A 118019-nucleotide genomic window follows, 5' to 3' on the forward strand; every position below is an offset into this window, starting at 1 on the left:
ACAGAGAAGAGGAGGAGGAGGTGTGGCAGTATAGATTATGGATAATATTGCAGTGCAGGAGAGAGAGGATGTCCCAGAGGAATCAAGGACAGAATCTATTTGGTTCAAGCTAAGAAATAATCAAGGTACCGTTACACTACTGGGTGTATGCTATAGGCCAGCAACCAGTGGGAAAAACATGGAGGAGCAAATTTACAAGGAAATTACAGAGGTGCAAAAACTATAGAATAATTATAATGGGGAAACTTTACTTATCCTAATATAGACTGGGATAGTAACTGTAAAGGGTAGAGGGATGAGTTTCTGAAGTGTGTTTAGGAGAATTTTCTCGATCAGTATGTTTCCAGTGCAATGAGGAAAGAGGCATTTCTGGTTCTGGGGGAGGAGCTGGGTCAGTTGGATCAAGTGTCTGTAGGAGAACATTTAGGGGACAATGATCATAGTAACTAGGTTTTGGTTAGCTATGGAAACGAATAAGGAGTAATCCAGAGTAAAAATAATTAGTTGGGAACAGGCCATTTTCAATGTGGTGAGAATGGATCTAGCCCAGGTAAACTGGAATCAAAAATGGACAGGCAAAACTGTAACAGAACAATGGGCTGCCCTTAAAGAGGAGATAGTTCGTGCACAGTCAAGGTACATTCCCATGAGGGGGAAAGGGTAAGACAAACAAAGCTGCAGATCCCTGGATAATGAACGCGATAGAGAATAAGATGAAACAGAAAAAGGGGGCGTAGGACAGATGTCAAGTCAATACTATAAGTGAGAACAAGACTAAATATAGAAAGTTCAGGGGGAAGTGAAAAATGAAATAAAAGCAGCAAAGAGAGAGAAAGAGAAGAGACCGGCAATTAATGTAAAAGGGAACCCAAAAGGCTTCTCTAGGCATATAAATAGTTAAAAAGTTATGGGATTAAATGTTAGGATTAGAATAAATGGGTGGTTGTTGGTCGGCACAGACTCAGTGGGCCGAAGGGCCTGTTTCAGTGCTGTATCTATGACTAAACAAACTCTAATTCGGTTAATGCCTACGGATACTCGATGCGCTCACGCTAGCATGCATAAGCAATACACGCATGCAGATAAGGCCAGAAAGAGAAGAAAAATAAAGTGGAAAAGTTTGAGGCGATATCTGAAGAGTTGTTCTGGTTCTTGGAGCTCACTGTAGAGTCCTTGATTGTAGGTAGCTCTCGCTTTTCAGTGGGGACAAGTATTCTTCTAAAATCTTGTACACTGTAGGAGATTTTCCAATCTTGGGGGTTCATGTGTCTTCAGTGGGTTTTGGAGTTCAGTGAGCCAAAGATGGGCGCAGACAGACAGGAGAGGAGGTCTGCTTCAGTCCAGGAACATTCTGCTTTCTCCAGACTCTCAGTTCAAACCATACAATTCAGAAAAAAAAAAACAGACTTCTAAGCAGGTTAGTCATGTGACTAACTGGTTTGACCACATCTGTTTATTGGAGCAGGGGCTAGCTCCTTTGTTCGGAACACTGTCTGTTAATATGCAGAAATGTTTTTCCAGCTAAGGGCCTGGCAACCCCTTGTCACAGGCCTCTTCTTACCAGCAACATTGGTAGGAGTTGTTTATAAGCCACCAAACATTAATGGTAGTGCAGAGCATGGTATTAATCAGGAGATTAGAGAAGCATGTAGCATGGGTAATACAGTAATCATGGGTGACTTCAATCTGCATATAGCCTGGGTAAACCTAATGAACACTAATGCTGTGGAGGACGAATTTCTGGAGTATGTTAGGGATGGTTTACTGGAGCAGTATGTTGAGGAACTGACTAGAGAACAGGCTATTTTAGATCTAGTATTATGTAAGGAGAAAGGGTTAATTAATAATCTTGTTGTAAAAGAACCTTTAGGGATGAGTGACCATAATATGATAGAATTTTACATTATGTTTGGAAGGGAGATAGTTCAATCTGAAGCCAGGGTGTTAAATTTGAACAAAGGAAATTATGAAGGTATGAGGAGCAAATTGGCTGAGGTGGATTGGGGAAATACATTAAAAGTACATCAGTAATGGATAGTCTTTAAAGAAATATTACATAGTTTACAGCAACTACACATTCCTTCAAGGCACAAAACCCCAAAAGTAAAGGCAGTCAACTGTGGATAACAAAGGAAGTTAAGGATTGTATAAGATTAAAAGAAAAGGCCTATAAAGTTGCCAGAAATAGCAGTAAACCTGAGGATTGGGAGGATTTTAGAATACAGCAAAGGAGGAACAAGAAATTGATAAAGGGAGAATAGAATATGAATATAACCTAGCAAAAAATATAAAAACAGACTGTAAACGCTTCTATAGGTATGTAAAAGGGAAACATTTGGCTAAGACGTGGTATACTTGGATTTTCAGAAGGCTTTTGATAAATTCCCCCACAGGAGGTTGGTTAGCAAAATTAAAGCACATGGGATAGGAGGTAATATACTGGCATGGATTAAGGATTGGTTAACAGGCAGAAAACAGAAAGGAGGAATAAATGGGTCATTCTTGCATAGGCAGGCTGTGACTAGTGAGGTACCACAGGGATCAGTGTATGGGTCCCAGCTGTTCACAATAAAAATCAATGCTACCAAATGTAGTATTTCCAAGTTCGCGGATGACACAAAACCAGGTGGGAATGTGTGTTGTGAGAAAGATGCAAAGCAGCTTCAAGGGGATTTGGACAGACTTAGTGAGTGGGCAGATGGAATATAATGTGGAAAAATAGGTTATCCACTTTGGTAGGAGGAATAGATTTGCAGAGTATTTCGTAAATGGTAAGAGATTAGAAAGTGAAGATGTACAAAGGGACCTGGGTGTCCTTATCAATAAGGCACTGAAAGCTAACATGCAGGTGCAGCAAGCAATTAAGGCTAATTGTATGTTAACCTTTATCACAAGAGGATTTGAGCACAGGAGTAGTGAAGTCTTGCTTCAATTGTACAGAACCTTGGTTAGACCGCACCTGGAGTACTGTGTGCAGTTCTGGTCCCCTTACCTTAGGAAGTATATTAGTGCCATAGAGGGGGTGCAACGAAGGGTCACCAGACTTGTTCCCAGGATGGCGGGACTGTCCTATGAAGAGAGATTGGGGAAACTGGGCCTGTATTCTCTAGAGTTTGGAATAATGAGGTGATCTCATTGAAACCTACAAAATACTTAAAGGGATAGACAGGGTAGATGCAGCTAAGATGTTTCCTCTGGTTGGGGAGTCTAGAACCAGGGGACACAATTTCAAAATAAGGGGGAAGCCACTTCGGACAGAGATGAAGAGAAATTTCTTTATTCAGAGGGTTGTGAATCGCTAATTCTTTACCCCAGTGGGTTGTGGAAACTCAGCCATTGAGTATGTTTAAAGCCGAGATTGACAGATTTTTAAATACAAATGACATGAGGGGATATGGGGATAGTGTGGGGAAAATGGCATTGAAGTGGATGATCAGCCATGATCGTATTGAATGGCAGGGCAGGCTCGATGGGCCGAATGGCCTACTCCTGCTCTTATGTTCCTAATTCTAGGCACCACACTTTAGGAAGGATGCAGGAAAGATTTACGAGAATGGTTCCAGGGATGAGGAACTTCAGTTATGAGGATAGTAGTTGTTAAAGAGAAGGTTGAGAGATTATATAGAGGTTTTAAAAATGAGAGATCTGGACAGAGTAGATAGGGAGAAACTGTTGTTCTTGGTGGAAGGGTTGAGAACCAGAGGACACCAATTGGCAAAAGAACCAGAGGCAACATGAGGAATTTTTTTTTTAAACACAGTGAGCAGTTAGGATCAGTAATGCACTACTAGTAATTATCTGAAAAGATTTGCAGGGCTACGGAAAACGGCAAGGGAGTGGGACTAGCTGAGCTGCCATTGACATGACGGGCCATATGACCTCCTTCTTGTAACTATTCTCTGATTCTATGCATGGGGAAATCACAGGTGTGAAATTGTATCTGAGCACTCCAGGATAGAGGTTACTGCAGTATCAGCACGGTCCAGATTCCCTAATAACTGACCTGCATCAGCCCATGAACCTTAGGCCAGTGTTGTCAAGACTTAAGCCCATAGCCACATGTGGGCAATTGCACAAACATGAGCAACAGACTCTCAATGGGCACATGATCTCAGTACTCATTCACACGGCATATGCACGTGAACTTTAACCTTCTTGGGTGCGTTTTGTGGGTAAAATGGTAAGATGAAAAGTAGAGTGTGCGCGATTTTGGATTGTTGTAAGTGCTTTCCTGAATGGTGGTATATACTGGTTAGGAAAATACATTCGTGTGAAGTACATTTCTCTCTATTGAGAGTGTATGTGCAAGGTGTTTTCTGCAGTGTCACCGTAGTCACACATACTGGATGGCAGTGGCTTTTTTGCTAGCACAACACAGCTGCAGCAGTCTTAACCCCGACATCAGTCATATTATGGATTGACTGTACTTTTAAATAACCTCACAGAAGAGAGGCCCATAACTGGGATTATAATCAAAGCAAAACACCAAACACCTCAAAACTGACAAAACTAAAGTTTATTTTAAAATACCATCAACTCTACATACATGCAAATGAGTATTTTTTTTTCCTTTTTTAAAAAATATTTTGCCAGTGTCTATCACATTAACTGAGTGGCAATTTTGCACCAAAATCAGAAATATGACCCGATTGAATTCTATTACTGTTCCCAAAATAAACTATTAGTTTGCCACAGCAACAAGATGCATCGGGCTAACCCACCACCACACATCCCTCTGCTTCTCCGGAAATAAGTTTACACGTAAAGACTTAATGGGGGGTTTAACCAGCTTGCACAGTTGAAAGGGGCGCCTTGTCAACTGGTAGTGCAAACTGGAAATTTGGAATGGTACACAGATAGTGTACCACAAGATGGTCCAAAAGCTCCCCACTCCCTAGCAGTACCCACATTCCTGACCTGTGCTGCTGGCAAACAAGACTCCACCCAAGGTTTGACGGATTAAGCTACCCAGAGATACATTAGTGCACGAACAAACTTCTCCCACATAAAAGAGCTGACATTTGATGAGAAGCTGCTGTGATTGTGTGTGGACCTGTCTGGACCAGTCTGTGTCACTTGCAGCGGTCAGCTCACCAGGGCTCTAGGATCACTAGCTGATTACTCCCACACTTCCGAGAGCCGTGGGGTAATAGCTGATGGAGGTGACGGGAAGAGAATCGAAAAACAAAAGGCACTCATTAGAAAAGGAACATTCGCCATTTCATGACATAGAAAATCTCATCAAAAGTACAGAGGGTGTGGGGCTGAAGCCTGAGAGACGAGATGCTCAATTTACTTAACACATGCACAAATCTCATGGCTAACATCACAGATGTCATTTTAGATCCACATATTTCATGTTTAGACTGGCAATAGGACCAATGCAGTAGTTTATTTATACCAGGTTCAGCTTTGGTTTAATTTGAGAAAGTTTGATTCTTATTTCTCCCCCTTCCCTCTGCTTCTAGTGGGCAGGTTACACCCGGGACAGGTGTTACTACAGCTGGCAATCCAGTGTAGGGGGAAAAGTTATGAGAACAGAGCAAGGAGCACAACTAAAAAACTAAAATAAACAGCAACGCAGGTGTGGAGGGAAGATCAAGTCGAGGAGCATTTTAAAAATGGAAATGAGACAGGAGAGAAAGACTTGCACAGAGAGAGGTGCACACACACGAGAAGAAAAGTAAAATGCTGAAAACACTCAGGTCAGGCAGCATCTGTGGAGAGAGTGAGTTAATGCTTCAGGTCACTGACCTATCATCAGAACTCTGCTTTTCTCTTCATAGATGCTGCCAAACCTGAGTATTTCCAGCATTTGCTGTTTTTATTTCATATAAACATGGGTTCAGGGAAGAGATATAGACACAGACTTGGGCACAAGATGCAGTTAATGTGCAGCCAGCATCAGTAACAATATGTCAATGAATCAATTGAAAATCACAGTATGCGCAATCTCCAGCTCACTCTGGGCGGTTGCATGAATGCTGCAACTGGACCTGTGTCTCTGGTCTGCAGGATGAGGTGGTTAAGCTTCTTACTCCCGGTGACCACTCGAGCACAGACATCAGCTGAGAACCAGATTGGATTTGCTGGTGATGCTTCTGGTGGTAGAGCTGCCAGTTTATTCTCTATTCAGGCTGACACCTGAGAAAGGGCAATTTGAGTGAGGCGTGCATTGGAAGGGAGGTGGATGGGACAGTCTGCACAAGTCACTCACCTCAGGACAAAATCGGGGGTGGGGGGGTATTAACAGTATCTGGACTGCAGTCCCAGACAGGAATGCTAACTTTGCATTTTAACCACCCCAAATTCTCATAACAGACAACTTTAGATTTTCAAATCAGGCCTTTAAGACTTTAAAATTTGCTCCCCGCTTTGCACATAACAGAATCTCAGGTTGTAGCAATTGCCAGATTATTGTTAGAGATGGATTTGCAACTGACAATGGGTGAAAGGCTACAGCCCAAACCAGTGCAGTCAGTGCTCTGAACACAGTTAAACATCCTGGTGAATTAAGCTTACTTTCCTTATTTTGTTCTATGAACTCTGCAAGGTTATTTAGCCTTGGAGAACCTGGATGGTGATGGACAATAAGTTTTGGCATTTCCCCACTGGGTAACTGTGGCATCAGGGAGGCTGAGAGACTGATCCCTGACGCCCTGAATCAGTGCTGGAGCGACTGTGGTCGGGCTCTGTGTCCCTTGACTTGGAAAGGAGGAAACACTGCCATCTGCTGGAAGGCATGCACATGGTGGTCAGAAGCAAGATTGGGCTCGACTGCTGCCTCGATAATTCAAATATCCCACGTGCCCTCACCGTCTAAACTCAGAGCTGTGGCACTCTCATGGAGAAAGCTCTTGGAACTTTCAAGACAGAGATCCACAGATTTTTGTTATGCAAGAGTATTCAGGGATAGGAGGTACAGATCAGCCATGATCTAATTGACAGGCCTCCTCCTGTTCCTATGGTCCACTTGTGGGTTTTGGGGATCCGATAGACCAGGACTGTACAATGAGTCACAGGCATCAGGAGGCGTAGGCAGAAAATCAGATGGGAGCAATGGTTGGGATCCCACCCATTGACACTTGCTCAGTAAACAGCATTTACTCTCCTTGTACACTCTGACAGCCATTGGGAGACAGTGAAGAACAATATCAGGGGCAGTATTATTCATGCTGCCTGCACTACCTCCTATTTAGATGCCTGTGGTTAGCCAACAGAGGGTTATAATCTTTCCCTCATTTCCAGGGTTGCAAGGTTCCTTTCTTATTGTTGGTATGGCAAGATGTTGCATAGAACAAGATTTGACTTCATTTTATAAAATTGCCAAATTAAATGTAAATCACCACAGTGATAACCTGTAACATTCAAAACCAAACAACTTCCAATTGTACTTGTGTGCAGGCTCCAGCCTTCTCTCGTTAAGACAAGGCTGAAGCTAAGTTTAAGAGTCTGTGCAGGGATCAGTCCTGGGCTGTCCTACACTGCCTCAAAATCACATCTGAATTTCTACACCTCACTTTGAGTCCGTACAGACCTTAGCAACAATCTGCTCAGTGATGTGTGGCCCGATAAAGGAGGAGGGAGGTCCCATGCTAACACCAATGGTGAGGTTAGGTGTTCTATTCGTGCCACATGTGAACCAAGCACGTTAGCTGACACTCTGCTTCGCCCTTTTCAGCATTATGCAGTCAAATCTGCACACGAGTATCAACACATTCTGAACTTGGTTCTGATCTCTGGCAGCCTTAGTGGTGCTGGATCCCCGGTTCATAGAAGAGATGGAGCACTCACTGTCAATGATGTTAAAGGCAGTTGTCAGAATTCTCTTCAGCCTGTGCGCACGACCGGACATTCACTAGGAAGGATGGTTTCTACAGTATCCTACAGAGATCAAACCAAAAAGGGACCAACTCCTCACTACATGCTGCTCCCCTCTCCTTGAAATCCTTCCCCTGCTTTGAAATTTGAAGAACATTTATCCTTTCATCGCCTCATTGGAGGGAGAAAGAAACAACGGAAAAAAAAAAAAACACGCGCGCGCACACCAAACCCACTCACAGAGTCATTATTAAGGCCACTGTCCAGGTTAGTGATCCAAAATCAGGGCCACGCTGCTCATTTCTGGTATTGACGCTGGGATCGGCGAGACACAGTCTTCGCAGAGTTTGAATATTTCTGTTTGTCTTTGCTGTGAAAGGAAGAACGCACAGAATGAAATATGGAATTAAGAACAGGCCAAATCAACTGATAAATTGAGCAAAATGTCTGCGTTTAATGGACCGTGTGCACAAAGTTGTCCTTTAAGAGGACACTAGCATCGTTCACCCATCGGCTGTGAATCAGAAACCAGAGGGAAAGGCCCTAAATAAACATGGTTTTTTTCCCCTTTCCTCAGTGGTGTATGCTAACATCTTTCTAACAGCAGTTTCTAAATGTTTTCTTTACCCTCTAGCCCATCACCTTGCGACAAATTTCTTTCCTCAACCAAGAGAAGATATTAATCAATGATGTCCCTTTCAGGAAGGAAACTGCTTCCTTACCCAGTGTGGCCTGTATGTGACTCCAGTCCCACACCAGTGTGGCTGGCTCCCCTCTGGAATGCCCAGCATGTTTTACAGGGCATCTCAGGGCAACTGGGGATCAGCTGTATTAAATGCCAGCCTTGCCAACAACGTCTACATGCCCAGAATCATTAATAAAAGGACAATTGCCGCCTCGTCTGCTCTGCGACATGTTTTGAGGACGTTTGTAAGAACAGGACTGGTTGGCTCACCCTCCGTTCTTCCTTCTCTAGAGGCAGTCACAACCTAAGACTGCGAGCTTGCAGTCCTGTGAACAACAGGGCACAGACTCCTCCTGTTACTCTGCAGTGCTCAGCAGCTCGTGTGCTGCAACATCTATCAGCTGCAAACGAGGTTAAATTTAAAGCACGGCTCAGGCGGGTCTTGCTGCCCTGTGGTTCAACAATCTGCTAAAAGTGCTTCTTGTTTACACAAAGCCAATTAAAGCCAAGCCCAACACTTCAAGTGCCTGTCTCCAAGTACACAGTCCACATACCCATAAATACCCTTTTAAGCATACTTAATATAGATCCAGCCATTGCAATGCTCCTTGTGTCTTGGGTTCCAGGGTAATGGCCCTTTAACACACTTAGTCACAGAATCACATCTCAACACAAGGACAGTTCCATGACTCAGCTGTTACACTGGGGAAGGCATTTCCGCACAGGGTTGAAGGGGGGTAAAGTACAGCAGGTGAATTACAGGGGATAATCTCAACGTGACGGAGAGGGGTGGTGGGGGGGGGGAAAGAGAAAGGAGACTTGGGTGGGAGAGAGAGACGGGGGTGGGTGGGGGTACTGGGGGGACAGATAAAGAGAAAAACTGAAGGGGAGAGAGAGAGACACAGGAGCAGAGGGAGAAACAGAAAGTGTGAGGGGCAGATTGAGAGGATGAGATTGACATGCAGAAGACAGAGAAAACGAGCAAGACTTGAGGGAGACAGCAAGACATAAGTGAAGGAAGGAGAGCAAGGTACAGGTGAGAGAGAGAAAAGTACAAGAGTGCAGAAGTTGGGTGCTAACCTTAGAACTGTGAAGCATTGGGATCCCCTAGAGATTCATTAAAGATGTGCAAGGAGCAGCTTGAATGCTTTTTTACTGATTTTTTTTAAAGACTTCAATAAAACACTAGGGAAGAAAAATGGAGGTAAGTGTGATAGAATTGTGCTCACAAAGTGAAGTAATCTTGGATTCTGCTGTGCGTTATGGGTCTTTGAGAATGTTTCTCTGCAGAAGCAGCGAATGACTGACATTCTGGATCTTGATCCCCGATGTTCTCACTGCGACTACAGAGCCAGGGACGCACTGAGTTCTGCTCACACTGACCGGTGGAAGGTGGCGCAGGAAACTTACTGACTCATCTTTATTTTGTTGCGACAGCCATGGCCTCCTTCCCAGTGGCTGGAGCGGGATCCTTTTGTCATCATAGCTCCGCAGGTAATACAGGGTTTCCCGTTGTTGTAAGGCTGGAAAGTGAGACTAAAATGAGTCTTGACGTAAGATGGGACTGCTACCTTTCACAGACTACACAAATACACAGAACCCAAAAGCACAATGTCACCTTTATCAATTAGACTCAGTGGTATATAACCTAGATTGTGATATTAGCACAAACCAAACTACTCAGTGATAAAGTGACATAGGTAATCAAAAAAAAGATTGCTTAGTTTATTTCTACTTGCCTTTCTGACTCAAGAGTATATTTATAACCCACCTTTCCTCACCTCAGGCTGTGCATTACAGCTAGTTTTGAAGTCCAGTCACTGTGGTAATGAGCTGAACCGCCTTCTGTCAAGTACTAGGGAAATGCAGCAGCCAATTTGCATACAGCAAGCTCCCAAAAAAACAGCAATGGGATGAATGACCATGTAATCGGTTTGGTGATGTTGGTTGAAGGATAATTATCAGCCAGAATACCAAGAAGATCTCCCCTGCCCTTCTTCAAGAGTGCCACTGGATTTTTTTATGTGGGCAGACAGGACCTCAGTTAAACATCTCAACCAAAAGACAGCATCTCCGGCAGTGCAGCACTCATTCAGTACTGCAATGGGATGTCAACCTAGATTTTGTGCTCAAGTCTCTGGAGCGGGACTTGAACCCACAACTTTCTGACTCAGAGACGAGATGCTCCCGCTGAGCCACGGCTGGCAGCTCATCTTCCTGTATCTCCCTTCACCACTCAGCGAGGAGGCAAATAACCTGTTTGCAGGAGGTACTGCCTGAGCACAGCCATCCCTCCCTATAGGAAAGTACACAGCCTCAGCTTAGTTCCTTCCTATGAATGGACATTGTTTGGGGTAGGCGAGTGAGGGAATTATGGGCTGGAATGACATAATTCCACTTCATAGCAAGCATCTCAATGTGTGAATGCACTGCAACACCATGACACCCAACTGCAGTCCCTGTACTGTATAGTTTGGTATTTCAAAGACCTGAACAGCAATGACAGAGCAAACTTTAACATGTAGTGCATTAGCTGACAGGCCAACTCTCGTGAATTGATCGTGGAAGATGCAATTTCTCAGTCAAAATCAGCCTCTCCCTTGATCTTTTGAGAGGGATCTTAAAACTCAGGATTTTTAATTGTCCTTCTCCAGAGGTGCACCAAGTAGCAGATTACACAATGCACCACACATCTGTCTAGACTCCAGACAGCTGACTGGGGAGGAAACTGGAAGTGCTGTTGACTCTTAGCTGCCCTCTGAATTGGCCTAGCAAGCTCCTCAGTTGAACTCAAGGTGGCGGCCAGCACTTTCTCAAGGGCAATTAGGGATGGGCAATAAATGCTGTTCCCCTGAAAGAACTGGAAAAGTTTGACCTTTGAATTCTGTCGGGTAGAATGGTTGCCCTGAGAGGCAGGCTCACCTGCTCCTTCGCGCAGTACCCACAGATCATTCGGCTAGCCAGCTCCATTATATGGTCTTGATCATCATCGTGACACACATCACATGGGTAGGCTTTGCCACAACATGGAAATCTGAAGCCATTCAGCACAAACGAACAGTGTTTTAGAACGATACACACAACAGAAATACAACAACATCCCTCATTCCATCTGAGTCGCCTTAATTCCCCATTTGGGTGACTGGACAAATTTACTAGAAAGTTGATGTAAAACGATGGATCTCCAATGCAGTAGATTTGCACCCACCAGGAAGTGGATTCAACTCCTCAAACTCATTGACCTGACAACAGAGGAGAGCAGATCTCAATCTGTCTGTGGAGCTGGGTTGAGGCGAAGTCCTGGAGGTGAAAGGAACTTGCGCCAACTTACTGCACTGCACACTCCACATTCTGCTAACCTACTGTGTGACCTTCAGGGAATGCTCTGATCAGTGGGTTAGCAGTATCTAAAATAGATTATATAAAGCAAGTGAGCTAACAGCTAACATGACATAAAGCATGCATCAATAAAGGAATCGATTTAGGATGACAATATTTTCTGGGTGCATCATTTACGATTTGGCTCGAGAGTGCACAGTAATTCTCTGACAACGCCCTCCTGTGAAACATTGCTCGGTCATAATGGAATATCCACAATAACGTTATACAACTTTCATAACAAATGCTCAATGTAGCAATGAAAACATCATGGTCTTCCAGAAAGTCTACTCAATACACCGCCAAGGGTGAGGAACAAATTGCACCGCCCAATTGGAACACAAATTCCTTAAAAAAAAACTGTTCATAAAGTAAAGGTCAAATCTCAGGTAATATAACAATCCAGAACAAGAGTTCAAAGTAACCTCCAGCTCCCTTCATCTGTTGCTGTGGTTAGGTTTATCGGATTGCTCGGGTGAGATTCAGTGAAAACAATCAAGCAAGGAAGAGCCTGCTCGATTCCCTGTTGTGCTTTGCACCCGTATGGTTGCGGGAAACGTGTGGAGGAGCAGGAACATCCGCCCTATTTATTACCGAGTTCAGGTGGGGTCCACAGCAAGATCAGGGAGTTTGCGATGTACAACAAACTGCCTTGAGCCACCAGGTATTTTCAACATTATTTGACTCCTGAAAGCACTTTAGTCAATTCGCAAGGGCCAAAAATAGAGAGGCTTGATGTCTGCATTACACATGGTGCCATTTTTGAAGAAAAAACATGGTAAAATGGTGATTATGGATCGATCTGATTGAAAACCAGGACTTCGAACAAAAATGAAAAACTCCCACTTCAATCACGTGAGAAAATTGGGAATGGGAACATAATACACGGGATGTGTAAAAAAGCGATATTTCCCCCAGAGCGAGAGCACATCCTGGGACTGCTAGAGCACAGCCCCAGTGAAACAGCAGTGGGTGGTAATGACCTGGAACTCACTGCCCACAAGAATGGCAGAAGCTGAGACAATCAATGGCTTCAAAAGGAAACTGGATGGCCACTTGGACGAGAGTTTCTAAAACAGGGAATTGGGGAGGGCACCGGTAAATGGGAAAATTGGGGGAGGGGGAGAACCAGGAAATTGGGGGGGGGGGGGGGGGGGGAAACCAGGAAATTGGGGGGGGGGGGAATGGATTCCCCAGGAACTCACTCCTCCCCAAAGACAGGCCCCAGTAATTGGGGAAATGGTAGCGTCTCAGAATAACTTCTACCTCAGCTCTACCCTCCTGCCTTACCCCCATATCTCTTAATTCCTTTAGTATCCAAAAATATGTTGATCTCGGTCTTGAATATACTCAATGACTGAGCATCCACAGCCCTCTGGGGTAGAGAATCCCAAAGGTTCACAACACGGAATAAATACATTTCTCATCTCTGTCCTAAATGGCCTATTCTGAGACCCTACCACCCTCCCCAGTGACTGGGACCCCCCTCTTCCGCTTCCCCCGATTACAGGGGGCCCCCCTCTTCCACTTCCCCCGATTACTGGGGCCCCCTCTTCCGCTTCCCCCGATTACTGGGGGTAATAACTTTGAAAAGGGAAATGGATAAATATTTGAAAAGCAAAACCTTTGCAAAGCTACGGGGTAAAAGCAGGGGAGTGGGACTAATTGGATAGCTCTTTTAAAGAGACAGCACAGGCCCGATGGGCCGAATAGCCCCCTTCTGTGCTGCATGGTTTTATGGACTCAAACAATTCCGATATAATGACCATGTCTGTGCTGGATGGGATCTTCCAAATGAAAAATACTCATTACATCACTCATCAGTGTGTCTGCCAACACTCCTGTATCTGCGAATGTCCTGATATTTTACCCATGCATATGGGGAGGAAATGGAGAAATCTGTCCAATCGAGGTGCCACTGTCCCCTGCCCAACCTCAGAATTACTGCCCTGTACTTAAGGAATCCAGAATCATGGCAGAAGCAGCCAGCGATGCACACCATGGCACAGCACCAATCAGCAGTGACGCTCTGCGTTTAGCTCAGTGAAGTCTGTGTGAAAGAACCATCAAACTGGGTCACAGGCGTTGTTACTCTATCCTGCACAAGTCCACAGAAAGTGACACATTAAAACCATGGGCAGTGGCCATTTCCTTGTGGTTGTAGATTACCACACAGAAATCTATCATAGGTACAGTAGATCATTCAGCCCCTTGGGTCTGTTCCACCATTCAATTAGAATATGGCTGATCTGTATCTTAACTTCTTCCAGCTGCCTTGGTTCTGTAACCATTAATACCATTGCCTAACTACAATCAACCTCAGGTTGAAATTTTCAATTTACCCCCCAGCCTGATCAGCTTTTTGGGAGAAAGAGTGCTAGATTTCCTTTGTGTGAAGAAGCGTTTTCTGGCATCACCCCGAACAGCTTAGCTCTAATTTTAAGGTTATTCTTGCTCTGAACTCCTCCCATCAGAATAATAGTCTCTATCTATTTGCCCTACTAATCCTTTAATCATCTTAAACAACTCTATTAGATCACCTCTTAATCTTCTATACTCAAGGGAACTCAGGTCGATTCCACCTGGCTGCATAATTTAACCCTTTTAAGCCAAGTGAATCTGCCCTGCACCCTCGCATATGTCTATATATCCTTCCTGGTGTGTGATGCCCAAGACTGAACATGGTACTCCAATCAGCTCAGATTGCATGGAGGGGAGGCAGAATGCAAAGATAAATGAACACTAACCAAGATTCTGCAACCCCTATCCCCCCCAAAAAATCTTGTGAGACAGAGAAATTATTTCTTTCTAACTCAAAGTCTTGCCAGTCTCACTTACGAGCTGGGAGATTGGCAGTGTACCCTTACCTGAGCCAACGGCAACTCTTCCTGTAGTGCATGCAGGTACCGAAATTGGGCAGGGGTTGCCCAAGCTGAACAGTAGGTCCGGGAGGCCGTCTCTTCTGATGTCGATTAACTGAATTCTTATCATCTTCAGTAATACATAACAGCAGTTACTGGATGTTCTTGAACTGAGAGGCAGCTATTTAGAGAGAGAGAGAGACAATCTACAGCAGCAAGGGAAAGGAGACCTATTGGGGCCAAGCCTATACTTGCCCAGTCCCTGGTAAACAGCAAATCCTGGCCATTTCTTATTTGGTTGTTTTAACCAAGTGTATATTCAGTATATTAGATAACAATCTATTCCTTAATTCAACTCCAAGTGTGCAGTAACTCATCTGAGTTAAATCCATCTTAAAATTTCTTTGGTTTATAATCAGAACTATGAGATTTTACCAATCAGGAAAGGATGAACAGGGTGGGCTACTTTTAAAAAGAGAAGGCTGAGGGGTGACCCAATACAGATCTTTAAAATTATGAAGGGTTTTGACAGAATAGATACAAAGAGAATGTTTCCACATGGGGAGGAGCATGACTAGAGGCCATCAATATAAAATAGTCAACAAGAAATTCAATAGGGAATTCAGAAGAAACTTCTTTACCCAGAGAGTGAGTGGAAACTTCTTTATCCAGAACAGAGGAGGCTGAGGGGAGATTTGATTGAGATGTACAAGGTTGTGAAGGGCCTGGATAGAGTGAATGGGAAGGGCCTTAGCAGAGGGGTCAGTGACTAGGGGACATAGATTTAAAGTGATTGGTAGAAGGATTAGAGGGGAGATGAGGGAAGTTTTTTCATCCAGAGGGTGGAGGAGGTCTGGAACTCACTGCCTGGAAGGGTAGTAGAGGCAGAAACCCTCAACTCATTTAAAAGGTGCCTGGATGTGCTCCTGAAGTGCTGTAATCTGCAGGGCTACAAACCAAACGCTGGAAAGTGGGATTAGGCTGGGTGGCTCTTTTTTTGGGCCGGCGCAGTCACGACGGGCCAAGTGGCCTTTTTCTGTGCCGTAAACTTTCTATGATTCTGTAGTGAGAATGTGGAACTTGCTACCATAGTGAGTAGTTCAGGCAAATAGTATAGATGCATTTAACGAGAAGTAAATGAGCTAGGAGAAAGGGGAGAGTCAAGAGTTATACTGACAGTTAGATGAGGAATGATCGGAGGAGACTCGAATGGAGCATAAAGGCCACTGGACTGATTGGGCCGAATGGCCTGTTTCTGTGCCACATAATCTATGTAAATGTCTAGACCTATGCACTGAATCTATGTTCCCTCAGATCATGTCTCCTTGCCCTAACCCTGTGGTATTGTCTCTAATGAAGACAGGTTTATTTACTTAGTTGGTCTCACCTGTTTCTTCCTGTGACTGGGCATGGATCTGGTAAAACTGGGCTGCCTCCACCAGAATGCCGAGTTTGCTGTGACAATGCAAGCAGTTTAATTCCTTGTATCGACCATAGGACAGGCTCTGGATAACCAGAGAGAAACAGTATGAATAGTGCAATCATGCAGATCCCCCTCCCTCTCGTTCTGCAGCTTAATCATTCTAAGCCCCCTTCTCTGAGGGATTCTCAATTCCTTTGTTGGGCAAATCAGTGGTTAAAAATTGCCCTGAATTTTACACTGCAAAATTTAAGGTCTTTAAAATAATTGAAACAGTTAAAAAAGAGGGAACTATGCCACTTGTAGGAACATTAATACTGTTCATCTCTCGATTGGCATTGCCAGACTTGTAAATCACAGAAGTCAAATTCAAATCAATTTTAAAAAATCAATTCAAGTTCAGTAGAGTTAGGAAGATGCTCGGCATGATGGTTTTTTCGTGCTCCTTGTTCCTTACAATGTGAGGGACAGAATAGTAAGAAAAAGATTACAAGCAGAGTCACACAGCCTCAGGTACGTGAGCAGGGCTTTAAATCAAACATAACTAAAAGTGGCTGCCCATATATATACAAGGTTGTTTATTGCTGATAGCACCGTAAGTGGCTGGCTTTGGGTTAAATGACTGAATGAGCAGGCTTTCTGCTCACAGTGTACCACTGATGTTCTGAACTTAAAGCCAGTCTATCAGGAGTAGACTGGGTCCGAAGGACAGTGCCTTAGATTTCTACTGATTAATTTGTAACAAATGATTGGCTAAGAAACAACTGCAGGAGTGTCAAACTCAGGGTTGATTTGAGTTTTAATTGCAGTCTCAGTTTGAGTCTACATTTACAACAATAATTTATATAGCGCTTTTAAAGTCCCATGGTTTTATCAGACAAAATCTGATACTGAGCCACATTAGGAGATAATAGGACAGGTGACCAAAAGCTTGGTCAAAGAGGTAGGTTTTAAGGAGAAACTTAAAGGAGGAAAGTGAGGCGGAGGGGTTTGGGGAGGGAGTTCCAGTGCTTAGGGCCTTGGCAGCTGCCAATGGTGGAGCAATGTTCAAGAGGCCAGAACTGGAGCAGTGCAGATATCACGGAGGGTTGTAGGGCTGGAGGAGATTACAGGGGTAGGGAGAGGTGAGGCCGTGGTGGGATTTGAAAACAAGGATGAGAATTTTAAAATCAAGGAGTTGCCGGATCGGGAACCAATGGAGTTCAGTGAGCACAGGGGTGCTAGGTGAACGGGACTTGGTGCAAATTAGGACACAATTTAGATTCTGTCTCTTCACTGCAACTCATTCTAAAGTTTTCCTCTGCAGGAAGTAGATTAGACATTATGTGAAACTTCACTGATAATTCTGTAATTAATTAACTTCCTCACAGATCAGCAAACAGATTTCCAAAATCCCCTGGTGATGGTGGGGAATGTTTGTGCATCAGTGGTTTTACTGCACTGGTATTCAGCTTTTCCTTGTGGTAAGCCAGTGACTCTTAAGTCTTGGATGCACAATAGCTGTCTCTCTCATTGCTGCCTAACATTAGACCTGTCATCCCATCCTAACACAATCTCAGGGACAAAAGGAAACTGGCAAACGCCAGAAATATGAAATAATACAGGGTCAGCTGCAACTGTGTAGGTGGTCAGTCAGTATCTGAACAAGACATTCAGCCTGAAATTGTAAATACAATCCTTTCATTCGAATCACAGTCCTGATTTAAGGCTACAATCTGAACTAGTAAACAATCTTTCTGCTAATGGACACTATTTCCAGAGTGTCCCAAATGTCTGAAACCTCTTGAGTTCGCTGGTCATTGACATATTCACAGTGTGCACTTCTATTGACTTTGCGTAACAGAAACAGATGGGTACGCGAATCCCTGTCAGACGCCATTTTGAGATGGTCTGCGTGTTACCTACTGACCTGCAGCGCTCCCTCCTTGGAGCAGTTTAGACAGCCCACAGCAAACTGACTGTCCTGTAACACTAATTCTACAGGGACACATCCACACAGATCCAAGTATCCCATTATATCCGAGTACTCGTGAAGCACGCTGGGCTGGAATGCTACACTGATGTCCATGTTACATTTCTTGCAGCTGACAGCTGAGGGGTGCTTTTGGGACACAGTCAAGTCTGCAGATACTTTGCACCTAGGGAATAAAGTGAACAATAGATGGTCAGTCCATGGAAACTGTTCATTAGTGCATTCTATACACTACACCCCTGCTGTTTGCATTTAGAAGCAATAGGCGCATGAAAATCAATGAGAAATGAATCCACGTGCAGGGAAATCTCACTGAAGGATTTAAAGGGTTAAATCTTTTGGACACCTTTGCAAAACTGCTGATACGCACAGACTGATCAGGTCAACCCAGGATCACAGAAGACGATGACTTGTGTACGGACTGAAGTCTGTACGGAGTTTAAAATAATGAGCAAATGGAGAAGATCATTAAGAACAAAGAACAGTACAGCACAGGAACAGGCCATTCGGCCGTCCAAGCCTGCGCCGCTCTTGATGCCTGCCTAAACTAAAACCTTCTGCATTTCCGGGGACCGTATCCCTCTATTCCCATCCTATTCATGTATTTATCAAGATGCCTCTTAAACGTCGCTATCATACCTGCTTCCACCACCTCCCCCGGCAGCAAGTTCCAGGCACTCACCACCCTGTGTAAAGAACTTGCCTCGCACATCCCCTCTGAACTTTGCCCCACTCACCTTAAACCTACGCCCCCTAGTAACTGACTCTTGCACCCTAGGAAAAAGCTTCTGACTATCCACTCTGTCCATGCCGCTCATAACTTTGTAAACCTCTATCCTGTCGCCCCTCCACCTCCGTCGTTCCAGTGAAAACAATCCGAGTTTATCCAACCTCTCCTCATAGCTAATGCCTTCCAGACCAGGCAACATCCTGGTAAACCTCTTCTGTACCCTCTCCAAAGCCTCCACGTCCTTCTGGTAGTGTGGCGACCAGAATTGCACGCAATATTCTAAGTGTGGCCTAACTAAGGTTCTGTACAGCTGCAACATGACTTGCCAATTTTTAAACTCTATGCCCCGACTAATGAAGGCAAACATGCCGTATGCCTTCTTGACTACCTTATCCACCTGCGTTGCCACTTTCAGTGATCTGTGGACCTGTACGCCCAGATCTCTCTGCCTGTCAATACTCCTAAGGGTTCTGTCATTTACTGTATACTTCCCATCTGCATTGATCTTCCAAAATGCATTACCTCACATTTGTCTGGATTAAACTCCATCTGCCATTTCTCTGCTCAAGTCTCCAACCAATCTATATCCTGCTGTATCCTCTGACAATCCTCATCACTATCTGCAACTCCACCAACCTTTGTGTCGTCCGCAAACTTACTAATCAGACCAGCTACATTTTCCTCCAAATCGTTTATATGTACTACAAACAGCAAAGGTCCCAGCACTGATCCCTGCGGAACACCACTAGTCACATCCCTCCATTCAGAAAAGCACCCTTCCACTGCTACCCTCTGTCTTCTATGACAGAGCTAGTTCTGTATCCATCTTGCCAGCTCACCTCTGACCCCGTGTGACTTCACCTTTTGCACCAGTCTGCCATGAGGTACCTTGTCAAAGGTTTTACTGGAGTCCATATAGATAACATCCACTGCCCTTCCTTCATAAATCATCTTTGTCACTTCCTCAAAAAACTCAATCAAATTAGTGAGACATGACCTCCCCTTCACAAAACCATGCTGCCTCTCGCTAATAAGTTTGTTTGTTTCCAAATGGGAGTAAATCCTGTCCCGAAGAATCCTCTCTAATAATTTCCCTACCACTGATGTAAGGCTCACCGGCCTATAATTTCCTGGATTATCCTTGCTACCCTTCTTAAACAAAGGAACAACATTGGCTATTCTCCAGTCTTCTGGGACCTCACCTGTAGCCAATGAGGATGCAAAGATTTCTGTCACGGCCCCAGCAATTTCTTCCGTTGCCTCCCTCAGTATTCTGGGGCAGATCCCATCAGGCCCTGGGGACTTATCTACCTTAATGCTTTGCAAGACACCCAACACCTCCTCCTTTTTGATAATGAGATGACTGAGACTATCTACACTCCCTTCCCTCGGCTCATCATCCACCAAGTCCTTCTCTTTGGTGAATACTGATGCAAAGTACTCATTTAGTACCTCGCCCATTTCCTCTGGCTCCACACATAGATTCCCTTCTCTGTCCTTGAGCGGGCCAACCCTTTCCCTAGTTACCCTCTTGCTCTTTATATATGTATAAAAAGCCTTGGGATTATCCTTAATCCTGTTTGCCAATGACTTTTCATGACCCCTTTTACCCCTCCTAACTCCTTGCTTAATTTCCTTCCTACTGTCTTTATATTCCTCAAGGGATTCGTCTGTTCCTAGCCTTCCAGCTCTTACGAATGCTTCCTTTTTCTTTTTGACTAGGCTCACAATATCCCGCGTTATCCAAGGTTCCCGAAACTTGCCAAACTTATCCTTCTTCCTCACAGGAACATGCTGGTCCTGGATTCTAATCAGCTGACGTTTGAAAGACTCCCACATATCAGATGTTGATTTACCCTCAAACAGCCGCCCCCAATCTAAATTCTTCAGTTCCTGCCTAATATTGTTATAATTAGCCTTCCCCCAAATTAGCACCTTCACCCAAGGACTACTCTTATCCTTATCCACAAGTACCTTAAAACTTATGGAATTATGAAAAACCTATGGAATTAACCTAATCACAGCACCTGTCTAGAGCTGTACCTGGTCTGACAGTTTGGTCTTGACTCGATTATAAGGCTGCTGATAACCAGCCAATTAAGAAGGCCTAACAACAGTGATTGGCTAAAGTGGGACATTCAGCAACTGATATTTATGCCCCCAACTCAACAAAATCAGAGGACACCAGAGGCCGAAGGGGTACCTTCAGTGGGAAGACAGAGACCCCCTCTGGGAAGATTTCAACGCATTAATTTCAAGTGAGGATAAAATAATCACCCAGTAGCCTCTACGACACTCCCCAGTTCAGCGAAGATGTATAAACTTAAGTGATTACTGTTGCAGAAGCAATAAAATGAGAAATAAAAGAGAATATGTTGCCTTGTGTTTTCCTCGATTACACCGCTTGGGTCTACGACACTCTGGTAACTCCTTTCACATGCTGCAGCAGATTTTAAAAAATATATCATAAACAAAACAAACAACAAATTAATCTTTGCAAAAAAAGAAATTCAGATGTTGTCAGGAAAGGTGTAAACCATCACATCTGATGGCTTATGAGTTCCTGCATCAGTCTGTAATTGAGAAGAAATGTCTTTATGGAGAGTTGTTAGAGCATTGAATGCTTTACCATAGCGGGGGTTGGAACAGAGACAACTGCATCTTTTAAAGGAAAAGTGGATAAATGTTTGAAACACAGGAAGACAGAGGGCTACTGGGAAGAACGTGCAGAGTGGGATTTGTTTCGATTGTTCCAGCGGACAGCTAGCAAAGACACACTGGTCTCTTTCTGTGGTTTCATTTCCCAAATCCCACCAATCCTCATCGAAGTTCCACATACCCCTCATCAAATATTTCATACAAAGTGTCTCAAGTGCTGGATAGTTATACACCAAGTATCTGTTTCATTCACTCTTGTCTAGACCTGTACTGTCCATCAGAAATCCCTGACTAGCCACAGTAGATACACTGACACTGTTTTAGCCAAATTTACTAATGTTAGTGGAAATATAGAGCATCGAGGAGACCGCATCTGGAGTATTGTGTGCAGTTTTGGTCTCCTTACCTAAGGAAAGATATACTTGACAGAGAGGGAGTGCAACGAAGATTCACCAAACTAATTCCTGGGATGGAGGGATTGTCCTATGAGGAAAGATTCAATAGACTGGGCCTTTATTCTCGAGTTTTGAAGAATGAGAGGTGATCTCACTCAAACATACAAAATTCTTACAGGGCTTGACGGGGTAGATGCAAGATCCAGGTTTCCCCTGGCTGAGGAGTGTAAAACCAGGGGACACAGTCTCAGAACAAGGGGAAGGCCATTTAGGACTGAGATGAGGAGGAATTTCTTCACTCAGAGAGCTGTGAATCTTTGGAATTCTCTGCCCCAGAGGATCGTAGAGGCTCAGTTGTTGAATGTGTTCGACTGAAATCGATAGATTTCTACATATTAAAATCAAGGGATACGGGCATAGTGCAGGAAAATGGTCTTAGATTAGATTAGAGATACAGCACTGAAACAGGCCCTTCGGCCCACCGAGTCTGTGCCGAACATCAACCACCCATTTTATACTAATCCTACACTAATCCCATATTCCCAACAAACATCCCCACCTATCCCTATATTTCCCTACCACCTACCTATACTAGTGACAATTTATAATGGCCAATTTACCTATCAACCTGCAAGTCTTTTGGCTTGTAGGAGGAAACCGGAGCACCCGGAGAAAACCCACGCAGACACAGGGAGAACTTGCAAACTCCACACAGGCAGTACCCGGAATCGAGCCCGGGTCCCTGGAGCTGTGAGGCTGCGGTGCTAACCACTGCGCCACTGTGTCTTGAAGTAGAAAATCAGCCATGATCTCAATGAGTGGCAGAGCAGGTTCGAAGGGCTAAATGGCCTACTACTGCTCCTATTTCTTATGTTCTTAAACACACACACAGACTCTGCAGGTAAATGTACTCAAATGGATATATTTACTTCATATCTACTACCATTCTCCAACCAAAGAAGTAAAACACTCATCAATCCAAAAGCACTTGCATACCGAGTTTCACCTTACCATTTTACCTACAAATACAATGAACAGTTTAAGTTCACATCCTTATGCCATGTGAGTTAGAACATATGAACTTAAGAAATACAAGCAGGATTAGGCCATTCGGCCCCTCAAGTCTGCCCCGCCATTCAATAAGATCATGGCTGATCTGCCCCAGACCTCAACTCCTCTTTCGTGCCAGCTCCTCATAGCCCTCAACTCTCCAATATTTCACAAATATATCTACCTCCTCTTTAAATACTTTCAGTGATCTAGCCTCCACAACTCTCTGGGGTACAGAATTCCAGACATTCACTACCTTCTGAGAGAAGAAATTCCTTTGCATCTCAGTTTTAAAGGAGTGTCCCCTTATTCTGTAACTATGTTCACTAGTTCGAGATTCCCTCAGTATTGGAAACATCTTCTCAACATCTACCCTGTCAAGCCCCCTCAGAATCTTGTACATTTCAATAAGATCACCCCTCATTCTTCTGAACTCTAATGAATAAAGGCCTAACCTGTTTAGCCGTTCTTGATAAGTCAACCCCTTCATCCCAGGAATCAGCCGAGTGAATCTCTTTTGAACTGCTTCCAATGCCAGTCTATCCTTTCTTAAATACGGGGACCAAAACTGGACACAGTACTTCAGGTGGGGCCTCACCAACACCCTGTACAGTTGTAACAAGACTTCCCTATTTTTAAACTCTTTGCTCAGCATGATAGCTCGGAATGCATTATGTCTATCCGACTGCTCACCGCCTCTGGTCCAGTACACCTACTCAGCATCTATGCTCCAACACTCTGCTCCCCACCTGAAGCTAAAGATCAGTTCTACGAGGAATCCCATAATATCATTAGTACCATTCCCAGTACCGAACATTTGTTCCTGCTGGGGGACTTTAACGCCAGAGTTGGGGCCAACCATGACTCATGGCCCTCCTGCCTTGGGCGCTATGGCATTGGAAGGATGAATGAGAATGGACAGAGACCGCTGGAGTTGTGTACCTATCACAACCTCTGCATCACCAACTCGTTCTTTCACACTAAACCCTGTCACCAAGATCACGTCGGTGGCACCAGCTGGACCTCATCGTCATAGGGCGAGCCTCTATAAACAGTGTCCAAATCACACGCACCTTCCACAGTGCGGACTGCGACACCGACCACTCCCTGGCGTGCAGCAAAGTTAGACTCAAACCAAAGAAGCTGCATCACTCCAAGCAGAAGGGATGCCCGCGCATCAACACTAACAGAATTTCTTATCCACAGCTGTTACATAAGTTTCTAAATTCACTTGAAAAAGCCCTTCAAAACACTCCTACAGGGGATGCAGAGACCAAGTGGGCCCAAAGCAGAGACGCCATCTATGACTCAGCAATGACCCCTATGGCAAACGTGAGAAGCAGAATGCAGACTGGTTTCAATCTCACTTTGAAGAGCTGGAACCTGTCATAGCCGCTAAGCGCATTGCACTGTTGAACTACAAGAAAGCTCCCAGTGAGTTATCAGTAGCACTTAAAGTAGCCAGAAGTGCTGCACAAAGCACAGCCAGGCGCTGTGCAAATGCAAATGACTACTGGCAACACCTATGCAGTCGTATTCAGCTGGCCTCCGACACCGGAAACATCAGAGAAATGTATGATGGCATTGAGAGCGCTTTTGGGCCAACCATCAAGAAGATCGCCCCCAAGTCTAAATCAGGGGACACGATCACTGACCAACGCAAGCAAATGGACCGCTGGGTGCAGCGCTACCTAGAACTGTACTCCAAGGAAAATGTTGTCACTGAGGCCGCCCTCAATGCAGCCCAGTCTGTGCCAGTCATGGATGAGCTGGACGAACAGCCAACAAAATCGGAACTCAGTGATGCCAGTGGAAAAGCCCCCGGGAAGGACGGCATTACCCCTGAAATAATCAAGAGTGCAAACCTGGTATACTCTAAGCACGCCATGAACTGCTTTGCCTGTGCTGGGATGAGGGAGCAGTACCACAGGACATGCGTGACGCCAATATCATCACCCTCTACAAGAACAAGTGTGACTGCGGTGACTGACTGCAACAACGACCCAAGAATCTCCCTGCTCAACAGAGGGAAAAATCTTTGCTTGAGTCGTTTTAAACAGACTACAGAAGCTGGCTGAGCGTGTCTACCCTGAGGCATAGTGCGGCTTTCGAACAGAAAGATCCACCATTGACATGCTGTTCTCACTTCGCCAGCTACAGGAGAAATGCCACGAACAACAAATGCCCCTCTACTTTGCTTTCACAGATCTCACCAAAGCTTTTGACCTAGTCAGCAGACGTGGTCTCTTCAGACTACTAGAAAAGATCGGATGTCCTCCAAAGCTACTGAGTATCATCACCTCATTCCAATGACAATATGAAAGACACAATTCAGCATAGCGGTGCCTCATCAGACCCCTTTCCTATCCTGAGTGGCATGAAACAGAGCTGTGTTCTCGCATTTACACTGTTTGGGATCTTCTCCTCCCTGCTGTTCTCACATGCGTTAAAGTCTTCAGAAGAAGGAATTTTCCTCCACACAAGATCAGATGGCAGGTTGTTCAACCTTGCCCGTCTTAGAGCGAAGACCAAAGTACGGAAGGTCCTCATCAGGGAACTCCTCTTTGCTGTATTAACATCCCACACAGAAGAGTGTCTGCAGAGACCCATCGACAGGATTCCTGCTGCCTGCAACGAATTTGGCCTAACCATCAGCCTCAAGAAAACGATCATGGGACAGGACGTCAGAAATGCTCCACCCATCAATATCACGCTCTGGAAGTGGTTCAAGAGTTCACCTACCCAGGCTCAACTATCACCAGTAACCTGTCTCTCGATGCAGAAATCAACAAGCGTATGGGAAAGGCGTCCGCTGCTATGTCTAGACTGGCCAAGAGAGCGTGGGAAAATGGCACACTGACACAGAACACAAAAGTCCGAGTGCATCAAGCCTGTGTCCTCAGTACCTTGCTCTACGGCAGCGAGGCCTGGACAACGTATGTCAGCCAAGAGGGATCTCTCAATTCATTCCATCTTCACTGCCTCCGGAGAATCCTTGGCATCAGGTGGCAGGACCAAATCTCTAACGCAGAAGTCCTCGAGGTGGCCAACATCCCCAGCATATACACCCTACTGAGCCAGCGGCGCTTGAGATGGCTTGGCCATGGCAGGATCCCCAAGGACACATTGTACAGCAAACTCGTCACTGGTATCAGACCCACCGGCCGCCCATGTCTCCACTTTAAAGACGTCTGCAAATGCGACACGACGTCCTGTGATATTGACCACAAGTCGTGGGAGTCAGTTGCCAGTGATCGCCAGAGCTGGCGGACAGTAATAAAGGCGGGGCTAAAGAGTGGCGAGTCGAAGAGACTTAGCTGCTGGCAGGAAAAAAGACAAACGCAAGGAGAGAGCGAACTGTGTAACAGACCGACAACCAATTTTATCTGCAGCGCCTGTGGAAGAGTCTGTCACTCTAGAATTGGCCTTTATAGACACTCCAGGTGCTGCTTCACAAACCACTGACCATCGCTAGGTGCTTACCCATTGTCTCTCAAGACAAGGAGGCCAAAGAAGATGATGATATCCTTTCTTAAATACGGGGACCAAAACTGCACACAGTACTCCAGGTGCGGCCTCACCAATACCCTGAACAGTTGTAACAAGACTTCCCTATTTTTAAACTCTAACCCCCTAGCAATAAAGGCCAAAATTCCATTTGCCTTCTTAATTACTTGCTGCACCTGCATGCTAACATTTTGTGTTTCATGCACAAGAACACCCAGATACCCCTCTGTTCTGCACTTTTTTTTGAAGTCTCTCTCCATTTAAATAATAGTCTGCCTTTTGATTCTTCCTACCAAAGTGCATGACCTCACACTTTCCTACATTAAGCTCTATCTGCCAAGTTTTTGCCCACTCACTCAACCTATCTATATCCCCCTGCAGATTCCATATGTCCTCATCACAACATGCCCTCCCACCTATTTTTGTATCGTCAGAAAATTTGGATATATTACACTCTGCCCCTCTTCCAAGTCATTAATATAGATAGTAAATAATTGAGGCCCTCGGACTGATCCTTGTGGCACTCCACTAGTTACCACTTTCCAACCTGAAAAAGACCCATTAATCCCAACTCTCTGTCTTCTGTGAGTTAACCAATCCTCAATCCATGCTAATACATTACCCCAATACCGTGAGCTCCTATCTTGTGCAATAATCTTTTATGTGGCACCTTATCAAATGCCTTCTGGAAATCCAAGTATACTACTTCGACCGGTTCCCCTTTATCAACTCTGCTTGTTATATCCTCAAAGAACTCTCGTAAATTTGTCAAACATGATTTTCCTTTCACAAAACCATGTTGACTGTTTGACTGTGTTAAGCTTTTCTAAATGTCCTGCTATTTCTTCCTAAATAATGGACTCTAGCATTTTCCCATCAACCGATGTTAGGCTGACTGGCCTATAGTTTCCTGCTTTTTGTCTCGCTCCCTTCTTGAACAGGGGGGTTACATTAGCGGTTTTCCAATCTGCTGGGACCCTCCTGGAATCCAGTGAGTTCTGGAATATTTTGACCAATGCCTCCACTGTCTCTGCAGCCACTTCCTTTAAAATCCTTGGATGCAGGCCATCCGGTCCTGGCGACTTGTCTGCCTTTAGTCCCATTAGTTTGTCGAATACTTTGTCCCTCATGATAAAGACTGTTACAAGATCTTTCCTCCCATTAGCTCCTTGCTTATCTGCTATCTGTGGGATGTTTATAACGTCCTCCACTGTGCAGACCGATGCACAATATTGGTTTAAATTATCTGCCATTTCCCTGTTCCCCGTTATCAATTCTCCAGTCGTATACTCCAAGGGTCCCATGCTCACTTTAGCTACTCTCTTTTTATATACCCATAGAAGCTCTTGCTGTTTGTTTTTCTATTTCTTGCCAATTTACTTCCATAATCAATTTTCTCCCTCTATTAGCTTTTTAGTTATCCGCTGCTGGTTCCTGAAAAATTCCCTATCCTCTGGCCTACCACTAGTTTTCGCTGCTTTGTATGCCTTAGTTTTTGATTGGATACTCTCCTTGACCATCTTTGTTAATCACGGATGGTTCATCCTTCTCATCGGGTCCTCCTTTTTGACCGGGATAAATTTTTGCTGAGTATTATGAAACATCTGCTTAAATGTCTGCCACTGCTCATGCACTGACCTTCCCCTTAGTCTATTTTCCCAGCCCGCTTTAGACAATTCTTTCTTCATACCTTTGCTTAAGTTGTGGACACTGGATTGAGACCAGAGTTGCTCGCCCTCAAACTGAATTTGAAATTCTACCATGTTGTGATCGCTACCCCCTAGAGGATCCTAAACTACGATCTCTCTTATTAATTCTACCTCATTACACATTACTAGATCTAAAATAGTTAACAGTATTCAAATCACATGCCCAACAACTGCATTTACTACTTTTTTTTATTGACCAGAAAGGAAATTTGCCAAATGGCTAGTGGCTAACGTGCTGGACAACTGGACTAGACACTCGATATTTAGCAAAAACTAGGCATAGTAGAACCGATGCCTACACTCTACACAGATTTCTCTACACCTGTATCCTGTAGAAATTGTATGAGACTTCCCAGGTAGCCTGGTGGTCATGGTCCTGGACCAGCAACCCAGAGGTTGAGTTCAAATCCTACTATGGTAAGTTGGGAATTTAAGTTCATTATATCTGATAATGGGCAGGGTCAATGACCATAAAAGCTGCTGGATTGGCTGAAAACCCCAAATGGTTCAGAGAAGGGAACTAGCTAACCCTATCTCATCTGTGATCCCAGAACCAGTTGCCTCAATACCCACAACCTGAGAACAAACTACAGAGGTGGATTTGCACCCAGAGATGGACATATAAGATGCCAACCATATCTGTAGATTCCTTTTATAAAACTGTTCCACGTACGTCATGGCTTTACACAAAAATACCTCATTTATGAAGGTCGTAGTACTGTGGCTTTATTAATACAGAATACAAAAGCAAGGGAGTTATGCTAAACCTTTAAAAATCACTGGTCATGCCTCAGCTGGAGTATTGCGTCCAGTTCTGGGCACCACACTTTAGGAAGGATGTCAAGACTTTGGACTGTGTGCAGAGGAGATTTTACCAAAATAATGCCAGGTTTGAGGGACTTGAGTTATATGGAGAGAATGAAGAAGCTGGGATTGTTTCCTTTACAGCAGAGAATGCTAACAGGAGATTTAATAGAGGTGTTCAAAATTGTGAAGGGTTTTGGTAGAGCAGATAGGGAGAAACTGTTTCCACTGGCAGAAAAATAGACAGATTTAAGATCTGGAATGCACTGGCTGACAAGACAGTGGAAGTAGATTAAATAAGGACTTTCTATAAGAAATTGGATAAATGCTTGAAAAGATGCATTTAGAGAGCAATGGAGAAACAGCAGGGGAGGTGGGACTAACTGGACAGCAATCACAAGCACAATGGGCCGATTGGCCTTTTTTTGTACAATTCTATGTCTTTATGACATGGTTTTCACAATGATATTCTAATTGTTTCACAGCACGCACACTGATCACTCATCATACCTGCTGCACTGCAGTGACACGGTAATCTGCTGAGCCGCCAGCGTTGCTGTCCCTTCTCCCAGCTGAAAGCCAACAAGCCTCACTGCAGTACCCTTACACGGGACCTGATGGTCAGAATCTATCGGCAGCCCCCTGCTCATGTTGTCAGCTGAGTGCAGTTCGTGCCTGCGAGCAGACGCCGGGTCAGTCCTCAAACAACTGTCATCCTCCTCGCTGGAGCTGATTTCACTCCCCGTGCCACTCATTTCGGCGCTTTCCGACTCTGTGACCTTGGCTTGCCGCAGCTGCTGTGACAGCCCCTTGAGGCCGTCCACGTGCCTAAGGCACGGCAACGTGTCTGTCATCTGCGAAGCTCCGGCACTTGGCAGACATGCTTGAAGCTGCTGGTAGGGCACAAAGTGGATCCCGGCTCTCTCTGCGTCCAATTCCCTCTTGATCTGAAAGTTATTTTGTTTAATAAGCACATTGACAGTCTAAGGATTTTTTTCAACAATATTGGATTTATGTAACAATTTTAACAGAGAAACATCCTAAGACATTTCATAGTAGTATAAAAGATTTGCATGTATTTAGCGCCTTTCACAAGGTCAGAACGTCCTAAAGTGCTTTACAGCCAATGAAGTAATTTAAGTGTAGTTACTGTTGTAATGTAGGAAATACAGCAGCCAATTTATGTACAAGCTCCCAGAAACAGCAATGAAATGGTAACTAGATAATCTATTTTAGTGAAGCTAGTTTAGAGATAAATATTGGCCGGGATACTGAGGAGAACTCCCCTGCTCTTCTTCAAAATGGTGCCGTGGGATCTTTTCTGTACACAGGAAAGGTTTAACATTTTATCCGAAAGACGGCACCTCCGACAGTGCGGCACTCCCTTAGTCCTGCACTGGAGTGTCAGCCTGGATTTGGTGCTCAAGTCTCAACAGCGGGACTTGAGCCCATGGCTTTCTGACTCCAGAGGGGGGAATACTACCGACGGCTGACAACTGAAGATATCAATCCCCTGAACTGATAAAATTAAAATGGTAATGAATGGGAAAAATAAGCACTTTTGAAGATTCTGTTTGATGCCCCCTGATGGTGGGGAATGAAGTCTATTCTGACAGTGAGGCACAGCATTACTGAACAGGTAGAACAGTGCGTACACGAAGGACTGTATTACCGAATGGATAGATGTTGTTTTACCTGTCTGGCTCCTTCTGTGAACAACTTCTCCATGTTGCGATCCAGCCACCGCAAGTATGGACGAAACAGCAGCTCTAACTTGCCCATCAGCCTGTTGGTGGCATGCTTTGCCTGCAACCATTCCTCTGAGGCCTTACACACATGCCTGAATTAAAGAGAAGGGTGAATATACACGTGAAGTTACAGGAGAGACCACAGAAACACGAATTAACACAATGATGTACAATCGCTGTCATTAGGTAAATGAAGAATATAAACTCCATTTAGGTAGCTCTTCTGCCAAGGCATGAAATGAGATGAGACTTACCTTGCCATTCATCCTTACAGTGCTTTTCTGTCTCCACGTTATCCTCTTGATTCGAGATCTTGCTGCTTCATCAAGCAACAGAAGATGTACATCACATCCTAGGAGAAGTTTCCCGACTGATCCTTACTGACCACCTACTCCCCAGGAGCTACAGGACTCTATCTAGTGATTAACAAAACCTAAGCACAGAAAGCAGGTACCTTCAAACACTTTCAGATCTGCAACTGGAAGCTGACAACTCTGGAGCAGAATGCCTTTTAATCCACCATCAGCAATAACTACTTGTACATATTGGAATGGAACAGAAAGTTACTAAGTTCACACCCTGCCAATGTATACCTGTCAGAGTCAAACCTTTACATCACCATTAGGTATAAAAGTGAATAGAAAGTGGCCTACGCAGTACATCTATACCACAAAACTACAGGGATCTGTAAAATAATATAGAATTTGAAAACTGAAACTTCCAATTGTTATTCTCAGTGAGTCTGGTTTCCTTAATGCTCGGCAACAAGAGGCAAGTGAAGGTCAGGGAAGTCCCGAGAGAGGGGCTAAAAGCAGGAGAGGTGTCCCTGGGCCACTGCTCACATGGCACAGCACTGGCTGAGAGCACGGGGCAGGCAGTCAACTGATGGTGCATGCAACAAGGACGAGGAAAGGGAGAAAAGTCTCTCAAAGGGAAAGTCATACCTTCTACACAACACCTTGTATGGAATGCACTTATGTTTGACCTTCCTGACACGCAATTAAAAATGATGCCCTCCACTCTCCACCTTACCCTTCTCTGTTACCAATTCCCAACACAAGTTCATGTCAGAGGGGAACAGCTTCAATAAGTCTTTAAAAACAGCAGTGTTTTTAAAAACATGTCATACTGCAGGTTGGAATGACTCCCAATAATAGAATGAAAACAGAAAGTATTAAAAGTTGGGGGGGACTTTTAAAAAGCTAACTTTGACATCAAGGCAGCATTTGACCGAGTATGGCATCAAGGAGCACTAGCAAAACTGAAGTCAATGGGAATCAGGGGGAAAACCCTCCGCTGGCTGGAGTCATACCTAGTGCAAAGGAAGATGGTTGTGGTTGTTGGAAGTCAATCATCTGAGCTCCAAGACATCAGTGCAGGAGTTCCTCAGGGTAGTGTCCTAGGCCCAACCATCTTCAGCTGCTGCATCAATGACCTTCCTTCAATCATAAGGTCAGAAGTGGGGATGTTCGCTGATGATTGCACAATGTTCAGCACCATTCGTGACTCCTCAGATACTGAAGCAGTCCATGTAGAAATGCAGCAAGACCTGGACAATATCCAGGCTTGGGCTGATATGTGGCAAGTAACATTTGCGCCACACAAGTGCCAGGCAATGACCATCTCCAACAAGAGAGAATCTAACCATCTCCCCTTGACATTCAACGGTATTACCATCGCTGAATCCCCCACTATCAACATTCTAGGGGCTACCATTGACCAGAAACTGAACTGGAGTAGCCATATAAATACCGTGGCTACAAGAGCAGGTCAGAGGCTAGGAATCCTGCGGCGAGTAACTCACCTCCTGACTCCCCAAAGCCTGTCCACCATCTACAAGGCACAAATCAGGAGTGTGATGGAATACTCTCCACTTGCCTGGATGGGTGCAGCTCCAACAACACTCAAGAAGCTCGACACCATCCAGGACAAAGCAGCCCACTTGATTGGCACCCCATCGACAAACATTCACTCCCTCCACCACCGACGCACAGTAGCAGCAGTGTGTACCATCTACAAGATGCACTGCAGCAATGCACCAAGGCTCCTTAGACAGCACATTCCAAACCCACGACCTCTACCAACTAGAAGGACAAGGGCAGCAAAGGGAACACCACCACCTGCAAGTTTCCCTCCAAGTCACACACCATCCTGACTTGGAACTATATCGCCGTTCCTTCACTGTCACTGGGTCAAAATCCTGGAACTCCCTTCCTAACAGCACTGTGGGTATACCTACCCCAAATGGACTGCAGCGGTTCAAGAAGGCAGCTCACCACCACCTTCTCAAGGGCAATTAGGGATGGGCAATAAATGCTGGCCTGACCAGTGACGCCTACATCCCATGAATGAATTAAAAAAAAGTCAAATCTGTGCTTTTATACTCAGGTTATACGGGAGGACTGTGCTCCTGTCCCTATTACTGTGGCTGCAAATGGTCATTGACTAAGCGTTCAGTGAATTGTGCATTCAATTTTTCTACGTGTAGTAGCTGATAGAAGAGTCCTGATCAGGGGACATGGATTCAATTAATAGTTTGCAGAACACCAGGACCAAAAGGTTAAAAAAAATATACCTTTGAATTTATGGTCACCATCACTTGGGGTCTTCACTAAAGTTCCAGGAGCGTAACCAGACAAAAGAAATTGGCAGAGATAAAAAAGGAGACATTTGGTGGTCAAGGGGTTAGGTTTTAAGCAGCATCTCAAAGGAGGCACAGCTGCAGAGGCGAAGAACTTTGGGGAAGGATTTCCAGTGCTTAGGGCCTAGACAACTGAAGGCAAGGCTAACAATTGTGGGGCAAAGAAAGTGGGGGATGCACAAGAGTCCAGAGTTGGAGGAAAAATAAAATCCCACTCTGGGACATGCCATTGAGAGGGGAAGAATAAGGATCAAATTAAATGAGGGTAGAGGTTACCTGAAAGTCACTTACAAGATGAGCTGATCAATGAGCACCACTGCCAGAGGCTGGGAACAGATCTCTACCCAGTATCAGAAGTGGTACAGAGAATGGAGATGACATTTTTTTTTTTAAAAAGAGAGAAAAATTTGAATAGAAACAACATGATGACCTGGTTGAATTTTCTCCTTTAATCGGCTTGGCTTAGCAGCTGCACTCTTCCCACCGAGTCAGAAGGTTGTGGGTTCAAGCCTTACTTTGTGATATGAACACATAATCCAGGCCGACACTTCAGTGCAGTACCGATGGAGTGCTGCATGATCAGCAGTGCCATCTCCTGAACTTAGGACGGCTGTCCACCTTCTCGGATGAATGTAAAAGACCCCACGGCACTCCTCAGAGAGCAATACCACTACTAAACCAGATTAACTGGTCATCTATCACATTAGTACTTCTGGGATCTTGCTGTGCTCATTTGCTTACAAAGCAGTGACTGTGCTTCAAATTCACTGACAATGAAGCATTCTGAGACGGCCCAAAGATGTGAAAGGTGTGATTATATAAACACAAGTTCTTTCTTCTTTGCAGTGCAATGTTGGACACTCAAATAAAGTCCTACATTCAGATAAAATAGGGCTCGTCACCCTTGGATAGCAGCTCAGGCTTGAACTGCACTTGACGCATTCACCAAGAATGCATTAGATTTTCAGTCCAGGCTTAAGGGCAAAGAGACTAACCATTGCCAATAAGTTAAGCTTTTCTTTGATTTCCTTCCTTACCTTCCCATTGATGCTGGAAGATCCTGATCCTCAGGGATATCCACAGTAAACACCTTAGAATTAGAGAAAAAGATAAAGGGATCAAGTATCAAACTACTGTGTGAGAGGTGGGGGGGGAATTCATGTAAATTTGGGCAATTACTTTTCATTCCCAACAAGGTGGGAGATGTCGGTGGTGGATGCTGAAACAAATCCTTAATATTTGGAATCTGTCAGAACTATCCACTGTACATGGACCACAGAAGTCAGAACTAAAACCCTGTTTACACCAAGCATCCCCTCATAATGTACCATAAAACCCTTAAAAAAGCAACCCTGAACTGCCATGGTTTTTCAACTCTATTGCCTGTACCAGACACTCGTGGGCTCTCCGATTGAGACTGGCGAGTTGGTGCCAGTTAATGACAAGTAAATTGATATCAACCTGGAAATACACCATCAAACTAACCCCATTCAAAGACAGTGCAATCTTGTACACCATTTATCCACCCCTGAACCACACTATTTGCTACAAAGGGGAGAAAAAAACACAGTAGTCAATCTAGGAACAAAACTCTCAGTCACAGGGAACAAAACTTCACCCCCTTTTTATTGGAAATGGGACCTGCTCAAAAGCTTTCAATACTCAAACTGAAGAACATTTCCTAGGGTATTGATTGTAGGGAAGGAAGGCAACGGGATCCTTTCCTCACTCACAGGTTTTGGCTCATGGCCGTGCACAAACGAGAGAAATAATCCATGATACATATGTGTCATCATGTCCTGTAGTCAGCACTTCACAATAACAAACTTGCATTTAAACAGTGCCTTTCACGTAGTAAAAACATTAGAAGGCATGTCACAGAAGCGTTATCGAACAAAATTTGACACTGAGCAACTTGAGATACTATTGCAGCTGACCAAAAACTTCACCGAGGTAGGTAGGTTTTCAGGCATGTCTCAAAGGAGGAGAGGGGGTAAAGAGGTGGAGAGGTTTAAGGAGAGAATTCCAGAGCTTCCAGCCAGGGTAGCTGAAAGCACATCTGCCAATGTTAAAACGATGGAAATCGGGGATGTGCAAGAGGGTGGAAGTAAAGGAGCTCTGAGATTTGTGGGTTGAGGGCTGGAGGAGGTCACAGAAATAGGGAGAGGGAAGACCATGGAGTGAATTGAAAAAAAAAAAAAAATCGAAGCACTGCCAAACCTGAAAGCTACATAGATTCGAGTGAAGGTTCCTTGGTTGCCAATTGTAAAATAGAACTGGATGAATTTTGATTTGTGCAGTTGCACAGCTAATGTACCCCAACAGGATGGAGCACACTGACAGCACAGGAAGGGAAATGAAACACAGGCGGTCATCAGAGGGCTATGGCTGGCTAATCACTGCCCAATTCTTGTTTTATGACTCCTTCAGTTAGACAGAAATAATCAGCTGACGGGCTCCACAAGACAAAAGCCAAAGTGCAAAATCAGTCCAGCATTGACATGAGACCCAGAAATGACTGCATCCATGTGCTGTTAGGACCTCTTACCTCCAAGGGATAATCATCTGGGAAGCAGATCTGAATATCCATTTCCTTCAAATCAAAGGGCTGCAACAGATGAAGAAAAACAGTATCAGTGTTTCAATGTCAGGGGCTGGCTGTGGCAAAAATCAACAGGTTCATTGTACAGATCACAGGACATTTGAGAGGCAAGGTGGGGGGGGCGCGGTGGGAAACAACTATAGGCATAGTGGAAGTGTCAGACGATTAGGTACTTCTTAAAGCCAAAGTGATTCTAGAAGAGCGTTGCAGAAGGCAGGGATTCAGCAGGTGAAATATTGACCACCAAAGGCAGTGAGGTCAAACTCTAGTGTGGAATCAGAGGAGTATTGAGTATACGCTGAGCTGTCTGGTTGGAGGAAATTCCACAGAGAGGATAGGCTGAGGCTGCATAGTGAAATGAGGATAAGGGTCGATCATTCTGGCAGTAGGTACAACAGGGAGGAAGTAGAGCTGGATGAGGACAGGCCGCCTTGTATCTGGGGCTTTCTTTGGGCTAGGGGGGTTGGGGAGTTGTGGCAGGAAGCCTCAGACTAAAGAGGTCTGGTTTACCTGAAGATTGTGAAGAATAGAGGCAGAAGGCCCCACCAAACAGAGCAGTGAAACTATGCTTTAAGTAGCAGACAGAACATGTTAGGGGCTGAGGCAACATTTGGGGTGGTGTTAGCGAAAAGGTAGATTTGGTTAGAAAGCTCAACGTGGGGGTCCAGATTTCACACAAGCAGCCTTAGCCCAGAGAAGGAGCCATGACTGTCATTAAAGTGCTGGCGAGGGTAGGACAGTTTGGTCGCATCTTTGTCAAGGTTCAGCTGTAGTAAGAGATAACACTGTCAGCGTTTTGTATTATTGACCTGGTAGCTAATCCATTGCATGATGTCATCAAGAAGTGGCAATTTGATTATAAAAGGGAAGCCACACAATAATGTGCTGGAGTACATTAGAAATGGCCGTGCTAATACAGGAGGAGATGCAGTGAGACATGGAACCACAGAGAGGGACCACTCAGCAAAGACTGTGCAAGGCAGTAAAGAGCTGCAGGGAGACAAGGACACAGTGTAAACCATGGCTGCAATCGCAAAGGATGCCACTGGTCTCTTTAACCAGAATGGTCTTGATATTGCAGACTAGAAGCCAGATTAGAGGGAGTGGTGAGCACACAGTTCAAGGAGTCTGAAGCAAACTGCCAGGTTACAGACAGAGCAATAAAAACAGTAGAGATAAAATGATAAAGGTGTCATAGAACTAAAGGCAGAGGGAGTGGTAACAGCTATTGAAAAGACAAAGCATTTGTACAGAGTGTGTTAATGGCTCTGCCCGAAAGCAAAAATATAACAAACAAGTTTGAGACTGGTACACGGTAAAAACACAATCAAGATGGTGTTACAAGACAAAGGTGAGAAAGGTGTCTAGGGCTCTTTTACTGTCTTCACCTGGTCTTATTGTAACAGGGTTTCAATTTTAAACACACTGTTTTGAGCTCCCCCCTTGGTGAATCCTTGTTCACCACTTTCCAATTATAAGGCAAAAAAATGAGCACACCAGGTTTTCTTAGGTTTAAAGAAGAAAAGCGAAATTTATTAAACTTACTTAAATTCTAATTCAGTTAACGCCTATGGATACATGCCGTGTCCACGCTAGCACGCACACGTGATACACACATGTAAATAGAGACAGAAAAGAGAAGATAAAATGGAGAGGTTTGAGGCAATGTCTGAAGAGGGTTTTTATTTAAACTGTGCTTTGAGCTCGCTGTAGGGTCCTTGATTATAGGTAGTCTTCCTTTTCGTTGGGGCCCAGTATTCTTAAACCTTGTTCACTGTAAGAGACTTTTCTCTCTCGGGGTTCATATGTCTTCAATGGTTTCCGAAGCTGGTGAGAGTGAGATGAGAGCAGACAGGAGAGAGGTCTTTTCCAGTCCAGGAGCAAACAGATTTCTGAGTTTTAACCTTGTGGCCAGTTCAAATTCAAAAAACTCCAACAGTCAGCCAGTCATGCGACTAAACTGGTCTGACCATGTCGGTTTGTGTATTCGGTCATCTTAGTAGTTAACCTGGAATGCTTCAATGTCTGGGAATCAAAAGTCCATTGTGGATTAAATTGGAACAGGGAAAAGCCCCTTTGTTCTTTGAAGCACTGTCTGTTGATATGCTAATGTCTCTCTCCAGGCAAAGTCTCCAATTGTTTTTTTTTAAAGCAAGTTCTTTCTTCAACATCAATGTTCATGTGGCGAAATCATTTTTCTCATTCTTGGCAGGTTGGGGACTTGCCTGACAATGGCAGTCATGGTCTGAAGTTGTTGAACGCAATGTTGAGTCCAGAGGGCTGTAGATGCCTAATCGCAAGAGAAGGTGCTGTTCCTCGAGCTTGTGTTGAGCTTCACTGCAACACTTCAGCAGACAGAGGACAGAAATGTGGGCGAGAGCATGGGGTCACCTCAAGCTTTACTTGCTTAAAACCTATTACATTTCTAACCTCTGATGAAAGGACACATACCTGAAACACTAACTCTGCTTCTCTCTCCACAAATGCTGCCAGACCTGTGTATTTCCAGCACTTTCTGCTTTTATTTCAGATTTTCAGCATCTGCAGTATTTTGCTTTTATTATCTTTCTTTTTCTTTTCTTTTGGGCCTCCTTATCTCGAGAGACAATGGATACGCGCCTGGAGGTGGTCAGTGGTTTGTGAAGCAGCGCCTGGAGTGGCTATAAAGGCCAATTCTGGAGTAACAGGCTCTTCCACAGGTGCTGCAGAGAAATTTGTTTGTTGGGGCTGTTGCACAGTTGGCTCTCCCCTTGCGCCTCTGTCTTTTTTCCTGCCAACTACTAAGTCTCTTCGACTCGCCACAATTTAGCCCTGTCTTTATGGCTGCCCGCCAGCTCTGGCGAATGCTGGCAACTGACTCCCACGACTTGTGATCAATGTCACACGATTTCATGTCGCGTTTGCAGACGTCTTTATAACGGAGACATGGACGGCTGGTGGGTCTGATACCAGTGGCGAGCTCGCTGTACAATGTGTCTTTGGGGATCCTGCCATCTTCCATGCGGCTCACATGGCCAAGCCATCTCAAGCGCCGCTGACTCAGTAGTGTGTATAAGCTGGGGATGTTGGCCGCTTCAAGGACTTCTGTGTTGGAGATATAGTCCTGCCACCCGATGCCAAGTATTCTCCGAAGGCAGCGAAGATGGAATGAATTGAGACGTCGCTCTTGGCTGGCATACGTTGTCCAGGCCTCGCTGCCGTAGAGCAAGGTGCTGAGGACACAGGCCTGATACACTCGGACTTTTGTGTTCCGTGTCAGTGCGCCATTTTCCCACACTCTCTTGGCCAGTCTGGACATAGCAGTGGTAGCCTTACCCATGCGCTTGTTGATTTCTGCATCTAGAGACAGGTTACTGGTGATAGTTGAGCCTAGGTAGGTGAACTCTTGAACCACTTCCAGAGCGTGGTCGCCAATATTGATGGATGGAGCATTTCTGACATCCTGCCCCATGATGTTCGTTTTCTTGAGGCTGATGGTTAGGCCAAATTCATTGCAGGCAGACGCAAACCTGTCGATGAGACTCTGCAGGCATTCTTCAGTGTGAGATGTTAAAGCAGCATCGTCAGCAAAGAGGAGTTCTCTGATGAGGACTTTCCGTACTTTGGACTTCGCTCTTAGACGGGCAAGGTTGAACAACCTGCCCCCTGATCTTGTGTGGAGGAAAATTCCTTCTTCAGAGGATTTGAACGCATGTGAAAGCAGCAGGGAGAAGAAAATCCCAAAAAGTGTGGGTGCGAGAACACAGCCCTGTTTCACACCACTCAGGATAGGAAAGGGCTCTGATGAGGAGCCACCATGTTGAATTGTGCCTTTCATATTGTCATGGAATGAGGTGATGATACTTAGTAGCTTTGGTGGACATCCGATCTTTTCTAGTAGTCTGAAGAGACCACGTCTGCTGACGAGGTCAAAGGCTTTGGTGAGATCAATGAAAGCAATGTAGAGGGGCATCTGTTGTTCACGGCATTTCTCCTGTATCTGACGAAGGGAGAACAGCATGTCAATAGTCGATCTCTCTGCACGAAAGCCACACTGTGCCTCAGGGTAGACGCGCTCGGCCAGCTTCAGGAGCCTGTTCAGAGCGACTCGAGCAAAGACTTTCCCCACTATGCTGAGCAGGGAGATTCCACGGTAGTTGTTGCAGTCACCGCGGTCACCTTTGTTTTTATAGAGGGTGATGATGTTGGCATCGCGCATGTCCTGGGGTACTGCTCCCTCGTCCCAGCACAGGCATAGCAGTTCATGTAGTGCTGAGAGTATAGCAGGCTTGGCACTCTTGATTATTTCAGGGGTAATGCTGTCCTCCCCAGGGGCTTTTCCGCTGGCTAGGGAATCAATGGCATCACTGAGTTCCGATTTGGTTGGCTGTATGTCCAGCTCATCCATGACTGGTAGAGGCTGGGCTGCATTGAGGGCAGTCTCAGTGACAGCATTCTCCCTGGAGTACAGTTCTAGGTAGTGCTCAACCCAGCGGTCCATCTGTTTGCGTTGGTCAGTGATTATGTCCCCCGATTTAGATTTGAGGGGGGTGATCTTCTTGATGGTTGGCCCAAGAGCTCTCTTCATGCCATCATACATTCCTCTGATGTTTCCGGTGTCTGAGGCCAGCTGAATATGACTGCATAGGTGTTGCCAGTAGTCGTTTGCGCAACGCCTAGCTGTTCTTTGTGCAGTACTTCTGGCTGCTTTAAGTGCTGCGGATGTTAAATCGCTGGGGGCTTTCTTGTAGTTCAAAAGTGCAATGCGCTTAGCGGCTATGACAGGTTCCAGCTCTTCATTATGAGATTGAAACCAGTCTGCATTTCTCTTCGCACTTTTGCCGTAGGTGGTCAAAGCTGACTCATAGATGGCGTCTCTGATGTGGGCCCACTTGGTCTCAGCATCCCCTGTGGGAGTGTTTTGAAGGGCTGTTACAAGTGAATTTAGAAATTTTTGTAACAGCTGTGGGTGAGAAATTCTGCTCGTGTTGATGCGCGGGTGGCCCTTCTGCTTGGAATGATGCAACTTCTTTGGTCTGAGTCTAACCTTGCTGCACACCAGGGAGTGGTCGGTGTCGCAGTCCGCACTGTGGAAGCTGCGTGTGATTTGAACACTGTTTAAGGCGGCTCGCCTTGTGACAATGAGGTCTAGCTGGTGCCAACGACGTGATCTTGGGTGCCTCCATGAAACCTGGTGACAGGGTTTAGTGTGAAAGAACGAGTTGGTGATGCAGAGGTTATGATAGGTACACAACTCAAGCAGTCTCTGCCCGTTCTCATTCATCCTTCCAACGCCATAGCGCCCAAGGCAGGAGGGCCATGAGTCATGGTCGGCCCCAACCCTGGCATTAAAGTCCCCCAGCAGGAATAGGTGTTCGGTGTTGGGGATGCTGCTAATGATGTTATGGAGTTGTTCATAGAACTGGTCTTTAGCTTCAGGTGCGGAACAGAGTGTTGGAGCATAGATGCTGAGTAGGTGTACTGGACCAGAGGTGGTGAGCAGTCGGATGGACAGTATGCGTTCCGAGCCATTTGAGGGAGGCTCTATCATGCTGAGCAAGGAGTTTCTGATGGCGAAGCCCACTCCATGCTGTCTTGGTTCTTCAGGATCCCTGCCCTGCCAGAAGAAGGTGTAGTCTTGCTCTGCTAGAGAGCCACTCGCGGGGAGGCGAGTCTCCTGAAGTGCTGCAATGTCCACATTGAGTCTACTGAGCTCGTTGTTAATGATGGCGGTCTTCCGAGAATCGTTGATTTGTGTAAGGTCTTCCGACAGGCCAGGACACATAGTTCTGACGTTCCAGCTTGCAAAGCGAAGGGCTGGTACTTTCTTTCCTTTTTTCATGTTGTTTGGTGCGGTGTATCAGTCCACCTTTCGGGCAATGACCCTGAGCTCCAAGCACCCATTGAAGCAGGCAGACTGTGGCGGGACAGAACCTTATTGACCGGGGGCTGCCCGGTTTGAGGCGGGCGGTAGCTGTCCAGTGAGGTGCAATGACCTCTCCCACCGACAAAGGCAACCCGTGGCGCCCAGTTTCTACGCCAATTTATCTGGACTTATAACCCGTAACTGCTGCCTTCCGTGTTGTTTCAGTCGCTGTGAGGCAACTATGGAGTGACCTCTCCATGGCGCATGCCTGGGCAAATTTATGGAGGTTGAGAGTTGCCCAGTCGTCAAAACCCCCCTCTCGGCCTTTCTGGTGGGGTCCAAAGGAGTGCAGGACACGACGTTTGGCACCAGTATGGCTGCAGGAACTGCCGGAAACATGCCAAAGGTGACACATGACCGCCTACGGGGTTCCGCTCCGGATTTTCTGTTAGGGTTTACTCCCTTAGCCTTGGTCTCTCCCGAGACGCCCACAAGGCAGTGGGGTTGTTGGGGCCCCTACACAGGTGTAGGATGGTGCCGGTGGGAGGAGGGGTTGCAAGGGGGAGGGGTAGAGGGAGGGGGTGGGGGGGGGGGTGCAGGGGAAGGGGGTGCGGGGTGAAGATGGTGTGAGGGGGGGGCGGGCTGGGACGGGGTTGTGAGGGGGTGAGCTGAGAGGGTGGAGCAGGGAAGGGGACGGGGGTGGGGGGGGGGTGGAAGGGGGGTAAAGGGGGGGGGAGGGGGGGTGGAATCTGGTGCAGGTAATAAGCCATTTCCTCAGTGCCCACCATCGACGTCCGGAAAGCTCATCCACGTCCTTCGGGAGGTGAAGCATCATTTGGCAGACTTAGAGGTGATTGCATTTGCTAAGGGTTTTTTTTTTTGCAGTGGTTTAAATAAAGGCATGCAGCATTGCCGACAGTGCGCTGCAGATGCTCTCCGAGCCATCTCCCGCGGGCGCTTTGAAGTTGCGGCCGGGGGGGGGCCGTTCGTGGATGTTTTGGGTGTTCGGGGCACCTTTTCACAGGACTTCTCTCGGGTCCCGCAGCTCCTTCTTCACCTCAATGGACTTACCGCATGCCGTGGCTGCAGACACTCTGGACTGTGAAGACAGCAGGATCGGAGATTAAAGTATCGGCAGCTGTTCTCGTCAGTTTCATCCGGATCAATTTCATTGAGAAAACAAAGAGCAGGTGTGGCTGGGGGAGGGCAGTGGGCCCAGGTAACATACACTAAACTAACTGTTAACTTTTAGATAGGGCTAAAATGAACTGATTTAAAGAGCCAGGGGAATTTAAACAGTTTAAGAGGGCAGATTGGGGGAGAAAACGTTAGGGATGGGAGCAGATGGCCATGGATAGAGTTGAACAGCAAGGGAGCTTCCTAGGGAGCTTCCAGCCCAGGAGCCATCTTGAAAGATATATTATTATCGGCAGAGTATTACTGGCCATCAGAAAGTGGAATTTTTGAAGATTGGAATAATGGTGGTCATAAAAAGGTGTGACCAATGCCTGAAGGAAGATGGACCCGTCAGCCTGGTCTATGCTGAATTATTTGATAACCAGAACAGAGGTAGAGGCACTTCAACCCACCTCAATACCATGCCCTCTGGAATGGAGAACCAATCAATTGAGACCAGCACTTACTGTTAATGTCAGGCAAGGATAGCATTGACCTTGGCGGTGATACTCTTCACAGTTCCGCAGACTGGCAATACTCTCTGCCAATGGTTATATGAAGAGTGGTTCCACTGGGCGACCAGCGTGAAAATGTGCCCAATGTCTCTCCAGCACAATGACGGAAAACTGGGATGGGCGGAGACTTGGTTTATTTCACTTTCTGTTGTGGCAGATAGATTGTAGCAATGTCAGAATAGTGGGAACAGGAGTAGACCATTCAGCCCCTTGGGGCTTCGCCATCCATTCTATTACATCAGGGCTGATCTGTACCTCAGCCCCATTTGCCTGCCTTGGCTCCATGTTCCTCAATACCCTTACTTAACAAAAACATGGCAACCTCTGGTCACTAACGGACCAATTAACTACCTCCCCTGCCACCACCCCTCCCCCCCCCACCCACCTACAGCCATTTGGCAGAAAGTTCCAGATTTCCACTACCTTTTGTGCAAAAAAGTATTCTTGATTTCCCTCCTGAATGGCTTGGCTCTAATTTTAAGCTTAAAGTCACCTTGTTCTTGATTCCCCAACTAGAGAAAATAGTTTCTCTCTACCTACCCTATTAATCATTTTAACATAATTTAACCCTCTAGGTGCTGGTACCATTCTGGTGAATTTGCACTGCTTCCCTTCTGAGGCCAACATACCCTCCCGGAGATGCGGTGACCAGAACTGAATGCAGTACGCCAGACGGGATCTGACCATGGCTCTGTACAACTGAAGCATCACTTTGTATTCCAGACCCTTGTTAGAAACCAGCTCCCAGTGACAAAGCTACACCACTAGTGGAAAAACGTGCAGAGCTATGGGGAAAGGGCAAGGGAGTGGGACTAAATTAGATAGCTCTTCAAAAGAGCCAGCACAGACAGGATGGGCACAATGGTCATTTTCTATGCTGTGATTCAAGTTAAAGTGAATAGCATTGATGAATTTAAGGTGAAGCTAGATAAGTACAAGACGGAAAAAGGAATAGATGCTGATGGCGTGAGATGATGCAAGGTGGGAGGAGGCTCGTGTGGAGCATAAACACCAACATGGTCCTTTTTCTGTGCTCTACACTCCTTATTCGAAGCTGGACAAAAACATTTAACTTGCTCTTTCTGACAGTATGGAAACCTTTCGCTCCCCAACCCCTCAACAAGGCACCACAACGTACCCAGTCCGGATCTGTAGGTTCCACTACAATGCGGTAGTAGGTCTGCTTCCCGTCCTCGCTTTCTTGAACGATCAGCTGCTCCTTGGGGAAGCGTTTCATCAGTTGGCTGATCTCTGTCTCTCGGAGTTGCCGAGCAACCTCTTGGGTCAGCTCGGTTAGCTTGACTTCGTCCTTGACCACGGCGGGGCGAGGGACGGGCGGTCGAATGAGCGGCCCTGCTGGCCTCAGGTTGACCCTGGCGGGCTCAGAGTCCATGAAGTCTCTCAGAGGAGGCTGCTTCTCAGGGTGCCAAAAGCGGCACCTGTCTTCCATCACACAGTAGCCGGACAGGTAATACCGGCATGGCCTCTTGGCTCTATCTCGAGGACCCAGTGCCTTGGGCACCCCAAACCGTACTGGCCCCTGGGCGCCGGGGTCCTCTGCCAGCCCGATGGCACCACTGTCCGCAGGACTTTCCCCGCTGCTCTGGCACTGGGAGATGTTCTCAGCGGTGCCTTCACTGTGATTTTCCGGCACGCTTGGACAAATCCGCGGTTCCAGGTGCCCGTGCAGGAACCGGCACCTCCGGCCAAACTGGCAGTACTTTCCCCGAGAATAAAAACGGCAGACCGGGGGGAGCAGATTCGTGCTTCTGGGCTTTGACTGAGATGTGCCGAAAGTCCTGGCTTTCTCCGTGACATCGCCACTCTTGGCTTCAGGCGCTGGGCTGGCACCCACCTCCATCGCTTCTGGATTCTGTGGATAGAAATAGCAGCTAGAGTTAGTGGGGGAATACCTGCAGCGAGGCATAAGCTAGTGGAGGGGCGCTAGAATTGTGCTCAGTAGGCAACTGGCTCGGATATCCTCAGATTTCCTTCACTGGGAATCTGTTTTCTGCTTTGTACACGTGAGCAATGGTGAGGTAACTTAAGACACCCTATACAATGCCTGCACAGCCTGCAATGGATTAACGACGAATACTCACTTTACAGGCTAAACTTTGAATTTTGCACCCTTGCACTTTCCTTGGAGAATTGTGTAAAGTACCAGGCCATGAATGCCCCGTCTGTGGCCACAACCAGTTTTACACCAGCCATCAGCCCTCCTGCATTTCGCCAACTGGCTATTCTGCAGACGGTGAATGTGGGCAGATTGCCCTGTAAGTCATCACTGCCACGTCTGACCCCGTCATCAGCTCAAATGCACTTTTTCCAGCAGGGTTTACTGCATTCGTAATCAGGAGACACCAAAGGGAGGGAGGAGGAGGACAGGGAGAAGGAGGAGAGGGAGGCAGGGGGGGAGAGAGGGGGAAGGAGTGGGGGGGGTGAGGGGGGGAGGGAGAGGTGGTGGGGCGGGGGGGGGGAGGGAGGGGTGGTGGGGCGGGGGGGGAGGGAGGGGTGGTGGGGCGGGGGGGGAGGGAGGGGTGGTGGGGCGGGGGGGGAGGGAGGGGTGGTTGGGGGGGGAGGGAGAGGTGGTGGGGCGGGGGGGAGGGAGGGGTGGTGTGGTGGTGGGGCCGGGGGGGAGGGAGAGGTGGTTGGGGGGGGGCAGGCAGAGGTGGTTGGGGGGGGGGGGGGAGGGAGAGGTGGTTGGGGGGGGGGGGAAAGGGAGAGATGGTTGGGGGGGGGAGGGAGAGATGGTTGGGGGGGGGAGGGAGAGATGGTTGGGGGGGGGAGGGAGAGATGGTTGGGGGGGGGAGGGAGAGATGGTTGGGGGGGGAGGGAGAGATGGTTGGGGGGGGGAGGGAGAGATGGTTGGGGGGGGGGGAGGGAGAGATGGTTGGGGGGGGGAGGGAGAGATGGTTGGGGGGGGAGGGAGAGATGGTTGGGGGGGGAGGGAGAGATGGTTGGGGGGGGGAGGGAGAGATGGTTGGGGGGGGAGGGAGAGATGGTTGGGGGGGGAGGGAGAGATGGTTGGGGGGGGGAAGGAGAGATGGTTGGGGGGGGGAGGGAGAGATGGTTGGGGGGGGGAGGGAGAGATGGTTGGGGGGGGGGAGGGAGAGATGGTTGGGGGGGGGGGAGGGAGAGATGGTTGGGGGGGGGAGGGAGAGATGGTTGGGGGGGGGGGAGGGAGAGATGGTTGGGGGGGGGGGAGGGAGAGATGGTTGGGGGGGGAGGGAGAGATGGTTGGGGGGGGAGGGAGAGATGGTTGGGGGGGGGAGGGAGAGATGGTTGGGGGGGGGAGGGAGAGATGGTTGGGGGGGGGGAGGGAGAGATGGTTGGGGGGGGGGAGGGAGAGATGGTTGGGGGGGGGGAGGGAGAGATGGTTGGGGGGGGGGAGGGAGAGATGGTTGGGGGGGGGGAGGGAGAGATGGTTGGGGGGGGGGGGAGGGAGAGATGGTTGGGGGGGGAGGGAGAGATGGTTGGGGGGGGGAGGGAGAGATGGTTGGGGGGGGAAGGGAGAGATGGTTGGGGGGGGGGAGGGAGAGATGGTTGGGGGGGGGAGGGAGAGATGGTTGGGGGGGGGAGGGAGAGATGGTTGGGGGGGGAGGGAGAGATGGTTGGGGGGGGGAGGGAGAGATGGTTGGGGGGGGGAGGGAGAGATGGTTGGGGGGGGGAGGGAGAGATGGTTGGGGGGGGGAGGGAGAGATGGTTGGGGGGGGGAGGGAGAGATGGTTGGGGGGGGGAGGGAGAGATGGTTGGGGGGGGGAGGGAGAGATGGTTGGGGGGGGGAGGGAGAGATGGTTGGGGGGGGGAGGGAGAGATGGTTGGGGGGGGAGGGAGAGATGGTTGGGGGGGAGGGAGAGATGGTTGGGGGGGAGGAGAGATGGTTGGGGGGGAGGGAGAGATGGTTGGGGGGGAGGGAGAGATGGTTGGGGGGGAGGGAGAGATGGTTGGGGGGGAGGGAGAGATGGTTGGGGGGGGAGGGAGAGATGGTTGGGGGGGGGGAGGGAGAGATGGTTGGGGGGGGGAGGGAGAGATGGTTGGGGGGGGAGGGAGAGATGGTTGGGGGGGAGGGAGAGATGGTTGGGGGGGAGGGAGAGATGGTTGGGGGGAGGGAGAGATGGTTGGGGGGGAGGGAGAGATGGTTGGGGGGGAGGGAGAGATGGTTGGGGGGGAGGGAGAGATGGTTGGGGGGGAGGGAGAGATGGTTGGGGGGGAGGGAGAGATGGTTGGGGGGGGAGGGAGAGATGGTTGGGGGGGGAGGGAGAGATGGTTGGGGGGGGAGGGAGAGATGGTTGGGGGGGGAGGGAGAGATGGTTGGGGGGGAGGGAGAGATGGTTGGGGGGGGAGGGAGAGATGGTTGGGGGGGGAGGGAGAGATGGTTGGGGGGGGAGGGAGAGATGGTTGGGGGGGGAGGGAGAGATGGTTGGGGGGGGAGGGAGAGATGGTTGGGGGGGAGGGAGAGATGGTTGGGGGGGGAGGGAGAGATGGTTGGGGGGGGAGGGAGAGATGGTTGGGGGGGGAGAGTGGTGGGGGGAGGGGGAGATGTGGTGGGGGGAGGGGGAGATGTGGTGGGGGGGGAGGGGGAGATGTGGTGGGGGGGGAGGGGGAGATGTGGTGGGGGGGGAGGGGGAGATGTGGTGGGGGGGGAGGGGAGATGTGGTGGGGGGGGAGGGGAGATGTGGTGGGGGGGGGAGGGGGAGATGTGGTGGGGGGGGGAGGGGGAGATGTGGTGGGGGGGGGAGGGGGAGATGTGGTGGGGGGGAGGGGAGATGTGGTGGGGGGGAGGGGGAGATGTGTGGGGGGGAGGGGGAGATGTGGTGGGGGGGAGGGGGAGATGTGGTGGGGGGGAGGGGGAGATGTGGTGGGGGGGAGGGGGAGATGTGGTGGGGGGGAGGGGGAGATGTGGTGGGGGGGAGGGGGAGATGTGGTGGGGGGGAGGGGAGATGTGGTGGGGGGGGAGGGGGAGATGTGGTGGGGGGGGAGGGGGAGATGTGGTGGGGGGGAGGGGGAGATGTGGTGGGGGGGAGGGGGAGATGTGGTGGGGGGGGGGGTGGGGGGGGGGGGAGATGTGGTGGGGGGGGGGGGAGATGTGGTGGGGGGGGGGGAGGGGGGGGGAGGGGAGTGGGGGGGGGAGGGGAGTTGTGGTGGGGGGGAGGGGGAGTTGTGGTGGGGGGAGGGGGAGTTGTGGTGGGGGGGAGGGGGAGTTGTGGTGGGGGGGAGGGGGAGTTGTGGTGGGGGGGAGGGGGAGTTGTGGTGGGGGGAGGGGAGTTGTGGTGGGGGGGGAGGGGGAGTTGTGGTGGGGGGGGAGGGGGAGTTGTGGTGGGGGGGGAGGGGGAGTTGTGGTGGGGGGGGAGGGGGAGTTGTGGTGGGGGGGGAGGGGGAGTTGTGGTGGGGGGGGAGGGGGAGTTGTGGTGGGGGGGGAAGGGGAGTTGTGGTGGGGGGGGAAGGGGAGTTGTGGTGGGGGGGGAGGGGAGTTGTGGTGGGGGGGGAGGGGGAGTTGTGGTGGGGGGGAGGGGGAGTTGTGGTGGGGGGGGAGGGGGAGTTGTGGTGGGGGGGGAGGGGGAGTTGTGGTGGGGGGGGGAGGGGGAGTTGTGGTGGGGGGGGAGGGGGAGTTGTGGTGGGGGGGGAGGGGGAGTTGTGGTGGGGGGGGGAGGGGGAGTTGTGGTGGGGGGGGAGGGGGAGTTGTGGTGGGGGGGGAGGGGGAGTTGTGGTGGGGGGGGAGGGGGAGTTGTGGTGGGGGGGAGGGGGAGTTGTGGTGGGGGGAGGGGGAGTTGTGGTGGGGGGGAGGGGAGTTGTGGTGGGGGGGAGGGGGAGTTGTGGTGGGGGGGGGAGGGGGAGTTGTGGTGGGGGGGGAGGGGGAGTTATGGTGGGGGGGGGAGGGGGAGTTGTGGTGGGGGGGGGAGGGGGAGTTGTGGTGGGGGGGAGGGGGAGTTGTGGTGGGGGGGAGGGGAGTTGTGGTGGGGGGAGGGGGAGTTGTGGTGGGGGGGTGGGAGGGGGAGTTGTGGTGGGGGGGTGGGGAGGGGGAGTTGTGGTGGGGGGGGTGGGGAGGGGGAGTTGGGGTGGGGAGGGGGAGTTGTGGTGGGGGGGTGGGGAGGGGGAGTTGTGGTGGGGGGGTGGGGAGGGGGAGTTGTGGTGGGGGGGGGTGGGGAGGGGGAGTTGTGGAGGACTGAGGAGGGTTTATCTGGGTTCACTACTCAAACATTTGCTTTTCTTTCTGTAAAGATCCTGCCTGAATGTTTCCAACGTTTCTCGGTGACCTCGTCAGACCCTGCTCCCCTGCACAGAGTCCGCTCCAGGAGTGGCGACTGGCCACACTAATCTCCGGGCCGGTTTGCCCGAGGCCCCGATGGACCCCCGAGGATGCGGGGATTGGGGGGCGGGGGGGGAAAGAGCAGCAGGAGGCGGGGTCGGTGTCAGATTCAGGCCTCCCGGGAAGGGGAATTAACGGAGGCCGAGGCTCTTGGGGGTGGGAACGGTGGTGTGGGGACTCTATCCCGACCTCTCCTTTTAACCCGTATCCACCGTCCGGACTCTCCCCGCTGCCAATCCGCGCGATTCAGCGCCGACTCGACATTTACAACCGCCATTTACCTGCCAGCCCCGGAACCACAAAAACAACGGACCCAGCTCCCGCCACAAAACCTTCCCCCGGCCGGCCGCTCCCCACTGCGCCTGCGCGCTTACCGTGATCCCAGTGCCCGTCACCGCGCGTTCACCGGCTGAAACTGCGCCTGTGCGCTCACCAATGTCTCCCCTGCAGCCACTGCGCCTGCGCGCTACTAACGTCCCACCAGCAACCATTACGCTTGCGCGGCGAACCATTGCGTGGGGAGCGGTCTTGAGGTGTCTAATATTATGGGGAACGTAGACTGAGTGGATATTAAGGACCTGCTACCGTTAGCAGGGAGGTTAACCCAGAAGCAGTTAACGATCTTTCACCATCAACTGGTGCATTCGTGATGGCAACACCTTTAGCATTAGAGTTCATTTGCCACCCAATCAGCACTCTCCTCATGCAGTGTAAGTTGCCTTTTTCCCTTACATTGGTCATTCTTGCGATTGTCCTGATGAGTGCAAGACGAAAAGCTTTGACAACACGCCTATATTTTCAGCAATACTCTGTTTCAGTGGACCTTCTGTCAAAGGTCATCCAAAACTGTGCCCTTGCCTTCCACAACATACTGATGACAGAAACTGGAGCTATTGCTATTTACTTATTTCAATTCACCCATGAAATCCAAGGCTCAGAAAAACCAATACAAAGTGTGCCATACTGTTGGCACTGTGTAAGATCTAGGTTTGACTGGTTAATAAGATACAGCACCTGAAATTGCTTCGAATACACAGCAGAAAAGGATGGGCAGGCTGGGTCTCATCTCTCTTCAAAAATAAAAAGGCTGACGGGTAACCTAATAGAGGTCTTTAAAATTATGAAAGATTTTGATAGAATGAATACAGAATGTTTCCACTTGTGGGGAGGAGCATAACTAGAGGCCATCAATATAAAATAGTCACCTAGAAATCCAATAGGGAATTCAGAAGAAACTTTTTACCCAGAGAGTGGTGAGAATGTGGAGCCCGCTACCATGCGGTGTGCTTGAAGTGAATAGTATAGATATATTAAAGAGGAAGGTAAATACGCATATAAAGGAGAAGGGAATAGAGGGTTATGATGATAGATTTAGATGAGGAAAGATGGAAGGCGCTCGTGTGCATTGATATGGACCGGTTGGGCCGAATGGCCTGTTTCTGTACCCTATATTCTATGCAATATAATCCGATGTAGACTTATTTTTCAGTAGCAGTTTGGATGGCAGCTGAAATAACCATTTGCAATGCTCCTTCCCATCTTGGGTTCCTGATTTTTGCATCATCCCCCCCGACAGGGCAGGAAGGACAATCGGTTAGTCACCTGTTTGAGAGAGGTTTTACTGAAGTTCGAGGAACATAGAAACAAGAGCAAGCCAATCAGCCCTCAACCCTATTCCACATGTTCATGGCTAATCAGTATCTTAATTCCAACTAGCCCTCTTGGTTTCATAGGAACATAGGAGTCAAGGCCATTCAGCCATCGAGCCTGCTCCACCATTCAATTAGACCACGGCTGATCATCTACCTCAATGCCACTTTCCCGTGCTATCCCTATATCCCTTGATGTCAAAGAACAAAGAACAGCACAGCACAGGAACAGACCATTCGGCCCTCCAAGCCTGCACCAATCTTGATGCCTGCCTAAACTAACACGTTCTGCACTTCCGGGGCCCAATATCCCTCGATTCCCATCCTATTCATGTATTTGTCAAGATGCCTCTTAAACGTCGCTATCGTATCTGCTTCCACCACCTCCCCCGGCAGCAAGTTCCAGGCACTCACCACCCTCTGTGTAAAGAACTTGCCTCGCACATCCCCTCTAAACTTTGCCCCTCGCACCTTAAACCTATGTCCCCTAGTAACTGACTCTTCCACCCTGGGAAAAAGCTTCTGACTATCCACTCTGTCCATGCCGCTCATAACTTTGTAAACCTCTATCATGTCGCCCCTCCACCTCCGTCGTTCCAGTGAAAACAATCCGAGTTTACCCAACCTCTCCTCATAGCTAATGCCCTCCAGACCAGGCAACATCCTGGTAAACCTCTTCTGTACCCTCTCCAAAGCCTCCACGTCCTTCTGGTAGTGTGACGACCAGAATTGCACGCAATATTCTAAGTGTGGCCTAACTAAGGTTCTGTACAGCTCCAACATGACTTGCCAATTTTTATACTCTATGCCCCGACTGATGAAGGCAAGCATGCCGTATGCCTTCTTGACTACCTTATCCACCTGCGTTGCCACTTTCAGTGACCTGTGGACCTGTACGCCCAGATCTCTCTGCCTGTCAATACTCCGAAGGGTTCTGCCATTTACTGTATACCTCCCACCTGCATTAGACCTTCCAAAATGCATTACCTCACATTTGTCCGGATTAAACTCCATCTGCCATTTCTCCGCCCAAGTCTCCAACCGATCTATATCCTGCTGTATCCTCTGACAATCCTCATCTCATCATTATCCGCAACTCCACCAACCTTTGTGTCGTCCGCAAACTTACTAATCAGACCAGCTACATTTTCCTCCAAATCATTTATATATACTACAAACAGCAAAGGTCCCAGCACTGATCCCTGCGGAACACCACTAGTCACATCCCTCCATTCAGAAAAACACCCATCCACTGTTACCCTCTGTCTGCTGTGACTGAGCCAGTTCTGTATCCATCTTGCCAGCTCACCTCTGATCCCGTGTGACTTCACCTTTTGCACCAGTCTGCCATGCGGGACCTTGTCAAAGGCTTTACTAAAGTCCATATAGACAACATCCACCGCCCTTCCCTCATCAATCATCTTCGTCACTTCCTCAAAAAACTCAATCAAATTAGTAAGACACGACCTCCCCTTCACAAAACCATGCTGTCTCTCGCTAATAAGTTTGTTTGTTTCCAAATGGGAGTAAATCCTGTCCCGAAGAATCCTCTCTAATGGTTTCCCTATCACTGACGTAAGGCTCACCGGCCTATAATTTCCTGGATTATCTTTACCGCCCTTCTTAAACAAAGGAACAACATTGGCTATTCTCCAGTCCTCTGGGACCTCACCTGTAGCCAATGAGGATGCAAAGATTTCTGTCAAGGTCCCAGCAATTTCTTCCCTTGCCTCCCTCAGTATTCTAGGGTAGATCCCATCAGGCCCTGGGGACTTATCTACCTTAATGCTTTGCAAGACACCCAACACCTCCTCCTTTTTGATTATGAGATGACTGAGACTATCTGCACTCCCTTCCTTAGGCTCATCATCCACCAAGTCCTTCTCCTTGGTGAATACGGATGCAAAGTACTCATTTAGCACCTCACCCATTTCCTCTGGCTCCACGCATAGATTCCCATCTCTGTCCTTGAGTGGGCCAACCCTTTCCCTGGTTACCCTCTTGCTCTTTATATATGTATAAAAAGCCTTGGAATTTTCCTTAATCCTGTTTGCCAATGTCTTTTCATGACCCCTTTTAGCCCTAACTCCTTGCTTAAGTTCCTTCGTACTGTCTTTATATTCCTCAAGTGCTTCATCTGTTTCTAGCCTTCCAGCCCTTACAAATGCTTCCTTTTTCTTTTTGACTAGGCTCACAATATCCTGTGTTATCCAAGCTTCCCGAAACTTGCCAAACTTGTCTTTCTTCCTCACAGGAACATGCTGGTCCTGGATTCTAATCAGCTGACGTTTGAAAGACTCCCACATGTCAGATGTTGATTTACCCTCAAACAGCCGCCCCCAATCTAAATTCTTCAGTTCCTGCCTAATATTGTTATAATTAGCCTTCCCCCAATTTAGCACCTTCACCCGAGGACTACTCTTATCCTTATCCACAAGTACCTTAAAACTTATGGAATTATGGTCACTGCTCCCGAAATGCTCCCCCACTGAAACTTCGACCACCTGGCCGGGCTCATTCCCCAATACCAGGTCCAGAATGGCCCCATCCCTAGTTGGACTATCTACATACTTTTTCAAGAAGCCCTCCTGGATGCTCCTCACAAATTCTGCCCCATCCAAGCCCCTAGCACTAAGTGAGTCTCAGTCAATATTGGGGAAGTTAAAATCACCCACCACTACAACCCTGTTACCTTTACATCTTTCCAAATGTCATTAGTATCCAGTTAACTATCGATTGCTGTCTTGAACTTGGTCAATGATTGTGCTTCCACAGCCCTCTGGGGTAGAGAATTCCAAAGATTCACCACCCTCCGAGAGAAGAAATTCCTCCTCATCTCAGTCCTACATGTCCTGCCCCTTATTCAGAGATTATGTCCTCTGGTTCTCTATGTGTAGGTACAGAATCACAGAATCAGAACTGTATGCACCAGCCAGGGGAACATCCTATTTACACCACCTTGTAAGAATTTTGTACATTTCAATAAGATCACCTCTCATTCTTCGAAACTCTCAAGAATATCGGCCCAGTTTCTGCAATCTCTCCTCATAAGACAATCCGCCTTCCCAGGGATTAGTCTGGTGAACCTCCATTTCACTCCCGCTATGGCAAGTATATCCTTCCTGAGATGATGAAATCACTACCACAGGGAGTGGTTGAGAAAATAGCATAGAAACATTTAAGGGAGAACCAGATAAACATATAAGGGAGAAAGGAATAGAAGGATATGTTGATAGAGTGAGATGGAGAAGGGGGAGAGGAGATTTGCATGGAGCATAAACACCAGCAGAAACCTGTTGGGTGAAATATCCTGGTTCCGTACTGTCCATTCTATGCAATTCTCTGTAAATTGATTATCATCACGTTCCCACAGTATTAACATTGTCCTATAGGTCAGCAGTTTTGCGGTTTTAATTCTTACACAGGGCGTCAACTGCATGTCAAGCAAATGGAGGTCCGAAGTTCAACTGTGTCATTGGACAGAGATACAGGCACTGTCGCTCAATGTGTAGGTACAGAATCAGAACTGTTACAGTGGAGGTGGAGACCATTCGGCCCATTGTGTCTGCATTGGCTCTCCAAATGAGCAATTGACTTAGTGCCATTCCCCTGCCTTCTCACCGTAACCCTGCACATTCTTCCTTTTTAAGGCAGAGGTAGCTAGATTCTTGATAAGCAAGGGGGTGAAAGATTATCAGGGGTAAGTGGGAATGTGGAGTTGAGGTTCTAATCAGATCAGCCATGATCTTGTTGAATGGCGGAGCTGGCTCAAAGGGCTGAGTGGCCTACTCCTGTTCCTAATTCGTGTTTTCAAAACAGTCTAATTCCCTTGAATGCTTCAATTAAACCCGCCTCCAGTACATTCGCAGGCAGCGCCTTCCAGAGCTTAACCACTCGCTGCATGAGAAAGTCTTTCCTCATGTCACTTTTGCTTCTTTTACCAAATACTTTAAATCTGAGCCCTCTCGTTCTCAGTCCTTTCACGAGTGGGAACAGTGTTTCTCTATCTACTCTGTCCAGACCCCTCATGATTTTAAATACCTCCATCAAATCTCCTCTCAGCCTTCTTTTTTCCAAGGAAAACAGTTCTAACTTCTCCAATCTATCTTCATGACTGAAGTTCCTCATCCCTGGAACCATTCTCGTGAATCTTTTCTGTATTCTCTCCAATGCCCTCACATCTTTCCTTAAGTGCGGCGCCCAGAATATTGGACACAATATTCCAGCTGAGGCCAAACTCGTATTACATAAGTTTAAAAATAACCTCCTAGCTCTTGTACTCTATGCCTCTATTAATAAAGCCCAGGCGCAGGCTTGGAGGGCTGAATGGCCTGTTCCTGTGCTGTACTGTTCTTTGTTGATACTGTATGCTTTATTAATCGATCTCTCAACCTGTCCTGCCACTTCAATGACATATGCATATATACACCTAGGACTCTCTGCTCCTTCACCCCCTTTAGAATTGTACCTTTTATTTTATATTGTACAGCCTATTGTGCCCAGGACTCTGGCAGAGCCTAGGCTCTGCTTGTTTACATGCTGAGAAAATGAACAAACCTGCTAAGTCCCACAAAACAGCACGTCAATCACCTACTGAATGCGGGAAAGTTTGCTCCTCATGGAGCAGCAGGTAGGTGAAATAGCATCTCACCGGATACTGCTAAAATATCACCAGCTGGTCCCCATTCTACAGGAGTTAAACCAATATCTGGATAAGAGTAGGACTGAAAGTCACACAAATAAAAATAGTCATAGATGAAGGAGCAGTCTCTGGTGTGAGGGCCATTCAAATGGTCACTTGTGGAATTCAACCAAAGCTTGGATAATGTTAAACATAAATTTAAATATTTCTAATTTTTTTGATTAATTATCTTTGTGGGTCAGGTTAAAGTTTCAGAATTTTCCCCTGCTACAGATGCTGAATGCTATGTGCTTTCAGCATTTTTGGCTTTTTTGGTCTATTTAATTTACTGTAATCACAATCCACAACCACATGATGGCAGCACAGACCAAACTTAAAATTTCCCAAACAAAAACAAAAAGTGCTGGAGAGAGAAGCAAAGTTGACATTTCAGGCCAGTGACCTTTCATCAGAACTGGCAAAAGGTTAGAAATGTAATAGGTTTCAAGCAAATAAAGTGGGGGTGGGGCAAAAGAAAACAAATGGGAAGGTGTTGATAGGACAGAGGGTCATAGAATAACTGACAAGGTGGTCATGGGGCAAAGGCAAAGTGTGTTAATGGTGTGGTGAAAGACAAAGCGTTAGTGCAGAGAGGGTGTTAAATGACAGAATAATGAAAGCTCTAGCCAAAAGCAAAACATGAAAAAAAGTGTAATGATGAAACAAACGAAAATGAAATGAAATAAAAATACAAAGTAAAACTAAAAAAGGTAATGGCGGGGGGAAGCCATGTCCAGCATAATGCCAGTACCAAACGCATCTTCCCTCCCATCCCGTTAGCATTCCGAAGGGATCATTCCCTCGCGATACCCTGGTCCACTCCTCCATTACCCCCGACACCTCATTGCTGCTCACAATGCCGTCTCCTCTACATTGGAGAGACCAAATGCAGATTGGGTGACCGCTTTGCGAAAGCATGACCCCGAGCTTTCTGTTGCTGGCCATTTCAACACACACCCCCTGCTCTCATGCCCACATCTCTGTCCTGGGATTGCAGCAGTGTTCCAGTGAACATCAACGCAAGTTCGAGGAACAGCATCTCATTTATGACTGAACATTGAGTTCAATAATTTCAGAGCATTTCAGACGGGCCCCTCTTTTGCTTAGTTTTACTTAGTATTTTTTAATTTTTATTTCATTTTATTTTAGTTTGTTTCATCATTACACTTTTTTTAAAAAAAACAAAGGGCCTGCCCACTTTTTTTTTTCCATGTTTGTGCTTTTGGCCAGGGCTGTTCATTATTCTGTCATTTAATAACTTCTCTGCACCAATGCTTTGTCTTTCACCACACTATTAACACACTCTTTGCCTTTTCCCCATAACCTCCTTGTCAGTTATTCTCTGTGACCCTCTGTCCTATCAACACCTTCCCATTTGTTCTCTTTTGCCCCACCCCCAATTTATTTGCTTAAAACCTATTACATTTCTAACCTTAGTTCTGATGAAAGGTCACTGACCTGAAAAATTAACTTTGCTCTCTCTCCACAGATACTGCAAGACCTGCTGAGTATTTCCAGCACTTTTTGGTTTTATTTCGGATTTCCAGCATCTGCAGTATTTTGCTTTTATATTAAAATTCCCCAAACTGCAGGTGCTGGAAACACTCAGTAGGTCAATCAACAACAACTTGCATTTATACAACATCTTTAAGAGAGTACAAATATCGTCCCAAAGCACTTCACAGGAGCGTTATCAGACACTGAGCTCCAGAAAGAGCTATTAGGACAGGTGACCAAAAGCCTAGTCAAAGAGGCACGCTTTAAGGAGTAAAAGCAAAATACTGCAGATGCTGGAAATCTGAAATAAAAACAAGAAATGCTGGAACCACTCAGCAGGTCTGGCAGCATCTGTGGAAAGAGAAGCAGAATTAACGTTTCGGGTCAGTGACCCTTCTTTGGAACTTTAAGGAGTGTCTTAAAAGGGGGAGGAGGGGTTTAGGGAGGGAATTCCAGAATTCAGGGCTCAGCAGCTGGAGGCCAATGATGCGGTGATGAAAATCAGGAATGCTCAAGAAGCTAGAATTGGAGGAGCGCAGAAATCTCGGAGGGCTATGGGGCTGGAGGCGATGACAGATAGGGAGGAGCGAGGCCATGGAGAGATTTGAAAACGAGGATGAGAATTTGAAAATCGAGGCACTGTTTAACTGGGAGCCGATGCAGGTCAGCAAGTACAGGGGTGATGGGTGAACGGGACTTGGTGCGGGTTAGTCCAGCATCTGCGGAGAGATCAGATCAGCTGTCTGTATAAAATAGTGCATCTGCTAACTTAAATGCAAGGAATATCAGGGGAGAGCCAGTGAGCTATAAATAAAAATTAAACCCAACCATATAAAATCTCACCTTTTTCTTGAGGACATTTTTATTTGAAAACAGAATTTTGAAGACTTTGGGTAAGATTCCTGGGGAAAAGAAATTCAATATTAAGTTCAGAATGTGGATGGTGCGTTTGGGGAATTTGCCATCACTCAGTCGAAATATTATACCCTTTGTCTGTAACCAGCCAGTCTAATGTCACTAATGTCAAAACTGTCAGGGAACACTGTCAACGTAAAATTAATTCTCACTCGGAGAAAAATAGATTAATTAAGGGGCTAATCAGCATGGATTTGTTAAAGGCAAATCATGTCTGACTAACTTGATTTGAGTTATTTGATGAACAGGGAGGGTCCATAAAGGTAGTGCAGTAAATGTTGTACATGCAGACTTTCAAACAGCATGTGACAGTGTACCACAACAGAATTATTCAGAAAATAGAAGCACATGGGATTAAAAGGATGGCGATAACTTATGTTACATAATTGGTTAAAAGATAGGAGGCAAAGTATAGCGGTGAACAGATGTTTCTCTGACTGAAGAGGAGTTATGCAGTGAGGTCCCCCAAGACATTAATTTTTTTACAACTAAGAACAATTTATTACCTGCAGGAATGAATTTCCAGTGTTAACAGGTCCCTTACTAAGATGGAAAAGTTGAGTGTTATCACAGGAACATCTCTTTTGGGCCTCCTTATCTCGAGAGACAATGGATACGCGCCTGGAGGTGGTCAGTGGTTTGTGAAGCAGCGCCTGGAGTGGCTATAAAGGCCAATTCTGGAGTGACAGGCTCTTCCACAGGAACATAAGTTGTCATTAAACAGATACTTACTGTTATGATCCTGTAGTTTTTTGTCTTTTCCGGGAAGTATGCAATGTTTAAGGCTGTAAATGAATCAGTGCTGCTTTAAGGCAACAGGCTTCAGGGACTGAGCAAGGAAAGTGCATCTTGGTTGCCCTGGGATACAGCCACTCAGAGTGGAAGTACCAGCCAGCTTCAAATGTGCATTCTGGTCAGCCACTCAGAGACTGAGGATGGAGTGGTATCACAGGAGCATAAATTCTGTCATTAAACAGGCACTTACACTGTTAAATACTGGCCCTAACTTTCTGCAGCAAGTTTAACAGGTAATTAATGTGCAAGTGCAGCAACTTCAGGGAATTTTTAAAAAATTTGTTAATGGGATATGGGTGTCGCTGGCTAGAACAGCATTTATTGCCCATCCCTAATTGCCCTCGAGAAAGTGGTGGTGAACTGTCTTCTTGAACTGCTACACAATATGTGGGGTAGGTACACCTACAGTGCTGTTAGGGAGTTCCAGGATTTTGACCCAGTGACAGTGAAGGAACGGCGATATAGTTCCAAATCAGGATGGCGTGTGACTTGGAGGGGAACTTTCAGGTGCTGGTGTTCCCATGCATCCTCTGCCCTTGTCCTTCTAGGTGGTAGAGGTCATAGGTTTGGAAGGTGCTGTCTAAGGATCCTTGATGCTTTGCTGCAGTGTATCTTGTATATGGTACACACTGCTACCACTGTGTGTCGGCGGTGGAGGGAGTGAATGTTTGAGGATGGGGTGCCAATCAAGCGGGCTGCTTTGTCCTGGATGGTGTCGAGCTTCTTGAGGGTTGTTGGAGCTGCACCCATCCTGGCAAGTGGTGAGTATTCCATCACACTCCTGACTTGTGCCTTGTAGATGGTGGATAGGCTTTGAGGAGTCAGTTGGTGAGTTACTCGCTGCAGGTTTCCTAGCCTCTGACCTGCTCTTCTAATCATGGTATTTATATGGCTACTCCAGTTCAGTTTCTGGTCAATAGTAACCTCTAGGATGTAACACTCAGATGTTGAGGGTGGAGCTCCCATTGTCATGGGACTAATGGCGAAGCAACACAAATTGTCTATTTGTGGTGAGTCACAACTCACAGGGAATCTCCTCCTTGGCACAAGCTGCTGGACGATTTACACACAAATAGCAGCGTGCGTCATTAAACTCACTGTTAATCTTGTTAGCAAATACTGGTCCAAAGCTGACTTATGCCAAACTGACAAACACAAAAGTGGCGGGAGGGGCGAAAAATTTTCCACATGATTTTACGCCCCCGGTTTTGGCTACCTTTGACACGTGACTGCCGCCCGGTTCTTGAAGCACCGAAGGCTACATGCTAAGTGTAAAGCTACCCCGGTTCGCCCTCACCAGCTCTGTGGGGGAACCTCCCTTTGGATGTTAAGCTGTTTTTCTTGAGTCTCAACAGGAGAGCTGTCTGAGCCGCCCACCATTTACAAATCTAGAGGCTGCTGCAGAGTACAGTATAAAGCAGCCTTTCCTCACGCTAACTTTCGCTGGGGTAATAAGAGTGAAGGATATAAGTTTCAACAGGTACTGGCTGCTCCCAGATCCTTCTCTGAAACAGCGTTACTGAAAGCGAGAGTGTAGATGGTATGAGGGAATAAAATCTCCCCGGAAATAGCAGCTCTCAGACGTAAGCCAATGTTTCCACGTTGGCTTAGTGCGGGTGGAACCTTCAGCTGCTCCCACAAGGTCACGGGTATAAGGGACGGAGGTGAACCAGTTGTGATCTGGAATGCACTACATGAAAGAGCGGTGGAAGCAGATTCAATAGTAACTTTCAAAAGGGAATTGGATAAATATTTGAAAAGGAAACAACTGCAGGGTTACCACGAGCAAGGGAGGGGGAAGCTAAAAGGATAGCTTTCAGAGAGCTGGCGCAAGTCTGTCGGGCTGAATGGCCTCCTTTTGCACTGCCAGATGCTACAAGTCACGTTCAGGAGGAATGCTCAACTCCCCAGCAGTAACTTGAATAAAAATTCATCAGGTTAAGAATCTGATTGTTATGATTTCAGGATGGAAAAGAGTGGTAAGAATCCCTCTTTAAAAGAGGAATAATAATTTATAAAATGGAAAAAGCACAGAAAAATCTTTATTAAGCTGTTTATTTCCCCCCGACAATGGAGGAGGTTTCAAGTACTGCTGCTTGAGATCTATACTGGAACTTTAGCACAATGACTTATGAAACCTCCGAACAATCACATAAAATTCCCGTTGTGTGTGGAAAATAATAATCCGGAAATAAATTGTGCAGTCTCTGAAAGGCTCGTATCGCACGCAATTCCTATGTCAGTACCCAGGGACCTGGGACACTGACGGAGATTAAATGAAGCGTCAGGCCATGTCGAACAGTCCCAGGGACAGAGTCAGGCTGTCTGGGATTTCTGTCACCTATAAAGATGAAGTACAGAACAGAAACAGTCTCTCCAGGGAGACATGCACAAAGAGCTGCTCCGAGATTCCAAGGACCTCAGTGTGAAAGCCAAAGCTTGCAGTTAAAAATGACATGCCAAATCGAAAGATCGATGCACTAACACCAGTGCATATTTAGCACCGTTATCAGTGTTGTGAAGTCCAGGGGCTGAAAACAGACCAACAGAAATATCCAGCAATTTCCCTCGAGACCCTTTGCACGAATGTTAGTTTTGCTCAAATGATAGAAAGGAACAAAAGCACAGCAACTTCAAGTTTACCCTAGAGTTACTTGTCACACGTTAAAACTTCCCCTCACTGAAACAAAATGGCAGCATGGGAAACAGGGGAAAAAAATAATTCAGTCTAAAAACCTATTAAGAAATCCAAGTCACATTCTGCAGTTTCTCTCTGCTCATTAATGTAGGCTTCGGTTAATGTATTGTACAAACATGTTTGCTATCTGTCCAATGTTTTCTGTAGGGTGCATCTTGGTGTAGCTGACAAACTGCCGCCTCAGCTTGCGTAGTTCAGCCATGTGGAGGCTTCGTGTCAGCTCGATGTGTCATCGAGGTCAAGGAAACAAAATTGTTTCATTAAAGAACCTGCTCTCCTGCCCAACGTTTGCACAGTATTGTTACAGAGCAGAAGGAGGCCATTCAGCCCATCTGCACCGGCTCTCTGAAAGAGCAACTCCCTCAGTTCCATTCCCCGCCTTCTCCCCATAACCCTGCACATTCTTCCTCTTCATACAACTGTCTAATTCCCTTTTAAATGCTTCAATTGAACCTGCCTCCACCACTTTCTCAGGCAGCGCATTCCAGATTTTAACCACTCGCTGCGTGAAAAGGTTTTTCCTCATGATGCTTTTACTTCTCTTACACATTACTTTAAATCTGTGCCCTCTCATTCTTGATCCTTTCACGAGTGGGAAGTTTCTCTCCATCTAGTCAGCTCAGACCTCTCATGATTTTGAATACCTCTAGCAAATCACCTCTCAGCCTTCTCTTCTCCAAGGAAAACAGTCCTAACTTCTCCAATCTATCTTCATAACTGAAATTCCTCATCCCTGCAACCAGTCCCATGAATTTCTTCTGTACTCTCTCCGATGCCCTCACGTCTTTCCTGAAGTGCGGCACCTAGAATTGGACGCAATACTCCAGCTGAGGACGAACTAGTGTCTTATCCAAGTTCAACATAACTTCCTTGCTCTTGTACTCTATGCCCCTATTAATATTAACTGCTCTCTCAACCTGTCCTGCCACCTTCAATGACTTATGCACATATACACCCAGGTCCCTATGCTGCTGCACCCCATTTAGTATTGTGCCCTTTATTCTATATTGTCTCTCCATGTTCTTCCTACCAAAATAAATCACCATATTTCTCTGCATTGAACTTCATCTGCCACCTGCCTGCCCATTCCACCAACTTGTCTATGTCCTTTTGAAGTTCTACATTATCCTCCTCACAGTTCACAATACTTCCAAGTTTCATATCATCTGCAAACTTTGAATTTGTGCCCTGTACAGCAAGATCTAGATCATTAATATGGAAAAGCAAAGGTCCCAACACTGATTCCTGGGGAACTGCACTACAAACCTTCCTCCAGCCTGAAAAACATCCATTAACCACTACTCGGTGTTTCCTGTCACTCAGCCAATTTCTTATCTATGCTGCTACTGTCCTTTGTATTCCAGGAGCTACAAGTTTGCTCACAAGTCTGTTGTGTGGCACTGTATCAAATGCCTTTTGAAAGTCCATGTACACCACATCAACAGCATTGCCCTCATCAACCCTCTGTTACCTCCTCAAAAAACTCCACCAAGTTAGTTAAACATGATTTTCCCTTAAGAAATCTATGCTGGCTTTCCTTAAATAACTCGCATTTGTTCATGTGACTATTGATTTTGTCCTGAATTATCTTTTCTAGGAGTTTTCCCAACACCGAGGTTAAACTGACTGGTCTGTAGTTGCTGGGCTTATCTTTGCACCCTTTTTTGAACAAGGGTGTAACGTTTGCAATTCACCAGTCCTCGGGCACCACCCGAGTCTAAGGAAGACTGAAAAATTATGGCCAGTGCCTCTGCAATTTCCACCCTCACTTCCCTCAGTATCCTAGGATGCATCTCATCCAGTCGGTGCTTTATCCACTTTAAATTAAGACAGCCTATCTAATACATCCTCTTTATCAATTTTAAACCCCTCTAGCATCTAACTTACCTCCTCTTTCAACATTGCCTGGGTTGCATCTTCTTCCTTGGTAAAGACAGATGCAAAGTATTCATTTAATACCTCGGCTATGGCCTCTGCCTCCATGTGTAAATCGCCTTTCTGGTCTCTAATTGGCCCCACTCCTCCTTTTACCAATCTTTAACTAATTAAATGCCTATAGAAAACTTTGGGATTTCCTTTAATGCTAGCTGCCAGTCTCCTCTCATGCTCTCTTTGGTTCTCTTATTTGCTTTTTCACTTCCCCACCAGACCTTCTATATTCTGCCTGGTTCTCAATAGTATTTTCTACCTGGCATCTCTCATAAGCACACTTCTTTATCTTAATCTCTGCCTCTTTTGTCATCCAGGGAGTTCTGGATTTGTTTGTTCTACTTTTCCCCGTCGAGGGAACATACCTTGACTGTGTCCCAACTCTCTCTTCATTGAAGGTAGCCCATTGTTCATCTACCGTTTGTCCTGCCAGCTTTTGACTCCAATTTATTCACCCCAGCTCCATTCTTCCCCCAGTTAATTATGCTCACCCTGGATTGCTCTTTGTCCTTTTCCATAGTCAGCCTAAACGTTACGATACAATGATCACTGTCCCATAAATGCTCTCCTACTGATACTTGATCCACAGCCCACCTCATTCCCAAGAACCAGGTCTAGCAGTGTCTCCTTTTTTGTTGGACTCGCAACGCACTATTGTAGAAAATTTTCCTGAGCACACTCTAGGAACTCTTGCCCTTCACTGCCCTTGACATTGCTATTATCCCAGTCTATGTTTGGATAATTAAAGTCCCCCATTAAAACTACCCTATAATTTTTGCACCTCTCTGTAATTTCCCTGCAAATTTGTTCCTCCATGTCCTTCCCACTAGCTGGTGGCCTACAGGCAGCACCAAGCAATGTAACTGCACCTTTTTTATTCCTTAGCTCTAGCCAAATAGATTCTGTCCTCAACCCCTCTGGGACATCCTTTTCTCCAGCACTGCAATACTCTCCTTCATCAATACTGCCACTCCTCCCCCTTTTTCCCCATTTCCTATCTATCCAGAACACCTTGTATCCAGGAATGTTTAACACCCAGTCCTGCCCTTCTTTGAGCCAGTTCTCTGTTAAAGCCACATCATATTTCCACAGGGCAATCTGCACCTGTACCTCACCAGTCTTATTAACCACACTCCATGCATTCATGTACACACACATTAACCCTGATTGAGACTTTATTTTTTTCTCCTTTACTTTGCAATGATCAAATGTTTAACAATTGTTAACGAGACAATTCAAATGAATGCAAATCTAACATATTTAGAAGAAAATAAGATTTGCATTTATATAGCACCTTTCATGACTCCAGTACGTTTCAAAGTGTTTTACAGCCAAGTACTTTTCCTCTGCTCTTCTTCAAATAGTGACTGGAGACATTTTACGTCCACCTACGAGGCCAGATTGGGCCTCGGTTTAATGTCTTGATGCTGCACTGGAGTGTCATAGGAACAGGAGGAGGCCATTCAGCCCCTCAAGTCTGTTCTGCCATTCAATTAGATCATGGCTGATCTGTATCATTAGCATCTACCCGCCTTGGTTCCGTAACCCTTTATACCTTTTCCTAACAAAAATCGATCAATCTCAGTTTGCAAATTTTCAATTGAGCCCCCCCCCAAGCTCAGCAGCGTTTTTGGGGAAAGAGTTCCAGATTTCCACTGCCCTTTGTGTGAAGTGCTTCCTGACATTATCCCTGAAAAGCCTACCTCTTATTTTAAGGTGATGCTCCCCAGTCTTGTTCCAGAGGGAATCGATTCTCTCCATCTACCCTAACAAATTCTTTGATCATCTTAATCACCTCCATTAGATCATCCCTTAATCTTCTATATTTAAGGGAATACAACCCTAGTCTGTTAAACCAGCCCTCATAATTTAACCCTTTTAGCCCCAGTATAATTCTGCTGAAACTCTGTTGCACGGCCTCCAAGGCCACTATATCCTATATTGAGGTGCGTTGCCCAGACTGAACGCAATTACTCCCTTTGCATTCTAAAAAGAACTATATACAGCTACAACATAACTTCCATCCCTCGAGATAATGACTGTATTCCATTAGTCTTCTGAATTTTTTTTTTTTTTGTAACTGCCCACAAGCTTTTAGTGATTTCTGTACTTGGCCCCTGAATCTCAGTGCTCCTCAACATTTAGAAAATACTCTTGATACATCTTTCCCAGGTCCAAAGTGGATGACCTCACTTCAGACATCAAACTCTATCTAGCACTGTTTAGCCCACTCGTTTAATCAAATGTCAGCCTAGGTTTTGTGCTCAAGTCCCTTGAGTGGGACTTAAAACACACACCTTCTGACTCAGATGAGACTGCTACCACTGAGGTTTAAAAAGGATATCTTCACATTGGCTCCGGGTACTGTTATCAGGTCTCCCGGTACACTTGTCTTCTGTGCGTTTAATATTGTCTGGGATTTAAAAAGAACAGTATTTTAAAAATACATTTTAGGAAAATTCACACCCCAACACAAAGCAGCAATGGCTTACAGGGGAAGGGGGAGGGACAAAAGAACACGGAGTGGCACAGTGGGCTAAATTTTCAACCCATCAATCTGGGCTGTTATTTAAACCCAGGTCCCACTCTGTCCAGTGGCTGGAAGGATCATTTATAAAGTTAGTTTGGGTAGTCTTGACCCAGGTGCTAGGCTGTGGGTCCTTTGCATAAAACTGCCCACAGGCGAGCCTATGGATGGCAGAGGTGGGAAAGGGGGGCCAGGGGGCAGAAATGTCACATTGATGCAGTAGGGGACAGTGCTCGGAGGTTCGGGGCTCGGGCTCAGTGATGAGATAAACGTCGCCCTCAGTGAAATGAGCCTCAATCCAGCTCCCCGCAACCAGGAAAAAAAGCACGAGGCACTTAAACCAGTAATCTCACCGGAATGGTCAGTGTGGCAAACGGAAGGAAGAGAATCAGAAAAGCAACATTAAAGGATAGGACTAAAGTAGACCTGCTTTTGCACATCACCCTTGCTACATCAAACCAGAGTGTAATAAAAATATGCTTGCATTTCTATAGCACCTTTCACAACCACCGGATGTATCACAACCAATGAAGCACTTTTTGAAGTGTAGTCACCATTGTAATGTAGGAATGGCGGAGAGTGTCTATACTGGTGGCTGAAGGGGAATAAATTTCCACTGGCTAGCATGAAGGAGTACAATTTCCCCCCAAAAATAACTTACCATCACCATGTCCTGTGTAACTCTGTCCAACTCGTACATGAAGTTCGTAGAGGAAAGTGGTTGCTGAAAATGATCAGATGAACATGAAAGGATAAGCGTTAATCTTGGCCTAATTATTGGAACCAAACAGCAAAGAGACTGCCTCATGCCCTATAACCAATGCCCAATCTACATAAGAACTTACAGCACTTGAGGGTGGTCATTCGGCCCATCGTGCCTGTGCCGGCTCTTTGTAAGGGCTTTCCAATAAATCCCCCTCCTCTGCTCTTTCCCCATAGCCCTGCAAATTCCTCCTTTTCAATCCAATCCCCTTTTGAAAGTTACAATTGAATCTGCTTCCATCAACCCTTTCAGGCAGCGCATTCCAGATCACAACTTGCTGTGGAAAAAAAAAAATCTATCTCCTTGGTTTTTACCAATTATCTTAAATCGGCATCCTCTGGTTTACCAACACTGCCTGCACTACCCCCCATACCTCCCACCCCCCACCAGCCAGTGGGAATATCTTCTCCCCATATACCCCATCAAAATCCTTCATATCATCTGAACACTTCTATCCCATTAACCTTCTCTTCAAGGAGACCAATTCCAATTTTCAAACCTCTTTACCCAATTCAGTCAATCCTTATGAACAGAAGAGGAGATGATCGGTGAGATTGGTTTGGTGTCCCACTCATGGTCCTCCGCAACCTGCTCAAGTGATAAACAGAGGGTTGCCAATTTTGCTTGGACATATTTCTGGAGGGGTCACCACATGCCTTCCTTCCTCCAGCTGTCCCACCCCCACGCTCCTGCCATTGGTTACCCAATCTGTCCATCCTCTTGGCACACAACCCTCCCACACCCAATGGGAAAGCAAAGAGAGACTCCATTATCCAATTGGATGATTCTTGACCGACCGTCAGTCAAACTACCTTTCTTCCCTCCCGCCACTAATATTTATCGAACAAATAAAAAGTGTTCAAAGAAAATTACAAATGCTCAATTTTTCTTAATGCCCGATGATTTTTCTCCTGGCTTCGCTTGCAGCAGCACCCTAGAGATGCATCTTGAATTCCTGGAGGTTCCATTGAGAATTGGAAACCCTAGCTACACACTGCCTCTGCTTGCTGTCTTCACTCACATTTAGCGTGGACTGGTTGGGCGGCGGGGCTTTCCTATGGAAGATTGCATCCTTTATAGCCTCCAACGGGAGGGTATCGTCCTTCTGGATGGTGAACAACGGGCTGTCCCATCGGTTCCTGGACTCTGGCGCCTCAAATCTCATCACCAGTGCGTCAAAGCTGAAGGAAATGTGAAGCAGACAAAACAGTTACACGCAACTCAAAAGGCCCAGAGTTCAAACTGTGCATCTAGATGCAATGAAAAGTTGAATGGGATGGCCTTAGAGGGATACAACATCTTGCATTTGTATAGCACCTTTAACATGGTAAAACATCCCAAGATGCTTCACAGGAGCATTATCAAACACCATGTGACACCGAGCCACATAAGGAGATATCAGAGCAGATAATCAAAAGCTTGGTCAAAGACGTACATTTTAAGGAATGGTTTAAAGGAGAAGAGAGGGGGAGGGAATTCCAGAGCTTGGGACCCAGACAACTAAAAACACAGTCACCAATGGTGGAGCGATTAAAATAGGGGATGAGCCGGAGGACAGAATTGGAGAGATCTGGGAGAGTTGAAGAGCTGGAGGAGCTTATAGAGATAAGGAAGAGCAAGGCCACTGGGTACAACACCCCAATGGGACTCAGATGGGCCATGCAACCACAAAGCACTATGGGAAGGAATGGGAGGACCAGCAGTGGCAGGAAGTCAGTTGTGTCAACTGAAGCTGTGCCAATGGCTGGGAAACAAGTTGCTGACCTGTTGCAACATGTATGCATTTAAAGGGGAGCTGGATAAACACAAAGGAGAATAAAAGGATATGATAGGGTTAGATGAAGACAGCTAGGAAGAGGTCAAGTGGAGCACAAATACCAGCACAGACCAGTTGAGCTGAAAGGTCTGCTTTTGTGCTGTAAATTCTATAGCACCACCTCCCACCCCCCAAACGGCTGGGAGACATTAAAAAAAAATGGAGGATATTAAATAAACTAAAATTACCTTTAGTTTGCAAAGATCTAGGTGGACAAGTAAAAGTTGTTTTTAAATCCACATTCCCCCAGAAGATCAGAATCCCTTTATTCAATACCTTTAGGATTTTATGTTTAATCATATGGAGAGAATGGGCAAGTAATAGATTTTAAATTTTACCTTTATAAAACACTGGTTCGACTTTAACTGCAGTACTGTGTCCAATTCTGGGTACCACACTTTAGAAAGAATGTAAAGGATTAGAGAGGGTGCAGAAAAGATTCACGAGAATGGTTCCAGGGACGAGAGACTTCAGTTACGTGGATAAGAGAAGCTGGGGCTGTTCCCCTTGCAGAAGGGAGGAGATTTCATAGACATGTTCAAAATCATGAGGGGTCTGACAGAATACAAACATACAAATTAGGAGCAGGAGCAGGCCACTCAAGCCTGCTCCACCATTCAATAAGTTCATGGCTGAACTGATTACTCCACATTCCCACCTACCCCCCACTTCCACCCCCTTGCTTATCAAGAATCTATCTACCTCTGCCTTAAAAATAATCAAGCACTCTGCTTCCACCATCTTTTGAGGAAGAGTGTTCCAAAGACTCTCAACCCTCAGAAAAAAATGTCGCTTCATTGGTCTTAAATGGGTGACCCCTTATTTTTAAACAATGAAACTAGTTCTAGATTCTCCCACAACGGGAAACATCCTTTCCACATACACCCTGTCAAGACCCCTCAGGATCTTGTATGTTTCAATCAAGTCGCCTCTTACTCTTCTAAATTCCAGCGGATACAAGCCTAGCCAGTCCAATCTTTCCTCATAAGACAGCCCACCCATTCCAGGTATTTGTCTAGTAAACCTTCTCTGAACTCCCTCCAACTGAATGTAAAATTCAATCATATTATGATTGCTGCTACCTAGGGGCGCCTTAACTACAAAGTCATTAATTAATCCTATCTCGTTGCATAATACCAGGTCTAGTATAGCCTGATCTCTGGTTGGCGCCAGAACGTACTGTTCCAAGAAATTATCCCGAAAACATTCTACATACTCCTCATCTAGGCTACCTCTGCCCATCTGATTTTTCCCAGTCTATATGTAGGTTAAAATCCCCCATAATTAACGCCGTTAAGTTCTGACAAGCTGCCATTATTTCTTCCTTTATACCACGTCCTACAGTGAGGTTAATGTTAGGTGGCCTGTACACGACTCCTACAAGTGACTACTTGCCTTTATGATTTCTCATTTCTACCCAAACTGCTTCTACATCCTGGTTTCCTGAACTTAGGCCTCTATTGCGCTAATACTGTCATTAATTAACAGAGCCACCACTCCAACTTTTCCTAGTTTCCTGTCCTTCCTAAATGCCATGTACCCTTCAATATTCAGGTCCCAATCTATGTCATCCTGCAGCCATGTCTCCGTAATGGCTATCAGATCGTACTTATTTATTTCTATTTGTGCTCTCAGTTCAACTGTTTTGTTTCGAATGCTACATGCATTCACTTAGAGCCTTTAGTTTTGTCGTTATATTACTTTTGTAACCTCTAGCCTTATCTGTTGATTTACCCTTAGATTTGTACACTCTGTCCCTTCCTGTCACAGTCTATCATTTCCCATATTAATACCTTTCTCTCTTGCCTTGTCTCTACTCCTTGAGTTACCATATCTTCCCAAATTTGATCCCTTTCCCCCACTATTCAGTTTAAAACCCTCTCTACTTCCCTAGTTATGCAGCTCGCTAGAACACCAGCCCCAGCACGGTTCAGGTGTAGACCGTCCCAACGGTAACTGCCATCACTTTCCCCAGTACTGGAGTCAGTGCCCCATGAACAAGAACCCACTACTACCACACCAGTCTTTCAGCCACTAATTTCTCTAATCTTATTTGCCCTATGCCTATTTGCACATGGCTCAGGTAATAATCCAGAGATTATTACCCTAGAGGCTCTGCTTCTTAATTTGTTGCCTAGTTGCTCATACTGACTATGCAGAACCTCTTTCCTTGTCCTGCCTACATGGACCACGACGACTGGATCCTCCCCCTCCTACTAAGTCCCTCTCCAGCCCTGAGCAGATGTCTCGAACCCTGGCACCGAGCAGGCAACACAGCTATCTGGACTCTCGCTCTTTGCTGCAGAGAACAGTGTCAATAGATGGAGAGAAACTGTTCCCATTGAATAAAGAAGAACAGTACAGCACAGGAACAGGCCATTCGGCCCTCCAAGCCTGCGCCGATCTTGATGCCTGTCTAAACTAAAACCTTCTGCACTTCCGGGGTCCGTATCCCTCTATTCCCATCCTATTCATGTATTTGTCAAGATGCCTCTTAAACGTCTCTATGGTACCTGCTTCCACCACCTCCCCCAGCAACAAGTTCCAGGTGGAATGGTCGAGAACCAGAGGACACCAATTTAAGGTAGTGACTTGAGAAAAAAAAACGCAGGGAGGGGTTAGAATCTGGAATGCACTGCCTGAGAGTGTGGTGGAGGCAGATTCAATCATGGCTTTCAAAAAAGGGAATTGGATAAGTATTTGAAGAGAAAAAAAAATTTGCAGGGCTACAGGAATAAGGCAGGGGAGTGGGACTAGCCGAGTAGCTCGAAGATAGAGGCAGCATGAACACAACTGTGTTGTAACCATTCCTTGTGTGCTGTAACCATTCTATGATTCTATAAATTAAGCTAGGCTGTTCAGGCAGGCTTTAGACAGCAGAAAAATTAAATGGTGATGGTTCACTGGTTCTTAGTAAACTAGATTGGGGTAAGGTCAGGAACCAAGGCTGCTGCTCTAGGGTTGCTGTTCTATAGCCTTCGAAGGAGTCTTTAGGGTGTGGGGAGGAGGGCACTGCACAGAAAGTAGCAGCATAAGCTGAATGACGATTGGTCCACCCAACTTTATTAAAGCCAGGAGGATGTCTTCCATCGCCGAGTTCGCAGCAGCTGTCACAGAATTAAAATCGGATAGTTCATCAGATCTGGGGATGTTTCAGACCTTGAATGGAACCCTGAGTGGACACTCCACACACACACTATCACTAATCACTGACCCCTACCCCAAAAACACTGAGATTAGCCAAAAGAGTGCAGACCAACATGTGTGTGCCTCAGTGACCCAGTAGCAACTGAGTGCAATATCCACTTACCCAGCAGCCAAGAATCATTACATATGACAGCTGTAATTCTAACAATCTCAATAAAACGCCGCCAGACTGTAGCCTCAGAATTTACTTAAAATCTCACTATTAAGACAACACAGATCTAGCACTATCTGGGGCAAGAGTCTCAATGGTTTACCAGCTGAGACCATCACACTGGACCAGTTGTTGGGAAGACGCTTGACTGGACAACGTGGCTGTAACACTGACAGGGAGGAGGGGGAAAGCAGTGATGGGCTCACATTTCCTGGGTGTATTGCTTCTCCGGCTCTCTGCTCTGGTTCCATGATGAACAGACATCGACAGCAGTATCGCAGTGAATCTAGAAACAAACATAACAATGGTACCATGAAGAAAAATAATTCAATCTCATCCTCAACAGGAGGTGCATGAAAAAGCTGGTTTCACTACCAACAAAAGCAGAAAAGAAAGAGAGAGAGAGAGATAACAGGTTCTAAGCAAGTACAGAGGCAGGGAAAGTGGGTATGGGAGGAGAGGGTGGAAGGCAGATGAGATTAAATGACAAAAGGGATAATGGTGAAAAGGCAAAAGATGATGATAATGGGATAAGTAGAAAAACAAAAAAATGGGTCCGGGGAGGTGTAAATAGCAACAGCAGAGCCATTACCAGCACCTACTGTCCAAAATAAATGGGAGCAGTGGTTATGATCTGAAATTGTTGAACTCAGGAGTCCGGAAGGTTGTAAAGTGTCTAATCAAAAGATGAGGTGTTGTTCCTCAAGCTTCCATTGACTTCATTGGAATAGATTCAGAGGCTGAGAACAGAAAGGACAGAGTAGGAATGGGACAGAGAATTAAAACGACAGACGACCAGAAGCTCAGGGTCATGCTTGCAGACTGAACAAAGGCGTTCACCAAAGCAGTCACCCAATCTGTGTTTGGTCTCCCCAGCGTACAGAAGACAGCATCGTGAGCAGTGAATTCAGTATACCAAATTGAAAGTACAAGTAAAATCGCTGTTTCACCTGGAAGGAGTTCTTTGGACAGTAAGAAGCGGGCAGGTAAAAGGGCAGGTGTAGCGCCTTGTGCTTTTTTTATTTGTTCATGGAATGTGAGCGCCGCTGGCAAGGGGTTTATTACCCATCCCTAATTGTCCTTGAGATGATTTTGGCAGGGGAGGGGGGGGTGTAGCTGCACCCACAGTGGTGTTAAGGAGGGAGCGTCAGGAATTTGACCCAGTGACAGTGAAGAACGATGATATAGTTCCAAGTACGCCATTGGCTGTAAAGCTCTGAAGCGGCGAAAGGCACTATACGAATGCAAGCTCACTTTTTTTTGTTACAGCATAGTGTTTGGCACCTGCAATGTTTCCTCCCCACTTCTCGTCTCCTGAAGGTGTTGACCGAGGACATATTTCCTCAGGTTCCTACAGGTCTCTGGCACCTCACCCAGTAGCCAGGGATGATCTGGACTGTCAGCATCAGCAGAGCATTGCTCCACACTGTCATTTCGACTCATTTTGTCCAAATTGCAAGGTTATGGATTAAATCCTAACTTGAGGATGTGAGCATACAATCTGGGCCAACACTTCAGCACAGTACTGAGTGCACGCTTCAAGGTTGGAGGCAATGTTTCCTCCAATTTTTCCTCATTGTGCACGGCCTACTTGTTGCACTGTGTGATCCCTTTAAGATGGCTGTGCTGCCACACATCTTAAAGGGAATGTTGATTGAGCGCAGCCAGTTTGCTGCACTGCGCAGTATGTTCCGCACGTTGCACATCTGTGCATCCGTGCTACTGAAAGAGAGCAGTGGTTGGAGGGCTGTATTTCAGATGAGACTTTAAAAATCGAGGTCCCGTGTGCCTGTTAGCACTAAGGGATTTACTACTTCCATCCTATTTGCCGAACAGTAGGGGAGTTCTCTCAGCATCCTGGCCAACATTCATCCCACAAATCAACGCCACCAAAAACAGGTCAACGTGGGACCTTGGTGTGCACAATTTGGCTGCCATATATGTCTGCAGAACAGCAGTGACTACATTTCATAAAGAAAAGGAACCACTCTGGCATGTCCTGAGAACGTGAAAGGCATTAAATAAATGTACATTTGTACCTTCTTTATGGGGATTGGACATTACAAAGAAGGGGGAGAAAAAAGGAATTTATTTTTTTATATATATATATTAAAGGATTTTACCGGAAGTATTAGTCATTTCATTGAGTTACTGAATATAGTGAAGACACTTCAGATGTTGAAACAAAAGGGGCTTTGAGAGCAATTATCTCCAAAACACATTTGTATATGAAACTTGTCTCCTTTGCCAGTATAGTGTGGTCAGTTTAGAGATGGAAAGGACAGATGAAAGACTAGAATCGGAGAGCCTTGGATTATACCAGACCTGTGTTAGCAGCTGTACAATAACAAAGTGATTATATATATTGTAGATAGCCTGCAATCTCTTACATTCATTACCAAAAAAAATGTTAATGGCCACTTACCAAACAGTGTGGAGTCTGTGCATGTTTTACCAGACAGAACAGTTCATATCTGTAACCTATATTTAAAAAGAGCAGCAGTCACGGAGATGCACATTGTTGTAACAAAATTAGACACAGTGAGTCAATATTTTCACATCCAGAAGAAATGTTACATCAAATCAGTTTGGTATGGCTTCTTGATTAACGGGCCCCATTATCAGCTCAGCTGCTAATTTACTACAGGGTCCCATCCATCTGACTCATCAGTTCAGACAAGCTAAATTGGCGGCTTCTTCACATGCGTTCTTTGGATTTTTCCCTTGTACCATCAATTGCAGCTCCTTCACTACCCCCGCGTATCCAATCAGTGAAGAGCCTCCCCATGGCATTAATGGCCACTGAGAGGGGCAGACAGCAAGCTAAAAATATCACATCCTCAAAGAATTGAAAACAGGACTGAAAATATAAACACGCATGCACTAAATTAAGGCATGCTCTCTCTCTCTTCCCTTTTAAAAGTACTTATATCAAGTCAATCCTCCTTAGAGTTGGCGATCGGACACTTGTACCGGACAGGTTCTGCACAGCTCCAGCCCACTGCTAACAACTGACCAGACTCGTTAAATGGAATTTGGAGGGCTGGATATATCACTGGGGACTGGGACTTTTCACCCATTCAGTTTCAGGTAACCCTACAAGGTGGATACAGCTGGAACAAGTAGCAGGAAGTGCATCAGTTCTGCGTGCTGGTGGATTGCGCTTTTTAAAAAAAAACTGGTTACACTAACTCTGCTCACAATTGGCGAGGGAGAGGGGAAGGTCTCCAAGCCGGGGCCTTACAAACTTCATCTACACTCACTGCTCAGTGTTAGGTGGCCCTACACAGAGAGGGTCCATACATAATTCCACATCAGACTATCAAAAACCTGGGAGGATCTCAGTAGCTGGATTGGGAGATGTGGTAGGCTTCCACTTGTTCCTGAGATAGTCAGGATCCAAAAGCGATCCAATAAAGCCATGTCAATCCATCATCCCCATGACCCAGCAAGGTATGAGGTACTTCATCCAGCTCAGCAAGTTGATGCTTTTATAATCAGGATTTTTGCAGGTAAATTATCCTTGTCATTTTGGTACAACAATGAATAAGAAACTGCTCCACTCTCCAGACTTGCCTTTCCTCAAGCTTTAGATATTTTGAGCTGTGGACATTAGTAGCCTCCTGGATGCAAACAGCTCGTCATAAAGCCACTGCGGACAAAACTGATTTCAGTAGCACTGTTTACTCACAGCTTTGTTATGAGGTAGTCAATGACTGAGCCAGTCTGCTTAACAATGGGATTTTACAGCTGCCCACTAAGAATGCATTATAGATAATACACATCAGCAGTTGAAAAGACAAAATTGCTGCACCACCTCCAGACTCAATACCCGAATCAATCTCTCAATAGGTTGTGGGTTCAAGCACAAAGATGGAGACTTGAGCACGTCATCTTGGTTGGCACTCCACTGCAGCACTGACTGAGTGCTGTATGGTCCCTCCTTCAGATCAGACCTTAAACAGAAGCCCCGTCTGCCCTCGCAGGTGGACGTAAAAAATCCTAACACATTCTGAAAGAAGAGTAGGGAAGTTCGCCTCAATGTCCGGGCCAATATTTGTCAATCACTAACGCAGATTATCTAATTATTATATTGCTGTTTTTGGGACCTTGCTGTGCTGCGTCAGCCTAGATTTTGTGCTCAAGTTTCTGGAGTGGGACTTGAACTCACGATCTTCTGACTCGGGGGTGAGCAAGCAACAAATGAACCAAGGTTAATATAGAGCTGTCTGCCCCTTTATTGCCACAAGGATTAATTACTATAAACAGGTACATTCTGAAGTCAATTAGCGTCGAAGCACACCCTCAGGTCAATTAGAAACTAATGCATTCACTGTGGATTGGCAGCTGCTTATAAATCCTTGCCACCTCCCCAAAATCAGAAATAAAAGCAGGAAATGGTTGGCTTGCTTCCTTTTTAAAAAACAAATGTCTCAAGTCCAATAGTCAAGGTTAGGGTACATATTAGAGACATTTACACACATGCTCTCACTGTTTATAGCACTACATAATCGCAAAACTATCCTGAATATTTCAGTCAAGTATTTTGATGCCACTATGACCCTATAATACATACAGTACACACTGAGGATCCTATACAAGCCCATGCAGCTTGTCCAAGTTACTTGCTATCTAAATGGCAAACCTCGCCATTATTCTCCCTCTCCCACACACAAGTTGCTATTGACCCACCAGACGTCTACATTGCAACTTTGAAGCTATCACTAGCTGTAGCAAGACACTGGTCCAGGGACTGAACGGTGTCAGATTTACCTTCCATTCTCACAGCAGATAACCAGCTGGCCTTCCTCATCAATCCCTCCCACACAGATAACACCAGAAACACTGTGGCGGTAGATGGGACAATTCAATGGGTAGATCCATTCCACATACCGCTGCTCTCGAAATTAAAAAATTAGGAACACATCCATACAGCAAAGAACCAGACTAATTATTACCGTCATACCTTTGATGTAATTTAGAGAATCCATAATTACTACATCTTCCTTATTGATTTTCCTGGGGGAAAAAAGATAGATAACAGTATGTAGCATGACACGAACATATACCACATAGTTTAAAAGGTTCACCCTTATTGGGCATATTATTTTGAATTTTACTTATAACAGTATCAATCTAAAACCTATCAAACTCCTTTTCCCACTTCCATGCCACCTCCCCAAAGGGCTCAGGTTATTTTCTCCCCAATTAAGTCGTGTGCACCATGCACTGCCTATACTGAGAATGACTGCTCAGCAATCGTATTTTGAGACTCTCTTCTAATGCTTTGCCATGGGCCAGGGGAAATATGCACAGGAGCTGAAACTGGTAGTGCAGTGGGAGGGGGAAAAACGAGAAAAGTAAACCCAACTCCAATTAATACTCGTCCCATCTCACCATCAACAACTGTTTATTTGGCTTAAGCAATAATGTGGTTAATTGCTATGCCGGCCAACAGCAATCTTGCATTCAGAATCTAACAGCAGCGTTGTTCAGTTAACCAAGAAAAGCTGAGCTCTACAAGGTTTGAACTGTATGTGTCTCTAATATACGGCATTGAGCTCGCCAGTGCAAGAACAGAAACAAATACAAAATGATTCACCGCTCCTGCATGATGGCAAACTCAGCACTGGATGTCAAAATGATTGAATGCTGCCACCAGACACAGACAGAAGAAATGTTCTTTGGTCATTAGAGGAGTCCGTTCTCAGCACAACCATCGAGAGAAGTTTGTCTCCATTAGTCAGACTGAATCAATCACCAAAAAGAACCATTTAACCTCTTAAGAGACTAATGGATTTTAAACACTACAATCAAACACTAAGCCTGGGAGGTGCAGTCGATTACAGCTTTGTTCGTGCATTCTGCTGAACTAGTTTTGAAACCGAAGCAGATGGGGGAGGAAGAAAAACAAATCGCTGATTTATTTATTTTTGGTCGGGGTAGAACAGGTCAGGCAATAGCTAACAACTCCCCAATAATTGAAAGAAAAAGATTTGCATTAATATAGCACCTTTCATGGCCACTGGATGTCTCAAAATGCTTTGCAGCCAATGAAGTGTAGTTACTGTTGTAATATAGGATATGCAGCAGCCAGTCTGCGCACAGCAAGCTCCCACAAAATATGATAATGGCTAGGTAATGTTTTTATTATGTTGACTGAGGGATAAATATTGGCCAGGATACCGGGAAGAACTCCCCTGCTCTTCTTTGAAATAGTCCATGGGATCTTTTACATCCACCTGAGCAAACGGAAGGGGCCTTGGTTTAATTTAACGTCTCATCCAAAAGACAGCACCTCAGACAGTGCAGCACTCCCTCAGTACTGCACTGGAGTGTCAGCCTTGATTTTTACGCTCAAGCCCTGGAAAGGGACTTGAACCCGGAACCCTGTGACTCTGAGGCAAGAGTGCTACCAATTGAGCCACAGCTGACACTTGCATGTAGTGCCTCTCCCTGGAGAAGGAACTGCAGGAAATCTAGATCCTCTTGCACATTTGCTTGTAGTTAGACCTACATTAGTAGTGCTAGAGGCCTGGAAACCCACTGGGTTGGGAACAAACCAGGAAGAGGCTTCCAGGCAGAGGGAAGAAGGGAGTAAAGGAAAAATATATTGTAGTTTAATCCTAAAGTTTCCTTCCCTCTACGTAAGCTCCATTATTAACAGGACAGTAGAGCAAAAGATCAATACTGTGTACAATACTTCACAGACTTGGAGAGACTGGAACAAGAGCAAAAATTAGTGACAATAATCATAATGTAATGCAAGCTTGCTTCAAACTAAGAGAAAGGCACAGACTCTTGAAAGACCCTCCCTTGACAAACATTTTGTTAAACTGATGTTCCGAATTGCAAAATTTTAAATTTTATTGAAAGATTGGCTCTTCCATTTGCCTTCTGATTTTTGGCTGAATATGGAGTACAAATTGGGAATGATCTTTACTGGTACAGTGGTTGTTTTCTGTAGCGGCTACAAGTGTATCACTGACCCTTTTTGAGGCATAATGCACAATCATCTGCAAATTTAAATGATTCTTTGACAAAGTATTTTAAAAACGATTGTCAATTTTTTTGAAACTTAAGTGAAGAATGCCAGTCATGGGATGGGCCAAGCTCTGCAGAAGTAATGCAAGGAAGGGAAGAGCAGATACATGGCAGGACATACATGCATGGGCTGTATAGTACTGGCATGTAGAGAAATGGCAAAGAATTCATACCCTGGCACAGGCATTGTTTGGTTTACACTGCAGTGCAACCAAGGGATGCAACTGTGAGGCAAAGTACCAATGGCAAAAATAGCTTCTTGATGTTTAAAAGTACAAAGTTAGTTCCAAGATGTAACTTTATAAAAAAAAGCATCTTAGGATTACTACATATCTGTACCCCAACAGCAGAGAAAAAGAAACAAGTTGCGAACACGTGCTAAGTTACATAAAGGGATATGGGGATAGTGTGGGGAAAAAAGCATTGAACAGGATGATCAGCCATGATCAAATTGAAAGGCGGAGCGGGCTCGATGGGCTGAATGGCCTACTCCTATGTTCCAGAGCGTGCTACCTTTCCACTTCAGCTTTCAGTGCTCCTCGCAGGTCCTTCTCCTTCCGAGAATCTGTAATTCAAAAAGTGATCAATAATGATGTCTGGAATTTAAATGGACAGAAGTGAGACTACACACAAGAGTCAAGTCAAATTATGCTCCTTTCACAGATACGTTCATCTGCATACACAAAACAGATACCGAGTAGAAATGAAAAAGACCATTACGCAAAGCTGTTTTATTCCCCCACAGTGCAATATTACATTAAAAAACTAACAAAATTAAGAAATCATGAGGAGTGTTTGCATTAGGAACAAAATGGAAAAGTACTATTGGATCCTGAAATGGGATTTGGATGAGCAATTCTCTCACTGCTACATTTTTAACTTTGACAGTATGTTCAAATTCCCTCCAACTTATTTACTTTGGTAGAAACGATATTCAAAGTTTCAACAACATGCTTTTGGCACCTTCTTGGGATTGTTACATTGACACGATTTATCTGGCAGCTGGTTCAGTGAACATATCCTCCCGAGTATCAGGTGTCACCTTCTATGAATTCACACGATTACACATTGCTCATGGGTTAATAAGAAAGCCAAGCCACTTAAAACTTATTTCTCACTCCTTATAGTGGCAATAAGGCACTCATGCACTTTGTAATGTCCAGGAAAAAGCAGCATTGAAAGATGTTTTGACCTGCCCCTGGATAGTGCGAGAGGTTTATGGCATAGAACCGAAAATAGGACTCAAATTACAAAAAAAGGCTTAATTCTCTCAAAACAAAAGCTGAGTATACAGACTCTCAAACAAGCAGAAATCGTCTTTCCTTATTCACTCTCACAAAGCCCTTCAGAATTTTAAGATCTATTATATCTCCTCTTAGCCTTCTCGGCTCCCGTGGAAAGTCCAGTATCTCACACTTCTCATAACTAGTTTATCAACACTGGCATCGTCCTGGTGAGTTTACACTGTACACTCCAATATAATTTCTACAATATAGTGCCCAAAACTGCACACAGAAGTCAAACTGTGGCCTAACCATTACCTTGGACAAACTGATCACCATCTCAACTCTACAACTTGTGTTTTGCTCAATATACTTTAAATTTATCTGTTCAATCCCAATGCTTTTGCTGCAACCTCTGTCCCTACTGCACTCTGAAGCCTACAATGCTCAGCCTATGCTCCAACCAACTCTACTGTTCCAGGTGTTAGTATTTAATTAGGAATACTAAACCAAAGTATTATATAAAAATAAGAGACAGAATGTATGGCTTTAAAATGGACATGGGATTACACCTGTGGGCCCTGGTCCAACTATGCTCCGTCTCCTAACCCCACTCCATGAGAAGACGACATTTGGTCTCGGTTCCCTCTGTGCAAGACCACAGGAGGGTGACTGTTAAAGTTGGCTGCACTGTATTTATCTTCCTATTTCTTCTCCGGGTTCTGCTGGATATTTTAATTTAAGCACTGTGGCGACTTGTGACTTTTTGCAGGATTGGAGAAGTTACTGGAATAGGCCGCATGAGAACGATCAGCAAACACAGTCAGTGGGGGCAATGTTAACCTCCCCAGGATCCGGCAAGAACACTGATTTTACACCCAATCCCAGCAGTTTCTCAACTGGCGTGGTAGGGTAAAATTGGCCCTATTGGGAAAGTGTGTAAAATCAGTGTAATCAATACTCATTAAATAAATAAAATGAATCAGATATATGCTGAAGAAAACTAGTGCGAAAAAAGTATTAAATAAGAATGGAAAATGCTGGAAATAGTCTCATCGGTGGAGAAACAGTTAATTTTTTTTTTTAATTATTTCATGGGATGTGGGCATCTCTGGCTAGACCAGCATTTATTGCCCATCCCTAGGGTCTGTGGCCTTGCATCAAAACTGGGAAGTTAGAAATGTTATATTAATGACTTGGGATTCAGAAACCCAATGCAAGCTGGTCAAATTCACAGGCGTCACCCAACTGGATTGCACATAGGGAGAAAAAAGAAACTGATGATGTAATTACTGCCAGCATGGTCAACACTGAATCTGTCTAATCACTTGGAGTGGCAATAATAGCAAATATAATTTTACAAAGAGACTTGCATTTATATAGCGCCTTTCACGTCCACAATATATCGCAAAGTGCTTTGCAAGCAGTGCAGTACTTTTGAAGGGCAGTCAATGTTGTAATAACAGCAAAGCAATAGCCAATTTCAACACAGCAAGGTCCCACAAACAGCAATGAATAAATGACCAGATCATGTTTTGCGTTGGCTGAGGACTACATGATGGCCAGGATACCAGGAAGAACACCCCTGCTATTCTTTAAATAGTAGAATGAAATCTTTGACACCTACTGAGACTGTAGACAGAGCCTCGGTTTAATGTCTCAGCTGAGTCGGCCTAGGTTTTGTGCTCAAGTCTCTAGTGTGGGACCTTCTGGCTCAGAGGTCAGAATGCTACCCACTGAACCAAGGGTTTTAAATATAAAGTTAAATGGAAGCAGTCATGCTCAAACCATACAGCACTTTGGTCAGACAACTATAACAAAATAAAAACAAATCAACAGTCTATAATTGAACAGCGTCAATTGCACTCAATTTACTGGCCAAATCAAAAAGAGATCAAACCAAAAGGTTGGAAGTATTCATAGCTCTAAGGGGACAGCATGAGAGTGACTAACGCCAGTGGCTGCAGCAAACAGAAGAAGCTGCACACTGCAGTCTGGACCCTCCATTTGAATTAAATGGTTGGGCCTTTCTGTCAACCATGTCCCAGCAGTTAGCTCTCTCTCACCCGAATCAGAATGCCATGGGTTCAAATCCCACTCGAGACCGGAGCACAAAATCCAGGCTGACACTCCACTGCAGTACTGAGGGCGTGCTGCACCGTCAGAGGTGCCGCCGTTCGGATGAGATGCTAAACCGAGGCTCTGTCTGTCTGTCTGTCCTCTCAAGTGGCCGTAAAAGATTCCGTGATGTTAGTTCGAAGAGGAGTAGGTGTGCTGGCCAATATTTATTCCTCAATGAACTGAGAGATTTTATCCGGTCATTATCAGATTGCCATTTCTGGGATCTTGCTGTGCACATGCTGGCTGCAGCGTTTTCTACATTACAACAGTGACAACGCTTCAAAAGTATTTCACTGGCTATAAAGCGCTCTGGGACGTCCTGAGGCTGTGAAAGGTGCCATATAAACGCAAGTCTTTCTGGATGGACGGATGGGTGAGCCAAGAGGGGCTAAACAGCTTTGCGAATTTGTATCGACCTTGGTATCATTCTGGGGGTGTGGGCAGTGCTGGCAAGGTCAGCATTCAAGGAACAAAGATACCCCCTAGAAGCTGGCTCAGGACCACCATAGACAGACTCCTGAGAGCAAGTCATCCATCTACCTCACCTAAAGAATATAACAGAAATAGAAACCATTATCCCCAAAAATATTGCTAAAGGCTCAACTGCTAACTTTGTGAGTGAAAAGTTAACATAGAATAACCCAGTTGAGGAGACTCGGACAAACATAAGTGACCTTAATGTTAATGAGTACTGTGTTTAAGTGCTTCTCACTGAGACATCCAAGCCTTGAAGTCCCTGTACAGAAGAGGCAAATCCCCAACACAGAGGACTGAGTATGAGGATAAGCTTGAAAACTGTGGATCTTCACTCTGAAAGGATTCCTTATAAGAGATATTTATCTTCATGTGAATGATTCCAGTTCTACTTGCATGGCTGGCTGAAGCCTGAGGGGAGTGTAAACCACTTGAAGTCTCTCATCACCTCACACCTAATTCTAAATGCACTCCATTCTGTCATCAAAGACATATCTTTCAAGGTACAAGAAACTGCTGTCAAAGCTGCAGCTCCAACAAACTTCTGAACTCCCCAATGTCATGCCTGTAGCAACTTTTCACTTCACGCATTTTAGCCTGGTTAGTGACCCAGTTCTATTCTATTAACCAAAGGCTGACAGCTTCATCAGCTGTGCGACAGTTCCCTTCCAACTTCCGTAGGCATCAGCCGTGGCTCAGTGGGTAACGAGCTCGCCTCCGAGTCAGGAGGCTGTGGGTTCGAGCCCGACTGCCGGGGTCAGTTCATAAGACATCTTGGCTGGCACTCCAATGCAGTGTTGAGGCACAGGTGCCACTTTTCAAATCAGATCCTAACCCGAGGCCCCATCTCTCAGGCGCACACGAAACGTCTCAAGACGCTATATCGGGGAAAAAAAACAGGGAAGTTCTCCTGGCAAAGATTTATCCCTCAACCGACACCACTAAAGCAGATTATCTGGTCATTATCATATTGCTGTTTGTGGGAGCTTGCTGTGCGCAAATTGGCTGCCGCATTTCCTATATTACAACAGAGATGACACTTCTAAAGTACTTTGTTGGATGTAAAACACTTACAGACATCCTGACGCAGTGAAAAGCATTATACAAAGGCAAGTCTTTCCATCAACACACACAAAAATGTATTTCATTAAACAGCTTAGAAAATTTGTAACTTAAAAAAGCACGACACCCCTGTTTTTCAGCAGCACTTCAGACTGTAGCAGAGGAGATAGGCTGGAAGGCAGAACTAAAGCTTATATAACACTCTTTTGGACCTCTGGATACCCTAAAGTCTACTCATCCCTGATTTTTCACACTCCATCATTGGCAACTGTGCCTTCAATTTAAGCCCCAAGCTCTGGAATTCCCTCCCTAAACCTCTGTCTTCCTTTAAAATGCTCCGTAAAACCTGCCTCTTTGACCAAGCTTTCGATCACCTGTCACCTGCCCTTTATGCACCAAATACTGTTTCATTATGTTCCTGTAAGAGCTTTGGGGCATTTCACTATGTTATTAAGGCAATCTATTTGTTGAAACATAGTGTTCCTGGGATGAGAGGATTGTCCTACAAGGAGAGATTGAGTAGAACAGGTCTATATTTTCTGGAGTTTAGAGGAATGTGTAAAATTCTGAGGGGGCTTGACAGGGTAGATGTTGACAGGTTGTTTCCCTTAGCTGGAGAGTCCAGACCTAGGGCTCCTAGTCTCACGATATGGGGTCAGCCATTTAGGAGTAAGATGAGAAAAAATTTCTTCACTCAGAAGATGGTGAATCTATGGAATTCTCTACCCCAGAGGGCTGTGGATGTTCAGTATATTCAAGAATGAGATCGATAGATCTTTGTACTCTAGGGGAATCAAGCACATGGGGATCGTGCAAAAAAGTGGAATTGAGGCCGAGGATCGGCATGGATTTTATTGAATGGTGAAGCAGGCTCAAGGGGCCGAATGGCCTGCCCCAGCTCATATTTTGCTCGTGGTGCCCCAGCCAAAACATATTCCTCAACCGACATCACAAAGTCTCAACCCCCTCCCTATCAACTAGTCAATGAATAAATCCCTCCCCACCCCCAACCCAACTCCCCCAACCCCACATCACCTCCCCCAACCCCACATCACCTCCCCCAACCCCACATCACCTCCCCCAACCCAACTCCCCCAACCCCACATCACCTCCCCCACCCCCAACCCAACTCCCCCAACCCCACATCACCTCCCCCAACCCCACATCACCTCCCCCAACCCAACTCCCCCAACCCCACATCACCTCCCCCAACCCCACATCACCTCCCCCAACCCAACTCCCCCAACCCCATATCACCTCCCCCTCCCTTCCCCCACCCCAACTCCCCCCCCCACCTCCTGCTCCCCCACCACTTCTCCCCTCCCCACCTGCTCCCCCACCACCACCAACTCCCCCACCCCTTCTCCCCACCTCCCCTCCCCACTCCCCTCCCCCTTCTCACCCCTCTCCGCCACCCCGTCTCACTACCCCCCTTCCCCGTCCCGCCACCCGCTTCCCCGTCTCCCACCCCACCCCCTCCAAACCCCACCTGCCCCATCTCCCTCCTCTCACCCGCATACACCGAGTTCCGCTCCACTCCCAGACTCTGGTCTCCCACCTCCACCACCTTCCTCTCCACCGTCTCCCGCAGAAACTCGCTCAGCTCCGCGGTCCTCCGACTCTTCCCACTGCAGGGAAAGCCGCACAGAACCACCAGCGGCATAGCCCTGGGAGTCGGGATCCGGGCCTGGAACCGCCTGGGCCTGGGCTTGGAGCTACCGCAAACTCAGGCCGATCCTTAAAGGTGCAGCGCCAGCTCCCATTTCCTGTCGGCTCATTAAAGGGGAAGTGCGGCCTGTCGAGCTACAGCAGCGCCCCCTGTAGGAGAGGCGTCGCCACAGCAGCAAATGATGGTATCGGTGTCACAAGGCATGCTGGGTACATATAACATCCGTGCAAGGAAGAGACAAGTTACCATGTCAGTTGATATTCTGTTTTATTAAAGTCTCAGTATTTACACAATGCCTGTCACATAACCAAACACATTCCATGGTACTTTGGCAAAGGGGTAGCAGACACTGAACAGGCACAAGTGCGATGGGCTGAACAGCCTCCTTCTGTGATTCTGTGATTCTAGCAACAAGAGAAGTTGGGAAGGTAAACACTGACACTATCAAAGAGTTGGAGTTTGTGTAGAGTGCAGCTGAAGAAACATTAGGAAAACATTGGAGAAATCGAACCTCTGCCTCAAGGGCAATTAGAGATGGGTAATAAATGTTGGCCTTGCTATCAACACTCACAACCCAGGAAAGAACTTTTTCAAAAAGGTGAGCAGAAGAGTAGGTAGGATATTCTGAGTGTAGAATTGGTCCTGACAATGGACTAAATATGAAGTCTAAAACTTACTCAGAGTGACAGCACAGAGGTCACCCATCTGTGGTTTATCTGAGCCAGCAGCTGGTGAGGGAGATGGAATCAGGTCCTGAGGAGGAAAATGTCTGATGGCTTTGGTCTTGCTGAAGTTGACTTGGAAAAAGTTCTACTTCATCCAAGGCTTAGTGTCAAACAAGCAGTCAAGACCACACAGCAACAGTCACGGAATCAAGGATGAATGTTGAGTTGAACGTCATTGGCATATATGCAGAAGCGAACCTCCTGTTTGTGGATCATGTCTTCAATGGATAAGGAAGAGGAAGTGGCCCGAGGATGGGGCTTTGGGCACAATAGCGATGCATAAGGGGAGACAGTGGCGTAGTGGTAATGTCATTGAGCTAGTAATCCAGCGGCCCAGGCTAATGCCCGTAGGCCACTGGTTCAAATCTCACCATAGCAGCTAGTAGAATTCAAATCTAATTCATTGACAAGTTCAATGAATTAATATTAAAAAATCTGGAACTGAAAGCTAGTCTTAGTAATGGTGCCATGAAACTATCATCGATTGTCGTAAAAACCCATCTGGTTCACTAATGCCCTTTAGGGAAGGAAATCTGCCGTCCTTACCTGGTCTGGCCTGCGTGTGACTCCAGACCCACAGCAATGTGGTTGACTCTTAACTGCCCTCTGAAATGGCTGAGGAAACCACTCAGTTGTCAAGGGCAATTAGGGGATGGGCAACAAATGCTGGCCTTGCCAGTGACGCCCACATCCCATGAAAGAATTTTTAAAAATGGAGCACAGAGCAGAATGGGTGCATTTGGATGGATAAGAATGGAATCCAGAAGGCGTGATACCATGAAGAGGAGTCTTGGATCACAAAGGAGAGGTACTGGAGGAGAAAGTGATGGTCAGTTACATGGCACTCTGCAGTCATGTCAAGACATTGCAAAGAAACAGGTTATTGTATTTGGCTTTACTCTGGGCAGTCTCAGTGCTACAGTTGAGATTGAGATGTGACTGAAGGGATGCAAACAGGAGGTGGCTAGAGAAGTGTATGGTAATGATGTGTTTGAGGCCATTAAAGAAGAGGGGTTGAATATTGGAAAGAAGTTAGAGAGAACAGAGGGGTTGAGAGTAGGCTTTGAAAGAAAGGGTAGGATGATTACAGAAGTTTTGAAGAGGGGGGAAATAAAGTCTGAGGAACAGTAGAGGTTGCCAATAAGGTATGACCTCGCAGGGGATATGTTTTATAAAGCACTGTAGGTTGGGAGCTGGTGCAAAATGGAGGAAGGTGTAAAGTAGCATAATGGAACTGAAAGGGAAGAGACAGGTGAACAGAGAGTATACCCAATTGCGGGCACCTTGTATCAGTGAGAATAGAGAGTATGTGGGAGGGCGATCAGAGGAGACATTTTTCAGTGAAGAAGAGGAACTCGGGATTGTTTTTACCCTTAGAATGATACTCGATTAATAGAAGAATTTGACTGCAGAGAGAGAGAGAAGAGAGCAATTTAGCATCATCATGCAACAAAATATAAAATTTCTGAGATGTCCTCTTTGTCACATCTATTGTCACAATTTAATAATGCTCATGTGACACTGGAAACTCTTGAAGCTAATGCCTGCTTCTATTACCTTTAATAGGTAACATTGGAACACTTGTTATTCAGTCCTCCCACCACTGGTAGGTGAGCTTCCACTTTTGCCTGCTACAACAGATGCAACTGAAGAACATATCACTTCTTCCTCCTAACCGAGAGCAATGCCATGGGTGATTCAATATTATTTAGAGAACCTCCGGTTAGATTGCAAGTCACTCCCAAGTATCCATTACCAATATTAATCATCTATTTTGAGAACCTTGTAACTTGCTCACTATGAAATAGTCCCACATACATAGCAGACACACCACAAAGTGAGTTCCATAGGAACAGGAGTAGGCATTCAGCCCCTCGAGCCTGTTCCACCATTCAGTTCGATCAAAGTTGATCAGTTGCTCAACTCCATTTATGTGCATTTTCTCCCTATTACTTGGTACCCTTAGCTAATAAAGATTTCTCAATCTTGAAAGTTTCAATTTACCCAACATCCACAGCCTTTTAGGGGAGAGAGTTCCAGATTTGCACCATCCTTTGTGTGAAGAAGTGCTTCCTGATTTCACTTCTCAATTGGTGAGCTCTAATTTTAAGATTGTGTCCCCTTGTTCTGAATTCTCCCACAATAGAAAATAGCTTCTCTGTATCTACCCTATTGAATCCTTTTATTATTTTAAACCTTGAGTAGATTGCCCCTCAATCTCCTATAATCAAAGGAATACAAGCCAGGTTTATGCAATCTGTCCTTATAATTTAACATTCTAAATCATTCTGGTGTATCTGTGCTGCACTCCTCCAACACCAGTAATAACATTCCAAAGGATGTGGTGCCCGGAATTGAATGTAGTTCAAAGTTGAATTTGTACCAAATCAGAATCATGCTCGGGAATTTTAAGATCATTTCTATCAATTCACTTTCAACATTTTAGGTGGAAACTGTACAGCAAATGGAGGAATAGCCTTTGTGGCATTCACACAGATTTGTTAAATACTACAATCATGCTCACCCAAAGCACAGTGACTGAAGTACAAAACCCAAACTGAAGAGTTATAATAAAATTGACTTTTCCTTTAAAAAGTAGACAATGTTCTGTAAAATGGCTGCCGAAGGTCAAATGATCTGGCCCTGTATATTCAAATTGTCTTACTGTCTGGTAAGGACAAAAGGATACATTCCAAGCTAAGAAGTATCAATTACACTCATCCTGAACCCATCAAGAGACATTTCTGAATTGAATGGGTTCTTATGAAACAAAGAAGGTGTGAAGTAGCCACATCCTGGGCCATTGTTGGTCACCACAGGGAGGGGGCTCTGCAACTCCCAACAAAGGCAACATGCGGGAGAATTTTTGACCTTAGAATGTAGTTCTCTGGAGAGAGAGGGAGAGAATCAGAACAACATCCCAAAAGCAGGAACTGAAATCGCCAGTAAAGACCAAAAAAAGGTGCCCTGCTGTGAATTCTTCACTTAAACTTGTGCAGCAGAGAACTGAAAGTGATCACTGCCTCCAGGCTGAAATCTCAACAAACAGAAAAATCTGCAAACAACCCAGGCCTGCAACTTTAACAGAGAAATTGACCTCCAAGAAGATTCAGCATGTTTACCGTGAACCCTAAACACCTACCTCACTTCAAACCACTTACCTCTTTTCCTCGCTATCTGACTCTTGTGTGTGTGTGTGCACACACGTGTGCGAGTGTATGAGTGTGTGGTGCGGTTGTGATCATTTCAGGAATGAATATTGTTCGATAAATAGTTTATCTTCTGTTTTAAACCTACAAGAAAACCTGTTGCTGTCTATTTATTTAACAAATGAAACAAAAGGGGTTAAAACCCTAGTAACAACAACACTTGCTGCGGAACAATGGGAACAACCCACACCCCTTACCTGCTGGCCATGACGCTACTCTATACACAGTATAGAGCTGCAGTTGTGTTAGTGCGGGGAAGAGCTTTGTGGCATATTGGACTTGTGGAGACTATTACTGAGTCTGCTTAGGTTACTAAAGAATTCACGTGTCTATATGTGCAATTAAGTTCCTGCAAGATAACAACATGGAAAAAGACTGTTATTAAACTGATCTGGAGATTTAAAGCACAATTTAAATGTATAAAATATAGAATTGCTGCACCATTGTAGCTGACAGGCAGCTTGGATTAGTATCTCATCTCAGTCAGGTTTGTGGGTTGAAGCCCTGTCCATGACTTATCAAATAGCTGATTGTGCTTTTTTGGAGCCACAGTGCGATAGATAAGATGCTGAACTGTTCTGCTTGTTCAGGCGGATGTAAGAGATGCTGTGGTCATATTCAAAGAGCAGGAAGGTTCCAATAGCCAGATTTCTTCCCTCAAGCAACAGCATTTTTTTTTAAAAAGGACAGATTACCTGATCATTCATCTCACTGCTGCTCTGCTGGCCCTTGTGAGCTTTCTTTGCCTAAGTAACAGTGCCTGCATTCCAAAGTAATTCATTATTTCTGAGAGGTGTGCAAATGTGCTGCATTACAACATACCAACAACAACGTGCTTTTATGTAGCACCTTTAATGTAGTAATACATCCCAAGGTGCTTCGCAGGAGCGGTATCAAACAAAATTTGAAACCAAGCCACATGAGGAGATATTACAGTAGGTGACCAAAAGCTTGGTCAAAGAGGTAGGTCTTAATGAATGTCTTAAAGGAGGGGGGAGAGGCAGAGAGATTTAGAAAGGGAAATACACAGTTTAGGACATAGACAGCTAAATGTATGGTCGCCAATGGTGGAACAATTAAAATCGGGGATGCGCAAGAGGTTAGAGTTTTATGGGTACAGAGATCTCAGGGGGCTTCTATTAGTGCAGTAAAGTGGGATTAGACTTTTTTGACCAACACGGGCTCAATGGGCTCCTTCTATGTCATACATTTTCTATGATTTGTGGGGCTGGAGGGGATTGCAGAGATAGGGACGAGAGAAGCCATGATGACATTAGAAAACAAGGATAAGAACTTCTAAATTGAGGCGGTACCAGACTGAAAGCCAATGAGGGTCAGCGAGTACAGGGGTAATGGTTGAACAGGACATTGTGTGGGTTAAGATATAGGCAACAGAGTATATATGTTGTTACAACCAGTGAAAAATGTGTCTAGGGGTCTTTCGCTATCTTTACCTGGTCTTAGTGTAACAGGGTTTAATTTGAAACACACTGTGTTTTGAGCTCCCCTTTTTGTGAATCCTTGTTCAGAGTTTTCCAATTAGAAGACAAAGAAACCAATTCACCCAGGCTTTCTCAGGTTTAAAGAAGAAAGATGAAATTTTATTAAAACTTAAAACTTAAACACTAATATGGTTCACGCCTACGGATATATGACACACACATGCTAGCATGCACACGTGCTATACACATGCAAATTGGGACAGAAAAGAGAAGAGGAAAATATAGTAGAGAGGGGTTTGAAGCAATATCTTGTTACGGTGCTTCGAGCTCATTCAAGTAGTCTTTTTGTAAGTAGTCTTGCTTTTTGTTGGGGCCCAGTAGTCTTCTAAAAACCTTGTTCATGAAGGAAACTTTTCTCTCTTTGATTTTCACATGTTTTCACAAGATTCAATTCTGTGGGAAGGAGATGGAACAGGCAGACACGGGAGGATATAATTCTTGCTTTAGTTCCAGGAGATATCTTTAATCCATGAGCACACAGTTTTGTCTGAGTTCAAATCCAGTTGGAAGTTCAAATCTCAACAGCCAGCTAGTCATGTGACTAAAACTGGTCTGACCACTTCTTCTGTGTATTGGGAAAGCAGCAACTGGGTCCCCATTATTCCAACACTGTCTGTTACTATGCAAATGTCTTTCCAGTCAGCGACATGCAAATTTTAAGTTTTAATGTTCATGTAGCCAAATCATGTGTGCCTCAACCTTGGCAGGTGGGGGTGGGGGGGGGGGGGGGGGTGTGGCGGGGTTTGCCTGACAATGTATATAATGATCAGACCTCAATTCAAGTATTTATATCATTTGTTGGACCATTTGGAGATTTACTACCTATAAATTAAGAAATAATTTGCATTTATATAGCACCTCAGGACATCCCCATATGCTTCACAGCCATTTAAATACTTCTAAAGCATAATCCCTGTTGTAGGAAACATGGCAGCCAATTTGTACATCATAATCTCCCACAAAAAGTAATGCAATAATGACCAGATAATCTGTTTAGTGATTGTTACAGACAAGTGGTAAGGAGTGTGAGTGGTTCCCACTGTTCACCTCCCAACTGACTGCAATCGTGTTTTGTTTAAAATGATGAGTTAGTCCCTGAGTGTTTTACTTGCCAAATAAGCAGACAGTGACAGATTTTCTTATAGATTTAAAACAGAAGATTAACTATTTATGCATTCCCAAAAATGTTTGCAACATCACTCACGCACACATTCACTCTCACATTCACTCATAAAAGTAGATAGCAGGTAAAGGGTAAAAATTCAAGTCATGGTAGGTGTTCATGGCTTATGGTAACCTGCTTCCAGGTCGGACAGTCTTTTTTAAAGGTGCAGGCCTGGGTTGTTTGTAGTCTTGACATGTTGAAGTATTGTAGATTTCTGGTGGTTAAGATTTTAGATTGGAGGTAGTTCTCTGTTGTACCAAGTTGAAGTGTAGAATTAGCAGCAGGGCTCCTCCTTGCTTGGCAGGGGTTCTTTCCACTGGCAGACTGCTTCTGTGATGTTCTTGTGATCTATCTCTCTCTCTCTCTCTCCAGAGCTACCTTTTAAGGTAAAACTCTGTCATGCAGGCCCCCACCTTCCAAGAATGAGGCGCATTAATTTTGTCACATTAAATTTTAAATTGTTGCTGGGAAGAAGAGAAGGCCTGTGACAAGGCCCTGGCTGGAAAGACTTTTTTGTTTGCATATTAACAGACAGTGTTTGGGAACAAAGGAGCTTTCCGCTGTTCCAATACAATCCACAAACAGATGTGGCCTGACCAGTTAGTTACATGGCTAATCTGCTTGCCAGTCTGTTTTTTTTTTCTGAATTGTACACTTTTGAGCTGAGAGTTGGGGCAGAAAGCTGTTTGTTCCTGGATTGAAAAGACCTCTCCTGGCTGGCTCATCACAGACTCTCCTGTCTGCTCCATCTCTTTCTCAGGGAACTCCAAAACTCACTGAAGACACATGAACACCAAGAGAGAAAAGTCTCCTACAGTAAACAAGGTTTAAGAAGAGTACTGGGCCTCAACAAAAAGCAAGATGTACCTACCATCAAGGACTCTACAGTGAGCTTGAAGAACTGTAACAACAACACTTCAGATATTGCCTCAAACCTTTCCACTTTATTTTTCTTCTGCTCTTTTCTGTTTCTATTTGCATGTGTGTATCGCGTATGCATGCTAGCGTGGATGCGTCATGTATCCATAGGTGTCAACTGAATTAGAGATTAAGTTTAAGTTTAATAAATGTCATCTTTCTTCTTTAAACCTAAGAAAGCTTGTTTATGCTTGTTTCTTTGCCTTATAATTGGAAAGCAGTGAACAAGGAATCACCAAGGGAGAGCTAAAAACAGTGTGTTTAAAAAATAAAATCCTGTTACAGTAAGACCAAGTGAAGGCTGAAAAGGAACCCTAGACCTCTTTCTCACCTGTTCATAACAACTCTCACAAATTAGCTTCTGTTAGGAGATGCATGGCCTTCTCCCCTGTTATGACCACACATTGGGCCAAGATATAACCATGCCCATCGTTTGATGTTTGAATGAGAATCATTCTGTTATGATCTGTCTACTTTACACCTTCTTTGTTTCAGCAGAACCCATTCAATTCAGGAATGTCTCTTGATGGTTTCAGGATAGGTGTAATTGCTACCTCTTAGCCTGGAATGTATCCTTTTGTCCTTAACAGGCAGTGTGGCAATGTTTGAATACACAGACCAAGTCGTCTGACCTTCAGCAGCCATTTTTTGCAGCATTGTCAAACTTTTTTTTTAAAAGGTAAAGTCAATTTTAAGGAGTCCACCTTGAATAAAGTTGTATTTTAAATGTAGGAGTATAATATGTTTCTACTGGGCATATTGACTGGGGGTTAAACATAGGTCAGGACATCCGGGAGAACTCTCCTGCTCTTCTGTGAAATAACGCCATCATATCTTTTAGGACCTCAGCTTAACATTTCATCCAAAAGATGGCATTTCTGACAGCACAACACTCCATACAGAACTGAAGCATCAGTCTAGATTTTTGTTCCCAAGTATCTACCATGGGACTTGAACCTTCTGACTCAGAGGCTAACCACTGAGCCACAATTGACACCTATTAAAATACCTTTCATACAGCTGTAAATGGTCTTACACACCTGGGTTACAAAGCTGAAGCTAAAGGGATAAAGAGGATATATGAGGTTTGGGCCGTATTCATCAAATATATTAACTAAAAATATAAAGGAACAAAAAGATTCTACACCACAAATGTTTTGTAACATAAATTACATTCTCAGATTGACACCCTAATTGGGTCAATGCCAGTGCAAATTAACAGGAAAATATACCTAGACAATAGTAGATATATATCAGTGGTTTACAATCAGTTATCCAAAAAATGATCTCATAAACCTCAAAGCTGCAGCTCATAGCCTGAGATTGAATGGCTCCCTTAAATTTACTGATCAATTATTTGTGTTTGTTTCTTTAAGGCGGTAAATTTCTTTATTTCCTTTTCACACTGCTTCTCCATTGGTGCCTCAAGATACCACATGATGCAGGAGCTGAAGGAAGATTGATCTGATGTAGGCACTGAAAGAATGTTATATCGCACTTGCCACACCAGACAGGAAAATGTATTGATTTTTGTGAAATAGGATCTTATATGGGATTTGTGATGTAAGTATTGTCAGATTAATTCTGTGAGCTAATTACAGGAATATTATCAGAATTGTTTAGATTATCATTATATGTCTGCCTTTAGTTGGTCATATGTCTCTTTTAGATTATAATTTGTCAGTTTTATTGGTATATGATATACTGCCGTATATATCTTACACTGCTTGACAGTCCTTAGGAAGAAAGAATTTTCCTTATATTGTGCCTTTCATATTGTCAGGACATCCCAAAGTACATTGCAACTCTTGAAGTGCAGTCACTGTTGTTTTGTAGGCAGTCACAGCAGCCAACCTGCACACAGCAAGATCCCACAAACGGCAAATGAGATATTCAGCCAGTTAAAACAGTTTCTGTCGTTGTTGGTTGAGAAATGAATACTGGCCAGGACACCAGGGGGAACTCCACGCTGTACTCTGAGAAAGTGCTGTGGGATTTCCTATGTCTCCCTGGAGTAGTGAACGAAACTTCGAGCTTACATCCCATGCGAGGGACAGCACCTCCGACAGTGCAGCGCTCCATCACTGCTGCACTGAAGCATCAGCCTATATTAGGTGGTCAAATCTTAGTGCGGGATTTAAACCCAAAGATGACTCAAAGATGAGAGTGTAATTACTGAGCCATGCCAACACTAGGTATTTATTATAGCTGTATCTCTTTGTACCATTACATTTATAAGTTATATTGTAGTGACTGTACCCATATACTGTACTTTTGTAGAATCTGTTCTACATGTACCGTACCTGTTTAAATGAGTGAACACCTGGGATGTAATATTTCCTTCCTTACAAGTAACTGCCCAACAATCTGCCTTTGCCCAGTGAAAATGTAAAGCCTGTAAATGGGGACAAGGGTACTTTAAAGTTGGAGGTGGATTTGTATCCGCACTTCCCAGCACGGAGTTTCAGATCTGGGTTTTGATGCCAATTGTTGGGTGGAGAGGCTGCAAACCAACAGAAACAAATGAGAGAGAGGTAGTTACCCGAGCAACTTGCGCACCTCACCCAGTGCTGACGTCAGAGCAACACTTGCAAAGGTCTTAGAGATAATTGCCTCTCAGCCAAAGATGCTGCGTGTGTGTGTGGAGGGTGAGAACGGTGACATAGAGTTACATGGAATTTTACAGCACTGAATCAGACTATTTAGCTCAACAGGTCCATGCTCTACACAAGCCTCCTCGCAACCCTACCTACATATCCTTCTATTAATGCACTCTAATTACTGTTTGAGTAAAGAAGTTTCTCCTGAATTCCTAATTGGATTTATTCGGGACAAAAACTATATTTATGACCCCGAGATTTGGTCTCCCCACCCCCACGAGTGAAAATACGTTCTCCATGCTTATCCTATAAAATCCCTTCATGATTTAAAGGTCATACCTCAGCCTTCTCTTTACTAGCAAAAAGAGCTCCAGTCTACAATACATATACAAATAGAGAAGAGGAGTCGCTACTTTCCCCACAAAGAGATCCTCAGCTGTTGGAGGAAGGTAGAACGTATACCATAAGTTGTGACAGTGTGCAGGGGAGGACATGGATTCAACTCAGTGAAACAGCGGCCAGCATGGAAAAGCATGGGGCATAGGCTACTCGCCTGCACCTCCTGGCATCCACTCAGAGTGGCATGGGCTGAGATCTGAGCCTCAGTCAATGATAGTCATGAACCCCAGGGAGACCTATAGGAAGGGAGAATATCATTAATTAAATGGAAAGCCAGTCCTCGACTGTATACCCAGGGCATGGTCTCGGGATTAAACTGGAAATACTAGTTGCTTAAACAATATATTCTTTATTCACCACAAATAACTTTCTGGTTACATTAAAAGTGATTTAACAATGCAAAAACGTCAGAAAAATATAGAATAGTCCTTTCTGCCTCTTTAATATATCGATAAGACAATTGTACAGTAACAATACATAAAATATAGGTGACGTAAATACACCATTGTTACAATAAAATGTCCACATTCACCATTCGTTCATTCTCAATACAGTCTACAGGTTTGTAGGCCCGCTCACTCACATGTTTGCAAATGGTGATTTTCTTTTAACAATTAAGGATGTTCGTCACTTTTGGTATTTTTAACATATCTCTCGATCATCTTCATTATTAACTCCGTTCCCTGAAAAATAGAATCATGTCGATAACAGTTTACAATCTAGCCGTACTTCTATGTACAATGTGCGGACAGGGCACAGTGTACTTGTCATGTACAATGGACAGTGTGCTTGTTGCAATATACCCAATATAATATATCTGCCCCCGCTCCCCCTCCCCTGTTCCCCAGCCCACCGTTTGACATTTGAGATGCGCTTTCTCCTTTTTTTTTAAATAAAAACCTCTGCGATTATCCCAAGCACCTTAAATCAGCGCCGGACACTAGATTGGTTTACTGGACATCTTAAATTCAGCTTGTGGTACCCTTCAAAAAAGGATGTGGGCGCTCGCATTTTTGTATTAAATTATCAAACACATCTGTGGTTCAGTGAAATGTATCCAGTCAGCGGATGTATTAGACATTGATGTGGAACTGGGACTCTTTTATACTCAGGGGAGACATCAGAACCATGCTCAGGAGTGTATAGGTTGGGTCAGTCACTGGGTGTCTCTGAAGAGGATTGACTGGGTTGGGTCAGTTACTGGGTGTCCCTGAAGCGGATTGACTGGGTTGGATCGGTCACTGGGTGTCCCTGAAGAGGATTGACTGGGTTGGGTCAGTCACTGGGTGTCCCTGAAGCGGATTGAATGGGTTGGGTCAGTCGCTGGGTGTCCCTGATGGGGGTTGAATGTGTTGGGTCAGTCACTGGGTGTCCCTGAAGCGGATTGAATGTGTTGGGTCAGTCGCTGGGTGTCCCTGATGGGGGTTGAATGGGTTGGGTCAGTCACTGGGTATCTTGAAGGGGATTGACTGGGTTGGGTCAGTCACTGGGTATCCCTGATGGGGGTTGAATGGGTTGGGTCAGTCGCTGGGTGTCCCTGAAGTGGATTGAATGTGTGGGTCAGTCACTGGGTGTCCCTGTTGGGGGTTGAATTGGTTGGGTCAGTCACTGGGTGTCCTTGAAGTGGATTGAATGTGTGGGTCAGTCACTGGGTGTCCCTGAAGCGGCAGAACTGGGCAGGAGGTGGAGATGGGTATCAATGTCCAAAGATATCTTAAGGATGTCTGAAGATATTGTGGTGTCCAGTAACACAGGTTGGCTATCTGGACAGTCAGTGAGACAGAAAAAGCAAAAATTATACATATCGATTCTGAAAAAAATATTGAATACAAAATCGATACCACGTGAGGTAGATTTGGGGCATCACTCATACCTCCCTATCTGACACTCCCCCATTCCCCCCCCCCCCATTATGACAAACCTTTGCATTTGCTGGTTTACCTCAGTGCCAGAGTCGTATCTCACTCGCCTTCCCTCTGCTTCCTGAGCCAGGGCAACATCCAGCATCTTCCGGGTTAACAGACTCTTAAGATCCTTGGGACCTTCAGGGGAGTTCATAGGAAGTCTTGACGAGGTAGTATCATATCCACCTGGATAATCAAACAGGCTCTTCTTCCCCATAAAGTGCCCTAAAGAGCAACAACAAAAACATCTTTGTCATTTAATCTCTCCTGCCCTCTGCCCTATTACACACCTTCCCTTTTGTTCTCTTCCCCCCCCCCCGCCCCCCTTCACTTGCTTAAAACCTATTACATTTCTAACCTTTGCCAATTCTGATGAAAGGTCACTGACCTGAAATGTTAACTCTACTTCTCTCTCCACAGATGTTGCCAGACCTGCTGTGTATTTCCAGCACTTTCTGGTTTTATTTCAGATTTCCAGCATCTGCAGTATTTTACTTTCATTGAAAGCATCTATAATCGTGCTGCTAATTGGACACAAAATGAACAGTTTCCCCGGAGCACACATTCGGTCTGTTGTCAAACGGGCATCATCGAAACACAGAATGTTTACGGCGCAGAAGGAGGCCATTCGGCCCGTCGTGTCGGTGCCTGCTCTCTGTAAGAGCAACTCAGGAAGTCCCACTCCCCTGCTTTTTCCCCGCAGCCCTGCATTTTTTTTTCCGTTCAGATAATTATCCAATTCCCTTTGAAAGCCCATCCAGTGTCTCCTTGTCATTGTCTCACAGGGAAAGGAAGGCATTCAAATCCCTAGCTTTTGGAAGACCCATCAGGTCCAAATCCCATCCTTATCATTATTGTAATTCTGAGCAGCAACATTCATTCAGGGTCGATTTATACCGAGAGAATGACGCCGGTGGGAATTTCCAGGAACGGGAGAAGGGGAATGAATGAGAGCGGCTGGCAGCAACCGAGAGAGAGGATTGAAGAGGCACGATTATGGTTGGAAGAGGAGTCAGCAGTTGTATTAAAGTGAAACTTTGTTTTCAAACTAATTTTAGCATTAATTGAAATAATTGAAATAAACACAAGCATTTAGTCGATCCAAAACCCTGACTTTGATCATGCCAAACTTGAAATTTTATGCACTTATTTTTCCCAATTTAAAGCGTCAATGTCTGGAATCTCAATCCTTAACAGAAGCTGTGCTTAACATCGACCGTGATTCTCACTTCACCATGTAAAGCCATCCCACCCAGATACACTGGAGAAGAGTCCCTTCTGAATGAGATCCAGACACAATAAGACCACCCCAAAAAAAAAAATCCGTTATCTCACCTGTGGCCCACAGATTCCCTCTGGGGTTGACTTTGATCTTGGAAACTTTGTTTCTGAGTTCAGTGAGATCCAGGCTGACCGAGGCGGTGACAGACAGGTAGGAGAACACAACCAGGTAAGCTAGGAAGCTGAGATGTCCCATCCTGTGGGCGGAATATGCAGCCACGCTGAGCGACCTGCCCTGGGTCTGCCTGTATCCCTCTCTCCCTCTGTTCGTGCTAAAGCCTCCCCCGGTTTCTCCAGCTCTGTCTCGCCGCTTCATTCTACCTCCCCCTTTTATAACCCAGCAGCTGACGGCACCGGTGGGCGGCGCTGGGTCGATCCCCGGCTCCGCCACCACCGATGACTATAACGCGAGAGGACGGTGTGCCCCGACTGGAGGGGAAAGGCACAACAGAGGGAGAGAAAGAGAAAGTCAGTGTGATGGAGCGAGAGAAATAAATGGAAAGAGCAAAGTGAGAATGAGGGAGACAACTGTTGTCTGAGTGACCGAGGGGAGTTGAATTCTCTAGCTTAGAAATGTCCCAGAGTGCTGGTCCTTAACCTGAATAAGGTGGGTTCCACTGAATTGGAGCCGCTAGGGATAATCTAGTTAAACCCTGTACTCTTCCACACACTTCCGCTTGGCGTAGTTTCGCCGCTTGACCACATTTAGCTCAATGTTGGTCCTTTAATCAGAAAATTCGTCCCTCTGTGCATTCTCTGTGCTGTCAGGACTGGGAATAAACCAGCAGATCGACCCGCGCATTCAAACCTCTGCACTGTCCCACTCATTCCCCAAGAGGAGCGAAACAAATATCCCATAATCATCCAGCGTCAGAGATGGTTTCTTTCTGAATGATATTTAAGTAGAGAGTGACACTGGAACAGACAACACTGTCCAGAACGTGCATTCTATATAATTACATCGAATGTACAGCACAGGAACAGGCCATTGCGCCCAACTGGTCTATGTTAGCGTGAATGCTCCACACAAGCCTCCTCCCACCCATCTTCATCGAACCCTGGCAACCTATCATTTTATTCCTTTCTCCCTTCATGTACCTATGCAGCTTCCCATTAAATGCATTTCCGAATGAAATCTTTATGTTAAAAAGTGTTTCATTTTTATTTGGACTTTAACTTTGAGCCGAGTATCTGATCATTAAATTCCCAAAATCGTTCCCCTAAGGCCTGTCACAGATAATTGCTCCCACCGTCATATATCGCCTGGTTTTCCACCTTCCTGATCCCTCTGTTATGGATCCCTTGGTGAAACTGCCCACAGCCATTCAAGCAAGCCAGAGTTTGGAGAGGGAGTCATATTAATCAGACTCCAACTCCAGCTGATCAAACTTGTTGATTCCAATGAAAGTCAAACGATTATCCTTCACCTTCATTCATTACCATAATAGGAAATAGACCAAGTGAACCTGAGGTAACTCAATTTACTATCTAAATATAAATAATATTGTTAATGATAAGTTAAAAGTAACATGTTAAAGTATTTAAAAAATCCACGGCACTTTTAATTTATGTCTCTTTCAATTGAAAGGTAACAGTTTGCACCCTTAGAAAATTACTGAATTCATTTAGTAATCCTATTTCCCTCTCTTCCTTTTTGGCAATTCTTATCATTCTGAAGTTAGCTCTTTGAGTTTTAAATGTACAATTGCACTTCTCCAGTACCTTCCAGATCTCAAGACTTCCCAGGTCGACTTACAGCTAATCAAGTACCTTTGAAGTGTAGTCACTGTTGTAATTTGTTTTATTCATTCACGGGATGTGGGTGTCACTGGCAAGGCCAGTATTTATTGCCCATCCATAGTAACTTACAGGTGGTGGTGTTCCCCTGCATCTGCTGCCCTTGTCCTTCGAGGTGGTAGAGGTCGTGGGTTAAGAAGGTGCTGTCTAAGGAGCCTTGGTGCATTGTTGCAGTGCATCTTGTAGATGGTACACACTGCTGCCACGGTGCGTCGGTGGTGGAGGGAGTGAATGTTTATGGATGGGGTGCCAATCAAGCGGGCTGCTTTGTCCTGGATGGTATCGAGCTTCTTGAGTGTTGTTGGAGCTGCACCCATCCAGGCAAGTGGAGAGTATTCCATCACACTCCTGACTTGTGCCTTGTAGATGGTGGACAGGCTTTGGGGAGTCAGGAGGTGAGTTACTCACTACAGAATTTCCAGCCTTTGACCTGCTCTTGTAACCATGGTATTTATATGGCTACTCCAATTAAGTTTCTGTTCAATGGTGACCTCCGGGATGTTGATAGTGGGGAATTCAGTGATTGTAATGCCATTGAATGTCAAGGGGAGATGGTTAGATTCTCTCTTGTTGGAGATGGTCATTGCCTGGTACTTGTGTGGTGCAAAAGTTACTTATCAGCTTGGATGTTGTTCAGGTCTAGCTGCCGAGGGCATGCATTACCTTCTTATCTGAAATACTGCGAATGGAAAATGGCACTTCGTGTCCGAAAGACAGCACCTCCAACAGTGCTACACTCCCTCAGTACAGCTCTGGAGTATCAGCTTAGATTTCTCACTCAAGTCTCTAGAGTAGAACTTGAATCCACAAACCTCCTGACTTAGAGGAGACACTGCTACCCACTGAGCCACAGATTAGACTTGGTAAAATGTAAGACTTTTTGTGTAGCGGATATAATCGCCTGTTATAGTACAAGATCGAACCCGAATTCCTACATTCAGCACAGGTTAGTATGGAGTTGAGAGTTCAATGTAATTAGTTTATATCCAGAAGTTGGTTGGCTGTTACACGCAGATGTTTTATTTTAAACTGCTAAACATTCGTGACCCATAACCACAATATGTTTGCACCGCGCAGAAACCAAACAAATAAAGGGAAAACACACAGTTTACAGGCAGACTCTGCACAGCTCAGCATGTTAAGACTGGGTGATTGTTAGTTGTGACGAAGACTTGAAACATTAACTCTGCTTCTTTCTCCACAGATGCTGCCAGAACTGCTGAGTGTTTCCAGCACCTTCCATTTTTATTTCAGATTTCCAGCATTTTGCTTTTGCGTGTAGTGAATCCGTTTGGCTTGTGAATAAGGGGAAAGCTAATCGCTGACTTTAGGGGCAGCCAAAGAAGCAGGAATGAAGCACTCCCTCCGACACCCCCGCATCCTACTCGGTTTAGCGTCCAGTTTCCTTTCGAGTTGCAAAGGTCGGGGAGAACAGAACGGGTGTTACACAAACTCTCAGAAACTATCCCAACTGTCTGCTACTGTTCACCTGCCTTAGTTTCTCACTGCTGCTTTGAGAAATGAAGATTTTGAGGGTAATTACGGTGACGGTCGATGAGAATTTCTTAAATCTTGTCTACTGCCTTTCCCTCCCACTTCACGTTTCTATCTCACTCTTTCCAGGGTTGTCTCCCCCTTTGCATCTGGATTTTGTTGCATATACAGCAAGTGATGACACTTGAATGAATTCATTGGTAGGGACATCCCTCCAAAAGGCGCCGGCTAAAGCAAATCTTTCACCTCCTGTGATGGGTCCTACCTTGCACTTGAGGTGGAACAGTAACACGGCTCCCACTAGGGTGGGCTTTGCCTCTTGTGAAAGAACCCTTTAATGGAGTTCCTCCACACACCTTAACCCAAGAAACTGATTGCAGCCTTAACACACACAACACAAAAAAGGATCATTCCCTGTCTGTATTTTATCATCCGGCCTGGGAACCACCTGCGATTACACGGTTAAAGGACGAGTAGAATCCCCTTTTTACGTATCCCATGTTAGAAAGTGAGCAGATTAATTAGACATTAAAAAGCACCTTAGGTGACTGAAATATTAGCAAATGAAAAGTGAACGGCATAACGCCTGCAGTATTTTTGTCGAACTGTTTGTTCTATATCAGACATAACGGGTCTCTGGCGGTTTACCGAACGATATCTTACTTTAAGATGTCCAGGGTTCTTCATGGTTTATAGGATACCTGTAAACAGACAGCTTATACGGTACAGTCCTCGTTGCATCTTAAATATCTGTTGGAGCCACGCGTTAACACTCTGGTGTTAACCCTTAGACTGCCAACCGGTCCAGATTTTCCTCGCTCTCTCGCCAGCCGTTTTTCTACAGTATTCCGCTCTCTCGCTTTTACTCTGAAAGTATCATGAATTGTAATATCAACATTTAAACAACTAAACAAAACGGAAAATTAATCATGTCCACCCTGCCTTCTTTACCCTTTTCTCCTTATTAATTTTACTTTTATAATAATTCTGTCTTACATATTTCCTATGTCCTTCTTCATGAAAGAGTTAAACACTGCCCTTAGAATTCGTACTGTACTTCCAGTGTCAACTTTGGAGGTAGCAGTGACTTTCTAATCAAACTGAAGCCCATGGAACAACAAGGACAGTGAGAGTGTGGATAGGAAATCTACAGGTTCACCACCCTCTGAGTGAAGAAATGTCTCCTCATCTCGGTGCTAAATGGCATACCGCATATCCTGAGACTGTGACCCCTGGTTCTGGACTCCCCAGCTATCGGGTACATCCTCCTGCATCTAGCCTGTCTAGTCCTGTTAAAATTTTATAGGTTTCTATTAGATCCCCTCTCATTCTTCTAAACTCAAGTGAATATAGGCCTAATTGACCCAATCTCTCCTCATACGTCAATCCTGCCATCCCAGGAATCAGCCTAGTAAATCTTCTTTGCACTCCCTCCAGGGCAAGAACATCCTTCCTCAGATAAGGAGACCAAAACTGCACACAATACTCCAGATGTGGTCTCACCAAGGCCCTGTATAACTGCAGTAAGACATCCTTCCTCCTGTACTCAAATCCTCTTGCTGCACCTGAATGCTTGCTTTCAGTGACTGGTGTACAAGGACACCCAGGTTTCGTTGAACCTCCCCCTTTCCCAATCTATCACCATTCAGATAATCTGCCTTTCTGTTTTTACAACCAAAGTTGTAACCTCACATTTATCCACGTTATACTGCATCTGCTATGCTTTTGCCCACTCACCCAACTTGTCCAAATCACATTGGAGCCTCTTTGCATCCTCCTCACAGCTCACATTCCCCCCCAGCTTTGTGTCATCTGCAAACTTGGAAATGTTGCATTTAGTCCCTCCCCCAAGTCATTAATATATATTGTGAATATCTGGGGCCCAAGCACTGATCCCTCCGGTAGCCTGCTAATCACTGCCTGCCACCCGGAAAATGACCCGTTTATTCCTACTCTGTTTCCTGTCTGTCAACCAGTTCTCAATCCATGCCAGTATATTACCCCCAATCCCATGTACTCTAATTTTGCACACTAACCACTTATGTGGGACCTTATCAAAAGCCTTCTAAAAATTCAAATACACCACATCTACTGGTTCTCCTCTATCTATTCTACTAGTTGCATCCTCAAAAAACTCTTGTAGATTTATTAAGCATGATTTCCTTTTCATAAACCCATGCTGACTTTGTCCAATCCCATTTATGCTTTCCAGGTGTTCTGCTATCACATCCTTTATAATAGACTCTAACATTTTCCCCACTACTGATGTAAGGCTAACTGGTCTGCAATTCCCTGTTTTTTCTCTCCCTCCTTTTTTAAATAGAGGGGTTACATTTGCCACCCTCCAATCTGTAGGAACTGCTCCAGAGTCTATAGAATTTTGGAAAATGACCACCAATGCATCCACTATTTCCAGGGCCACTTCCTTTAGTACTCTGGAATGTACATTATCAGACTCTGGGGAATTTGATACCAGAGATGAGGAACTTCAGTTATGCGGAGAAGCTGGAATTGTTCTTCTGAGAGCAGACATTGTGGGAGATTTGAATGAGGTGTTCAAACTAGTGAAGCATTTTGATAGTGTCTGTAAGGAGAAACTGTTTCCAGTAGCAGAAGGGTTAGTAACCAGAGAACACAGATTTAAGAAGATAAGCGAAAGAACTAGAGGTGACATGAGGAAAATGTTTTTACACAGCGAGCTGTTGTCGAGGAGAATACTGAGATTCAGACTACTAGACTAGATGGGATTGAGGTTCACAAGGAGGAGGTGTTAGCAATTTTGCAAAGTGTGAAAATAGATAAGTCCCCTGGGCCAGATGGGATTTATCCTAGGATTCTCTGGGAAGCCAGGGAGGAGATTGCAGAGCCTTTGTCCTTGATCTTTATGTCGTCATTGTCGACAGGAATAGTGCCGGAAGACTGGAGGATAGCAAATGTTGTCCCCTTGTTCAAGAAGGGGAGTAGAGACAGCCCTGGTAATTATAGACCTGTGAGCCTTACTTCGGTTGTGGGTAAAATGTTGGAAAAGGTTATAAGAGACAGGATTTATAATCATCTTGAAAAGAATAAGTTCATTAGCGATAGTCAGCATGGTTTTGTGAAGGGTAGGTCGTGCCTCACAAACCTTATTGAGTTTTTCGAGAAGGTGACCAAACAGGTGGATGAGGGTAAAGCAGTGGATGTGGTGTATATGGATTTCAGTAAGGCATTTGATAAGGTTCCCCACGGTAGGCTATTGCAGAAAATACGGAAGTATGGGGTTGAAGGTGATTTAGAGCTTTGGATCAGAAATTGGCTAGCTGAAAGAAGACAGATGGTGGTGGTTGATGGCAAATGTTCATCCTGGAGTTTAGTTACTAGTGGTGTACCGCAAGGATCTGTTTTGGGGCCACTGCTGTTTGTCATTTTTATAAATGACCTGGAAGAGGGTGTAGAAGGGTGGGTTAGTAAATTTGCGGATGACACGAAGGTCGGTGGAGTTGTGGATAGTGCCGAAGGATGTTGTAGGGTACAGAGGGACATAGATAGGCTGCAGAGCTGGGTTGAGAGATGGCAAATGGAGTTTAATGCGGAAAAGTGTGAGGTGATTCACTTTGGAAGGAGTAACAGGAATGCAGAGTACTGGGCTAATGGGAAGATTCTTGGTAGTGTAGATGAACAGAGAGATCTTGGTGTCCAGGTACATAAATCCCTGAAAGTTTCTACCCAGGTTAATAGGGCTGTTAAGAAGGCATATGGTCTGTTAGCTTTTATTAGTAGGGGGATCGAGTTTCGGAGCCACGAGGTCATGCTGCAGCTGTACAAAACTCTGGTGAGACCGCACCTGGAGTATTGCGTGCAGTTCTGGTCACCGCATTATAGGAAGGATGTGGAAGCTTTGGAAAGGGTGCAGAGGAGATTTACTAGGATGTTGCCTGGTATGGAGGGAAGGTCTTACGAGGAAAGGCTGAGGGACTTGAGGTTGTTTTCGTTGGAGAGAAGGAGGAGCAGAGGTGACTTAATAGAGACATATAAGATAATCAGAGGGTTAGATAGGGTGGATAGTGAGAGTCTTTTTCCTCAGATGGTGATGGCAAACACGAGGGGACATAGCTTTAAGTTGAGGGGTGATGGATATAGGACAGATGTCAGAGGTAGTTTCTTTACTCAGAGAGTAGGAGGGGCGTGGAACGCCCTGCCTGCAGCAGTAGTGGACTCGCCAACTTTAAGGGCATTTAAGTGGTCATTGGATAGACATATGGATGAAAATGGAATAGTGTAGGTCAGATGGTTTCACAGGTCGGCGCAACATTGAGGGCCGAAGGGCCTGTACTGCGCTGTAATGTTCTAATTCTAATTGTTGCGATCTGACATGCACTGCCAGGAGGGTTGGTGGAAAGAGATTTAATAGCAACTATCAAAAGTGAATTGGATAAATAATTGAAGGGGGAAAAGAGTAGGGGAGTGGGACTAGCTGAATGGCTCTACCAAGAAGTAGGCGCAGGCACAATGGGACTCTGATGCCACCAGGGAGAGAGGATGACCACAATGACTTTTTGTGACATTCTTTAATTCTTGTTCTTTGCAAATGAAGAATTATATGACAATAATTATTCCCAGTTCCCCACTCAAAATGTTTACCCTGGTATCCTTTCAGCTGGTGGTTCGTGGTGCAATATAGGTACACTGGCAACCTTTCAGTTCCTCACATAAGCCAATTTCCATGTGACTCCTCCGCCTCAGAGTCTGACCTGACATGAGGAAGAGGCAATGGACAGTGTCTTTCTCCTTGTTTTAGCCCATAGCTTTTCAGGCTAATTATAGCACTCCTAACTACCACCCCTTCCGAGATTAGCTAACTCATATAGACCAGAGACTGAGTCTAGAGTCTCCCTAATTGGTATGGGTCAGCACCACACCCAGATTGTGTATTAGCCCATCAAGCCACTGGACTACTGCTTTTATTGAAGCTGTTAGTGGTTGAATTCAGAGGTGTTCCAACCTTTGGTTCAACTAAAAGATCTAAAAAATCCCCAAAATATACCAATAACAAACCATGATGGGAGTGTAGTGTGGAAACTTGTGGCAATTAAAAAGCTCAGAAGGAACACAGACAGTAAGGTGTCATGTACTATGCTGCATACTTGTAGAACTCAAACCCACATGCATATCTGTCCCTTGTAAATGCTAGTTGAAAAATCAGTCACAAACCACCTTTGAACCCTGGCTGCTGCAGTATATTTTAAAGCCAGAAGACTGACTTATTCTTCGGTGCTCAGTAAAGATTTCTGTGTTTCGCCAACAACTCAGCATTAACCAGGAATTTAGCTTAGCACCAGACCACACAATACATTTTCTCATTGAGCTATGGACTGTTAACCTGTCCCTTTTTAATGTACTTTTATTTTGTTCTATTCAGTATGCACCTTTCTCTACATGGAAGGGTAATGGTTATTTTGTGCTCTGGTCTTGAGCACTGCTGTTTCAGATGATGAGACATGAGCTAGTTATGACTAAGTGCATGCTCTTTATTTGTTGAAGACATTTCTGCACTTATATAGAACTTTTCATATCCTCAGGCTATCCCAAAGCACTTTACAGCCAATTATTTTCCTCTGAAGTACAGTCACTGTTGTTCTGTAGGCAACTAATTTGTGAACAGCAAGGTCCAGTTAATTAGTTTGAGTGCTTTAGGGATAAATATTGGAGGTCAAGAGGCACAGAACTCCCCTACTCTTCTTCAAAACAGCCCTATGGGGTCTTTTACATCCACTTTAGAGGGCCAGGACTTTTAAAAATCTGGGTGGCAGGGTATGAAACCCTCCATCGACCTTTACTGTTCCTTTAGTACATCTATTCTTGGTCTTCACTGGTTCTTTTCCTTTGTCTTAATTTTTGAATGGATCTTTCCTATCATAGAAGTCTTGACGTTTACAGTACAGGAGACCATTCAACCTCATCGTGGCTGGCTGATGCTTTGCTAGAGTAATTCAAAAGTAATTCCATAGCCCAGCATTTTCCCCTGCTTCAAATATATCTTTTATCTTTTCAGATGCAGAGGGATCTGTTGTTTAGTACTAGTATTTCCTATTTTATTTCACATTTCTTGAATCCATATTTCTTTTTATCAATCCAAGTTCAGTAATCCATGATACCTCACCATCACAAGTTTCTATTTATAATACTCCAGTTTAAAATTGAAAATCAAGTATTAAACAAGGATTATTTGTAACCTCTCTCATGTCACTATTACCATGTGATCAAATTCATTTTCAAGTGAGTTATTTCCCTTGTACTTCCACACATGTGATAAAAGTGTATAGCTTCCAAAACCCACAATAAAGACTCTTACAAAACTGCCCGTTTCAGAGCAGTGTTAATGAACAACAAAGGAGAAGGAAACTAGTAATAAAAGCTAAATACCGCGATGCTGCAAATCTGAAATAAAAACAAAATGCTGGAAATACTCAGCACGTCTGGCACATCTGTGGAGAGAGAAACAAGTTTCAAGTCAAGGGGGAGGCGGTGGCATTGTGGTATTGTCACTGGACTAGTAACCTAGAGACCCAGGGTATTGCTCTGGGGACATGGGTTCAAATCCCACTATAGCAGAAAGTGGAATTTGAATTCAATTAATAAATCTGGAATTAAAAGCTAATCTAATGATGGCCATGAAACCATTGTTGATTGTTGTAAAAACCCATCTGGTTCACTAATGTCCTTATGTGGTTGACTCTTACCTGCCCTAGCAAGCCACTCAGTTGTATCTAACTGCTACAAAGTCAAAAAAAGGAATGAAACTGGATGGACCACCCGGCATCAACCTAGGCACCGGAAACAATGACAAACCCAGCCCTGTCAACCCTGCAAAGTCTTGCTTACTAATATTTGGGGTCTTGTGCCAAAGTTGGGTGAGCTGTCCCACAGACTAGTCAAGCAACAGCCTGACATAGTCATACTCACGAATTCACACCTTACCATGTCCCAGACACTGCCATCACTATCCCCGGGTATGTCCTGTCCCACCGGCAGGACAGACCCAGTAGAGGTGGCGGCACAGTGGTATACAGACAGGAGGGAGTTGCCCCGGGAGTCCTCAACATCGACTCTGGACCCCATGAAATCTCATGGCATCAGGTCAAACATGGGCACAGAAACCTCCTGCTGATTGCCACCTACTGCCCTCCCTCAGCTGATGAGTCAATACTCCTCCATGTTGAGCACCATTGGAGGAAGCACTGAGGGTGGCAAGGGCACAGAATGTACTCTGGGTGGGGGACTTCAATGCCCATCACCAAGAGTGGCTCGGTAGCACCACTACTGACTGAGCTGGCAGAGTCCTAAAGGACATAGCTGCCAGACAGTGTGCGGCAGGTGGTGAGGGAACCAACAAGAGGGAAAAACATACTCGACCTCATCCTCACCAATCTGCCTGCCGCAGATGCATCTGTCCATGACAGTATTGGTAGGAGTGACCACCGCACAGTCCTTGTGGAAACAAAGTCCCGCCTTCACATTGAGGATACCGTCCATCGTGTTATATGGCACTATCACTGTGCTAAATGAGATAGATTTCAAACAGATCTTGCAATGCAAAACTGGGCACCCATGAGGCGCTGTGGGCCATCAGCAGCAGCAGAATTGTACACAAACACAATCTGTAACCTCATGGCCCAGCATATCCCCCACTCTACCATTACCATCAAGCTAGGAGACCAACCCTGGTTCAATGAAGAGTGCAGGAAGGCATGCCAGGAGCAGCACCAGGCATACCTCAAAATGAGGCGTCAGCCTGGTGAAGCTACAACACAGGACTATCTGCGTGCCAAACTGCATAAGCAGCATGCAATAGACAAAGCTAAGCGATCCCATAACCAACGGATCAGATCTAAGCTCTGCAGTCCTGCCACATCCAACCGTGAATGGTGGTGGACAATTAAACAACTAACTGGAGGAGGTGGCTCCACAAATATCCCCATCCTCAATGCTGGGGGAGCCCAGCACATCAGTGCGAAAGATAAGGCTGAAGCATTTGCAACAATCTTCAGCCAGAAGTGCTGATTTGATGATCCATCGGGCCTCCTCCTGAAGTCCCCCGCTTCCCAGATGCCAGACTTCAACCAATTTGATTCACTCTGCGTGATATCAATAAACCACTGAAGGCACTGGATACTGCAAAAGCTATGGGCACTGACAATATTCCAGCAATAGTCCTGAAGACCTGCGCTCCAGAACTTGCCGCACCCCTAGCCAAGTTGTTCCAGTACAGTTACAACACTGGCACCTACCTGGCAATGTGGAAAATTGCCCAAGTATGTCCAGTACAAAAAAAGCAGGACAAGTCCAATCTGGCCAATTACCGCCCCATCAGTCCACTCTTAATCATCAGTAAAGTGATGGAAGGTGTCAACAGTGCCATCAAGCAGCACTTACTTAGCAATAACCTGCTCAGTGACGCACAGTTTGGGTTCTGCAAGTTCCTAACCTCATTACAGCCTTGGTTCAAACATGGACAAAAGAGCTGAACTCAAGAGGTGAGGTGAGAGTGACTACCCTTGGCATCAAGGCAGCATTTGACAGAGTATGGCATCAAGGAGCCCTAGAAAAACTGAAGTCAATGGGAATCAAGGGGAAAACTCTCTGCTGGTTGGAGTCATACCTAAAGCAAAGGAAGGTAGTTCTGGTTGTTGGAGGTCAATCATCTGAGCTCCAGGACATCAGAACTCCAGGAGTTCCTCAGTGTAGGGTCCTAGGCCCAACCATCTTCAGCTGCTTCATCCATGACCTTCCTTTAATCATAAGTGTCAGAAGTGATGATGATTGCACAATGTTCAGCACCATTCACGACTCCTCAGAAGTCCATGCAGAAATGCAGCAAGACCTGGACAATATCCAGGCTTGGGCTGATAAGCGGCAAGTAACATTCGCGCCACACAAGTGTCAGGCAATGACCATCTCCAACAAGAGAAAATCTAACCATCTCCCCTTGACATTCAATGGCATTACCATCGCTGAATCCCCAACTACCAACATCCCAGGGGTTAACATTGACCAGAAGCTTAACTGGAGTAGCCATATAAATACCGTGGCTACAAGAGCAGATCAGAGGCTAGGAATCCTGCGAGTAACTCACCTCCTGACTCCCCAAAGCCTGTCCACCATTTACAAGGCACAAGTCAGGAGTGTGATGGAATAATCTCCATTTGCCTGGATGGGTGCAGCCCCAGCAACACTCAAGAAGCTCACCATCTTCCAGGACGAAGCAGTCCACTTGATTGGAACCCCAGCTACAAAAATTCACTCCTTTCACCACCATCGCACAGTGACAGCAGTGTGTACAATCTACAAGATGTACTGCAGCAATGCACCAAGGCTCCTTAGATAGCACCTTCCAAACCTGCGACCTCTATCAACTAGAAGGACAAGGGCAGCAAATGCATGGGAACACCACCACCTGCAAGCTCCCCTCCAAGTCACGCACCATCCTAACTTGGAACTTTATCGCCGTTCCTTCACTGTCGCTGGATCAAAATCCTGGAACTCCATTCCTAACAGCACTGTGGGTGTACCTACCTCACATGGACTGCAGCGGTTCAAGAATGCAGCTCACCACCACCTTCTCAAGGGCAATTAGGGATGGGCAATAAATGCTGGCCTTGCCAGCAACACCCACATCCCATGAATGAATTAAAAAAAAAGTCTGTGACCTTGCATCAGAACTAGCAGTTACATTTATAAAATAAAAACAGAAAATGCTGGAAACACTTAGCAGGTCAGGAAGCATTTGTGGAGAGAGAAACAAACAACATTTCAGGTCAATGACCTATCCTGCATTTTCTGTTTTTATTTCAGATTTCCAGCATCTGCAGTATTTTGCTTTTGTATTAGTGGTTGCATTCTATGCACTGTCGAGGTCACACATAGTTGTCTAATACCTTAAAAAGTTAACAAAAATCAGTACTGTAGAATAAACTATTAATTGCCAAATTGACAAAGAGCTCTTTACTAAGTATATTCTGGCTCAGTGAGTGGCTTCTGATGTTCATGCCTTTCCCGTTTGAATCTGCACAGGGTTCTTTACCCAACCTGCAGCATTGCAGTAATGTGCAAAGGGTAATAAAGTCTCCCTTCTAGTCCTGGCCCAATCCCTCAGGTAGCAACACTCCTGAACTACCTTGGTTCCTATAAACAATCCTTCCAAAATTTAAATGCAGTCAATGTACTTTCAGTGCTTGCATTTTTACAAAATGTGTTTAATAAGTTACTTGTCAGATGCAACTAATGCTCGTCACTACTTGACTACAAATAGGTACAAACCATGAATTAATTTCCAGCTTCTGATAGGATCAGTTCTTTCCTTGTATTTTTACATGACTCACCAGCTCCCTTAAAATAAATCTTTAAGTTTCACCAATTACTCCTCCTCTTGCATTTCAAGGCAGTGCATGGTTCCATGTGGAACTATCTGCTCCTTCACTTATTCTTAACTCAAAATATGTCCAATCAAGACAAGCTCATTGCCAAAAGGGCAATTTTCAACACCTAAAGTTAAGACAGTTTTGAATCTTGACTTTTTAACAATTATTTTGCACATTTTTTAGATCCATTTCAAAACAGACACCTTTCAACTCCAACTGATAATTGTTAACACCAGAAAACAGCTCGAGAAGGAACTAAAAGTACTTCAAATATCAGAAAAGGATTGATGTTTTAGGGAGCCACATTAATGCTGTTTCAGCTTTGAGGAACCCATTTAGATTTAAACAGTGGAAAACATGTAACAGAAGTAGCTTCTCTACAAAACTGCAGTACTTAAAGAACATACAAAAAAAGAGCAACAAAGGCAAGTAAACTCTGGTTTTAGCCTGAATGCATTAGTACAGAACAATGTTCAAATTGCCCATTTTGAAATTTATTTCTGTGCTGGTAATACTATATTTCTAGAAAAGGGTATACCATATCACATACTCAACTGTTCAATTTATGGATTAGTTGGGAGCTACAATTTAATCTAGTCATGCAAACTGATTTATCAATGCATTAAAATGGTAATCTATTGGGATTACGTTGCACAAACACATCTCCCTCCTCTTGCTGGTGGAACCTGGTTCAGAACGAGACGAAAAAGATCTTGTGACACTCTACGGACTTTAATCAAGTTGCCAATCTCAAGCAAGTCAACAGCAAACCTGTCCATTAATGTAGTAGTCGCACTTAGATAGACCAAAAGACTGGCTGATGGATTTTAGTAATTTCAAAAATAGGAACCATATTTCAAACAGCTCACATTTTAAAAGGAGTAAACATCAACTTACTGATGTTTGAAACATCTGTAATTCCTATTTTTGAGTTAAAATGTAATGGTTGGAGAAAGCCTAGTAGGCACAGGCATCATGCAAAATTCAGTGAAAGCTTAATGGCACTACAAAATAAACTTGCTGTGCACTTAAGAGGGGAGAAGGCCATTCAGCCCTTCGAGATTGTTCTGCTATTCCATCAGATCAAGCCTCCTCTTGATTACTCAGTGAATCCCACTCTACAAAAGTGCAGAAATGGAAAGGGAATTGAAAACAGGACAAACAGCAGAAAAAAGGAATTCTACACAAAGTTCCAAGTCAACAAGAAGCATTTTGGAACCAAATCTATGGCAACAAGACCAAAAGTAAGCTAGTGCAATGTTGTGAAATGATTCTGGACATTGAATAACGAAAATCAGATACATTCACTGTTTTAAAATTGAGAACCCCCACCCTGAGTGAAAAGACATGACATATCGTGCAGGACACCATGTCGGCTGAGAGGAGAAAAGACAAGGTCAAACAGGAAGCAAGCTGATAATGTATGGGAATGAATGAATGGGAGACTATGCACTGGAATCTAGATTTCAACAGAGAGGAGAATCAGTGTAGCACATTAAGAGGGTATCACAAGGTACTTAACAGCCTTTAGTTTTCCACATTACATAAAGCACATTCAGTGCAATCTTTAGAAGTTGCATTAAACATTAGACAGGTTTAAGATGAACACAGTGGGGGGTCAGGGGGGTGAAAGCAGAGTCAGTTTAGCAACACCAAATGGGAGATAGCATGCTAATGCTATCAGACCCACCGGCCGTCCATGTCTCCGTTATAAAGACGTCTGCAAACGCGACATGAAATCGTGTGACATTGATCACAAGTCGTGGGAGTCAGTTGCCAGCATTCGCCAGAGCTGGCGGGCAGCCATAAAGACAGGGCTAAATTGTGGCGAGTCGAAGAGACTTAGTAGTTGGCAGGAAAAAAGACAGAGGCGCAAGGGGAGAGCCAACTGTGCAACAGCCCCAACAAACAAATTTCTCTGCAGCACCTGTGGAAGAGCCTGTCACTCCAGAATTGGCCTTTATAGCCACTCCAGGCGCTGCTTCACAAACCACTGACCACCTCCAGGCGCGTATCCATTGTCTCTCGAGATAAGGAGGCCCAAAAGAATGCTAATGCTAGCAACGTCTAGTATATCAGACAAAGAATGAACAAACACAAGATAAGCTGCAAATTTTATTATGGTTTTATTAATGTTCTGAATTCTCATTCCTCCCCAAAGTGATTGGGAAAGAGATCCCTGTGGGGTACAGGGCCAGAGTACTCCATACTAACCAGACAAGGCAGGTTGGACCCATCCCTTCACGAAAACAAGGGGCACTGCTCCCTGAACAGTCTGTTGAAAACACCTGATAACAGTACACAGCGATTCAGTGGGCTGTTTCTTTCAACTGTATATGATCAAACATATAATGGAAGTTTTTGTTTTCTGGGGCTTAGTTACGGGGTAAAACTATTTTAAAAAGCCTCAAACTACCAATTTAAAATTCCAATAAAAGTATTGCAGACCACTTAGAGGAAAAGATGGGCAAGTCTGACTCAGTTTGTGCTTTAAAACAACAAAATCAAACAGTGATTTGAACAATGAAGAAAAGATGAGCAGGCACTTCATACAATACCAAATGTATAAAGAAAAATACTAAACATATTTAGAGCAGAACAGGCGTGAATGCCCAGAATGTTTAGCATGAGAAAAGTACTGGGGGCATTGTTCATTACAGGTCACTATGAAGACAAGAAGCTACACAGGGCAGTTTTAGGATTTCCAAGAAAGACTATTGGACATCATAGAGTCTTGCAGAGTTTGGGGGAAGGGGGTCCATGTAATCTACTTGGTTACTGCCTACCAATGCCATCTTCAACTCCCAACTCTAAAGGCTCATCCGGTCCAGGTGCCAGCATTTCAGTACAAACAAATGCATAATGTACATAATAGCATATTTACATGAAAAAGTATATGAAAGGTGTGGATGGAAGTAATGGAAAATAACAATCAGGAACACCACTGTAGCAAGGTTCCCAACAATATCTATTGACCAAACCACTCCACAGCTAAGTATAATGCATTGCATTGAAGTCCCAGGGTTTGGAAATGGTTTTAAAGTACATAACACTTCCACAGATCTATCACTCCATACAAAGAGTCACGCATGCATTTTGCCACCATCTCATTTAAGTAAGGTGATCAAAATGATTGGGATGGGACAGGTGAACTGGAAATAGGCCATTCCTAACTGTCCAATATATCTGTAATATTGTTCTGTCTACACTGTCCAAATTTGTACAAATTGGCGTTTCAAATTTTTGGTCTGTAATAAAGGTTCAGAATCTGGGCAACATCATCTCTCCTGCTAAACTTACTATGTAGAATTTCATGTTCTGCTTGATGTTTGGCTCTGGCGTACAGTTCACTGGACTGACCCACTCGCCATTCACTCTCTTAGTTGTGTCATTGGGTTTTATTTCCTGCCGGCCATTTATTGTACAGCCTACGCTTTGGAGACCTCAAATAACTTCTAACCAAACAGTTTGATGGGGCATGGGGGTGTTGAGGGGGGTGGGTGGGTGGCTGTGGTGGCAGGAGGGACAAGGCATTTTTTGGATTTGCTGGTAAAGTGTATGGGGAGGGAATCAGCTCCCTGGACAATACCAGCAAACCCACTACACAGAGGAAAGAGCTGCTCTCTGGTCAGCACCCAAGTCATAGTCTCCAAATCTTAAACTTGGTATGGGGACGTGAAGAGGGTTGGGGAGGACAAAAATCATAGACGTCAATCCAAACCCTATCATCACACATCTGTGAGCAGAAAGCTGACACAGTAGAGCAGGAAGAAAAATTTGCATTTGTACTGAAACAGCAGCAGCAAACCAAAATGAGTGCAGAGTTAAAAGTTGCAACATGCAAACTGGCATTGTCCCAACCGGCTTCAAACTCCCTCCCCCCTCCTCCCCACCCAAATCCTTGACCCTACTCCAAACTGTGTTAGTTTAGATTCAGAAACCAAAAAAGTGATGGGGAAAGTTTCATCTTCAAGATGGCATCTTTCAGTCCATCACTTAAGAACATTCCTACAGTACTGATCTCCATTAAAAACAATGAATCATCTGGCAGAAAGTAGAAATCCATGAATAGCTGCAACATTGCACGATTGCTGGTCATTTTCTTCATCTTAAACATTTGGCTTGGGGTGAGAAACTCCACTCATATCCTCTGCAAAGTCCATCCATTCTTCACTCTCGATGGACTAGCACAAACAGTCCCAGCAGAACGAGTACTGCATACTGTAGAACAGATTGATGATTAGTAAAAAACAAAACATTTACAGTTTCACAAAAGATTAGCCCTGGAAACAGGATTCAATTAAAGTTACCTTAAATTTTGGATAGTCATTCATCAGAATGGTCACGATACCTATGTAAGGTACAAACCTGGAAAAATAAAATGTTTGAAATCTGTTAGATTAAAAATCATTTGCAATATCAAATAATAGCATCACAATGCCAGTTTACCCAATTATAACTATTTAACTAAATACAGCCTTGCCAGCATGACCCACATCCCAAGAACAAATGTTCAATCTCATCCCCTCAGTGAGTAAATTGATGATACGAGCCTGACCACCACCCATCCTTGGTTCCTA

The 118019-nt window shown here is 45.4% G+C and overlaps 4 protein-coding genes across 5 annotated transcripts in view; all 4 read right to left on the minus strand.

Annotated features, from left to right (window-relative positions):
• Positions 1–4533: 4533 nt before the first annotated feature.
• On the minus strand, positions 4534–50197 carry si:dkey-24l11.2 (uncharacterized protein LOC100034462 homolog). 2 transcript variants are annotated; one of them, XR_010969465.1, is made up of 13 exons: positions 50109–50197; positions 44656–45390; positions 35928–35987; positions 34417–34469; positions 30686–30830; positions 29501–29937; positions 18075–18303; positions 16133–16250; positions 14752–14875; positions 11429–11540; positions 9917–10029; positions 8062–8191; positions 4534–5153 (listed from the first exon to the last, which is right to left on the minus strand). XR_010969465.1 is itself a non-coding variant. In XM_068015378.1 (12 exons), exons 2-12 carry the CDS (start codon positions 45376–45378, stop codon positions 8119–8121), a joined length of 2187 nt encoding a protein of 728 aa, XP_067871479.1. In that variant the 5' UTR covers positions 45379–45390; positions 50109–50197; the 3' UTR covers positions 4534–8118. The 2 variants fall into 2 exon arrangements, 1 of the variants encoding a protein (XP_067871479.1); XM_068015378.1 differs by having other exon boundaries at positions 4534–8191.
• An 11206-nt stretch (positions 50198–61403) lies between these two features.
• On the minus strand, positions 61404–86156 carry kti12 (KTI12 chromatin associated homolog). The gene is made up of 9 exons (XM_068015379.1): positions 85892–86156; positions 80013–80064; positions 77422–77474; positions 74881–74936; positions 72662–72741; positions 68303–68462; positions 67180–67242; positions 66334–66404; positions 61404–62286 (listed from the first exon to the last, which is right to left on the minus strand). Exons 1-9 carry the CDS (start codon positions 86040–86042, stop codon positions 62145–62147), a joined length of 828 nt encoding a protein of 275 aa, XP_067871480.1. The 5' UTR covers positions 86043–86156; the 3' UTR covers positions 61404–62144.
• Positions 86157–97180: 11024 nt separating this feature from the next.
• Positions 97181–104316, minus strand: nmba (neuromedin Ba). Its single transcript, XM_068015191.1, has 5 exons — positions 104252–104316; positions 100073–100180; positions 99806–99948; positions 98508–98695; positions 97181–97249 (listed from the first exon to the last, which is right to left on the minus strand). The coding sequence occupies exons 1-5, from the start codon at positions 104314–104316 to the stop codon at positions 97181–97183; spliced, it is 573 nt and encodes a 190-aa protein (XP_067871292.1).
• Positions 104317–115541: 11225 nt separating this feature from the next.
• Positions 115542–118019, minus strand: part of sec11a (SEC11 homolog A, signal peptidase complex subunit) — a 24681-nt gene continuing 22203 nt past the window's right edge. Inside the window, exons 5-6 of the mRNA XM_068015380.1 lie at positions 117750–117807; positions 115542–117660 (exon numbers count right to left, since the gene is read on the minus strand). Of these exons, the coding sequence (XP_067871481.1) occupies positions 117610–117660; positions 117750–117807 (109 nt within the window). The 3' untranslated portion in view covers positions 115542–117609. The remainder of the gene's footprint in view (positions 117661–117749; positions 117808–118019) is intronic.

This window comes from Heterodontus francisci, chromosome 35, assembly GCF_036365525.1.
Source record: "Heterodontus francisci isolate sHetFra1 chromosome 35, sHetFra1.hap1, whole genome shotgun sequence".
Taxonomy (NCBI): Eukaryota; Metazoa; Chordata; class Chondrichthyes; order Heterodontiformes; family Heterodontidae; genus Heterodontus; species Heterodontus francisci.

Bases quoted from the DNA above. Each gene is read 5' to 3' on its own strand.
- kti12 (XM_068015379.1), bottom strand. From the start codon at position 86,042: ATGCCGCTGGTGGTTCTGTGCGGCTTTCCCTGCAGTGGGAAGAGTCGG. The intron at 80,065-85,891 runs GTGAGAGGAGGG...TTTGAATTACAG, and splicing joins GCGGAACTCGGTGTATGCGG to ATTCTCGGAAGGAGAAGGAC. The intron at 74,937-77,421 runs GTATGACGGTAA...TTTTAAATATAG, and splicing joins TTCTCTAAATTACATCAAAG to GTTACAGATATGAACTGTTC.
- si:dkey-24l11.2 (XM_068015378.1), bottom strand. From the start codon at position 45,378: ATGGAGGTGGGTGCCAGCCCAGCGCCTGAAGCCAAGAGTGGCGATGTC. The intron at 35,988-44,655 runs GTACGTTGTGGT...CATCTGTTGCAG, and splicing joins AACCTACAGATCCGGACTGG to CCCTTTGATTTGAAGGAAAT. The intron at 30,831-34,416 runs GTAAGGAAGGAA...TCTTTAATTCAG, and splicing joins CTTCCAGCATCAATGGGAAG to GCATGTGTGTAAGGCCTCAG.
- nmba (XM_068015191.1), bottom strand. From the start codon at position 104,316: ATGCAGGAGGATGTACCCGATAGCTGGGGAGTCCAGAACCAGGGGTCA. The intron at 100,181-104,251 runs GTATGCCATTTA...TTTCCCCTCCAG, and splicing joins TCACAGTCTCAGGATATGCG to TCGGGGCACACCGTCCTCTC. The intron at 99,949-100,072 runs GTAGAATGAAGC...TTCCGCCCACAG, and splicing joins CTGGGTTATAAAAGGGGGAG to GATGGGACATCTCAGCTTCC.